We start from the raw sequence: 144,179 nt of genomic DNA on the forward strand, positions 1-144,179 counted from the left end.
ATAGTGATTCCTAAAAAAGAGAAAATAGTAGAAGTAATAGGGTTACCAACAATAGGAGAACATTATCCTAATATGCATGATGCAAGATTAGCCAGAGTTCAATTTTTCTTACCAATTGATCCTCAATTGGATATTACCAAGCAAGGTTGGAAAAGAATGTCTCTTCTACCACCATACAACAAACTAGTCTTGCACTTTATTAGGCACCTCACATGTGAAAATAGATTTTCATATTTACATGCACATCATTTTAAATTGCTCAGTTGTATAAGGCATAATCATCCAGTAAATGTCCCCAATTTCTTGTACAATATGCTATGTGTTAGTGCTAAAGAAACCTAAAAAGGAAAGGACAATTCTATCACCCATCATGGCCTAATTAAATTACTCATAGAAAGATCACTTAGGGATGTTTCTCTCATGTCATGGGTAGAATTTTTCCAAGCTAAAACCCTACAACCCTAGGCTTCCCTTAATGAATAGCCCAATGAGGAGAATGTAGATCCCACTAATGAACCTACTGAGCAAAGCACTCAAGATGCTAAAGCCAAAAATGTGCAAGACAATTTCCAAGAAAATGTACAAGAGAATGTGCAAGAAATTGTGCATTTACCTATTCAAGAAACCTAGAAACCTACCTCTAGCTAAGCAAAGAGAAAATAGAAATTGTAAGAAGAGACCTTTGTTCCAATAAAAGAAAAGCCAAACCCTATAGTCATGAGGAAAAATATAACTAAGATAGGTCCTGCAATACTTACTCTTGTAGTAGAGGCACCAAAAGGAAGAAGTAGGTAGAAGGCTGTGATACCAGAAGAAACTCCTATAAGAAGAAGTCCTAGAATGAGAGGAAAAATTTCTAAAGAATCCACTTCATCCAAGCCATCTACTAAAGAATCCCTAGTACAAATTGTTCCTAATAACTCTCCTCCTCATCTTGAAACTACAAACATTCCTGAAAACCCTAATGAGGAATGTAGTGTTGAAGTTAATGAAAATCAAAATGATACCTTAACAGGCCAACTAGGTACTTTAAGCTATAGAGATGAGACAATTCTTGAGAAATTTTATCCAAACACTACCCTAGTTCCCTATAAATCAACATGGCTTATTGATTTTGTAGAACATTTATGGAGGGAACAAAGAAAGAGGAAAAGAAACCATGAAGAAGATAGTGGTTCCATTACCCTACAGAAACTCCTTTTCCAGTTGTTCAGACAACATATGTTTTTTGCAACCCTATGGGAAGAAGAGAGGAAAATAATGAAGAGAGATATAGCATCTCTAAGTGAAGAAATTATAGATTTGAAAGAGCAATTAGAAAATCAAAAACAAAGTATGGATCATGACTTCAAATTGGCTGATCAAGCACTTGCCTATAGACCACCACCACAGATTTATGCTCTCTATTTAAAGGAACAATTTATTTTATTCCAACTTATGGTAACCCTTAAGAATGTAAATTCATAATTCAAATCAGCCCAAGAATTCTATGGTTTATACCAGACTCTATCATTCTAGTAGCACAATTTGCTTTGTGAATTATATGAGCACAATTTTACTATCCCATTAGAAACCCAATGAAATCCTTTACTCTATATAGGGGATATACATCTAAGGGCTTTGATGTCCTAGATGTATAATGAAGAAAACTATGATAGGCAACTAAATAATTATAGAGATGAGGAAAGAACATAACCCCTACTATTAAGAGCAGAGAGTAGTAAACCAGAAGTTCATAGGGATTGGTTTAGATTAACTTATGGGGATAAGAACAAGGTAGTAAGGGATAGAATTTTCATTTATAGAAGCAAGGCCTATGTAGATTATGAGAACCTACCCTACTTTGACTTCCAAAGAGCCATGGTTGGTGTCAGAAGTAGATGGGCTAGATTACCTGAGACACTTAAAAGGTCAGGGCCACATAGTCCAGTCAATTTAGAGGTTGTCCTTCACTGAGCTCCAAAGTATCTAGAGTTAGGGAAATAGGCTAGACTAGAACTATGGTGCCCACTCACTATGCAACCTCCAATGCTCATGCGTCTCCTATATGATATTAATGCTGATAGACTAGAAAAGCTACAAGAGGATAATAGAAGGGAGGTTTGGGAAAGAACATGAGGATTATATTATACCTTCAAGAGTAGTAGGAAAGAAAGGACTAAAGTTGGGGAATTCAAGCCACTGACTAGGAAATGCCATACTTTAGGAAAAGCATCATTTTACTAGAGGGAAGATGATGAGGCTAATTATTGCCTCTATTTTATGATAGTTTTAAACACTTTCAGTTGGCTAAATCTCCCCTATTGCAGGGGGTTGCTCATGGGTTCTAGTCTCCCCCGTCCCTGTAGTACTGGTGGGCATGTTGCACTAGCACTATCGGTCATGTTAAAAAGTTTGCCCAATGCACTGTAGTTTATAGGGGGGGCCATGCTGCACCCGATTCCTCCAGTCTAATAAAAAAAACAAAAAAAATAATTTTAAACACTTTGTTGAACACTCTATTTTATTTTCATCAAGACATTTGTGAACTTATGTTTACCTAAACCAATGATTAACCTATGGGTAGATAGTATGTCATCTTTTGCCAATATTATATATATGATGTAGTATTTCATATAATAATTAGAATGTGTGTTCTTATATTTGAATTTAATTTGATAATTCTTATTTGCAAATATCTTTGCATTATAACTAGCCTATTAGCAATGAAGCTAAAGATGATTGGAAGAATTCAAAGATGAATGTTGAAGATAGCCCATAAAATTCAAGGAGAAAAGGATGTTGAGGTTTAGCCATAGTGGAGAAAAATCATAATGGTACCAAATGACATGGTTGTGAGTATGGAGGAGCTGTGAAGACTTACTACATTCTCTGCATTTATTATTATGTCAAGTAGTTGTTTAGACTTTATTATTCCCACCTTGTTCCATTATTTTTCCTTCCCACCTTGAGTTGTTATCTTTCTTTCTTTCTCGCCTATGGATTTATAGCTAGTTTGTTTGCTCTTCTATTTTGGAATAAGTGTCGATCTTCTATATATAAGGATTAGACCAATTGTGTTAGGGGTTAGAAGAAGAAATTTTATAAAAAAAAAATGTTAACTTATGTAATGAGTTGTTTTTATAGTTCTATGTATTGTCCCCATGTAATAAATTTCTAAAACATAATGAAATACTTTTTGGCTTCTATCCTATGTTAGTAGATTAGTAGAAGCCAACCAAGGGGGCCCACTTGGGAGGTGGATTATATTAGAGTAGTGAAGATTTATTTGCAAGCATTTATAGTATTGCAATTAGAAGTTGTAAGTTCCTTCCTATAGCATCATACTTTGTGAATGTTCCTGCAACATCTACGAGAACAATTATAGTAGATGAACTGAGTTGGAATATATGTTAGTAGTTCATTGCATTTCCAGTATTCATTTTAGTAAGGAGTTAAGCATGTTAGTTTCTTGCATCAATAGTTTAGGTTCTTTTCCTTGCATATTACTTTCCTACAACATAAGCATAATGACTCATTAAGAGACCTAGTGCACATACTATGCTGACCATTTCAAGTATATGTCCCTAGGTTGACAAGATTAAATTCATCTCATAGTAGGAAAAATAATCCATAGATTGAATACACTATTCCTAAGCATGGCCTTGAGCATGATTATTATACACCTACTATGAGGTGGACCACACATATTGACTTTTCAGCACTAGAGTGACTCAACACTAGCTATTTAATCAATACTTACTAAGTGTCTCACTCGGCATGCAATATTTGACATGTTATGATCAGCATGCATTACTTGTTTGGAATGAACTAATTTCTAACTTGTAAATGACTTAAGTGTATAGACACTCATATGTTAAAACCAATCTAAGATAAATAATATCCCCCTTTGACATAAGTTACAAAAATAGTTGGTCATGCATGAATGATCTTAACTAATGAGCATAACTTAGATACTCACCATCTCTGTTTGGCATATGTAAAAAAATTCTAAATTTTGAAATTTTGCAAATCTTGACTTAAGAGTCATACCTCAAAATTTTATAACTTTCCTTGAGTTGATTGTGTTGTTATGAATCTGAACCAATACTCTTTCTAAGTAAATATGCATATGCTAAATTGTGATGTACTCTATTTGTGTCTTTAACTCCCCCTTTATTTGGTCTCCCCCAAAATTCTATTCATTCTTTCCTTGGAGTCATTGTCCCTCTCAAAAATTATATATGTAATATCTCTCTCCCATTTCATTATTTCTTCTTCTTATTTCTCCCCAAAACATATCTCTCCCCCTTTTTGACACTTATGTCAAAGGGTTATACATGTATAGCGTATTTGTCCAAGAAATTTTTATGTACCTCAAGTATTATCTTTAGAGTTGCATCCCAATTATCACATGCTACCTCCAACGATTTGATTTGGATAGTTAACTCAGTAACAAGGTGAACTAAGCCTTCATGTGTAGAAAGATGGGGGTCTTTCTTCATCACTATTTTTTCAAAGGCTATGTCCTTGTGTAGTATCTCCATGTGTGGGGTCAACATGGACTAGATGCTAATCAATGTAGCCTGAATGTTTGCATCTTGAGCATACAAGGCTACCAATTGACCTTGCGAGTTCATCAAATTCTTGAAGTACTTTTCACTCTAAACTAGAGAATTGAGTAAGCAATGTGTGTATTGCTAATTTCTCCTTAGGCTTGGTAGTTGATACTGACTCTTTAGTCCTATATTGTTCTTGCTTTTCAATCTCAATTGCACCTTAAGTTTGTATTGTAGGTATAGGAGTATCTTCCTAATCTTTTTGAACTTGTGTCCCATCTTTCTCATTTTTCTCATCTTTATCATCCTTTTCATCTACTAGGACCATTGGTACTAGATAATTTTGCACTATTGTGCTAATGTTAGATGTTGTTGTCTCCTTCCTTTTATATACTACAATAGACATTTTAAGTTGTACCACTATAAATTGAGGAGTTTCTATAGATATTTCTTGTGTTTGTGTTTTCTCCCATATAAATGCCATGTGTGCCTTCTCAATCTCATCCACACTCACTAATATAGGATGACTGCATAGTTGTGCCTTGGTGGTGGAATAAACTAATATCTTCATATCTTCTTCATAGGGGATTTATGTTCTGAATGATAGTATCAGAAAAATCCTTGATCTTTATTGTATTTGTTCTGCATCTAATCCATGTTGTGGAATGGCACTCAACACTAGTATATCAGTTATACTCTATTTTGTTTTCTACTCAACTTCAATTATTACCTATGTATCTGTATTCTTTTTAGCACCTTCCACATGTGCATCTTTTTTAGTGTCATCTTTAGTAATGTCAATTACTTTTTGCTCACCTTTGTCTACACCTACCTCAATAGGTGTCTGCTTAATTACCTTAGGTGTTACCAATCCATTTATTACTTTCCATACTTGGATCAATTTTTGAACAACATTCTCAATGTAATTTTGCAAAATACTAAATGCCATGTATTTAAGAGAAAATATCCCTCTATACTTCTTGATGTCCTTCTTCATTGTGGCCTTATCCAATTCTAGCATCACACTTGCTAGTGTAGTCTCTCTGATTTGTCTTTCTATATTGAGACTAAACTACCATTTTTTCTCAACACTGTCATATAGACTCTTGGGTATAGAGTTGGCAAGATCAATTGGGGTCTCCTTGAATGTTACCATCATGGCATATATAGACTCTTCTACTTGGTTCATGTCAACCTTTCCAATTTTATCAAACTTAACATGTGTGAATCCAAATAAGTCAACATTATTATTTATATTCTCACACAATTTTTCCAAATCAAAAGAAAGACTATGACTTACACTTTGAATTGGTTTTTATCATTAGATTATGTCCTTTCCTCATCTGATTTAGCGAGAGCAATGTAATTTCTCCTTTGTTTCTTCTCAGACTCACCTCCTTTGCTAGATGTCCTAGTTCTCTTTCCCTTTGGCTTTTCTACTTCTTGAGCCTTCTTAGTAGTAGCTCTTGTGCTAGCCCTGGTAGTAGAAACTACAGGCTAAGATTGTGTAGGTTTTACAACCTTCTTTGGTTTGCTTACCATTGGAGCTTTAGTTTTCCTCTTCTTCTTCTTTATGGCTATAGGTGCTTCATTGCCTTCTTCTCCCTTTGCACCTTCTTCAATTTCTACTTCCTCTCTACCTTAGTCTTCTTCTTGACCTTGAGTTATGGCCTATGATGCTTGGGTAGGTACATCTTTAGCTTCTTCTTCATCATCATCTTCATTGTCTTCCTCTTCTTCATCTTCTTCTACCCCTTGAACAAAATTTTCTTTGAGCTTTTTAACAACTTTGTTCTTCTTCCTTATTGCAGAGCTTGTCTTCAAGTCCGTCGTTATCTTAGAGAATTGGCTACATCATAATTATCAAAGGTTGTAGACTTCTTATGTAATTTTTCTACTACTAAATCAGTAATTGTTGCACATGCCTCATCCACATTTATCTCATAACCTAGAGGTCTTAGCCATCTCACCCTTGGAACAAAAACCTAAACATATGTGAAGTTAGTATCAACTAGAAAGAAAATATCATTTAACTGCTTCTCAATTAGTGACATTGGTATCCTCATTCTTTGTTTCATTGACATCTTAAAGACTTCAAAGTAAATAGTCATTATCGACTCAAAATTTTCTCTCTATTTCTTAATGTGTTCAACTGCTACACTGCAATAGATCTATTTGTCTTCCATGCAACTTTACCAAAGGAAGGAAATGTGTTCATTTATTTTCCATTCATGTGAGTGCCCAAGTTGGAGAGAAGGGATGGGATGGGGGATAGGTGATGTCATCTTTCATGATGACAGTTTGACATTGTTAAAAACCTTTTTAATAAAACCTTTTTTAAAAGAATTCCAAGACTGACGCTCACTATGGAGGAGTTAAGGCCAAAATTTTACTAGGTAAGTCTTGGATATTTTTGATGGTATGTTATATAGTCATTAACTTATGCAATTTTCTCTATTATTATAAACATATATCCATGTTTCTCTTATTATTTTGTTTTGTTTCTAATTTTAAATATAATTTTTTCAACAAAGCAAAAGGATATTTAGGGAATCTTTTAGATTCTTTGTCACCAAAGGGAAAATGAATTTATCTCCCATACAAAAACCAAAGAGTTTCTACTCTCTTGAGGCATTTTTTTTTTTGGCTTTATTTTCTAAGTATCAATTTTCCAGTTGATTTAATAACCAAGGGGGGAATTTTTTTTTAAAAAAAATTATAAAGTAAATCTAATAGGACTATTTGCAAACTAAATAAGCCAAGAGATTTAGTCATCCATTTAAGTCACAATGCAAGAATTGGTTTAATTCCAATAACCACGAAACTGAATTTTCATTCATAATATGATTTTTTTGTTTTCAACATATAAAGAAACTTGAAATTTTTGCCTAATTGAATCAACATCATTTCCATCCTATTTTTGATGTGCATCCATATAACTGAAAAATTCAATTAAATCTCATGAGAAACAATAATACTCAATCACCATTTTATTGGCAAACCTGATTCAAAGGCTCAGTTAGGAAAGAACTAGGAAGAAAACCCAACATCATTGCCATTACAACAAGGTTTGAAATATAGCTTACATACGATTCTAATCCTGAATTTTAAACAATCAAATAAATTTCCTTCAAGTCCCTTATCAAGGGATCAACATCATTTTCTACAACACATTGCTAAGATCGTGGAGGGAACAAAATCTGATCAAGTGTCAACAAGCATGACCAAAAGACAAATCAAACATACATATTCATACTAGGTTTTCACAAGTCACAATGAATCAAAACTAGGGAAAGGTGGATTTTTCCAATAGGAGATGTCAGACACAACACCAAACTAGGTGCCCAATCAGGGCTATAAATCAAGAACTTTCGTTCTTCCATTCTTACATGCCAAAACTCATACGTGGTTTATGTTGATAGGTAGGGGCCCATAACACCCTACTCTCTCTCCCTCTTCTCATCCTGAGAAGAGACTCTACACTTGTTGGAGTCCAACTAAAAAAAGACCTTTCCCAAAATTGGTCACTTCTTCCCTATCCAAGGGTGAGTAATACCAAAACACCCATGCAAGAAAACCTCAAAATTCAAACATAAACATGAAAGAAAAACATTCAAAAAACATGGTTTTCAAATCTTCCCAACATACCCAACATACATACAAGCATTCAAATAACAACAAAGTAGCATAAGCATGAAACAAGCATGAAAATCTGAACAAGGGAGATGAAAACTCCTACCTTCACAAAGAGTTAATGACAAATGAACAAATTTGAGTAAAGCTTTTCCCTTCCTTCCTTCAATCTTCCAAGACTCCTCTCTAAAAGTAGAGTTTGGGAAATAACCTAAACTACTCTAAGAAGGGCCTCTAAATAAGCCTCAAACTCAATCACCAAAAAGAGCAATAACTACTCCCAGCCACCTACAAATCTAGAAGTTCCTAACTCAACCCATACTATGGTTAACCACTTAGTGGAGGTGAGGTGATGCAACTCATGGTAGCCATAGTCAATTTTCACACAAAGGCAAAAATAGACTTTTTGAGTGACCTCAAAAGTCAATAAAAGGGGCTTAGGGGTTGGAAAATTCCCCCAACCCATACCCATACCCTATGGGTATAAATATTTCATGTTTTAAAGCCTTATGAATAGATTTGGAACCAAACAAAAGCTAGGAAATAATTAGGACCATCTAACAACTCTAAAAACATAGATTAAGCACTAATCTAGATTAAGGGTGACTAAACTCGATTAAGAACCAAATTAGTAGAAAGACACTACTTAAACGACTTAGGTCCAAAGGTTACACAACTAACCCTAACTAGCACGCTGAAGAAAATATGCAAATTCACGAGTGTCAAGCGACACTAAAAGAACATAGTTACGAACATTAACATTTATTGATCATAGAAAGACACATTCATTCAACTCACAATAAAATACTTGAATTACGAATAACAAGGTTTCCACAATTAGCACATAGGGATCAGTTTTGTTCCTCCGTCGAGTTTCTCAGCTAAAATATCCTGCACACTCATTGTACACATCAGTACTCCCATAAAATCACATGCACATATGTATATACGTATTAGGAAATCACATAAATTGAAACATACATCTTAAAATCAATTAGGGTTTCTTTCATCCTACTTATATCCTTAATCATAAAAATTCCAATCAATGTGTTAATCCTGCATTTACTTATTTCGTCAACATACATGTTCATAAAGCATTAAATGATGAACTCAAATATCTGAAATTAAACATCACACAACATGAAATAATATAATATGTTCAAAGCATCAAGAAATGTCCTGACATCTCGAGTCATGAGTATCAAAATAATAATAAGGTATCACTATGCTACGATAGGTTGGGGCGAGGCCTCACACTTGTCATGGTCTTAATTCTATCTAGGATTTGATACCCTATTACCCTCTATAAAATCCTCTTGGTAATATTGATAGGTCCATCCTCTAACCACACATAGTTGTCATGAATCATTTGTATCCACTTTATTTTGAAAATGTTGGGGAAATCTAGGGAACAAGTTAACCCTTTTCTTTCTACAATCTTAAATTCCTCCTTCAATATTCTATTTTCAAATAATTTTCCTTATAGGTCTTTCATCTCCATGTCACCTATACTACCCACCTTACATGTGTAACAATGTCTTACATATTTAATCATTAAAACTTATGGTGGTATCGTCGATAGCGCACTACATGGGTCTTGCTTGTATATAATGTAAGGAATTGCTCTAAAGTTTTTTTGTTTGATCTCATTACTGATTAATTGAACATTTATAACTTCCTTTACCTCTTTAACCTTACTAGTACAAGAACTAGATGCTATATCAATTACCTAGGGTTTACAAAAATTCAAATAATGTAGCTCAATACATGACAAATAGCTTTACATATCTATTGAATAGTATCAAACAATGGTTGAATCCAGTCTACAAATTCTTGGAATGATCTCTTCAACTTTCCTTAAGCTCTTTGTGCTCTCTTTAAATTTGAATGATATTAAATGAATCAAAAATTGATCATACAACCCTTAAAATTTCACAATTAATGCTCAATGCTTACACAACTGTAAGCTCGGATTCAATAGTAATTCCAACTCACTCAGCTTCCTTGTAATTTTTTTCATTCTTGATAACCACTACAAGCTTGACCAACACTATCACCTATGATACCTTGACATCAACTAGATTTCACTTGGTAGCTTAAGTGAAACTTTTCATGTTTTACAACAACATGAAAACTAACAAAACTTAAAGATTTCTTCCACATTCTAAACAACACTTCGCATCTTTCTTCATGCAATATAATATTTTTAGAATTGAATATTTGGAACTAATGTATGGTATATCATCTAAATATTAGTCCCACACATACCTCTTGATTTCTTAATTGGGGGTGGTGTGATCACCTGATCCATTGGGTGAAGTGATCTCATATGAATTTGATGTACTACAATCTTCCTTCTTATTCCATGTTTTTTTATCTACACTTTGACTTCTTCAACAACTTCCTTTCCTTTTCCTTTGTTGAACTCACTACTTCATGCCTTTGACATTGTTGGACAATGTCTTCTTATGTGACTAGTCTTTAAGAAACTAAAATGTGTAGTCTAACTTAATCATCTACTATAGTCATTTCTTAAATTTGGTCTTATGAAATTCTAAGGAACATTTCCATACTCTTGATACTAGTGACAACTATACCTACTATTATAATCCTAATTAGAAGAGTTTCCATTGTTCTTTACCTTTGTCTACTTGTTTGATGACCAATCGGTCTTGGATCTACACTCATATGTTCTATGTCCATACTTCTGATAGTTATAGCAATATCCTTCAAATCTTTTTTTTCTCATGGTCTTGGTTTTGCATTCATGTGCCTAATGTCCTTGCTTGTTGCACTTGTGATAGTGACCCATGAACTTTTTCTTTGGATTTAGATTTGCAGTCTTGCTCCTATAAATATTAGTAGTATGTCTTAATTTTCCACAATTATGATAAGTAGCTTTGGAGTTCTTATCATTTTTTTCCCTTTTCTCACCACTTTTGGATGATTCTTCTTCTTCAATACTAGTGTAACCTAATTTGGTAATATCACTATTAGATATAGGAGATCTCATCAATTGCTCAAAATACTTGATGGATTCACTAGGTTTGTTGAAACTTTTAGCAAATTATGTTTCTCTTTTTAGATCATTTCTTACTTGTTCATTCTGCAACTTTAGTGTTGTGATTTCAATATCTTTTCCATTCAATTCATGATTGGAAATCATGGCTTGATTCATATTCTCCAATTGCATGCTAGAAATCTTTTTCGCTTCTGATGTCTTTTCTTTCAATCTATTGGTTAGTATCCTTTTGTCATCTTCAATCATGACTTTGTATTCTGCAACTTTATTTTTCTATTCAGTTACCTCACAAAGCAATATGGATTGTGATTCTTACTCTATCTTTAGATTTCTGACCTCTTCAACTAGTGTTCCCTTCTTTTCCATCAGATATGCAATTGCTATATCAAATTCACTTGTGTTTCCATCTACAAACAATTCAGCAGTGTCAATCTCTTGGTATTGTGTATCATTCTCTTCAGTAGCTATATCTTTCCTTCTCTTCAATGAGCACTTCAACTCATCTCTTGCTTCATTCAACTGGTGTAGGGAAAGATGGATTTCAATCTTCTAATTCTTAATATTCTTTCCCAACTTGTAGACTTCCATCTTTAAGATCTTTCCTCAAATTTGCAAATCTTTCCTTTCCAAAGAACCAATGCTCTGATACCAATTATTGGGAATACAATAGGAAAAGTCAACTCTAAGAGCGGGGCAGGACTAGGGGGTGAATCAACACTTCAAAAATTCAACCATAAAATCATTCACCACACATCCATCTCACAATTTTCATGTAAACTAGAATACCAAATTAAGAATATACATCCATAGTGTGAAAACAAATAAACATTAAAAAATATGACACAAGATATAATTACCCAAAAACTCTCTAATGAGAAGGTAAAACTAGGGTGGGGATGACACCCAAAAATCTTCACTACTATATTTGTAAAGTGTATCCAATGAAGCTTACAATGTTTGATCATGAAACATGATCTACCCTATGAAAGGTATGCCCTGTTAAAGGCTTACAAGATTGTAATATCTTACCCTATTAAAGGATTTCAACACCCTATTAGAAGTGTGCCTAAGTAATGGAATTCAACTTACAATGAAGTAAGCACCCTATTAAAGGATTTACAACAGCTTGTTAAGACTACTCTAATAAGAGATTTAACTTATTCACCTACTAGAATATCTCAACAATGATCCCATGGTTAGCACTCTGCTCCTAGATAATAGGTCACATCTTTACTAATGTGTACTTGATCCTCTTTGATTAGATGTATCACTTTTATCCTCTAATTCCTATCCTTTTTTCTCCTCGAATTAATATTCTACAATGTATCTCAATTCACAACTCCTTAGCCACCATGAATGCTCAATTTGTACATGCAAACTTGACTCTTCTTTTATTATATTTTCATACAATGTTTAGGGGTTTTCCTTGTTAAGAAGATTTAGGTGACTAGGGTTAGGTATGAATTAATGATTTTTATTTATCCATCTAGCCACTTAATTCATCCCTTTAATTGATTGGCTACATGTACTCCATAGGGATTCTCAATTAAGATTCATTCTTATCATCTAGGATCGCAGAAAAATCCTTAAGTTAGCTCCGAAATAGTTTACATTGTGGTTTATTACAATAAAAAAAACTATGTCAAAATGTTTTTACTTGGCATCTAAAGTCCCTAATTTGTGACATCAACTACAACTTCAATGTTGTCACTCAACATTTGAATGACCTAGCACATACTAACTACTAGACACTAGAGTGACTCAACACTAACTATTTACTTGGCACCTACTGAGTATCTCATTTGGCATGCACTATCTAACAAGTTATGCTCTAAATGCATTACTTGTTTTGCATGAACTAAGTTCTAACTTGTAAATAACTTAAGTGTATAAATAGTCATATGTCAAAACCAATCTGAGATCAACATTAATTAATAAATATTAATTAGTTGAGAAGATTGGTCCATAAGAATAATTAGTAAGGTAGGGTTAAAAAACACAATTAAAGTGATATAAGAATAGGTTAATGGGTTATCTAATCCTTTAGGAAAAATTATTAAATGATTGGATAATTTGATAAAATAAATGTTGGATTACCCTTTTGATGAATTGTGATTATTATGTAGATACTCTAGGATGATGGGGGGTAGATAAAAGTCATGATGAAATTGATTGCATGATTAGGATTGATGACATGGCAAGGACATATGACATGGATTAAGGACATATGACATTTAACAAATATTATAAATGCCACAGGATCAAAATTGATTGGTAATATTGATCATAATAACATCAACGTATATCATCAATATTATTAAATTGATTGGATAAAGCTACAATCCAACACTAAGGGACTCAACAATGTTAATGATTTAATGATAAAAATGATAGTTTGACCTAGTGTTGAGGGACATGGTAGTGCTAATATCAAATTTTATAGATTTGATAGATTGACAAGGCACTCATGGTTACAAAAATGCCTAAGATTGGAAAAATGATGATTGATTAGGGATGTTTCACATTTTTCAAATTTATTAGTGTTGACTCAGAATGCTTTAGGATTAATTTAGGATGGTTTAGTGTTGATTCAGGTTACTTTTGGATTTTAGAAGAGATTATGATGAAATTGAAATGGTTTACAGTTGACTAGACAAGTTTTGGATGATGTTGAAGTGGTTTTGAGTCAATTTTGAAAAGTTTAGATAAAATAGGAATAAATTCTAAAATAATTTTTAATTGATTTGAAAAGGGGGTGTAAATGATTAAGAACATGTTGAAATATGCTTGAATGATGATCAAATTGGCCAAAAGATCAAAATTAGTTAAAAGAGGAAATGGGACGTGTTAGTGTGAAAATGCGATGAAATAGTAGACACAAACCATTTTTTAGTGTCTCAAGTTCATTAGGTGTTTCAACAACTTCCTCACAAAAAAAATTATCTCTTCTTCTACCTCCAATCTTCCTTTTAAAATTATTGTATTTGAAACTTTTATGTCCTTCTTCTCTACATTTGACCATGATTACTATTCCTAGAATAACCAATATAAATTCCTCTAGTAAAATTACCTCTTTTCTTAGTAGGTTATTTCCATTCCATCTTTCCTTTATCTTTCATTGCATTTTTAGATCTACTACCTTCTTTATAGGTTCTTCCTCTACTTCTTTAAAATATATCACCTTTTTCTCTATTTCTTTGATCATGTTTCTTTGCTAACCTTTTATTAGTCTTCAAGGTGTAGTAATTTTATTCCTTTACACCATGCATCTTAACATAGTTGATCTCATCTTGAATCGATTTCCTCTAACCATTCAAGTATCTAGCCACTTTCTCAACTTCATAATTCACATGTTCAAATATGATTTCCAATTTTTAGAATTCCTCGGTATATTCTTTCACACTCATGTCCTTTTTACTTAGATTCTACATTCTCCTCAATAGGTTAACTTGGTAATCTACAAGAAGGAATTTATTCTTCAATTTTCCAAGAATCTTGTCCACATCTTGATATTTTCATTTTCTCTCTTCTATCTCTTATTTTGAAAATGATCCCACCTAATTGAAGCATGAACCTTAAACTTGGTGATTGTTGTCTTCACCTTCTTCTTATCAAGAGTGATTTCATACTCAAAGTATTTATCCATCTAGAGATCCAATCCAATACTACCTTAGTCTCAAGTCTTCCATCATAACAAGTAACTTCAATAGTAGGTCTAGAGTTATCTTTGGACAAAACTATAAAGATTCTTTCTTCATCTTGTTCAACCTTGGGTTCAATGTTAGGAATAAGTGTTTATTTTTTTATCATCATTAACATCATCAAAATGTACACCTCTTCTCTCAACTCTCTCAATAGCTTCAAGTCTTTCTACAATATACCATAACATGCTCATTATGGAATTATCTACATTTACTCTACCATGAACCATCTTGACAATAATTCCTGCAAGATCGTAACCTTCTACAAATTATAGGTCAAATTTCATATTTACCACCCTACAACCAATCAAAAAAGGTTCTCCACAATCCCAAATTCACAAGGAAGATAGACTTTCTCTAATAGCACCAGACACAATAGATTAAGGGGAGAGCATAAGGTGGAATCAATCCAACTTAAATATACCAACACCCTTGCTAAGAGTTACACATAGAATCTTTACTCATACAAATCAATAGAGAAAGAAAAAGTCATATACAATAGATCAATACTATAATTATTTTAGTTCACATGTAAAATATATGGAACAACATGCCCAACTATGAGGCCTTCTAAGTTGCAACCATATACAAGGAAGAATTTAAAAATTAGTCCAAGCTCACATATTCTATCTTCTTTTCTCTAAGATACTTTCCTTTCTTCCTAAAATATACTTTCCTACATCTTACCAAGCTTCTTATATAGTCAGCTAGGACACAAGTTGACTAGTCGGGTATTTAATTACATTATAGGTCCACTCTTGGAAGAGAAAACCAAAACCCAAATAAATGACAAAATAAGATTATGCACTTTTAACAATAGGTCCAAACACAAGTTAGGAATCATCTCCTAACTGTGCAAGACACCACATAAGCATAAAAAACTATTCCAAAAGAAACAACACACCTCATTGGAGAAAAATTGTAGGAAACATAGACTCTAAAGAATAACAAAAAAATCCAAGAATATGAAACATTAATATCCACACACTTAGGGAAAGGATGTAGAATAGGTCCTCAACATGATGTCAATTATGCACAATATGAAACCAAAAGAAACAACATCTACTTTGCAAACAATAGGCTAGTATAGAAAATAAGAAATAGTTTTGGTTGATGCAAGAATGCTTAGAGACACAAGATGCTCCTGCATCATTTTCCTTTTCTTTCTTCATCCATGTATGACTTTTTTTATTTTCTTCTTCTTTTCCTCCTCTTTTTGCATTATTCTTTCATGGGTTGTTTTTTTTTTTTTGTGGGGTAGAGCTTTCTTGGCTTTACCCTCATCATGTACAAAATAAGGTTTACATTTTTCTTTTTTTATGGCTTTTGGTATCATAGATTTTGGTTGCTTATGGTGGGTTATATTCATGGTACAAGTTGTATTCCATTGGAGGAGGGTATTTTTTCTCCACTAGTTTTCTTTAAGTTTATTTTTGGGTGGTGAAAGTTTGTCTCTTTCAATTTCTCTAGGGTGTCAACCTTGTAAAAAAGGTGGATTGTGTCCTAGTTTTTGGGGGTATTTTGTTTTCTTGACCATTCATTGGTTTACATTTTGGTCCTTGGTTCTAATGGGGTTGAATCCCACATATCAAATTGGTTTGTTTAGCCTTGCAAAAAGGTTGGAAGCATGCTTTCATAGGTGTCTAGTTGGTAGCATCAATTCTAAAAGTTAAATTATGAGATGTGCTTTCATCATTAGATTTTGACATGTGACCTCAATTTTGGTTGGCTAGTGGTGTCTTGTTGGAATTTCACTAATATACCTTTCATGATCTTGAGTGAATATAAGAGGTAGTCCATGCCTCTAACTACTCACTGAGAAGCATTATCCTCCCTTAGGTTGAGTGTTGTGCATCATTCACAATAGTTTGGCTAGTATTTCAAATTTAAATATCTATCAGATCCAACATACAAAGGTATTTGTTGGTCCCATGTGTCATAAAGGGAAAATTGAATAATAGTCTTCTCAATAGCATAAGGACAACTCGACATTGTAAGCCACATTGCTAGAGTTTTTGTCTAGGAAACATGATTTGGAATTTTGGAAAAGAATAAACAATGGGATATTATATAAATCTAAAACTTCCTATATATTCCCAAATATGTTTAATAGATAGGTTATCAAATTTTTGAGATCCTGTCTTTCATGTTTAATGAGAGGTATTTTGATGTAGAGCCACACCTTGGAAAGCTCAGGAGGAATACTCACTCAACTGAGTTCCTTCAAGGGGCATGATATCAATCAGTCGGGATCGAACTCGAACCAAACTCAAGATTGGATTAAACAGAATATATAAATCTCCATAGTTTATCTTGACCCGCACACCAATATCTTTAACCCAGAATGTCCTCAAAGAAAATATATTTGCACTTTGTCAAGAGAGACCAAGATCGAATTGCTGCCAAACTCCATAGTCAATTATCTATATCCTTTCTAAGGAAAAAACTGAAACTTTCTCTATTACCCAAATTCAAATGCCTCTCTTACATAGCCAACTGGCTTATTTAAAAGTAACTCTCCTTTTCTAATAAAAGGGTGAGAAACATTTTTTTCGTCTTCTATCCAAGAAAAGGATAAGAATCTAAAACATTTTTTCTACCAATATTAGACAGTCATTTTCTAAATCATAAATATTCCAAAAACTGCCTCCTACCTATTATTGGATTCTAAAAATCATTAAACACTCCACCTACGAACTAAAAAAAAACTATTCTAATTTAAGATCCACACACCTGGTCCTAGGTGGCTATATTTGGAGAGCTTGTTGAACTGCTACTCTAGGTATGCCACCACATGTAGGACATTATTACAAACTTCAAAAACTAAAAGCATTTAAAACATAATATTAAATTTCCTATTACATTTTTAACAATGTTGCCTCCTGTAGCGTTTCTCTTCTCTGCCACTACAGCATACTCCCCTGTAGAATGAATCTCAAGTCCTCTTGAGATGATGTGTTGTAGAAATGAATCTCATTCTTCTTTCAAACTTTACAATTTCTTTGAACTAGGATGAGCATATCTACAAGAAAAACAAAGATAATATCCAACTTCTCCACATTGTAGCTTTGATTCTTTAATGTTGTAAATGTCACAGAAAATTCTCCAGCATGATTCACTATACATGAAATCTGCATCCCTGCATAAACATTATTAGAAGAAAACATATCATCAGCATTAAGATTATTTGAGTTCTCTTTTTGAATATGAGCTTCCTTATACATCATGTAATGTGCATCATATCTATCTTCATCAATAGTACCCATAAACTTATCTGCTTCTTGACTATCAACCAGTTTCACATCTTGAATCTTAAGAATCGTATTTATCTCTTCTTCCTTTATTAAACATTTATCATCATCTTGATCTTCTGTAGTAATCTCACTTTCAAATATCTCTTTCTTATTACAACTTTGCTCAAGAACAATAACAGTATTGCACTCTTTCCTTTCTTCTTCAAGCCGAGTTTTCGTACTACCGCCATGCCTTTTCCATTCTCCCACAATGGCTGCAAATTTTTCCCATAAATCAGATTCTTCTTTAGAACTTGTTGTTACACATTTCTTAGCTTCATCTTCATGCCATTCCTCTTGACATTTTTCTTCATTATGCATATTTAAGGCTTCATCAGTTGCCTCCAAAATCTTTTCCGTAGGAGTACCTTCCAACATTGTACTCTTCTCTATTTTCAAAGGACACGTTACTGTTCCAACCATAGATTGTTTGCATTCAAATCCAATAGGGCTTGTCTTGTTACTGATCTCATCAAGAGATACTTGCTACACTTGTTGTTGCTACACTTTGTGTTCTTGCTGCACTTCTTTCACGTTAGCTTTATTCTCTTTCAACTTAGCGTCATTCTCCTCAAGTCTGCTTCTCAAATTGTTTATCTCCTCTTCTATCTTGCTTAGATCTTCTCTTTGTTTTCTCCTTTCTTCTTTCTCTCTTTTCTTCTTTTCCTTTATCTCCTTCTGTTTAGAATCCTTTCTCTACCGATACCTTATAAAAAGATACAATAAAGCTACTTCTTCTTGTCCCATCGTTCCTCAGCTAGGTTATTTTCTTCTTATCTAGTCTCCTGGACTTCTTCTCAAATTATTTCTCTCAATCTTTCACAACTACTTTTTCCCAAACCTTTTGCTGGGCTCTGATACAAAAAATGATGCAGAGCCACACCTTGGAAAGCTCAGGAGGAATACTCACTCAACTGAGTTACTTCAAGGGGCACGACATCAATCAGTCGGGATCGAACTCGAACCAAACTCAAGATTGGATTAAATAGAATATATAAATCTCCATAGTTTATCTTCACCCGCACACCAAGATCTTTAACCCGAAATGTCCTTAAAGAAAATATATTTTCACTTTGACAAGAGAGACCAAGATCAAATTGCTACCAAACTCCATAGTCGATTATCTATATCCTTTCTAAGGCAAAAATTGAAACTTTCTCTATTACCCAAATTTGAATGCCTCTCTTACATAGCCAATCGGCTTATTTAAAATTGACTCTCCTTTTCTAATAAAAGGGTGAGAAACATTTTTTTCATCTTCTATCCAAGAAAAGGATAAGAATCTGAAACATTTTTTTCTACCAATATTAGACAGTTGTTTTCTAAATCAAAAATATTCCAAAAACTACCTACTACCTATTATTGGATTCTAAAAATCATTAAACACTCCACCTATAAACTAAAAAAAAACTATTCTAATTTAAGATCCACACACCTGGTCCTAGGTGGCTATATCTGGAGAGCTTATCGAACTGCTACTCTAGGTATGCCACCACATGTAGGACATTATTAAAAACTTCAAAAACTAAAAGCATTTAAAATATAATATTAAATTTCCTATTACATTTTCAACAATGTTGCCTCCTATAGCGTTTCTCTTCTCTGCCACTGCAGCATATTTTTCATGCTCATAAAGTATGACTTTAGAATACCATCTTTAAATGTTATTCGTCAAAAAATATTCTGCTCATTTTCTACTCCTAGGTTTTTTTGTCTCTCCTCCCATACAAAATATTCATCTTACAAAAAGGAAAGGAGGGCATGAGGTCCTAAGAACCATAAATATTAAGTTCGGTGAATTTATATATTTTGAAATGTCATGCTATTAATGCATGTCTAGTCCTTGTAGATGTTAATGGATGTTGGATTTAGAGCATCAAGAAAGATGTTTGGGTATTGGAGTGGGATGAGCACTAATGTAAATACCACAAGATGGTCAGTTCCTTAAAAAGGATTGGCATCACTAAATGAAAGTGAGAACACAATTCCCTAGGTGTTCCAAGCCACCTAAGTCCTAAGATTGTAGTTGTGGAAGGACCAATTACTAATATAGGATGAGAGGCATACATAAATATCAAATTGGAAAAGTATTTAGTTAACAAACAAAGGATTTCTAATATTTCCAAAACATCCGAAGAGAGTCTAAAATGTTCATCTTCTAGGATTGGTGAGGCTTCCCCTTTTACATCAGATGTATCTTACATCATGATGAAGAATGATGCATGACTTGGACTCAACTATAAACAATATTTTTAACATTGGGGGATCCTATTTCTTTGGTTGAATATCTTCTCAAAAGGAGCTTTAACTACTTTTAGAAGCACCACAACTCTATAGGGTGAAGCTTTGGGTGTGGGTTTCCTGCTTTCCCACAACCTGATCAGGTGAGCTTACACTCTATGGTAGTTAGTACCCAAGGTTATGGGACCAAAAAATTTATCAATGTATGTTCATTTTTGATATAGTGGGATGTGTTGGGATGCCTTTCAAATCTAACAATTTGTTGATGTTGTTGGTTAATAGAATTATTAGCAATGCAAGTGAGAAAAAATAATGATCAAGAATTCTTTTTTTCCTTCACATTTGCTTATGTAACCAATGTATTTAAGATTATCAATGAGGTACAATGATCTTATCACTTAGTGGGCATCTGGAGGAAAGAATTGGAAAATATTTGACATGTAAAGCATGTGAAGATCACCATTGGGATCAAATTTCCTTTTGGAATTCCCCCTTCTTTTCCCAACTTCTTTATGTCCCTTTCATAGAGTTAATATAATTATATTTTATTCAATTTCCTACATGTAAGTAGTAGAAAATAGTTTTAGTCAAGGTGGTAGGTGAGCAAATATTTTTCTATAAGTAGGAGAGATACTAACTATTTGAGGGTTGGTAAGGTTTATGATTTTATCATCCATAATATTATAGCACCCTATTTTATGAATCAAAACAATATTATCTTTAAAAAATCCTTGTTTCACCTAGTGCTTGTTGGTATCTTTAAGCCATGTTTTGAATAAAGGAACCTTGGAGTGCTTGCTATGGGATAATTTTCCTTCAAAAATAGTGAGATCTTTTTATTTTGTTGTTATTATCTTCCTTGACTTGGATAGAACTAAATGACTTTTTTTACTTTGGTACTAGTTTTATTTGCACCACTTAAGATGTATAAGATTGATTGATTAAGCATAGGTTTACGTAGTCCTATCATCCAAGCATGTATTGTTGATAATAATAGTGGCAAAAGTAGACTACAAGTAGATCAAATTTCTAACTAAATAGGCTTTTTAATTTTATTTTATTTTCTCTCTTTATTTTCCTTGGTTCTCTCCTAAGATATTTTCCCAACAATGTTTAGTGACCCCATGCTTAACCAAACACGAAGGTAAATGGTGTATTGATTTCCCACCTTATTATAAATCACTCACCTTATCAACCAAATTTTCACATTTTTGCATGACGTAGACCTGGTCAATAGGGAGATTGGGAGTGGAAATTTTTTTTTCCCATTATTTTAGATGATATTGGCCAAACACTCTAGTCTGATGATAATTATTACTCTATTGGTTGGATGTGAAACAAAGTCCCATCAATGGGCTCTAAAACCCTCTTCTATCACACCTCCAACTCTTTTTTCCATAATTCTTTCATGGAGACATGTTTTCTCTTATCACTCAAACTCATAACCATAATTTGACACAAAATGCCTCATAGTAGACAATCTATCTACACACTCAATAAAATTAGTTTTTATACCACTTGATGAGGGGTATTCCCCTTAATAAAACAAGCACATAACATAAATAGCTAAATAATAGATAGTTGCAAGAATAAAAAAATTATTCTTATTATCTCCAAAAGTATGGAATCACAAATTTTAGAAATAAAATACACAAAGCTACATGGAAATTTTCCTTACATCATTTTGTAAGCCAGGACCACCATCAACATCCCAGACCTGTCACAGGAAACCCTACAAGCCTTCTTTATATATAGGTAATTTTTCACCACCCATGAATATTGAAGAAACTTAACCCTAGATCTAGAGGTCAATGAACCTTAAATTAATATTTTTCATATTCCATTACATTAGAGTAGGCCCCAATAACTTTTAGAACTCAAAAGAAAATTTGAAGATATTTCATTTTTGACAATTTCAAGTAGCATGACTTCCAACAACCATGACTCATTGCCAATTTCTTTTATTGACTATTATGACCCCATTTTATAATTTCCATGACCTAATGTACATTGTATTATTACACAAGCTACAATTAGCTAAGGTTTGACCCCCTTTTTTGGAGTCTCTAAAGCCTTCAAATTTGTGTTCAAAGTTTTCACACCCATTTTCTAATAGCAAAAACCATCAATAAATTCACAAATAGACTTGACATACAATCTAACTTTATTAGTAGTCTTATATATATAAAATGAACCTTCGGGGATGAAATCAAAATACCTTGAGCTCAAAGAAATAGCTTAATAAAAATAGTAAACCTCTATAAATAATAACTCCATACTAAGATAATCCTTATTGAAAGCCAAACCAAAAATGTTTTTGGGTGATGTAATATTTCTCTTACACCTAGGGTGCTCCTTGAAAATATGTACTAATTTTAGAGCTATAAATAGGATGATAGTAAAATATAGATTTCTATTAGCTTGGATGGATGATATCATGGATGTGTATAATCTTACAATGGAAGAACCCATCTTTTAAGACCTTTTATCACATGCCACATAGTGACTTACTAGACCATGGATGACTTTGTGCCCAATATGCTCTCATATTTTCTTCTACCTTTCTTGAATCTATTTGCACATGCTTTAAGGCTTCTAGAGGTCCTTTCTCTTCCCTTATCTAATAATAAGTCAACATTTTCTAGAAAAGGTTCATGTATTTTGGAATATATCAACCATTTCAACCTCTTCCATGGTGGTTGCAAAGCACAAACCTTGAAATGCCTTGGGGTTCCAAATTTTAAATTCTTTGTTCCCAATCAACTTGTATATTTTTTCCACCTATATACTAGTATATAAGAAGACTTGGAGGCTTCATTTTGAAATCTTGAATCCATATACACAAAATAAAGATACACCTACACTTGGTAATCTAGCAATTTAAGAGCTCAAGGAATTCAAGTATTAAAGAAAATGTATTTTCATCAAGCATTATAAGATTCTTTATGATAATTTCCTCTTCAACATCTAGCATATTTTTAGTCCTCAAGAGAGGAGATCTACATTGAGTTATTCATCATCTTATTAATTTATTAACATCGATATGCATGGCTCCATGATGTGTTTATGGTAGATTCATTGCAACTTGTAGAGATATCCTACATTCTACATATTGAATCTAGCATCTACAATATATAATAAGGAAAAATCCTTCTTCACAAGGGTTTTTTACAAGAAAGGTAAATAATTATATGTAACTTGTTTCATTTACATACATTTAGATTTTCAATTCAATTTTGATTCCTTAATCTAGGGATTGACCAAATAAATCTCTCATCCAACCAAAAATTAAAAACCTAAATTTAATGTGTGAAGGAGTAGAATAGAAAAATTATGACCAAAATCTTTATGAAAAATCTAGGTCAACCTTGTTATAGTGCCCCAAGAAGATGGTGACTCCATGGAAAACCTTCTAGAGTATTTCCACCAAGTCAACCTATTCTTTGAGCCTCGACTAAAAATTTTTTTTTGGGTTTTTCATTCCATTTAGAGATCTATTGTTAGATTTTAAGTCACCAGTCTAAATATGTAGTTTTGAAATAAAAAACACACTTTCTTCTACATATTTCAAGGTAATTTTTCTATCTTTAATTTCAAATAATAATCTTAGGATAATTGTGTATCTTAATTGAGTTGATTGTGTACATTTCACATCTAAATTTTACTACTTAGTCAATTAGTTCAATTTTAAATACACATTATTATACACAGGATAGAGAGTATTTCCTTGTATTATATTCCTTTCAACAATTCAAGCTCATTATTTTCTTACATTCCTTCGTTTGGTTTCTCTAATCTAATTTGGATTCAAGAACAAATCATACTTGTAAATCTTTCTTCTCCCCACACACATTTGAATATTTTAGTTAAGGAGAAGTTGAGGTCTACATCTTATTAGGGAAGTTCCAATTTTCCACTAAACATTTTCATGAACCCAACTTTTCCCCCTTTCTTTTTCAAGATAGATTTTTTTTTTTGGGTGTTTTCCTTCTTTTGGTAAAACCATGTATTGCCTCTTTTACTAATTTTTGAGTTAGATTTAGCTATATTTTATGTGTTTTAGGTCTCTTTTTATGCTCTTTATTACATTTGTATTGTTAGATCTCATTAGAATTTTATTTTCTCATTTTTTCTCTAATTATCTTAATAAAACCAAGTCCAACCTATAGAATTCTCATTAGAAAAATTCATAGACTCATTGGCTCCTTTGATCATGATTCCTCTTTTCACCCTAGGACTCATGATGACACTAATATTTTTCCTCAAGATATCAATCCTATAATAGAGTATAACTCTTCTCACTCATCGCATGGTGAAGATGAAGCCTTAAGAGTTTGTTGTTTGCAAGTTGATAATCTCCCTCATGAGTTTGACAAATTGGAAAACTAGCTTGTGCAAGAACATCAAAATATTGATAGTGTTATTTTTATTGATACTACTAAGAAGCTTATTAATAATGTTGAAAATGATATATCTATTTTTCATGGTATATCTTACCTTATTAGTACTCATTCTAATCTTTTGATGGAATTATCTCAATAGTTAGCATACACTCCTCCTTCCACAACCATTAAACCTTCTATTATGATTCACTCAACTCTTCATAAGATTCCTATGTATGCACCACCTTTTATGATGACTTCTACACAAGTCTCCCTGAGTGTTTGTCTTCCTAACCTTTCACTTTCCATGAGTGTTCCCCCTACTTCCACACCTTCTTCTTTACATTCATATAATACCAATCCTTTTACATTTTCCATTCCTTTTCCTTTTAATCCTACACCAAAATCTCTGCATATTGCTTATGATTCCTACAATTTTCCTAACATATCTAATATATCTATGTCTACTATTGCATCTTTTGATTGCACTATTAGTAGCTTGGTTCAAATTGTAATTGTGTTTCAACAAGTGGCTCAATTCGCTCAATCTAAGTACAACATCCCTACATGTGACATTGCTAGTCCCCTTTCCTTAGACATCATTCTTGTTTTTATACCACAACATGTTGAGGTACCTCATCTTAAGACTTATAATGATAATGTTGATCTCACACTGGTAAATTTGGACTCAATTTTTGACATGGGTTGGTTGGATTTTCTACTCAAATTGGTAAATTTTTTGACCAAATCCATTTTCATTAAATTTTCATCAAATTTTTTACCAACATCTATGTCATTTATTTATAGGCAAAGGATGTCATCAAAAAAAGCCCAAAATTAGGTAGAAGGAGGCATCAAAAATAATTTGATTTGACAAGCATCTAACTCAAAATTGTAAAAATATCTACCTAATTACACCAAAACTTTGACAAGTCCCAATGGTTTTTTGATAAAGATGTCATGTCATCAATGATAGTCCCTATCAAAACAACTACCTAATCATGTCAAAAATTCAACAAAATCCTATTAGTTTTTCAATGAGGATGCCATGTCACCGATGATAGTCCTTATCAAAAAATATACCTAATTATGTCTAAACTTCAAAAAAATCATAGTAATTTTTGACAAGGATGTCATGTCATCAATGGTAGTGACTGTAAAAACATCTAGCTAATTACATATAAACTTTGATGAAATCCCAATATTTTTCTGACAAGATTTCCATATCATTGATAACAAAACTCATCAAAAGATCTACTAGAGGATGTCAAAACTTCTACGAGTTCCTTGTATTGGAAAAAAAGGTAATTTTAATAATGGATCACAATATTATTAGTATGGTCAGGCTCATGGCTATTAGAGGTTTGAAATTTGATTGATCACATTTAGAATTGGCTTTAAGCTGCATGACCTCTATCTATATGCAAAGAGGTCTTTATGTTATAAGAAGAGAGGATGTTCAAATTTTAGAAGTATTGATGAGGAGTGAAGATGTTCTTAAGGACTACAACATGCAAGTCAAGAATTCTATTGAAAAATTGTTAAATATGTTGAGCATGTAGGAGTTGAGACAATCAAGGGTAACTTGTTTTAAAAATGTGTTAGTGTCTATGCATTGTGTACTCGATCAAAAGTAAAAGGAACATCCACAAAAAACCTTGATTTGCCTATAAATGTATTGTATGGACTACAAGTTTTAAGTAATAAAAAAAATGATTTTGGCTGCAAATTTGATCTAAATATGAGTGTTATTATTGCTAAGTGTTATTGTATTGTGCAAGCACATGCAATCTAGTATATAATTATTTTGTACCTAAAATTTAATTGAACTTTCCAATGACAAAACATTATCATGTAGAGAGAAACCTGTAAACAAACTAAAAGAAAATAAGTGTGCTACCAATAGCATATGCATCACAATATCAAGCACCCAAACAAGATATAGTGGTGAAGTCAAAGTTGTAAACAATTCCATCTACTATAAAAAGTAAATAGCATTTCTACAAGGTAATAAGCCAGGACAGGAAAAGCTTCTAGGAAAGGTGTTGGTAGCTCTACAAATTTGGCTGACCTAAACATGAAATCATTTAACAAAAAATATATATAGCCAATATAGTATAGAATTATTGCAATTGATGTAAATGTGAAATTATTTAATAGAAAATATAAATGACTACAAGAATTAGAAAGGGTACCATCAAATACCATCAATGGCTAATTAAGGACTAATAATTTATAAAGGGATACATTTTTAAGTACATCTGAGTTTCAATCTATTAGATTTGAAGGCATATGTTATATTTTTCTTAAAAATTTTGCATTATTATATCTGGTTATTGGCACTTGATGAAAATCCTTGCTGCTATGGATGGTATTTAGAACTAAGTTCCAACTAGACCTTGCAAATAATTACTAATATGATGTTGAATGTAATTTTTCCATACATGTGGATGTAAAGCTCAATTCTTGTTAAAGAAATAACTTCAAAACATTTATTGTATATTCTAGCATGATACACATGTTTGGATATTCACTAAGTTTCTAGCATGATACATATTCTGGATAGTCTTAATTTTAAAAAGAATAAAGATTAGATGACTTAATAGTCCATAATAATAAAAATTTATATTTATGCTCTTTTATTGCAAAATAAAGTTTAAAAATTTGGATATTCTTGATTTTAAAAAGCATATGATACTCAACTTCAAGGTTTCAAGACAAATTTTGGAAAGTAGTATCAATTTACCTTTCTTTTTGCCTCATCAAAATCATCCTAGACTAAGCATTTGCATAGAAGTTGATGGATTAATTTTTCCTCCATCCTAAAATGAAACAATAATAGGTTACACATTGTAAATTCACAACAAAATAATTTCAATTGTGTTATTGTTATTGTGAAGATCTAGAATTCCATGATTACAAGTATATATGAGCTTGATTGATGATCCAAAGCTTATGTCAAAGTTCTAGATTAAGTTATCTATAAAAAATTTATATGGAAATCATAAATACATCAATATAAGGAACTTCTTAATTCAACATCTTGTCCAACGCCCACAATATTGCCATATTGTAAAGAAAATATACTCCTACAAAACTAAACTATAGTAAGATCTATAACATACTTTATAGATTTTTAGACCAAACCATATGCAATACATCTATGGTATATATTTTTTTATTCAAAATAATGATTTTAGGATAATCATTGACAAAAAGTTGAGTTAAAATATATTGCTACTACAGTGACCTTTTTTTCCACGAAGGTCCAAAATTTTAATGTGAAAGTCACATGGCAACACATTCTTGCTAGATAAACACAAAAAGGAATTCCTATCATTCATACATACACATCTCGATCACTCTCACCATCATAAAAATGTCAACAACAAGTTGACAACTATAAAAGGTTAAAACCAAGATAAGTTATTTTTAATCTTTTAGCAGTTTGATAAAATTTTAAAAGACCCATGCAAGAAAAATGAGAAAGACATGAGGTTGGTGAGGAAAACACAAACTTATACCAAACCATTCTATTTGGAGATCAATCACATGTCAAAAAGGAGGATTTCACAAGATAAATATTATCAATGCATAATCATTAGAGTTGTATCAAGATAGATAATGAGGACATAAAAATATTAATCTATGATTACAAATGATACTCAAAGACAATGTTTAAGGGAATATGAATGAGTGAAATGATCAAAGTGAAAATAAGATTAAAAAAAATGTTAATACTAAACATTGATATTAATTAGGAAGTGGTGATTACATTAAAACAAGTATTTCATTTTTTATTACTATTACAGGTATTTAATTAATACTTCCATCACTATGATGCAAATCATGGCCTACATCATGTGCAATTTTTGTGAAAATATTTGAAGGTTGCATTTAAATATCATGCACATTATTATACCTATAATTTAGGCCTTTTCATTATTTCTATACAATAAAGGTGCATTGAGATTCTATGGTAGGGGTTGAAGTGGATGCATATGTAGATGGGCTGCTAAGAATTGAATGAGGGAGGTGATGACCCATTTTGAAAAATAGAGAACAAAGTATGATGAGGGTATCACCATAGATTAGCTTAGGGTCTGCTCAAGTGCAAACCCTCAACTCTAAAAATGTTGATTTATTGAAGCTCATCCAAGACAGTTGTGTTGGGATTCAGGTAATTGACACAATCAGAGTTTCTAGTTTCCCTTGAATGGAGCCTGAGTCAGTCTATGATGATACCCATGTTGTACTATATCATCCAATTTTTAGAGTTTTCCATCAACTAATTTCCTCATTCAATTCCTAGATTCTCTAGTACATCCCACCATACCCCAACTATATCCTATATATGAACACCCTTGACCTATTGATTGAATGATTTTTCACACCTTATTACTGAACAAAAAAAAAATCACTATTAAAACACCAAGCTATTAAATTTATAATCCATAATAATGTTGCCTAATTAAAATATATTAACAAAATATAGAGTTATAGAAAAAAATCATAAACTCATAATAATCACATAAAGAAAATTATTTATGTCAGATGTGAGAAAATGAATCTAATGCCTTGACAAGAACACATAAGACTTACTTTCTTTTCAAATCTAGCCACCTCAAGAACACATCACCCTATTTGATCAAGCCATATTGAACATATTGTGCTATATTATCCTTACTAATCCATCTTACTTTTATCTTCCCAAAAAGAAAAGTTTATTACTTTAAATATTCCTTTTGAAGGAAATTTATGTGATCCACATTAAACTATGCTACTCTTTAGATTCTACACTATGCTCAACATGTGAGGGTGAATTCTCAACTTCTATACTTAGGTGATTGTGAGACTAGTAGGATTTTAAAAATTGTAGGGAAGATGCTTATTAATATTTCTCTACAAAATATTTTTATTCATGTGGATACATGTGACAAAATATAACAAAAAAAGGTTCCAAACCTACAAAATGACATTATTTTTCCATCTTCTAGTGCATGTCCTTTATTTCTTTAGCTTCGCTCCCCACGATCAAAACTAAGATTCTACCACTCTAAATCAAGAATGCACATGTAGTTGTCTTCCATATGCATGGACAATAGGTGGAGCTGAAAAAATGAACCATGTTTATATTTTTTTAATAGGTCTATAAGTTTTTTATTTAATAGACCATCATGAATGTTAGAACTCTAGCTTCTATGGCTGACAGAATGTCCTCAGCAAACTAGAAAATAAAAAGTTATGACTTTCTTGCATGCTAAGGATATTAACCTTGCCTACAATAGTCAAAATTACAATTTTTGTGATGGACTATAAGTTAAAATACCTAATTAAATACTTCTAACCAAAATGCAAATATGTTTAGCTTTATAGCTCCACCTAATGTCTTATGCATATCAATTGAGATTACATATTGAACTAGGGCCTCCTTCTGCATTGCCTAAAACTAAGAGAATGAAATAGTTAACATATAAAATTAGTACCACATTTACTACTACATTCCTATTGAAATACAAGTTTTAAAAAAAAACTTGAATTTACCCTACTCCAAATATTGACCTTTAAAAAAATAATGTTGTCAATTTATTTACTACTACATTCCTATCAAAATCACATAGGAAAGAAATGTGATCTCATGACAAGCCATGAGTGTGAGATATGCACAAAAATGATTTTTTTAAAATATGCACATGCTTGCAAATATATATACATTGGAGATACACATGCATTTCAAATATAGGTGGAGTTAGAAAGTTGTGATGCCCAAAATTATGGTGTCAAGGTGTGAACAAACAAGTATTTTGTTGTAGGGTTAGGTGTTTTAGACAAGAGGAAACTCCTAGATGTATGGCCTAAAATAGTTAGATTCCTAGGTGGATATACAAAGTTGTCATGCAATGATAGGTTAATATTCAACTTCACTTGGTTTTGAGAATAGTTTAATATTCTCTACTAATTAGGGCCAACTATGTGAAGTTGGAACCTATTTAATATTGAGCTCCACTTGGTTTTAAGCATATAGCTAGTTATGAGCTCCAAAGCATCAGTTGAATTGGGTTCAGTGGCCTAATATTCCTAGGTGGAGTGAACAATAATATAAGTTAAATATGTTGAATTGAGGACAAAAATATGACTAATATTTCTAGTTCAAACTAACATGAGAGATGAGGAAATTTGAAAGAAGAGACTAAATGATTTCCTTTTTCTAGTAACATAGATATAGGTAGAGGAATGAAAAATAAAGACCCAACCAGAGAGTTGTGGTTAATAATTATAACAACAATATCTCTTTGGGCCAGTGTTGATTGGTTTATTTTGAGCTTCACTTAGTTTTGAGAATTCTTTAATATTATCTACTTAACAAGGCCAACCATGTGAAGGTGGAAGATCATTTGGCCTCCCCCCTCCTATAATTACTTTAAATTCCCCATTAACACCTAATTAAATATTTCATTCATTCATTCATCCATTTAAAAACTATAACATTGAATCATTATAATCACATAACTTTCATTAATAGGACATACAATTCATTAATAGATCACAAAGTTACATCCATGTACTATCTAAAAGAATTTATTTACACTATAGAAAAGAGGGCACTAATAGCATTTTGAATACCCAATAAAATGATGTAATTTTGGGTTTTGGAATTTACAATATGTTCTATAAGAATTTTTATCAAATATAACCTGCAATAATTGCAATTTATGTGTTAACTCCTATTTGGGGCACTTTACTAATTGGTTCACATACATTGTGTAAGACTCATCCTTCCTTGCGTTTACTTGCAAACTACAATAGTGGAAATTAATTACACTCCCATTTTTATGTGCATACACTTTTGGTATTTTTCAATGATGAAAATGATTGAAATTATTAGTTAAAAATATGAAGTATAAAAATGCATACACACACTCAAGATATAATGCTAAAATTGGACAAATTAGAAAGAAAATAAATCAATGAGAAAAAAATTCAAGTCTCCTTTGTTGATAATTTATCTTTTGATTTGGTAGTTTGATATGTGTCATCATTATTTCACCTTAAAGAGTGCTCTATGTAGCTCCACGAGTATGCAAAATGATTATATGATGGTCTAGATGATGAGATGCAAGAATGATGATTCTAACATGGGTGATATAATAGCTAGAATGATGATGATGTGCAAGATAATGGATGCAAAGACTAAATTTTGGATTTGATGATGGTATGAGTGTGGAATAAATTTGCTATAAGTTTACTATGGATGAAAGTGAATGATAGTTTTTAAGATAAAATGACATTATGACTTTTCTTAAAATAGAATTGCAATATTCTTAAATGAAAATGAGGTATTAAATAGGAAATGTGAGGGGTTTCCAAAATGCAACATTTGTTTTCCTTGACAATAATTATCAATGCAAAGGGTGATATGTGAAGGGGACACCATGTTCCAATTGCCTTGATGTTAGGAATCCATTTATGCATCCTGAAATCTCCTTATATCACCATCTTGATGTTATAGATATAATCTTAAGTCAATTTTTGTTCAAACAACATAAAGAAAATGACTAATATTAGCAATCCCTAAGAATAGATAGTTTTAAGTAACAATACATTATCATTGTGAACCTTAGGCATGAAATATAATGATAATATTAAATACTTGTATGTCAATATTGATAATTGGTTACAAAGAAATATTCATGAAATTAATAATATTATACTAAAAGGTACAATTATAAATTATTATATCAAAATAGTGAAACATGTTCTTTTGATGTGAATGTCTTTAAATTTGAGATAGGAAGACATTTCAAAACCTTACCTAGCTAGGCATCTTTTGATTACTATCTACATAAGTTTGTTGCATGTTAGTTGAACCTGCATAAAATGATTTGAAAAATTAATACTACTCATACACACTTTATGGTCTTAATTTATAACAAGAATCCTACAATGAATATTATTAATGCATAAATTGAAAGTAGTGGAAGGCTGATAAGTGTTGAAGAACTTACAATGTAACCACACAACCTCAAAAAGTGTAAAGAATATTTGTGGCTCTATTAAAGTAAAGAACCAATTTGGTTGGTACAAACTGCTTTATATCTTCAACCTATTTAATTGTAACACAATTAGATATTCAAATTTTCAAATAAGGCATAGTCAAAGGGCTTTGCTAGAAAATCATTAATGTAATAAGGTAATGTGGCTATCTAATTTTGGACATAATTAACTCATAAATTTTACAAATCTAAACCTTTTGTTTTGAAATGTATATTTGTGAGAGAAACTATTGCTTCTTTTTTATGTTATGTAGGGTCCTTTTCTTGTAGATACAACTACTCTTTTGCATAAAGATCTTATGTGATTCAAATTTCTTGCTAGCGCACTTTGAAGAGTGACTTCTATTAGAACAAGTAGAGGTCAATAGAAGACTTTGAAACAACTAGAGGCACTTTGATATGGGTCCATTAGCCTCTAGTTGTTTAAAAATAAGGTGCTTTTAATTTTATTTATGATCTTCTTATTCAACAACATGCAATTCTTGGGTTGCAAGTTTTACCTCTGATGATTGGGGCCTTTCGATCTACACATTTAATTATGTTAGCTCAAAATAACAAAGATGAAAGTAATTTTAGGAATGCAGAAATATAGAAAGCATACTTCACCATGAAATAATTATATAAGTTCAGTTTTTTCTTCTTCCTAGCTAGTTGTGTCTTCCATTAAAAAGAAAATTCAGTATAAAAATATAAAGAAATATTTAGAAAATTCAATAATCATGTCTAAAAAATTATATAGTGCTACCTTGAGCTAAACATTGTTCTTCTAGAAGCTTCTATAGTTAAAACTATGTTTTCTCCACCTCTCTTGAACTAGTTGTCTATGCTCAAAGTGAACATATTAGAGACATTGACATACTTTGTGTTACTAAGAAAGTTTGAGAGGGCAATGTCTAAAAGTCATACAGTGAGAATAGAACTTGTAATTCAATGCTTAACAAATACTCATAAAAAATCTTGGAAATACCCACAAAATGACAATTCTTGTCAATATCCAATATTAATTTACCATGGAGTGAAGAGGAATGCATGAAAGGCCCTATCATGGTATTAAGACAATTAGTTTCTTGTGATATCATACTATAAATTCATGGTTGGTTGATGCATTGAATTCTTGAACAACTGCAACATTTTGGTCACCTACATTCACAAGTGGAACACAAAACATTTGATATCATTCAAAATGGACAATAAAAATATTATATAGAAATTAAGAAATGAGGATAGTCAACTATATCAAGGATGACTACATTTTCTTTTTACTTGCCTTTATTTCTTCATGGCTACGATCTCCAACCTCATCTTCAACATCATCAACTATAAGACAATATGAGCATGCCTTTTTCTTCAATCTCAGCTATCTCTATATCAAAGGTATTCTTGATAATATTAGGCATGTATTTGATATAGACAATAATTTCCCCTCATTGAACTATCACAACTCAAATAATCAAAGACTTCTAATCAAATTAGCTGAGACAAATTAAAATTTTTTATTTTTCCAAGTTGTTTTGATTACAAGTCTTCAAGGCTTTGTGCATAATATCCAAAGTTATGATTAAAATGAACAGCTCTAATTTTCAAAACTAATAAGAACATCATGAATATATTCAACATTATCCTCCTCTTGTGGTTTTGATCTTATGATATGATGCATCCTCATCTTTTTTGAAGCATGAGGTTGTTGTGCCAAGGGGGTTCATTGAAATAAAAAAATTAATGGGTTAAATTCACAACAATTTTTATTAATATTTCAAGAAATTCATTAATCAAAATAATGTAAAATGGATTGTAACATGGACATTCTATTTTACTTTATTTTACTCTCTATAGCTATGATAGATCACAAAGTTTAAGATACACCTTAATGGTAAAAGATTTATACAATCAAATTTTTAAAAATGTGTTAAAATATTATTATTGAACTTTAAAATTTGTGTTTTGTATTGTTATTTGTTACTTTAATTTGGTGTTTTCCAATTATACATGGGCATCCTATTTAGCTCTATTTCACTTGCATCAAAAGAAATAGAAAAAGTTTCCAATTTAGATGGATCAACTATTTTAGCCCTAGTGTTAGAAAAGGAAACATAACAATTGAAGAACAACTCCTAATCTTGGCCTTATGTAATCAAAAACCTATGGAAGATTGATTACATGGCCATTAATGCCTATTGGTGACTAAATTGTTGTTCTCTTATCAATTTAAATAGCTCAAGTTCCACCTATTCATGTATTGGGATGTTTCAATGAGATTTTTAGTCATTGGAGATCAAGCTCCATCTATTCTTTCATTGGATATCAAGTTAGAAACCAATTTGAGCATGGATTTTCCATCTTAGTTGAAAGAGATAATTTAGGATAAATCATTACTTTTAGACTTCATGTTCCAACAAATGAGAAGGGTGGGAATTGAAGTGATCGATTGATTCCTTTAACCATGATTAGTCAATAAAAATGATTTCCATCTCAAATATAAGGGAAAGTGGACTGGTGTAATTTATAGGGGTTTTGTTGGTCCATGATAGTGTTGATGTAATTTTGTCATTGATGTCAATGATAGGAGGTGTTTGAAGATAATCATATGTAAATAAGCAATCTTGTAAAGACAAATGATTACATAGCTAAAATGCAAAGGACCAAAGGGAAGATGATGTTTCTCATAGTGTTCATAATGACATATTTAAAGAAGAAAACTTGAGTTTACTTTGCCTCATATACACACAAAAAATTTAAACAATAGTAATTAATAATGAAGAATACTAGTTCATGTAGTATTCAAAAAAACCAAATTATATACAACAAGTTTCATCGCAATGGTTTATCAAAATTCATGTAACAACAATAAGGAGGTCCATGAATCTATATTAGAAATGAATACATTAAAGCATGAACAAGTCCTAGCTAACATTAATGTTGAGATAATGGGTGTTGCACACATTGCATAATATTGTTATTTTATTATTTTATTTTATTATGTAATGTTGTACCTAGATGGACGTGCAACATGTAAAGATTCCCATGGAATATTATTGATGAGTTGTATTGTAACATTGTAATAATATTTCATGTAATTATTTAATATTGGGGAAAAGAATTAAATGCCCAATATTAAATGTGGGGTCAGTGAGTTAGGTAGCACATGGTTTTAGCACATGGCTTATGTAATACCACTTGGTAGTTTTGTGGGACTTGCTACTATATAAGCAACCATAAGGGTAGTTGTTGTAGAGAGTAAGAGTGAGAAAGGCAAGAGTCAAGTGGGAGAAGGCTTGACAGGTTAGCCAAGGGAGCATTTGTGAAGGTTGGAAGCATGGCATGGGATGTGTGGATTCATGCTTGTTCACATAGTTTTCTCGGTTATGGCTATGGCCATGAAGGCTTTCATGGTTGTATGGCAATGGTATTTTTGCTAAATAATACATGGTGATGGATGTTTTTAGAGGTTGGGTTTTTTCCCTCAATGAGGGTTTCCCAGGGTATATCTTGTGTCACAATTTTGTGGGTATGTTGTCTATTCTCTTGCATGTGGATTTTAATTCCGTATTTATTTCAGATCTATTATGGGTTATGTGGAAATGGTTATATTCTTTATTGCCAAGTTTCCTTACAATTGGTATCAGAGCCTAGTTTTGGCCTGGTCATGGGTTCAAATCTCCCCGATGCCTTCCCGACCCGCGTAAGCACCTAGTATGCACATCGAGGGGGAGATTTTTGGGTGATGCAACATGCTCCCCTACCCATAGGTGGTTAATTATGTGGTGTTCCATGTTCACTAATAGTCATGGCTTTTGGTGCAATGACAAATGGGCCCTACAATTAAAACTAAGAAGTGATGCCACATAGACATATTGAAGATGACCTGCATTAAACCTATATATGGAAATAATTAATGACTATAGTATCATACATTCAAGGTTCATACAAATCTATATTAGATAGCTATGTACACATGCCTAATGATTTGTAGGACATTCACAAGGTATTTTAAAGATTGCATTTAACATGAAACTATTAAACATCATGAAATTTTGATATCATAATTTAGTCACAAATTGTTTAAACTAAGATATCAACATCAAAGAAGATAGAGGTCATAATGAGAACTGATTAATAATTGATGAAGCCAAATGAGAAGAGAAAACAAAAATCAAGATATGTATAACATTCAAATCAAAAGAAATGGTTTCAATCTTCCACATCACCGGATGTGAAAAAGATATATCCAATGCCACGATGAAGTCATATCTATATCCTGAGATAACTTGGATGGTCACCATGAATGAGTGTTTGAAGGATCAATAAGTTTGGTACATGGGTATTGTAGTAGGAGTTCTAGCCAAATGATGGATATGTTTTATGATTCAATGTGTTTCCATATGTCAAGGAGAAGATTAATCTATCTTTTTCTGGTTGAAATATTGCTTGGAAGGGTGATATTAAGAAATCCCTAGATATTATTCAATTTTTCTTAAATACTAAGTGATGAATTCATTGACTTGTGATTGGCAAATTAAATTCTAACCTTTTGATCTCCTTAAGGTAGATAACAACAGAAAGAGACAAAATGTATATTTATTGCAAGAGATAAAATTTACACTCTAACCTTCTAAATAGTCAACTTGGTGAGCTGATTTAGTGAGCTAGTTATGAATAAGCATATAGCTAGTTATGAACTCCAAAGAAATAGTTGATTGGGTTTAGTGGCCTAATATTCCTAGGTGAAGTGAGCAATAAAATAAGTTGAAGTTAAATTGGGGAGAAAAATAGGACTTCTATTTCTAGTTCAGACCAACATAAGAGATGAATAAATTCAAAATAAGAGACTGAATGATTTCCTTTTTCTAGTAATAGAGATGCAGGTAGAGGAACAAAAAATAAAGACCTACCCAGAGAGCTATGGTTAATAAGTATAGAAATAAAATATATCTCTTTGGGAAACTGTTGATTGATTTAGTTTGAACTTCACTTGGTTTTAAGAATCCTTTAATATTCTCTACTTAACAAGGCTAACCATGTGAAGGTGGAATCTCATTTAGCCTCCCCCCCATAATCACTCTAAATTTCCCATTAAAATATAATTAAATATTTCATTCATGCACTCATCTATTTAAGAACTATAAAATTGAATCATTATAATCACATAACATTCGTTAACATGACATACAATTCATTAATATATACCATTCATCAATAATTTTTGGACACACCAATCATATAATCACATAACAGTATTCAATAACATGACATAAAATTTATTAATAAGCAATATTCATCAATAATTCATCAACAAATATTCATTAAGATATTGTTTTAACACCATCAAATGAGGTTTTTAATGATCATTTCTTCTTTTGTTTTATCTTTGATATTTATCAAAGGTAAAGGATAGTAGGAACATCATGATTATCTTCGGCATTCTCCTCTGGCTCTTGTGGTTTTGATCTTATGACATGATGCTTCCTCTTCTTTTTTTTAGCAGAAGGTTGATGCACCCTTTCAATATCAAATAAATGGGTTTGATTCTTTTTTTTTTTAATGTTATAAGTATTTTATTAATAAAAAGAACATAAAAAGGATTTTATTTACTTGATAGTACCACGTCATCTACAATCACATTTTGCATAGCCCCAACCTCAACATGCTCAAGACTAACATCACACTCAACTCTATCACAATGAAGTTTTCCATACTCTAAAATATGCACAAAATGGTTACACCAATTACAATTTAAGATCTTAAATTTTATTAATTATTACATAATTAAATTTCAATAGAAATTGAATATATACCTCTATAATGGTGATGTACATCAAGGCCTTCATCATGTATAGGATATGTGTCAAGATTAGAAGGTTGTAGTGAAATGTCATATGCATTGCTATCATTGTTCAAAATTAACATCAAATATATTATTTCTCAAGTTCTCAATTTGAGTTATTATTCATTAGGCCTATTTACCTGTGTTAACTGATCCAACAAAATCTTTTGCCACTAGAATTTATATAGTAGTAGGCAACCACTTATTTATAACCTTGATTGAAGCTAATTTGTTTTTCCACTTCCATGGGTGCTAGATTAAATTCAAAGCCCTGCATTTTTTCATAATATCATTAAATTTAATACATTTATTATTTTTAATTTTATCTTAAAAAAATTTATATAAAGTTTCATTTACTGCTACTTACAATTCATACATGAAGTTTCATATATCCACCAGAGCCAAGATGGTGTTGGCCAAGATAGTGAGTGGAAGGAATATCCTTGCCTCTGTCATGCAATGGATCTATGTCACCCAATAACAAATAATAAATATAAAAACATTAGCATAATGAAAGATATAATTAACTTAGAAAAAAAACTTATTAGTAAAATGGTATGTTGTATATTGGAGTTATTAATTAGAGGTAATTAATTTAAATGTTACATATATAGTACTTACAAGTCCCATGATAGTAACTTTCTTTGTATCTATGAAATTCAAATTATAATCTATTATTAGCTCTTCCCTTGCACTTATAGATTTTATTGCACATATAAAATTATGATTTCCCTCATGTGCCTAAAAAATGAAAATAGATCACTTATTAGTTGACCCAAGATGAGTACTATTTATAAAACTTGTAATGTTCCCTTTTTATTTTGGCCTTCCATCAATGTATACAACAAGTCTTTTCCTTTGATCATTTTCTTTCCATTGTATAAAATTTGCTAACAATGCATACCTACATATACTTTTTTTTTCTAATATTAAACTATCTGCATCAAATTATTGTAATGTAACAAGGTCATACATACTCCATCAAATCAAAAAAAAAAATATAGCTAAATTTTATGTCATCTACAGAAAATAAGCCCAAAGCATGTAATGATAATGGAGCTATGCAATATATCCTCTCAGTAACACAAAAATCAATGTTAATTGGAGGTAATTCCTTGGGTACCCATTCTTTCTGAAGATGGATTTACCTCAAGAGAAACTTGATGTCAGCTTTTGTCTCATCATCATAAGAACATAACCCCCCTTGATGAATAAAAAATTCCATGCATTTATTGAATTTTCTTCTAATATTTTGACATCTAGTTCATCTGTCTTTTGTAGACCTACTACATGTCTCACTACCCTCTTCTATTCTTGCATTTCCCTCACTTAAAGAAGAAAAATCTAACAAATACCTATTTGGTGGTACTTGCAACCCATTAGATACAGTTGAAGGAAAAACATATTTTTCTATAAAATGAGAATAATTTAACAAAGTTTTCCTAAAGTTGATGTCGAAGGTAAAGAGAAATCAAGCATGTAGTAAACTTATACCTCTAAATCCATGTCATAGTATAGGATCCTCATCAAAGAGGTATCATTTCCTACATATATAAATCATTTATCTTAACTTAGTTACAAATTACATGGTACTTATGCTACAAATTACATAAAACATAACATGGGCAATATGCATACATCATAACCATTGTATATTTTTAAAATTTGTTACCTCTACTTTATGTGTGCTAGCTATGCAAGATCCTCAATAAAAGGGATTATGATGTATGTAGTCCTTAGCTTGTTTCCATAAAGGGTGACAATCATGCACAAAAAATATATTATAAGTAATCAACACCAAGATTTGGGCATCGCAACACATATTTGCAAAATGTGCATCATAAAAAAGAAATGTTTTTATCATTAGAATTGAACAAAAGGAAATAATTATACAATGAAATTAGGCTTGAACACAAAATATATTAATCATGAAAACATATAATAAATTAAATAGTTTTTCAATAAATATATCAATACCTCATATATTTTCATTGATCATGGAAATGATAATCATCATGAACATCATCATCATCATCAACATCATCATCATCACTATGACCATCATCATTGACATCGTCGTCAGCATTATCATCATCATCATAATCATCATCACCATCATCATTATGATCATTTTCATTTTCATCATCATCATCATCATCATCATCACCACCAACACCACCACCACTAGCAGCATCACCAACACCATCATCAAAAATTCCATCACCATCACGATCACCTTCTTCTTCTTCTTCATAATCCACTAATTTTCATTTGTGGTCATCATCTAGTTCATCTTCCACTTCTTTGGTATCTTCTTCTTCAACCACATTATACTTTATTAGTCTTCCTGTTCGATCATGTCTAATGGAAAATGACTAGCCCAGTTTATGTGCAACAAAAAAGTAAAGCACTTTTTCACATTTTCTTGGAATAACATAGGGATCATTTCAACTAGCTCAAATAACCTTGTATTAATCATTGTAAATCAATTATCATGTTCAATAATAGGTCTATCAGGATCATTTTGATTCAGTTGTAGCTATATCGTTTCACAAAAAATAAAACTAGCTTGTAGGAATTAAAGGTGCACTCAATTATATCATCCAAAATTCCATAGTATCTATTTTTAGATTATTGAGGATGCATTCCATTTCTAGACAAAATAATGGTGACCTCAAAGATTGTAGTTATCCCACTATCACAAGTTCTCTTAATGTTGTCCAACTTTTTTATGCAAACTTTACAACCATTATAGTACATATCTTTGTGGTGTTTGACCTGTTATTTTCCAAACATGTCAAAATTATGCATCCATCCATGAGTTGATATCAAACATATGGGTCATGATTAATTAACTTGTACATGCCTTTCTACCTCTAAAACCATTTTCTAGATTAATTACCATTAGCATAACATTGGAATCTCCATTATGATAAGATTCTTAACCAATGAAGAAACACCTTCCCATGTTAATGAGAGACCATTTTGTTGAGATTGTTCATTTCTATCCTACATGCTTGTTAAGTTTCTTAGTTGCTGCCAAGTTGCAATGTCTTGTATTGTCAAGTTCTTTATGTTTGTTGAGTTCATAGTTGCTTTTGAGTTATCCTTTGGTTGTCAATTTCCTTTGGGTGCCAAGTTAAGAGTGGTTGCTAAGTTCCTTTGGTTTTTGAGTTTGTCAAGTTGTAACATTTTTCTTGGTCCTTCATGTCTTGAGTTGTCTATGTGTAGTTTCTAGTTCCAGCTGACCTTTTTCATTTAATTCTGTGATGGGTGTTTGTTGAGAGCTGACTTGTGGCTTGTTTTGGTATATAATGTAAGGGTTTAATTAGTTTTTATTTACACCAGGTTGACTTGTGGTCATGCATGTATTTAGCAAGGTTTTTGGGTAGAGTTTTGGGGTACAACGAGAGGAGTGTAACACCTAGCTATACCCAAAAAGTAAAAGAAAACAATAAACAATAAATCCATACATAGATACAAGTATAAAATCAAAACCATTTTTTTTTATAACATATTTCCATTACACAATAACTTTTACAATCAAGTACTATGATGTACTCTTAACCACATTAAACATTTTTTATCAATACATCTGAGTATATAAAAACACTCTAATTTCATAACAATATAATATGCAAACATGCAAATTGACAACTGATCCTAATCAGATCCAAAATTACTTAGTAATAGACAACAGCCGTATTACATCTCATGCAATAGTTTTGTTTACTAAATGCTATCTAAATCTAATACCAAAACAAAGTTTATAACATTGTAAAATGTTTAACGACAATTGTTTGACTAAATGACCATCTTTTGTTCTTAATGGATCTATTTAATAACAATCACAAAGTAACTGAAACCGCATAGGATGCAACTATCTTGAAAGATCGAAACCCACATAATCATTTTGTGTGAAACATAAAACCCCTTTCTTAATTTGTCCTACTCAGCATTTTAGTTTCACTAACATCACCTACATATTAATTATAATCCCAGTTGCAAACACAAAGTATAGAGTATTCACATTCTCACACCTGATTATGGGTTTATACAGAGTTTAGCGATGAACACACCAAATTCTGCATACACACAAAGTTGGGTGTCGAATATTCCACATAGCAACTTTCGATATTCAATATTCACCATATCTAAAAGAAACATAACAATAGAAATAGGATAGAGTTAAAGAACAGCCCCCTTCTTGTGTAAGTGTAGGATGATACTCAAGGAAAAGCTGCCTCGAGAGCCCTCTACCTCAAACTCATAGCCCAAGTTTCTAAACTTTCTATACCATTTTACAGAGATACCACAAAACTTTCTCAATAGAAAAAATTGAGAAATACAACCATGGAACAATAGAAGAATGAGGAATACAAAATCATGAGGATTTATAGAGCTGGAGTGAGTCAGAAATCTCCTTCATGGTTAACAGTTTCCTAATATTAGCACCAAGAAACTCATTCAATAGAGGTTTCATATTTTTCCAACTGGAGTTCATCAATGGCAGACTGATATCAAGTAACAACTAATACCTAGCAAAATGAAAGACTAGACATGCGAAGTAATGCTCATAACTATGAGCTTATCCCTTTAATCCCCACTTTCTTAGCCTTCTTTGATATTTGGCAACAGTAGTACCAGGTCGATGTTTGAAGAACTTGCCAGCCTTAAATTCCCATAAACTTGTTGCCATTTGTTATGCCAAAAACAATGCTAAGTTTCACTTGATACGCATGAGAAAAACTTAGGTTAGCGGTCACGTATGGTAGTGCTTAGGTAAGTCTAAGTTTAGTTTTAGTCTTAGTCGCATGCATTAGGTTAGCTTAGGAACTAACACAGTAATAGATATCCATATTAATATTGATATTCATATTAATCCCAATTTATATTTAAAAATATTTGAAATTCAATTATTCTTTTTATAACTTATCAATATGTATATACATATAATTATAACTTGTATAAATATAAATACAAGCACACATATATATGAATAATTACATATATATATATGGCAAATAAAAGATTCTAGGTACTGTTAATATCTTAAAACCACCTTAATCATAAATTTGAAAAAATGAAAAAGACAAATGTTATGAAACCGAAACCTTTCCAAATTGAATTTTTAAAACTGGATTGTCTTATCTGAAAACCATTTCCTTACAGCAGGATTCTTGAATTTGAATTGATTTAGATAATGAGATCCTGATAATAACCCAATACTAAAAGTATTAAAACATTTATTCTGAGAATCAGATCTTAGAAACATCTGAATTCTCATAGTGTTTAAAAAAAAAACAACATAATGATGCTAGAAACTATATAGTTTTCTAGAAATTCAATGTTTCAAAACAAGTACCAAACCATCCAGTAAATTAAACTAATCTCAGAGTTTGAGGTAATAGATGTAGAACTATTAGGGGCATGACACCCTTCCCCACTAGCTTAGGCTTACTCCTGGAAACCTTAAAACAAATGAGGATGAGAAGCTTTCATTGCCCCTGCATCTTCCCAAGTTGCAGAGGTATCATCATTATGATCCCATAATACCTTTACCTACTCCACCTTGTGACCTCTAAGTTTTAGCTCTCTTCGCTAGATGATTTGCACTAGTTCCAGCATCAAATGGCCACCCACTACCTGTAATGCATTCCAATTAAGAGCATGAGTGATATCAGGTAGATACATGAAAGACATCATGGATTCAAGATAGACTGGGAGGCAAAGCAAGTCTGTAGGCAACAGGACCAACTCGTTCCAAGATTTCAAATGGTCCCACAAAATATGGAGACAATTTGAAACCTTTACCATACCTAATAGGACTTTTCTAGGGTCTGACCCTCAGAAATACTTTGTCCCCAACCACAAACTGATGCTCAATCCTATGCAAATTTGCATACTTTTTATGTCTATCCTGTGCTATAGTAAGGTGTTCTCTAATCTGTCTCACTTGTTGTTCTAGATCTTGGAGCATGTTGGGTCCTAGGAGAATTTTGTCTTCTAGATTATCCCAACTCAAGGGTGTCCTACAAGGTCTTCCATATAAAGCTTGAAAAGGAGACATACCTATAGAGCTGTGATAATTGTTATTATAAGAAAACTCAACTAAGTGCAAGAATTCTTCCCATTTTTTTTGTCTATCCATGACGTGCATCCTGAGCATGTCTTCAAGAATCTAATTTACACACTTAGTTTGTCCATCAGTCTTAGGATGATATGCAGAACTGAAATTCAGCTGAGTACCAAGTTCACATTGCATAGACCTCCAAAGTAAAGATGTGAAAACTGGGTCCCTATTTGATATGATCTTCTTTGGAATCCCATGTAGTCTTACAACCTGCTCCATAAAAATTCATGCTACATAAGCAACATTATAAGAAGATCTTACATGCATAAAATGTGCAACTTTGGTTAACTTGTCAACTACAACCATGATTGAATCATGTCACCTAGCTGATAATGGTAATCCCACAATGAAATGAATGGAGATGGTATCCCATTTCCATCCAAGTACACTATGCAACTGAAGTGTACCAGCAGGATGATGATGTTTAGCTTTCACCCTTTGACATTCTAGACATCTAGCCACAAAATTTACAATATCTCTCTTCATACCTAGCCAATAATAATGTTGTTTAAGATTAGCATTCATTTTCTTAACACCAGGATGTGCTGAATAGGGTGCTTTATGAGCTTCAAACATAACCAAATTTTGTAACTCTCCAACTTCAGGAATGTAGGTTCTATCTCTAAAGATTAGTAATCCATCAAAGCTGATAGAGTGTTCTTCATACCTACCTTCCAAAGTGCTACCACTTTCTACTACAGATTTGACATCTAAAAACTAAGGATTAGCAATCAAATTTTGCAATATTTTCTCCTTCAAATCAACTGTGAGAGTTAATGAAGAGAGTTCATGACATCTTCTGCTAAGTGCATCAGCCACCTTATTCTCTTTACCCTGCACATATTTTACTTCAAAACTATATTCACACAAGAATTCCATCCATCTGTGTTCTCATGAATTCACAGTGGGTTGTGTAAATATATATTGAAGACTTCTATGATTAGTATGTAAATCAAAATGCTGTCCAAGGAGAAAATGTCACCATTTAGCCAATGCATGCATTACTACTACTAGCTCTAAATCATGAGTAGGATAATTTATTTCATGATCCTTGAGTTTCCTGGACTCATATGCAATAACCCTGCTTTCCTGCATTAAAACTACTCCCAGTCCATCTAAAGAAGCATCTATGCAAACCACAAATTCCTTATCAAAATCAGGTACAGCTAACACAGGTGCACTAGTCAAACATTCTTTAAGATGCTAAGAAGCTTCTTCACATTTATCCAACCAGATAAACCTCTTACCTTTTTTTTGTAGAGAAGTGATAGGATGAGCTATTTATGAGAAATTAGCTACAAATCTTCTATAGTAACTAGATAAACCCATAAAACTTCATACTTCAGACACATTTGTAGGTGCAGGCCACTCTACAATTGCTCTAATTTTAGCTAGATCAACAACTATTCCATCACCTGTTATAATGTGTCCAAGATAACTTGTATCTGTTTTGAAAAATTCACAATTTTTAGTATTAGCATACAGCTTATTCTTTTGGAGACATTCAAAAACTTGTCTCAGATGTTGTTCATGCTCCTCCAAGGAGTTATAAAAAAACCAAAATATCATCCAGAAAGACAACTACAAATCTATCTAGGAAAGTTCTAAAAACTCCTTGCATCAGACTCATAAAAATTGATGGCACATTTGTTAAACCAAAAGGTACAACAATGAATTTGTAATGCTCATACCTAGTATGAAATGTTGTTTTATGGATATCATCTTCTTGAATTCTTAGCTAATGGTACCCAGATTTAAGATCAATTTTAGAAAATACTTTAGCACCCTTCAATACACAGTCTAAGTGATCCATCTTTCTTCTTAATGAAGATAACAGGTGCACCCCAAGGAGAGACACTAGGTCTAATTAGTCCCTTCTCAAGAAGTTCTTCAAGTTGAACCTTAAGTTCCACCAATTCTTGTGTTTTCATGAGGTAAGGAGTTTTAGAAATTGGTTCAGTTCCTGGAATAAGATCAATCCTAAAGTCTATTTCTCTCTTAAGTGGAATACTTGGAATCTTTGTTACAAAAACATCAAAAAATTCCTTCAGCAAAGGATGGTCTACATAGGTTTGATTTGCCATGGGTTCAAAAAAATCATTAACAGAAATAACAAATAGTTTGCAACCTTTTTGCAAACACCTATGGTGTTGTTTGGCAAATATAGATCTAATAGAGATAGGCCTATTAACCCTTGTTATGAATTTGTTTGCTCCATTATCATCAATGCATCTAATAACCTTTTTATAGCAGTCAATAATTGCCTGATGCTGATCCAACCAGTCCATTCCTAAAACAATGTCATAGGTTCCTAAGGGAATAACTCTGAGGTTTACTATAGTGGTAAATGCCTTAAGTTGTAACTCACAATCTATAGTAATCAGCCTAGCTTCTACCTTGGCCACGACCATGGCCTCTACTTGCATCGGCATCAGTATTAGGGATACCTCATCCCCATGCTCCTCGTGTAATAGGAGGCATACTAGAATTCCTATAAAAGAGATTTAATTAAAATCTTCATAGGAAGCATAATGAAACCCTATTTTTAAAACATCGAGTCCCGAGTGTTTAAACTAGGCTCTGATACCAAATCTAACACCCAGCTATAACCAAAAAGTAAAAACAAACAATAAATGATAAATCCATACATAGATACAAGTATAAAATCCAAACCATTTTTTTTATATAACATATTTCCATTACACAATAACTTTTACAATTAGGTACTATGATGTACTCTTAATCACATTAAACATTTCTGATCAATACATCTAAGTATATAAAAATACTCTAGTTTCAAAACAATATAATATGCAAGTACATGCAGATTGACAACTAATCCTAATTAGATCCAAAATTACTTAGTAACCAAGAATCGAACTAAAATTAGTCCTCAATGCATACACAACAGTGTATTCTTCCAAGTCCATAACCTAACTTATATCAACCTAAAATCAAAACAAACACAATCGAAGAACAAACAAATAGGGCTTAGTCACACTAAATAAGCTTACTAGTTCTCCAAAAAACTTGCATGTTAAAATCAATAACAACACACTATACATGTTTCCAAATAACCGATTACTGAAAGTACAATTTTTCTTTTCACATTCAGATTTAAGCAAGTACATAATTTCTTACAACAGATATGCAGAAATAAACTCGCATAGAATATGCCAAGGTAATGATCCAGTAGTTCATGGGTGTCAACATAAGAATTTATGTTCATCCATTTGTAGGATTCTATATGTTAGGTGAAACCATAATGTTCTTATCTTGTTATATGAAACCCAACCCATGAATTTTAGATATTACCACTTGATTAAATAACTGTCATAAACTTTCCCATAAGGATCTAGACTAGTGTCAGAGGGCATCCAAAAAAATAATTCTATCACCACAAGTTACTCGCTTTATGACAACCACCCAATCTAAAGGATCACACTTGCATAATCTAATACACACATAATTCTAGTTTTACTAATCAGAAGAAAATTAATGTTTAATTATTCATTTTCAACTAATAAACTATTTCTTTTGCTTCAATATAACAACTGAATCAGCAACCAAAAATTATCATGTAAAACCAAACTTCTAATCTTTCCAATGTAATCTCTTATTAGATTACCAAACAAAACCATAATTGCAATTTTCCAAAAGCAATCCATATTTCAAAATATTAAATGCAGCCTTGCGCCTTTTATTTTCCATAAGTAACCAAACTTTTCAATTACACATTAACTATATCTTAACATTTAAACTGTTAACAAAGAAAGGATTTTTCCATTTTAGTCAATTTTCTCTCTATTAAAAGAACAACTTCTATATTGAGAGAATGATGCATTGTAAGACAAGTTAGTTAAATGGCAAACAATTTTAAGAAATTTATATACATTTCAAATAAAAATGCCAATACTACCACTATCCATACATTCCATAATTTACTAAAATCTGAATACCAAAATCAAACAATTCCCATTTCAGAAAACAAGTAACCACAGTAACCTCATGATTATATATATATATATATATATATATATATATATATATATATATATACTTTCAATTCTAACAATCTATTCATAAGGAAATACATATATGTTGATACATATATTTTTATACATATATATAAATATATATATATATACACACACGGAAATTATATATATATATATACATACTCATTCTTACATATACCAATATATATATATAAAGCCTTATTAGTTTAAAGTCAGAATTAAAATAGATAAATAATTTTTTCACTGTATAAATCTAATAACTTGTTGTTACCAGATAACTAAAATACTAGAAACCCAAGCTCATACTCTAAAACCCTATTCAAAATATTAACCCCAAATTGTATATATATCACACAGAATTTTGAAACCCACAATAGCAGCCAATGTAATAATTTTGAGCCTATATCCTCAGACCCTAAATACATAATAACATTGATGATAGATAGTAGTCGTATTACATCTCATGCAATAGTTTTGTTTACTAAATGCTATCTAAATCCAATACCAAAACAAAGTTTATAACATTGTAAAATATTTAACGACACTTATTTGACTAAATGACCATCTTCTATTCTTAATGGCTCTATTTAATATCAATCACAAAGCAACCAAAACCACATAAGATGCGATTGTCTTGAAAGACCGAAACCCACATAATCATTTTGTGTGAAACATAAAACCCCTTTCTTAATTTTTCCTACTCAGCATTTTAGTTTCACTAATATCACCTACATATTCATTATAATCCTAGTTGCAAATACAAAGTATTGAGTATTCAAATTCTCACACCCGATTTTGGGTTTATATAGAGTTTATCGACGAACATACCAAATTCTGCATATACACAAAGTTGGGTGTCGAATATTTCACATAGCAACTTTTGGTATTCAATATTCACCATATCTAAAAGAAACATAACAATAGAAATAGGATAGAGTTAAAGAAAAGCCCCCTGCCTATGTAAGTGTTGGATGATACTCAAGGAAAAGCTACCTGGAGAGCCCTCTACCTCAAACTCATAGCCCAAGTTTCCAAACTTTCTATGCCATTTTACAGAGATACCACGAAACTTTCTCAATAGCAAAAATTGAGAAATACAACCATGGAATGATAGAAGAATGAGGAATACAAAATCGTGAGGATTTATAGATCTCGAGTGAGTCAAAAATCTCCTTCATGGTTAACATTTTCCTAATATTAGCATCAAGAAACCCGTTCAACAGAGGTTTCATATTTTTCCAACTGGAGTTCATCAATGGCAGACTGATATCAAGTAACAACTAAAACCTAGCAAAATGACAGACTAGACATGCAAAGTAATGCTCATAACTGCAAGCTTATCCCTTAATCCCCACTTTCTTAGCCTTCTTTGACACTTGGCAATAGTAGTACGAGCTTGATGTTCGAATAACCTACCAGCCTTAAATTCCATAAACTTGTCGCCATTTGTTATGCCAAAAACAATGCTAAGTTTTAGTTGATATGCATGAGAAAAACTTAGGTTAGTGGTCACGTATGGTAGTGCTTAGGTAAGTCTATGTTTAGTTTTAGTCTTAGTCGCATGCATTAGGTTAGCTTAGGAACTAACATAGTAGTAGATATCCATATTAATATTAATATTTATATTCATATTCACATTAATCCCAATTTATATTTAAGAATATTTGAAATTCAATTATCCTTTTTATAACTTATCAATATGTATATACATATAATTATAACTTGTATAAATATAAATACAAGCACACATATCTACAAACAATTACATATATATATATATATATATATAAACTTTTAGATTTATATATATATATATGTATGTATGTATGTATGTATGTATATAATTAGTTTATACTAATGCACTTATATTTATATTTATATATATTTATACAACATTATATATATATATATATATATATATATATATATATATATATATATATATATATATATATATATATATATATATATATATATATATATATATATATATATATATATATATATATATATATATATATATATAGTATTGTTAATATTTTAAAGCCACCTTAATCATAAATCTGAAAAAATGAAAAAGACAAATGTTATGAAACCGAAACCTTTCCAAATTGAATTTTTAAAACTGGATTATCTTATTTGAAAATCATTTCCTTACTACAGGATTCCTGAATCTAAATTGATTTAGATAATGAGATCTTGATAATAACACAATACTAAAAGTATTAAAACATTTATTCTGAGAATCAAATCTTAGAAACATCTGAATTCTCATAGTGTTTAAAAAAGAAAAACAACATAATGATGCCAGAAACTAAATAGTTTTCTACAAATTCAATGTTTCAAAACAAGTACCAAACCATCTAGTAAATTAAACTAATCTCAGAGTCCAAGGTAATAGATGTAAAACTGTCAGGGGCATGACAAGGAGGAAGTAGAGGAGGAAGAGTAGAAGCAAAGTGAGAATGTAAAGTTTATCATTATGGATTGAATTCTGAATTGTAATGTTCATCATACCTAGAATGCCTTATAAATGGGCATGTATTTGACATTTTAATGAATCTATAAAGCATTTTTTCCTCTATCTCATGTGGTTGTTATTATTTTGTGTTGTTTTTCTATTGTGCTTACTCTTTCAGGTGGCTTGACTAGTTGGGTGTATCTTTGGCCCTAGTTATTTCATCTTTGTGTAGATTAGATCATGCAGAACCCTAAGTAAATTTGGTTGTAGGATTACAGATCTATGGATTTAACCTATAACTTGCAAAGGATTATGATCTTGTAGGAACCTAATTGTAAAGATGGTTCAAGGTAAAGGAAATGTTGATAATGCCATATTGGATACACTGAGAAGAGGAGCACATCTTGATGATGTGAATAATGATAAAGGAAAGAGTAAGTGGAAAGGTGGCGAGTCTTACAAAAGAGGTACTAGTTTGTACCAAGGAAGAGGTAATTCTTATTCTAGAGGTGGTTTTTGTGGTAATTGTTTCACACATGGTAAAGAAGGCCATAGATATTTTGACTGTAGATCCTCTAAAAGTGGGCAAGGTAACATAAATTTTGTAGTTAAAGGAGACATTGAGGGTTCACTAGGCAGGCCTGAGGCTAGAGAAAATATGATGGTGAAAAGAACCTTATGTAATAGGGGAAGTGATGAGGAACCTACCCTAAGGAGAAGTCTTTTTGAGATCAAATGTAAGATGGATGGAAAATGTTGCAAGGTGATAATTAACAATTGAAGTTCTATAAATTTGGCATCAGAGAAATTGGTTACAAAATTGTAGTTGTAGAGGTTGGAGCATCCTAAACCTTATCATGTTTCATAGATCAAAGATGAGCATAAGATATTGGTAGGTGAATAATGTATTATGAAGTTCAATATTGGATATTACTTTGATGAAGTTTTGTGTGATATTATGCCTATGGATTGTTGTCATATTATATTGGATAGACCTTGGCAATATGATAGATATGCTATACATGATGGAAAATTGAACCAATATACTCTTTGAGTGAATGGGAAAAAAAAAATATTGTTGTCTTTGATTGAAATTCTAGATGAGGTTAATTGTACTACTGTGAAAATTTGCATTGTTAATGGAAAGAAATTTGAAAAGGAAATGAAGAAGAAATAAATCCATTTTTCCATAATTCCTAAGAAACGAAGTTGTACCAATAACAATTGTGTATAAAAAAATATTGTTAATTGAGTATCAATCAGTAGTGACCGAGTCACAATAGAAACTGGTAGTATTGACTGAGTGCCATTGAAAATTACAAATTTTTTGAATGAGGATAAAGATATTATTATAAAAGAAATACTTGATGGTTTACCTCGAATGAGAAGTATAAGTCATTGCATGGATCTAATTCTTGGAGCTAGTTTTTTGAATAAAGCACCATATAGGTTGACACTTATTGAGAATGAAGAGCTTAACAGACAAGTGCATGAGTTGTTGTAGAAAGGTTTGATCAAAAAATGTTTGAGTCTATGTTTTACCTATTGTATTAACACCTAAGAAGAATGGATAATGGAGAATGTGTACTAATTCCAAAGCCATTAACAAGATCATAGTGAAATATAGGTTTCCTATGTTGAAGATGGATGACATAATGGATTCTTTGAGTGGAGCAAAGTATTTTACCAAGATTGTTGGAATACTTTAGAATAACTTGGGGGGTGAATCAGTTATCCAAGGTCAAGATGTATAAACAAAACTTTTCACATATTAGTGAACCCATAAAACATTTATCTTCATCATGCATGCATCCATAAGATTATGCATCACTTAAAAATTGTAGGTTACTGCCAAATCTACTTGCAAAAATATAAACATGAAACATAATAGATTCATCAACACACTTGACACAATGATTTATGTGGAAACCCAATTTGGGAAAAATCACTAGCAACATACTACTCCTTTTCACTCTTATGAAGTGGTGACCTATGAAAGGCCAACCCTATTAAATGTTACAATACACACTATTAAATGTGACCTTGTTAAATGATTTCAATCACCCTATTAGGAGTGAGCCTTGTTAGAGGACTTTAGACCATTCACTTGGAATGTCAACCAGTTAAAGGATTTACAAATGACTATAAAGTCAACCTTAATCCAAAGGATTTACCCTAGATTGATACAATTGTTAGAGAGTAACATTAAGACTTGATTTGATAACAACTTATAACTTTATTTACAAATTATAGATCAATATTTTAGTCCTCAATTTTGCTCAGCCTTCTTACTTTTCAACTCTGACAACTTGTTCACCCTTCAAGCATTCATATCCTTAATAATTCTTACTTAACATGCCAATGCAGTCTCTTCTCTCTAGTCACTTGATGAAGCAAAAACCCTTGACTCCTTGTCTTCCTTAAGTTCTTGTACTTAACCATCTTTGCTTCTGATTGACCATTTCCATAAATAGGAAATTAAGATCTTTTCCTATTCATTCTTTATTATCCAAATTAGGATTAGGATGAATTAGGTAGGATACAATGAATCTATCCCACATTCCATATTTATTTTAGAATTTTTTTCTTGAATCCTTTTTGAATTTTCCTAAAACTGGTTTACCTTGAATTCTATGCCACTAGCTCATCAACCTTATCTATTCCAAGAAAAAAACTTGTCAGCTTAGATCCATCAAATTCACAATCTTTTAAATAATGCAACCACTCAATATTATCTGGCTTTTGATGCTTGACACACATTTTTTTTTCTCGACATCCTCTATGGATTTACTTAGCACGAACTAAAGTTTATTGGTGCTCAACATTAACTAAACTTTACTCGAGATCCACTATTCTTCTCAGCATACACTTAAAATAAACTTTTACTTAGCTTCAACTAATTTTTTGCTTGGCTTGCACTGACTTTTCTCAGTAGCTACTCTCTACTCGGTCAAACTTGGTAGACAACCTTTGTGTAACTTGTTTTTCTAAACTTTCTTAGTATAACCAGCCCTTGTAATCTCATAACTCAAGCTTTCCTCTAGGTGTTATTGTTACATCTTTTGATCAAATTCTCTTTATCAATCAACTAAGTGATAGTACTTTTAAATCATATAAGAAATTGTCTTACCAAAAAATAGTAGGTTTGACATTAGTGAAAAATCAATGATTGAAACATGTAATCTTCTTCAACAATCTCCTTGTTGTAATCTAATTACAACAATCTCCCTCAACAATGATCTTTTTCAATCTAATCTCAGAAAAGATTTATTTCAAGAGTGGCTATTATCATATTAAAATCAGAGAAGGTGATGAATGGAAGACTACTTTCAAGACAAAAGATGGTTTGTATGAATGGTTGGTAATGCCTTTTGGTTTGACTAATGCACTAGTACTTTCTTAAACTTGATTAATGAGGTACTCAAAATATTTTTGGTTAAGTTTGTGATTGTTTATTTGAATGAGATTTTAATATTAAGTGAGACTAAGGAAGAACATCTTGAGCATGTTAGACAAGTATTGCAAAGATTGAAAGAGGAAAAGTCAATGATTAATATAAAGAAGTGTTTGTTTATGCAAGAAGAGATTGTATATTTGGAATTTTTGATTTCAACTAATGGTTTGAAGATGGACCTTGAGAAGGTTAAAGAAATTTTGGAGTAGCCTACACCTAAGAATGTGGGTGAGGTAAGATCATTTCATGGTTTTCCTAGTTCTTGTAGGAATTTTATAAGGAATTTTAGTTTTGTTTGTAATGCTATGAATGAGACAATGAGAGGAGATAAAAAGGAATTCAAGTGGACACATGGAGTTGATAAAAATTTTGAGACATTGAAACAAAAGGTTGTTGAGTTACCTATATTGGCTTTTTCCAAATTTTAATAAGATATTTCAAGTTGAATGTGATGCAAGTGGTAGTGCAATAGGAGTTGTGTCAAATCAAGAAGGTAAACCTATTTATTTCTATAGTGAGAAGTTGAATGATGCTAAAAGGAAGTATTCTATATATTATCAAGAGTTTAATGTTCTTGTTCAAGCCTCGAATAAGTGGAAACATTATTTGATTCCTAAGGAGTTTGTGTTGTATATTGATCATAAAGCTTTACAATACTTGGTAAGTCAACATAGGTTGAATCAGAGACATATGAGGTGGGTTGAGTACTTGTAGAGTTTTACATTTGTGATTAAGCTTAATAGTTGAATCACTAATTGAGTTGTTGATGAATTAAGCACAAGACATTCTTTTTTGACCAAGATGAAGGTTGAGATTCTTGGTTTTGATTAGATGAAGGAGTTGTATGATACTAATCCCAATTTTTCTGAGATATGGAGAGAGTGCAGAGCACCTAGTTTGACAGAAAAACCAAGTAAGTTTGATGAATATTCTATTCAATAAGGTATGGTGTTTAATGGAATTTAGTTATGTATTCCTAATAGTTATATGATATTGAATTTTATTAAGGAAAATAATAGTGGTGGATTGGCTAGATATTTTGGCATTGATAAGACATTGAGTTTGTTAAAGGATAAGTATTCTTGGCCTTAGATATATAAGGATGTTCAAAAGTTTGTAAAGTGTTGTCAAGTTTGTCAAGTTGAAAAAGGAGTAAGTTAAAATAATAGATTGTATACACCTTTTTATGTTCATGAGAAATCTTGGAGTGACATTAGTCTGGATTTTTTTCTTGGATTTCCTAAGACAGTGAAAGGATATGATTCTATATTTGTTTTTGTTGATAGATTTTCTAAGATGGCTCATTTTATACCTTGTAAAAAGACATCAAATGACAAGCATGTTGCTGATATATTATTCAAAGAGATTGTTAGTTATCATGGATTACCAAGAAGTATTATTTCTAATAGAGATAGTAAGTTTGTTGGTTACTTTTCGAAGACTTTATAGAAGAAGATGGGTATTGAGTTGAAGTTTAGTTTTACTTTCCATCCATAGACAAATAGATAGATAGAAATTGTGAATAGAAGCTTAAGTAATTTTTTGAGATACTTATTTGGAGATAAGACAAGTAATTTGGAGTTGTTATTGCCACAAGATGAGTTTGCATATAAATTTTTTGTGAATAGTAGTATAGGAAAAAAAAACCTTTTGTGATTGTTACTGGAACAAAGCCTAAATGGATATTAGATTTAAGAGATATTTTTGGTGAAGAGAAGAAAAGTGTCACAAGAGAAGTGTTTTCTAATTTTATGAAGTCTTTGCATGAGGAAGTAAAGTTAAGATTAGAACAAAATAATCTAAAGTACAAGGAGAATGTTGATAAGTCTAGAAGACATCATATTTTTGAAGTTGGTCATGAGGTGATGGTTCATTTGAAGAAATAAAGATTTCCAATTGGAACATACAGTAAGTTGATAATAAATAAGTTTGGACTTTGTAATATCTTGAGAAAGTTAGATAGTAGTGATTCTTATGAAACTGAGTTACCTAATAACATGGATATATCTCTTATATTTAATATTGCAAATTTATATAAATATCATGAGTTAGATGATGAAGTTTTTCTATTAGATAATTATCCTAAGAAGTAGATTGAAGAGGTTGAATAGATACTAGATCAAAAAGTTGGTAAGCACACAAGGGGGATTATTATGAGCATTTGGTAAAGTGGAAGAACAAACCAGTTGAGGATGCTACATGGATTTTCTAATCTGAGTTAGATTTAGCTCAAGTTGTGACATCTCAATGATTCAGGAGAATCATTTCTTTCAACCCCAGTTGTTTGATGTAGGAGCATCCTAGGTTGCATTGCTATCTGTAATTTTTTTCAAGTTTCTTAGTTGTTTTTGAGTTACAATGGCTTGCATTGTCTAGTTCTTTATGTTGGTTGAGTTTACAATTGCTACTGAATTATCCCTTGGTTGCCAAGTTTAGAGTGCTTACCAAATTCCTTTAGTTTTCAAGTTTAGAGTGGTTGTTGAGTTCCTTTAGTTGTCGAGTTCCTTTAATTGTCAATTTCCTTTGGTTTTTGAGTTCCTTTGGTGGCTGAGTTCATCAAGTTGAAGCATTTTTTTTGGTCCTTCATGTGTTGAGTTGTTTATGTGTAGTTTCTAGTTGGAGCTAACTTTTTGCATTTCATTTTATGGTACGCATTTGTTGAGCGTCAACTTGTAAATTTTTTTGGAATTCAATGTAAGGGTTTAATTAGTTCTTATTGACAACATGTCATCTTGTTATTCAATAAGGTTTTTGGGTAGACTTATGGGGTAGAACGAGAGGAGGAAGAGCAGAAGCAAAGTAGGAATGCGAAGTTTATCATTGTGGATCAAATTTTGAATTGTAATGTTGGTTGTAACCTATAAGGCCTTACAATTGGGCATGTATTTCATATTTTGATGAATCTATAAAGTATTTTTTCTTCTATTTCTTGTGGTTGTTGTTATTTTGTGTTGTTTTTCCACCGTGTTTACTCTTGCAGGTGAATTGAATAGCTAGATGTGCCTTTGGCCCTATTTATTTCATCCCTCCTTGTGTCAAGTCAATTCATACCATCATCCAATCAAAAAAAATTTCTATATACAAATGAAGTGCATCCCACTAACAAGAAATTGTATAAAATAAATGGACTAGCTATAAATAACTTATATTGATGATAAATAAGGAATAATTAACTACAATAACATCTTATAATTACCTCTCACTTTCCTCAATCTCACTTTCCCCATTAAGTACTCCCCTTCAAATCCGTTAATGGATTTGAGATCCCAAATGTGATCTACATGGATCCTTGTTGCCAACCTAGGAATATATTCACTAAAGAACACCATGGTTTAGTATGCCATATATCCCTCCATTATGGAACTCTCAAAATATGATATTTGTCAAACCAAGCCCTTTCAAGTGTCTCTCAACCATCCACATTTACCTAGTTGGTATAGGTCCACACAACTCAATCTCCTTAACTAAATGTATGAGGTAGTGTTCTTATGCATTGAAAAAAGTTGAAGGTAGACATTTTTGCATTTCACACAAATATTAGGAATTTTTCTCTTCCAATGTTTCATATCTTTTTTAATCAATTTCTTTAGATAACAACCACCTAGAAGATATTCATAATGCAAAAAAATATTAATGAGGGTCTAGAATAAATTACAAAAAAAGAAAAGAAAGACACAAAAATAATATCTATATATAAAAAATTTAAGAAATAACACTTCTAACCTCATGTATTTCCCAAGATCATAAATAACTTGTTTAACACTCATGTTGTCAAAGTTGTGTGGAAGAGATAGAGGTAGAGCAGACTTCAGTAGTAATAAAATGATCTTTTCAATATATTGTAAAATAATTTAATGAAAAGTACATAAAGTTAAACAAATATATTGTAAATAGAGAAGAACATAACTTACATTGACGAAGGTATGTCAATCATCCATTTCAACCCTGGCCAAAAATCACCTTTCTTTGATATAAGACTATTTATGTTTTTAGCAAATCCTAAGGGGAATTTAGTTTTTGGTATGTCTTAAAAAATGTCATCAGTCTACTACTACATTAATAACCAAGGAAGAAAACTCATATTAATCTTATTTTCATTGTTATTTCATTAAATGAAAAACTTTAATTCATGATTGGATTCATGGATTTCATTACAAATTTAGACCATTTTTTCTTTGTCATGCCTTCCATTCAATATTTTCCATAGTGTCTCTATTACATTCTTTCCAATATGCATAGCATGAAACAAATGCACAGTTGGGAGGTACTCATAGTATGATAACCTATTAAATTGTTTAGGACAGCTTTTAAGTCCTTTTAAAGTTTCTCATCAATGCCTTGGAAACCTTAACAAATATAAATGACATCATTACTAAACAAAAAGATAGTATCCAAATATAAATTTCATACAAAATCCTGCATCAAATGGAATGACATTACCTTGACAATTCATTCTATTGTATTCCAACTTTCATAATTGAGGTGTCATTCTTTGTGACTTTGATGTTGTCTCTTTTTTTTCATTGAAAATATATTTTTTGATAATTTGATACTTACAATTTTTGTGAAAAAAGTTCCTATGCTCATCGAACACCTCCTTTCCTAAACTTTTTAAATGATGAGATTTCATTTTTGTACCACAAATTGGACATGCAAATTTTCCATTTGTCTAAAGACCTACAAGATCATGTACAATTGGATGTCATGGGTTAATTTTGATATTTACAATTATCATGTGCAACTTAAACATACAATGAAAATGTGTTATCATTATTACATATTAAAAATATGTGTTAATAGTTTTACATATCACAAAAATATGTTAGCCCAGGGGCATCATGTATTGTCCATACAAGCATTACATGGAATTGAAATTGTCTTTAACCTATTGGTATATAGATATCATACATAGTGACCCCATTTTGCAACTCCAATAACTCGTAAATAAGGGGTTCAATATATACATTCATATCTTTCACTTTATACTTTCCTTGTTGAATGAACATAAAAATAAAAAAAAATTATGGCCATTTTGTGTTAGCTTAAAGAATAAATTTGACAACTAAGTGTCAATACACTTAACCAAGATCAAGAGTAAGTTTCGAGTAAGATAAGGTGCCGAGTGATAACAAGTGCCGAGTGACAACAAGTGCCGAGTGAGAACAGGTACCAAGTAAAAACAAGTGCCGAGTGCAACAGGTGTCGAGTGATAACAAGTGCTGAGTACAATAGGTGCCGAGTACAACATGTGCCAAGTGATACAATTTTGTTCAAGTGCCGAGCTATCTAGGAAACAACATGTGTCGAGTATCAAAAATACTTTAGGAGTCGAGTAACTCAGTAGATCAGCATAAAAGTTTGAAAGTGCACAAACTATGATGCAAACAGTTTTTGCAGCTGACAGAAGGTAAATCTCAAAGGATTTAATGATAAGATCGAATCTTTTATTTTTCCTATGTAATTTGCATGCAGCCAATAAGTAAAATGCTAAAGGCATGCAACCAATCAGCAAAAGATAAGTATTGAGTGAGAAATTGAAATTCAATATGGATCGTAGATCCAAATCAAACCCTAAGTCTTTGAAGTCTTTATAAGGAAGAAGAAATTTCACTATAAAAATAGAAGAGATAAGACATATGAAAGGACATACAAGAGTGCATAAGAAAATCTACTTTTAGAAGCAAGGGTTATCAGATCACAAAGGATCAAGATTAGGAGAAGGCGAAAAAGGAGCCTACATTCAACAATCAAGGATTGTAATCTATATGGTTTATTGTATCTAATACTCTCTAGCAATTGTATTCGAATGAAAATCCTATGGTGATAGGTTAGCTTTATAGCTATTTTGTAAAGATCCTTTTGATTAGGTGATTAAAATCCTTTAACCGGGTGATACTTCATGTTAAGTGTTTGTAAATCGTCTAACTAGGTCACTATTAATATAGTGTAAAGCCTTTAACGGGGCAGGCCTTTAACAGGGCAAACCATCAGAAGTGGTTGAATAATATTGTTGCAGTAATTTTTGTGGGTATCATCCCCACCCTAGTTTTACTTTCTTATTCCTGGAGGGTTTTTGGGTTACCAAAATTCTAGTGTTATTAGTTATTGATGCATGAGTTTTGTTACATGTTTATTTGATGTATTTACATGCATACAACTTACTTTCAGTTAAAAGTTTTATTGTCTCAAGTTTGATACTTATGATTCACCCCCCCCCTCTCATAACTACTCTTTCCATATTTGAATATTCCAATAATTGGTATCAGAGTAGGTCAGGTTCTCACAAGGAAAAGCCTAACAGCTTGGAGGGAAAGATCTAAAGATGGAAGCTTTCAAACTTGGAAAGATCATTGAAAATCAGGTGATAGATGTGCAACTTGCTCTACATAGCTTGGAGGAATTCATAAACAAATTGAGAAACTCATTAAAAAAGAGGAAGGATCTAGCCATAGCTGAAAATGATATACACTACAAGGAGATTGATAACACCAACATATTTTCCAGTGGAGACACTAAAGAGTTTGATGCAACAATAGCATAACTGATGGAGAAAAATAAAATTCAAGCAGATGAGATAAGAAATCTCAAGATGGAACATGAATCACAGGCGATAATGATATGTGAAATTATTGAACAAAAGAAAAGAGTAGTTGATGATAAGTTCATGATGGAAAATGACAAAAGGAATCTTGCAAACAGACTTGAAGAAAAATGTATTGAACTGACAAGGATCTCAAACATGCAGATGGATACACTTGCCCAAATGATGAACCTTCATCATGAACTCAATATAAAGGATATTGAGATCTCTACCTTGAAGATGCAAAATGAACAAATGCAGAATGAATTGAACAAAGAAAAAGAGGTAGCAGAGAATCTCAACAAATCAAGTGAAGAAATCAAGTATTTTGAACAATTGTTGAAATCGCCAAAATCTACCCATGATACATCAGGACTTGGATATAACAGCACTGAAGTTGGAGAATCATCAAAAAGTTTTGAACAAAGAAGTGATAAAGGTAATAATTCAAAACCTTCTTGTCATTTCTATAATAAGAAGGGACATACAACTAATGTGTGCAGGAGTAGAAGATTCAATCAATCAAACATACCCAAAAGTTTCTGTCACAAGTGCAACATGAAAGAACATAAGACACAAAATTGCGAATCCAATGTCACAAGGACTCAAAGATTTGATGGAAATTGTTATAATTGTAAAAAGTATGGACATAGGGCATTTGAATGCAGATAAAAACCTATGTGGACAATAAATCAACCAACAAAGACATCAAACCATGAATTTTGGGATTACAACACCAGGAATAGTTGTCACTATTCTCAAGAATATGGACATATCCCACAGAACTACATAAGAACACATTTTAGAGGGAACTGCAAAAGATGGTTGAGTCAAACCACATGTTTCAGTTGCTTAAAAACTAGTCATATTAGCAGAAATTGCCCAACAAGGTCAAAGGCATCAAGTTCTGAGTTCAGCAATGGAAAGGCAAAGATAGATATTGGACACATCAGAAGTGAAATGAATAAGACATGGAGGAAGAAAAATGAGTCTAGCACATCAAGTACAAAGATCACTTCACCTAATAGGTAAAGTGATCACACTTCATCAAATTAAGCAAAGACCAAGTGTGAGGGATTGATAAACCAAGTTACATCATAAATCAATTCCAAGACATATAAGAACTGCAAAAATGAAATCAGCATTAAACAAAGATGCTAAGTCAAAATTGAGAACTTTTTGAAGATATGTCAAAGTTGCCTTCAGGAGCCAAGTTGCTAACAACAACCGAGTTGATAATTGATACCGAGCTATGAAATATCAATAGGAGCTGAGTAAAGTAAAACACAATGGGAGCTGAGTCATGACGAAACCTTTCAAGTGCTGAGTAGATAGTTGGCAGTGTACTAAGCATTTATTACTCTATTTTGAAGGGTACATAAATCCAATTTTCGTTTATTTTCCCACCATTTGAACAAGAAGCAAAGCGAAAAAAGAATGGAGAAGATCAAGAACAACTCAAAAGCCATTCATGAAGATTTCAATAGTGATTCAAGACAAATTTCATCAATTTTAGGTATTTTACTTAAGTGCCGAGCTACGTAGGACTTATAAACTTGTTTAAATTATAAACCCTAGTTTGGCAAACAATGGCATCTGGGTCAAGAACCACTAAGGGTATAGAGATTCATGAAGTTCAGTTGGTCAGAAATGAAGTTAAACAACCCAAATTTAAGCCCATTTCAGAAGTAGCATACAAGAATGATCTTGCAGGTGCATTATCAGTTATTCTGGATAAAGTTGTTATGGTCCAAGATGTTTGCAGATGTTATAATTACAAAATTGGTGCCATAGGAGACTTAGAAATTCATAATGCATATGATAAACTGTGTGAAAACAAAGTACTGAAATATGAGTTTTCAATAATAGAAAGAAAAGGATTGACCAAAACCCTAGCATTTCTGACTATTTTCAAAACAGAATGGGTACAGATAGTTTTGAGCCGAATACATGATGGAGCTTTTTGGTTAGAGTCAGGGCCAGTAAAATTCACCAAGAAAACTGTTCATAGGGTTACTGGTATTCCAACCCTAGATCGGCCAAAGACCCTATGAAGTGACAAAAGGGAAGTAATAGAGAAAAATACAGGTGCCAAATGGAACAATAGAGGAATGACTATCGACACAGTCACAGTTCCCCTACTAGATTTTGCTGTGAGAATCATTTCACACAAATTCTATCAATCAAGCAGGTTGAACAGTGTACCTTGTATAGTAGTTGATGTTGCATACAAGATAATCAAAAGGGATCATACTTAAGATTTGACAGAGCTCATGTTTCAATAGATTAATGAAAATCTAGGAGCTATAAGGAAGAGCAAGGGAGCTCAATGCAAATTTGGATCAATTTTGATGTGTATGTTTTTCTATCTGATGAAAGAATTTTCTTCTATGGGTAAAGTAAAATGGAATCCAGATAAAACAATTGTTGAACAAATTAATGGATACATTGAACAGATGGGTGAAAATTTTGATGCCCAAATGACTGGGTATTTTGAGGACTTCAAAAATTCCATGAAACAAAGAATGAGAATTCCAGTCTCATTGACTAAGAAATATGAAAAAGACATTTGTTTTCTTGTAGATATAGATTATACTTACATACAAGTAGTTATACCTAGAATAAGATGGCTTAGGCCACTAGGTTATGAACTTGATGTTGATCAAGCCTCTGCAGCAATAACAGCTCTACTTGCAAAAGAAGCTGATTAAAATGCAAAAAAATTTGGAACCTATGATGTTGTCAAATCAAAGGTGATAACAGATTTGAAGACTACTTCAGCAATAAAGAAGAAAGAGAAAATGATCAGAAGGAACATCAGGAGAAGAGGGAGAAGACATTGAAGAAGAAGGAGATAAACTTCAAGGTCAGACTCAAGGGTCAGGAGAAGACAAAGAGGAAAGTGCCGAGGTAGAAGAAGCCAAGGAAGCACCAGTTAAGAGAAAGACCACAACTCCTTATGCTCCTAAATCCAAGGGGAGGAAAGTAGCTACCCCTGCACCAAAGAGACTAACCACAAGGGCTGTAGCACAAAGAGCTCAAGAAGAGGCAAAAGGAAAGAATAAAGACTCAAAGAAGACTGTTGCTAAGTCAAAGAAAAGGAAATTTATTCCCTAGCCTAAAAGAGATGAGGAGAAAATAGAGTCAGAGGACAATAGTCAATTTCAAGTGGTAAGACACAAACCCCAGACTGCTGTTGATAAATTATGTTCAAAAATTAGAAATAATGATTTAAAAGGTCTAAAGAACCTGAATTTTTCTAAGCTCACCAAAGAAGAGAAAAATAAATTAGAGGAATCTGTGTATGCTATGATGGCTGAGTATAAGCAGACACCTCTAGAATTAGATGAATCTATGCCAAGAGAATTGTATAAAATTGTAGAGGATAAATGGCATTTTTGTTTACAAATGGAAAAAGAAATAAGGGAGTCAACATTGGCAATATTTTTGCCTAATTTGACTAAAGATCAAATAATAAATGTCGTAAAAAGGCATAATAATAGATTCACTCCCAAGTATAGAGCATTCAGTATATTGCAGAATAAAATTGAAGAGGTAGTTACCAAATCCACAAGATTGTGGAAAATAGTTTACAAGAAAATTGAAGATGTATATAATGAAGAATATAAGGTAGAGGCAATTTCCAAGACAAAGAAAATGAAAGTATCAGAAACCAAAGAAAAAGAGAAGGAACTAGTGGAGAAGAGTAAAGAAGAAAAGGAAGAAGAAGCACACAAAGAGGAGAAAGAGGAAGAAAAAGATACAGCTAAGCCACAAGATCAAAGTATGCAAGACATACAGGTATCTCCTCCTAGTCATCCTCATGCCACCATCACACCTACAAATATTATAAAAATAAAGGATGTTACAGATACTTCAAATCTAAACATCAATCCATTAACTGCGAAGGATTTGGAAATCCTTGACCAATCATCACTAGTAGCAAAATAAATTTCAAATCCTGTATTGGTCAGTGTTGATGAATTACAGAATCCAAAAGTCAAGGTAAAAGCACAAGTGCCACCTTTGACCATACAAACTACTGGTATTCTATTCCTTCCACCACCACCTCCACCAAGTATAATCACCGATACACTCCAAGTGCTGAGTACAACAGCAGGGGAAAGAAAAGAAACATCTGAACAACCAACAAGTTCAACCCCACCTAGCATTCATAAAAGGGATATTCAAGCTAAAGAAAAAGATGAGACAAAGAAAAAGGAGGAGACTGCAATACAAGCACTGGTTGCATTACCAAAATCTGGTACTCCAACACAAACTCTTCAGCAACCGAGCACAAATGGATTACAATTGCAAATCAGGACACAGGCTCAAGCTCATCAAAGATAGTCAGGAGACTTCACTATGGAGTTCCTAAGCTTGATGAAGAAATAAAGATTCCATATTATGAATCTAGCACTCTTACTAAAGAAAAGATTAATGAAATTCAAAGTGCATTGGACAAAAGAAGGAGACAAGAAGCACTAAGAAAGGAATACAAGCATAAGCTTACATTGAATGAAATTAAAGACATATTCACAGAAGCTTTTTGCTTACAATCTCCAAATGAGTCAAGACTAATTATGGAACAACTATCTAATATAGTTGACCAGGTGACTAATGAAGACCAAGAAACAAATGCCAAATTGCTTGAATGGTCAGAAAAGAAGTTCCAAGGTAAAGTAAATAGTAAAATATCTGGTGATATAGCACTGTCACAAGAAGAATTGGCAAAGAAAGTTATAAAAATTAAAAATGTACTAGGAAACATCTTTTCCCTGTACAACAAGTTGTGTGATTTTTCCATATTCACACAAGACACTAGCCCAAAAATACTAAGCTTGGAAAACAATCTGAAAATTTCTAGCATGCAACTCCCTACAGATCTAGCTCAGAGTGAGAAGCATTTTGTCCAATTGCTTCACATACAAAGAGAGTTAGTTGTCTTAGCAGCAGAGGAGGCAACCAAAAAAGTCAAATTGATACAAATTCAATCGTCAATTACTCCTCATTTGGAATTACTTCACAAGGAGCAGATAAATGCAGAGACAGTCCTCAGGAAAGACCCCAATCTTTCTTCATCTAATGGACTTGTACACCTAGCAGTAGAGATTGCCATCCAGCATAAGACATTAGATGTCGCATTAGAAAATTGGGATGCAGTTCTGAAGGTATTCCTTGAAGTAAACAACACATTTTTGGCCAAGTATGGCATTTCATTGTAAAGACCCTTGACATAAGTGTCAAAAAGGGGGAGAATAAGTAATAAGAATAAGAGTTAAGTATAGGAATGAAATGATAAGTATGATAAAAGGGGGGGGGGAGTTAAGTACAGGAATGAAATGATAAGTATGATAAAAGGGGGAGATACCAAATTTTGGGAGAAAATTTTGAATGTAGGATAAATTACTGAGTCACATGGATCTTAATTAAGTGTTTGTGCCACTCATGTCAAAGGGGGAGATTGTTAGCTTAAAGAATAAATTTGACAACTGAGTGTCAATACACTTAACCAAGATCAAGAGTAAGTGTCGAGTAAGATAAGGTGTCAAGTGATAACAAGTGCCGAGTGACAACAAGTGCCAAGTAACAACAAGTGCCAAGTGCAACAGGTGTCGAGTGATAACAAGTGCCGAGTACAACAGGTGTCGAGTGTTAACAAGTGCCGAGTACAACATGTGTCGAGTGATACAGTTTTGTTCAAGTGCCGAGCTATCCAGGAAATAGCATGTGCTAGGTATCAAAAATACTTCAAGATCCAAGTAACTCAGTAGATCAGCATAAAAGTTTGAAAGTGCACAAACTATGATGCAAACAGTTTTTGCAGCCAACAGAAGGTAAATCTCGAAGGATTTAATGATAAGATCGAATCTTTTATTTTTCCTATGTAATTTGCATGCAGCCAATAAGAAAAATGCTAAAGGCATGCAACCAATCACCAAAAGATAAGTATTGAGCAGGAAATTGAAATTCAATATGGATCGTAGATCCAAATCAAACCCTAAGTCTTTGAAGTCTTTATAAGGAAGATGAAATTTCATTGTAAAAATAGAAGAGATAAGACATATGAAAGGACATACAAGGGCCAATAAGAAAATCTATTTTCAGAAGCAAGGGTTATCAGATCACAAAGGATCAAGATTAGGAGAAGGCGAAAAAGGAGCCTGTATTCAGCAATCAAGGATTGTAATCTATCAGGTTTATTGTATCTAATAATCTCTAGCAATTGTATTAGAATGAAAATCCTATGGTGATAGGTTAGCTTTACAGCTATTTTGTAAAGATCCTTTTGATTAGGTGATTAAAATCCTTTAATCGGGTGACACTTCATGTTAAGTGTTTGTAAATCCTCTAACTAGGTCACTATTAATACAATGTAAAGCCTTTAATAGGGCAGGCCTTTAATAGGAAAAACCATCAGAAGTGGTTGAACAATATTGCTGCAGTAATTTTTGTGGGTATCATCCCCACCCCAGTTTTACCTTCTTATTTCTGGAGGGTTTCTGGGTTACCAAAATTCAGGTGTTATGAGTTATTGATGCATGAGTTTTGTTGCATGTTTATTTGATGTATTTACATGCATACAACTTACTTTCAGTTAAAAGTTTTATTGGCTAAAGTTTGATACTTATGATTCACCCCCCCTCATAAGTACTCTTTCCATATTTGAATATTCCAACAATTTTGATGTTCATAGTACAATCATTTCAAACATTATGTCCTCCCTCTTTATGGACATCCAAGGAGGAATGTTATTGTTAATAACAAAAATAGGCCAAACCAAGTAAATAGATCTAATATCTCCAAATTGATTAACACAGTCTGTTGCTAATGAAAGCTTCAAATTATGAGGTTCTTCTTTAAAAATTTGCCACCTATCTTGTATGAAATTCAATGTAGAACCACCCAAAGGCATTCACATAATATGATCTTGACTTCTATTGTATGCATGGTAATCCATAAATTATGTCAAGCTGGTGCACCTGAATAATCATTACAGACGTGGAATAATGGGAATGTACCGAAGAACTTTGCAAGGCACCTTTTTTATTATTTGATTTTATAAATATCTACTAATGTGACAATTAGGGAATTCTATTGTAAATTCATGTTGTTTATAATATATAATATGATCATTAGGACATTCATATATTGTTTGATACTCCATTCCAATATCTTTCATAATGAGTGATAATTCTCAGTAAGAGTGAGATGGAGTATTTGGTGGTGGTAACAAACACTCACCTATCAACCTATAGAAAAAAAATGTTAATATAAAGAATGTTAATGGTACACTCACATAGAAGATGACTAAAATTACAATATATCTTAGCATACTTGAGATTTCTACATTGGATATACCATTCATAACCTTGAAGTTCACCAACAAGCATACAACAAAGAGAATATTTATATGGGAGCCTTGGTATAGGGGCTCATATGCCTTTTCAATTATTGGTATATCAATGTTTTCTTCATCATCATATGTGTTAGTATCATTTTCTTCATCATTTGTGCCAATAAAATCTACGTCAATCATATTCTTTGGAACATGATCAGATGCACCAATACCAACATCTTAAATTGTGTTATCTACCTTAGGATCATCTTCTTCCATAGGAGCATTATCTTCTTCTTTAATATTCACACCTCCATGCTTCCATAGTGGGAAATTCACATTCACTAATGGATGAAAATTGTTTCCCCCTTCAATGTGACCATGTTGCCTACAATTTCTCTCAATAGTTATGATTAAATGTCTTTAATTCTTTAAGCCCTTACAATTTTAACAAGGACTATAACATTTTCCATCACCTTTTATTTTAAACTGAGAACACAATCTAGTAATTATCTCCTTATTTTACTCTGGGTTCATATTGCCAGGTATGGTCTTTCTTCATAAAAAATATTATGGCTATAAAATTATATCAAATATAAATGTATAAGCATTAGCAGTATCTTGTAAATAATTGAAAAATAGTAAAATAGTAAAATATTGTTATCTAATCAGTAAGGATGGCATCTAAATTGTTTTGATAAATTTTGCAAAAAAAAGTACATATAAGATGATTTTTATTTTCATTTTGAATTTCTTTTTAAAATTAATCTATTCTCATCATATGATTCTAAAACATAGATTGGTTGTATTTTGTATAAATACTAGTATGGAATTAAGTTAAAAAAAATTATTGTACTAGTTTCATAGTAAAAAAATTCTTACATTTTATCCAAATGCGCTAAATCACAATTCACTGCAAATTTGTAACTAGTCATGCCTTCAATGCATGTCCTCATGAGCTCTCATTTGTAGTTGTTCCCTAAAAATATCATTCAACTATGTTATTCTTAAATATTTCACTATTTATGGGTTTTGAGGGTTTCTCAAGTTAATAGGAATCAGCTGAGTTATCAAATGAAATAAACAAATGTGATATTAAGGTGTTCATTTTAATTTTAACAACCTAATAGTCTGATTATGGTTCTTTAAGTAACTCTCTCTAGGGAACCCTTAAGAAAGTTAGATATATTTAAGTAATTTATTTAATATTTAATCATGAGTTAATAAAGTTATAATTTATCTTTCTTTTTCATTTATATTATATGGTAAAGGTCTAATGTAAACAAAAAAATAAAATTTATTATATTGACTTTATGCCTAACTAGATTATTTTCTCATGGGTTCTCAAGTGGGGCATTATAAGCAGCAAGCAATTAGATAGTTCTAGTAATTCTTATTTTCAGAATTGAACAATAGAAATTAATATTGAAAAATCAAATAAATCTATTGAATATTATTATTTTTTAGATAATAACAAGAGATCTAGCAGCAATATTTAAGTTTGACAATCAATATTTTGTATATATTTGAATGTAAAGCTTATGAAACAAATATAAACTAAGAAAGATAAGGTTACTAACAAGTTATTATAGATTGGAAAAAGAGAAGGATGAGAGTACAATAATAAGAAAGGAGGTGAATGTAAAATTTGTGATAAAAATCCATAAAATCTATAAGACATTAAATCACTATGTGCTGCAAAAAATATTAATTAAGTTCTTATCAATTTTAGACCAATTTTAGAATAATTACATTTTAGTCCATTCAGAATTAGTTAACTTGAAGATTTAACCTATTGGACATCCAACATATGAGTATAATTATAATAGAAAACCATAAGAGGAACTCATCTTGCATATTTCTTTGTCATACTTGATAGTAAAAGAAAATTTACTATAAAAGACAAATCATTAAGGTTGCATCTAATTGACTATATCTGAGATAGTAAGGAACATAAATATTAGTCAATGAAATATCATGGACATTATATAATCAATTCAAGAGTCAATAGTAAAACTAATTTTGTAATTCAAAGGATTATAATCATTTGAAATCAACTTTAATCTAGTCCATGATATTACAAAAGATAGTGATAGACCACTTCGCCTATTGTTATCAATAGAGGATAGCCAAATAGATAGTCATAGATGACAAAGTCCTACAAATTTGATGGTGGTCTCCCATGTTTCTTGGTTTATAGAAAATAATTAAATATTAGATCCACATTTTACTCCACTTTTGAATCCTCCCTTTATATCCAAGAAAGTTGAAATAAAACTAATGGAAGAACATTATGTACTTTGTCAAGATTGGTGCCCATATATGCTTGTTTTTTAATTTTGGGGCATAGTAGATAAATAAACCCAATTAAATTTGACTTGGGAAGTTTCTCACAATTATTTGCAATCTCTTCCATAGCCTTAGAAATCTTGTTGATACAATTATTTATGGTTTAAAATTGGATGCCATGTTTCTATTGATTCATTTTGTTGGTGTAAATAAGTATTTACTTATTACATTTACTTAAGTTTACTTAGGTTAATGCATTAATTAATTATTTTTCATTATTTAATTATTATTTTAGGTGAGACATTTAGGAGTTTGTGTACTCTCATTGAGTCAGGAAACTCTAATTATGCACATGGTGTATACAACAACAGGAGTATGCATCATTCACTAAGTTGTCATATTGACAACACAATTATCTGCACTCCTCATTAAGCACATGTTGTCTACACCACTAATTTGCATGCTACACCATTGTAGGATTATCCTCACATCATCACACTTAATCTCGTGCTCAATGGAGGATAACCCATATCTAGTGGACACGTACCTAGTTGTATGACATATCATGATGCTAACTTCTATGCATTCTATAAGCTTTCCTAAGGCCTTTATATATAGACACTCTTAGTTTACTCTCAAGCTAGCATATTGAATGAATATCATCATTTTGATCATACTCTATCTCAAAATTCAGCTAGACAATCTTCAAATAAAGGAAAGGGTAAGAAGAAATGGAAGAAGGACAAATCTGAGGATGCAAGAAAGACAACACCACAATCCAATCAACAAGGCAAGTCCTCAAATTCTAATAATAAAGGGGACAACAATAAAGAGAAGAAGAAGTGTGCATATTGCAAGAAATCAGGTCATGAAGAGCATGAGTGTTATCTTAAGAAGATTGATGAATTGACCAACATCATGAAGAAACATAATGTTCCATTGCCTAATGCTTACAAGGAGAAAGGGTCTTCTTCAGATTTAAAGGGCAGAGGGCAAGCACTCAGGGCTAATTCAAACTCTTCAAAGGAATGGATATTTGACTCTGGTGCTTCATATCACATGGTTTCTTCAAAGGAGGATTTTTCCTCATTGAATCACTCAAAGGTACCACACATCTTCATGGGAAATGACAGAAAAATGGAAGTTGAAGGAAAAGGAAACATGGAAATGGAAAATGGAGAGTTTCAAGAGGTTCTCTATTTTCCAAACCTAAGTTCAAATCTCCTTTCAATCTACAAAATCACTCACCTTGGAGATGGACATAGAGTTGAGTTCCTTCTAGGCTTAGTAAAGGTGTACAGTCTCAAAGATGATTCCTTGGTTTTAGTAGGGAAAGTGAATCATAACAAGAGGTTGTACTCTTTCTCTTATTTTGTGCCGAAGTCTCCTTCAAAGGTCTTGTTAACACAATCCAATTCAAACATGAAATTATGGCATGAGCAGTATGGTCATCTTGACTTTTGCTACCTTCAACAAATTTGCACATACCAAATGATGAAAGGTCTACCTCAAATCAACTTTTCTAAGGGTGAGTTTTCAATAGATTCAATGGATATGCATCCAAAAGGGAAGTTACAAAGAGGGAATTCTTCAAGAGCATCAAGTGTTCTATAGATGGTTCACATGGTATTAGCAAGTCCTTTTGTACGTAGCTAAGGTCACTACATACTTACCCTTGTTGATGACTTTTCAAGGTTCACTTGGGTTTATTTTCTTCATAACAAGAATGAAGTGTTAGACAAGTTTCTAGATTTCAAGACTCATGTAGAATAGACATCTAGAAAGGACACCAAAGTACTCCACATGGACAATGGTAACATGGATGTGAACAAAAGACTTAAGGACTTCTACAGACATGAGGGAATTGATCTTTAGACTCTGCTAGCATTCAGTCTGCATAAGACAGATGTTGCAACTTTGAAGAACTAAACTCTTAAGTTTATGGAAAGTTGCATGATTTATGCCAAGTCTCTAGATCCATCATTAGAAGTCGAAGCAATCTCAAGTGCCACTCACATTCTTATTCATTCTCCTCATCCAACCTTAGATGGAAAAACTCCTTTTGAGGCATGGTGTGGTAGAAAACCTATTATGACACAGTTCAGATTCTTCGGTTGTCTTGCATGGGAAAAGATATCTTCCAGGGGATGCAAGGCACAGTCATCTCAACCTTATACCTTAATTGGTTATGAAGAAAGTGTGAAGGCATATAGACTTCTAGATCCTAAGACACATCAAATTTTTATGGAGAAGGATGTATACTTTGAGGAAAGTTCTCCCAACTTCTCCTCTACTCCTCTCTACACATCATACAGTGTGGAAATTGATAGTGATTTCAGTGATAGTGCTTCAATAGATTTGGACATGTCAGGTTCTATTGATAGATATAGTGAGAGTTCATTACATTGGTTCAGTCTACATGTATACATCGCCACAGTGAGAGGTCCAGAATAGAAGGGTACATCTAGTCTTCTAGGTACAAGTTCATTGATAGATTTGGGGGACAGTATTCATGATATGCCTCTTCTTCTTGATGTAGAATTACCTTCTTCAGTTGTCACAAGGGATCCATTTGACTCTCTTGATCATTATCTACATGATCAATCATTATAGGTTGAAGTGATTGTGGATACTTATGATCAGCAGTTGCAGCAAGGTTCTTCATCAGTTGCAAAGATAGATAGTTCTTTGGGACATGTTCTTCAGTCAATTGAGTAGGTTTTAGAGACATCACTTATCCATGGGATTCTTTCCATGCATAGTGGAAGCATCTCATTTGTACCATTGGCATTGTTTCTTCCTAAGGGGAGGAAAACCATTCTATAGTCTTGGATCAGCTTCTTCATCAAAGCAGTCACTATTCTACATTCTTCTTTGGGGGGGTGGGGGGGAGTCTCTCCTATCTCTCTTTCTCTTCTCATCATTCTCTTATGTATATACTAGATGCATGTCATAATGGTAGGGTCTTGATTACTCCATCCATCCATGCATCCCTATTTATCTCTCTTTTTGGGGGAGAGTTTTTCCGACGTGGTTTTCCCTCTTTCTCCACTTCATGAGAGAATACATATCATTATGTACATGGGTACCTAACATGGCCTAGTAGCCGAGACCCATATTGCATTTCATCCTAGATTTCATAAGCTTAAGGGCATTCCCCTAAGTTTCACTTTAGGGGGGGTGTTGGTGTAAATAAGTATTTACTTATTACACTTAAGTTTACTAAGGTTAATGCATTATTTTATTATTTTACATTATTTTATTATTATTTTAGGTGAGACACGTAGAAGTTTGTGTACTCTTGTTGAGTTACATGGTGTCTACAACATAGGAGTATGCATCATTCACTGAGTTGTCATATTGACAACACAATTATCTACACTCCTCATTAAGCACATGTTGTCTACACCACTGATTTACATGCTACACCATTGTAGGCTTATCCTCACATCTTCACACTTAATCCCATGCTCAATGGAGGATAACCCATATCTAGTGGACATTTTCCTAGTTGTATGACATATCATGATGCTAACTTCTATGCTTTCTAGAAGCTCTCCTGAGGCTTTTACATACAGGCACTCATAGTGTACTCTCAAGCTGGCATATTGAATGATTATCATCATTCTGATCATACTCTGTCTATTTTGGTCTACTGTATGCTTGTGTTGAGTTCTTTAGTTCTTGGGTGAATTCTAGCCTAAGCCAAATTCTTAAACATTTCAAATGTGGGTGGTGAAAATTAAACCTTATCCATTTTGTTTCAAAAAATTTGTGGTCAATATTTATAAGCAATCCCTACATTTTCGTAGGAAGCATGTAGATATAATTTTCTACGTATATAATACATGAACTATTGGTATATCTCAAGACAAGAAGTTTCCTAGATAAATTTTGGTCACATGTTGTATAAATGAATCTTGTGTTACCCTTATTGTGAATGCATAATACTCAAAGGAATTCACATCAACATTGTTAAAAATAAAAGTAGAGCACAACTATTTCTTATGTTATTCCTTTCATTCCATTTTCTATGAGGGCACAATCCAAGACCAAAATGAACACAATATTAAAAGGGAAATATTATTACCAGAAGTGATATTCTATTACATTTAGTACAATGAAAATAGACCCAATGACATGCCCTATGGCTTACAATGTTATCAGATTCTAGAGAAAAACCTTTCTCATAGTGCCTTCTCCCAAACTCCACCAAAAATTGCATTTACAATGCCAAAAATGTCCTTAAGTAACCTAAATTATGTTTAAGGTTAGGAATACATTTTAGAATATGCCATTTGGCATCCACCGCCAAAACAAAAGGTTCTAGAAAATACATCTGAACTTGATGTAAAATTAGAAGAATCCAAAAATGGCAGTCCAACTTTCAAGAGGCATAACTTTTGATCCATGACTCTAATTGACAAACCATTTACATTTCCAAAAAGCTCTCCAAGTGCTCTATAGCCCTACTGACAATCTTATCTTGTCCCCCAATTTTTGGGCCTATATGAGGGCATTTAGTGCCTCAAATCTGACTTTGAAGCTGTAATAACTTTCTAACCATAAAGCTTTTTGACTTGATTCTTTTTTTGGAGTGCTTTAAATTACAAGTATAATCATCCCTCCAACTTAAACCCTCTAACTCATCATAATTATGACTCAATTACAAAATAACCTATTTTCTACATTGGCACATATCCCAAGGTGCTCAAAAACTATAACCTAAAAAACCAATAGTGGAGCTATTAGAGTTGGAATCTCTATTTGACCCAAATGGGTATCTAAAAATGAAAACACATTAAATAGAAACTAACACTAAGTATATTTTTGGGTAATACAAGATTTCCCTTACACCACTAGATGCTCCTGCATCAATTTTGGTACTCTTTCCTTTTGTACCTTGTCTTTTTTTCTGTGTCTAGTTTAGTGCCTTGTGTTATCCTAGCATGGAGCGGTGGTTTTCAAAGCTTCACATAATTAGGTGGTAGTTTTTTTTTCTTCTCCATTTAATTTCAAAGAGTTGTTCATGAATATATTGGATGGATATTACATGTTCACTATAACTTAATGATTATTATTTTACATTTGTATCATGTTATGTACCATTGGTAATACGAATTAATGTTATATGTATAATCCTTGAAGAGAAGGATTTAAATCATAACTATAAGCATGTATTGATGACTTGTTGAGATTTAATGTTAGAAATATATAGATTGATACTGATTTAAATAATCATAATGCATTCATATGTTATCTTGTTATGGATTGCAAATATTTGGATCAAAGATGAAAACACACTTAATGTACTGACATTACTCTTGTGCATTATTTGATTATGGTTAAATTGATTTAGCTAAGTGGTTATATGTTGCTTAGTATATGCAATAAAACTAGTGTTTTAGGAATATAAAGACAAGCTAAACATTAAACAAACAAGCTATTACAACATATATGATTATACAAAAGAAAGTAAGAAAATGACGCAAGGAGGCATGAAGAACTAGGGCCAAAGGCACACCCAAATATCAAACCACCTAATGAGAGTTAACACAACAAAAATACAACACAAAGAACAACAACCAAAGGAGGAACAAGAGTAAACACTTTTATTGATTCATCAAATAATCAACATACATGACCAGCTATAAGTCCTTCTAGGTTATGACTAGATACAAAATACATTCAAGATCTAGCTTCAAATTTAGATCTCCAGACACATGCTTCCCACCTCCAAATCTTATAAGTTCTCCCTAAAACTTAGTCCTAGAGCTTATTAAATACTTGTGTAGCCATAGGTCAGCCTGTCATAAAATTAAACCTTACATTAAATGCATGCATAGCCACAAGTCAACTCACATCAAATATTAACGACCAACACTGAAATTAAATACATGCAAGGTTGGCCCAAATTAGAACTAAACACAGGCAACTCGGTCAAAGAAGGACCAAGAAAACAAATGTTGACACTTGGCATTTCTTGGCACATATAGGTGGCACCAATAGAAACACTTGACACTTATAGGTTCACTCAACACATGAAGGAACACTCAGTCAACACAAGATTTCTATAGTAACTTGACATCCACTAGAGCTCGACAATAATAGAAAATATGGAAACCATGGACACTTGATTCCAACATGAAAAATGAACATAAGATGAGTAGGATAACAAGAAAACTTAGGATGCTCCTATAAAAGACAACTGGGGTTGAAAGAATTGATTCTCCTAAATCATTGAGCTGTCACAACCTGAGCTGAATCCAACTCAAATTGAGAAATCCATAAAGCACCTATTGGCATTATGATTATTTTTGTCATTACTGACAACACTTACTCAATTATGAATGCTTATCGAGCATCCAGTGGTTACCTTGTAAGCTTAGTAGTTATGTAGCTTACACTGAGCATTCTTGAAGTTACCAAGTAAATATAGGAAATGTGAAGACTAGCAATGTCTATCAAGTTTCTCAATGTCTACCATGCTTCATAGGGTCTACCGAGTAGTAAGTTTGTGTCATGGAGATTTAGTGTAACCAAGCATTGGAAGAAGCATTGTTTATCAAGTGAAGCAAGGTAAACTCAATATGCAGTATTTACTGAGTGACACTACATCTACCGAGTCACCAGTGGTTACCAAGTTTAGAACTACATCGAGTGATTAGTATGGACTAAGCCTTCACTTCTACTGAGTTCAAGATGACGTTGAGTAATGCAATGGACATCGTGTATCAGAAGGTCACCGAGTTAGTTCAGTGAACTTGAGTTATGTATTATCGGGCCAACTTTGTAATGTATTTGTTCACTTGTATTTTGGCCGACCTTGCAATTTTGTAAATTTGAAAGGTATATATGTAAGATGTATTGTAAGATATCAAATATATGAAGGAATAGCAAAGTAATGTGAAGTAATTTTGAAAAATATCTGTGAAGGATTTTCAATAGTAGTTCAAGGAATATAGCAAGGTCAATACATAGGTAGAAAAGTTATATTCATCACATAAGGTGATCAGTGCATAAAGGATATTATCAGCAATCAGTTGTAAGTAGATCAACTACTTCATCTTAATAGGTGAATCATTTTTCTAAGTCCTCTAACAAGGTAGACTTAACAGTCTTTGTATAAATCTCCTAACCAAGTACATACTTCATTGTATGTTTGTAAATCCTCTAGCAAGGTGGACCTAGCAGTCCTTTGTGCCCCTAACAAGGTAGATTACCAAAAGTGGTCAATGTAAGCCTTAACAGGCCAACTTTATGCTATAGTATTGAAGTTTTGTGGGTATCATCCCCACCCAATTTTTACTTTCTATTTGGAAGGTTTCTAGGTCACAAAAATATTGTGTTCTTTTGGGTAATGAATGTTTTATGTTTTATAACTAATTTATGCAGTAGCATAGATGGATGTGTGGTAAATTTAAAGAAAATTTTTAAGGTTACTAATTCACCCCTCCCCTCTTAGTAACCTATCATATCTTGAATATTTCCAACAATTGGTATCAGAGCTTTGTGGTTCTTAGGATAAAAGTTTGGCACTTTGAGCAAAGATCTAAAAGACAAATGGAGATATTCAGACTTGACAAGGAAATTGAAAATGAAAAGCTAGATCTAGAGATGGCCATAGCTCAACTCAAAGAAGCAAAGGAGCATCTTTCCCAATCCCTAAAAAGAAGGAAGGAACTTGCAAGACAAATGGATGACTATCAGTATGTTGAAGAAAATATTGAAGACCTTTTACCATCAAGCAGCTCAAATGTTGCTACTGAGGCAATCAAGGAACTCCTAGCAAAGAATGGTTCTCTCCAGGAAGAAGTAAGAAAACTCAAAAGAGAAAAAGAAATCCAATCAATCAGGCTATGTGAAATTTTGGAACAAAGGAATAAGGAAAATGAAGACTTGGAGGTAAGAAATAATGAAAGACAGAATCAATCCAATCAGCATGAAGACCTCATTAATCACATCACCGGAGGAAACAAAGAAATCAAGATTCTCAAAGCACAAAATGAAAGAATAAGAAATGATCTAAATTATGAAAAGGAAATTAATGAAAGAATATTGAGAGAACTGAGATGTGAAAAGAAAATTATTGAAAAATTAAAGAATGATCTAAATAATGAAAAACAAATTAATGAAAGAATGTTGAAATCACAAGAAGACATGAATCAACTGATTTAGCAAAATGAGCAGAATCTTCATAACCAAAAAGGTAAAGCAGGACTTGGATACAATAAAGAACAAGGTGAATCTTCCAAGCAAGGTGCAAAAAAGAATCTAAAACCCTCATGCAATAATTGTGGGAAAATTGGTCATACATCAAAAAAATGTTGGAGCAATGGAAAAGGAAAATTTAATGGAAAGTGCTATAACTATAATCAACATGGTCACAAGGCATCTCAATGCAGATCCAAATCATTCAATCCAGCTGAACAACTTGTAAAGGAAATATTTCGATGGGATTACAATACCTGGTGTAGATGTCATTATTGTGGAGAATATGGACACACTGGTATAAATTGTGCAAGGCATCACCTAAGGAAAAAGGACACTACTATTACATATGCATTGAACTAAGTCATATAGCTGAAAACTGCATGAATATAGGCAAAATTGAAGATGAAAAGAAAGCAAGGGCTAACAACATAAGGAAACAAATGAAGCAGTGGATCTACTTACAACTAATTTCTAATAAGATCCTTTATGCACTAATCATCTTATGTGATGAATATAACTTTTCTACCTTTGTATTGACCTTGTTGTATTCCTTGAACTACTGTTGAAAATCTTTCATAGATACTTTTCAAAATTACTTTACATTACTTCACTATTCCTTCATATATTTGATTTCTTACAATACATCTTACATATACACCTTTCAAATTTACAAAATTACAAGGTCGACCAAAATAAAAGTGAACAAATACATTACAAAGTCAGCCCAACAGTAAATAACTCAGGTTCACTAAACTGAATCAGTTACCTTTTGATACATGGCATCCACTACATTACTCGGCATCATCATGCACTCAGTAGAAGTGAAGGCTCAATCCATACTAATCACTCAATGTAGTTCTAAAATTGGTAACCACTAGTGACTCGATAGATGTAGTTTCACTTGGTAGATACTGCACATTGAGTTTACCTTGCTTCACTCGGTAAACATTACTTCTTCCAACACTTGGTTTACACTAAATCTCCATGACACACACTTACTGCTCGATAGACACTGTGAAGCATGGTAGACATTGAGAAACTTGATAGACATTGCTGGTCTTTAGTTTTCCTGTATTTACTCAGTAGCTTTGGGAATGCACAATGTAAACTGCATAACTGCTAAGCTTACAAGGTAACCACTGGATTCTTAGTAAGCATTTAGAATTGAGTAAGTGTTGTCACTAATGACAAAAATAATCATAATTCCAACAATATCCCACTTTGGCATTAGTGACAAAAAGGGGGAGTATGAGATGAACAAGAGAATAGAGCAAGGGGAGTAAAAGAGAATTGTGAAAAAATAAAAATAAATTGACATATGTACAGATAAAAGCTATGTATGCCATATATATGGGGGAGATATGTAAGATATGCAATGGATTCCTAAATCCACTAAAGATACAAGCTCAAATCATGGAAGTGAATTCACTCAAGAAGTGGGTGACTCCATCCTTCAAACTAAATTCCTAAGAATGCATTGGAGTTGTACTCAGCAAGGAAATCATAAGTAGTTCCAAGAAATATGAGGAATGCAAATGATCCAATCAGCATTCCAAATACACGAGGATCACAAAAAGGTTATCTTTCACTGATTGCATCAGACTCCATCGAGGAAAGTGGTTAAAAACCTTACTGAGCAAGGTCAGGAGTAAAAGGAATTTGGTTCATCTACTAAGTTGATACTCCTACCGAGTTAGGTCAGTGGATGATAGTTTGTCACGCACTATGACAATATGGTACCTAGCATTAATGGAAAAAATTTCATCAAAATGGGAAAAATTCAACTTCATTTTTCATCATATCCTTAGAGAAAAGAGATCTCCAAGTGCATTCAAGAATTTTCAAGCAATTTTGAGCGAATTTGTTCGAAGATTTCCATCACTTACTGAGTAGCAATGGCATCTGGAAGCACCACCGGTAGCAAGGAAAAAAGAGGATCAGAGATGTTGGTCAAGGGTGTAGAATGGAAAGCACCAAATTTCAAGTTAGTTCTTGCAGTGGTAGAGGCACTCGACCCTAATGGTGCACAATCACAAATTCCACCAAAGGTACTTTTGATTAATGATATCCACACTCATTTCAAATGTTCAATTCAAGAGATAGGAACCCTAGAAATGGATAGTACTTTAGAAGAAATGTGTGTTGATGGCTCATTGAAACTCGAGCACAAGCATTTGGAAACAAAAGGGTTGACTCACATGTCACACTTGCCAAGAAGCTTTTAGACATATTCCTAGTTGTGTTCACAATGGTTAGTTATGGTTAGAGCAGCCTGTATTGATCACCAAAAAGATGATTCACAAGATTACTAGCCTTCCCATTCTGAGGAAAGCTAAATCCACCAAAACCCTAGGTCTTGATGAAATCCAAAAGAAAACCCTAGCTGAGTGGGATAGAAGATGCTTGAAAATTAGCACTGTTACTGAAGTAGAGCTAAGGTTTGGAATTCATGTAATTGCTCAGAAGATTTACACTTCCAGTCATTTGAACAACGTGCCATGTGAGGTAGAAAAACTTGGAATATGACTTGTCAGAGCTACTACTAAGGCAACTAAACAAGAATATGGATAGCATCAGGTCATCAAAGAACAATCCCTACAAATTCAGTTCTTTGTTAACATTTTTCTTCTTTTATGTGCAAAAATTCTTTCCATCCAAAGGTTCTATTGTATGGAGAAAGGATGTTCCCATTTTGTATCAGATAAATGAGTTTATAAAAGAAATGGGTGTAAAATTTACAGTATAATGGATAATTATTTTGAAGACTTCAAAGAAAGAATGAAAAAAAGGTTTAAGATTCCTCCAAAACTTGTTGAGGACTATAAAGATGATGTATGTTTCATGGTAGACTATGATAGAGTATACATTGAGGTAGTCAAGCCCCGAGTTGCATGGGTGAAACCTCTCCCTTATGATGTCAATATTGATGAAACTAGGGACATCATAGAAGCATTGGTCAATGAGCCTGTAGATCCCAAGCAACTAGTCTTTGGTACTTATGATGAGAAAAAATCTAGGATTGAATTAGAAATTAAGCGACCTCAAGTAATCAACAAGGGTAAGAGAAAGATTGCTAAGATGAAAATTTTCACTAGTCCCTTAATGCTTACCAAAAGAAAAGGAGAGGACAAAGAAGAGGATCAAGAACATGAAAATGAAGAGCAAGAATCAAAAAAAGAGGTAGATCTAGCAAAGAAGATAGGGAGGGTTATCAATACTAAACCTCCAAAGGCCTCCATAGCTATTTTCACTAGGAGAGGCAAAGGCAAAAATAAAGGTGAAGTAGTATTCAACAAGCCCCAACTTACCTTCCAAGAAAAGTTGAAATAGATGGAAGAAGGATTTGGCATCACATACCTCAAAGCTTTAAAGTTTGAAACTAGAACTAATGCAGAGAAGATGCAGAGTGAGGAGGTAGTACTCACCAAAATGGGAAAGTGGTAGTATTCCCCATACCAGATTGCTCCTCAGATCTCAAAATAATTATTAGTAAGATTGCAATTGAGGTGGGAATCAGCCACACAAATAGAAAAATATATCTATGAACAATCCTTGAAGAATCTATTACCAAATCTCACTAAGGCAGAAGTAAAGGTAGCCATGAAGAATAATAAAGGTAAAATGATGATTAGATTTCACACATGTTTGCTTCTAATTAAGAACATTGAGCATGTTGTAAGAGATTCAAAAAATATTTGGAAGAATATTTATCATCTACATAAGCCTAGTGATGATCCAGTTGTGATCAAGGATGATGATGGTGATAGTGATGAAGAAGATGACAACACTCTATGTGCTACTATTGATATTGGAGATTATTAGGTATTAAAGGTTGATGATGAAGAGAAAGGGGAAGAAGATAAAAAGGAAGACAAGGAGGAAGTGGATGAAGAAGATGACCCAATGAACATTGCAAAAAAAGTCATTGCTTCCCTTCCTCACTCTCCACCTAAGCCAACAACATCATCAGGGTTGGAGACAACTTTAGCTGGATTGATTATATCTACATCAGAAATATCAGCTACTCCTTTCACCCCACAGCTCCAAGCATCTTCTATGGAAGTATCAGTTACTTCATCTACCGAGATGCAACCCTCTTCATCAACACCTGAGCAATCAATCACAACATCATCAATTGTGCCAACTTCTTATGCTCCATGTACAGTAAGTTTGATAGCCCATTCTACAATTTTGTCTACCACAGCTCTGACTGCATCAATCTCTGTTAGTACTTCAATTATAAATATTCTAGCCTATAGCTTACCTATTGGTACATCATTTTTGGGAAGCACATCAATTTTGGATATAGTTGGTACTTCTCTTAGTTTTCCTCCAGTTGGACCAATTCAAGTTTTTTCTGCTAGTCCATCTATATCAACTATTGTTTCTATTTCTAAATCACAAGAAGTAAGCACTGAAGTAAAACCTAAGACTCCTCTAAAAATTCTATTTATTGGTAAGGAAATTGATGAAGATTTAGACTTGGATAAAGAAATTATTATTCCCAAGATAGATTTAGACACTGCCTTAGCCAACGAAATAAGAATGGTCAGTCAGCTTCTAGAGCTAAAGGCAAGGCAGAAGCAGCTAGGAGAAGAAAGGGATAGAGAATACACAATAATTGAGAATGCCAAAAATATAATTACTGAAGCCATTGATGTTGATGTTGATCCATCTCAAAAAATTTTGTTACAATTAGAAGAGGCTGTAAATAAGTTCAATGAGGACATCTCTAGGCAAGAGAAACTCATTGAAAAGGCAGAGAAGAAATTTGACAATAAGGTGCTTGAGTGCATTACTCAATACATTGCAATAAAGCAAGTAGAATTATCCAAAATTTTGAGTAACCTTGAGAAATCTTTTACAAATGTAACATTACTTTTTGGCAAGCTCTATGATGTTACTGAGTACACCAAGGATGTTAAAGAAAAATTAAATAAGATAGATGTGGAAATGAAGGCTAGTGCTCAAAAGTTATAGCTTGACCATAGTTCAAGCTCTTCACATCACATGAAACTGAAATTTTTGTCAAAAATGTAGGCAGAGTTACTTAGAGAAGAAGCTAGGATCATATCTACAATGATTGACATCCAGAATATGATCCTTCTAGTCATGGACCAAATGTAGAAACATATTGCCTATTCAAAAACATTGATTCAAGACAAAGATTTCTCTATAGCAGATCATATGATTGAAGTTTCTGCAGAAATTCAAGTGGCTCTCTCCACCTGCAAAATTTTGCAAGATAATTGGGATAAGACATTGTCTCTTATTCTCAAGGTACACTCTGAATTTCTCTCACATTTTAGAGTCTCTATTTGAATTTATTGTATATATTCTTTGGCATTATTTTCAAAAAGGTGGAGTATGAGATGAACAAGAGAAGAGAGCAAGGGCAATAAAAGAGACTCATGAAGAAATAAAAATAAATTGACATATGTACATATAAAAGCTATGTATGCCATATGTATGGGGGAGATATGTAAGATATGTATATATAGAAAATTTACAAAGATCAATTTTGGTAAATCAAAATTAGAATGTAAATTAACATAAGTTTTGCTTCATAAGTGTTTTTGTCACTAATGCCAAAGGGGAATATTGTTGGAATTATGATTATTTTTGTCATTAGTGAAAACACTTACTCAATTTTGAATGCTTACTAAGAATCTAGTGTTTACCTTGTAAGCTTAGAAGTTATGCAGTTTACACCCAACATTCCTAAAGTTACCGAGTAAATACAGGCAATGTGAAGACCAACAGTGTCTACCAGTTTCTTAGTGTCTACCATGCTTCATAATGTCTACTGAGCAATAATTTTGTGTCATGGAGATTCAATGTAAACCAAGCATTGGAAGAAGCAATGTTTACCAAGTGAAGCAAGGTAAACTCAGTGTGCAGTATCTACCGAGTGACACTACATCTACTAAGTCACTAGTGGTTACCAAGTTTAGAACTACATTGAGTGATTAGTATGGACTAAGCCTTCACTTCTACTGAGTGCATGATGATGCTAAGTAATGTACTAGATGTCATGTATCAGAAGGTCACCGAGTCAGTTTAGTGAACCTGAGTTATTTACTATTGGGCCCACTTTGTAATGTATTTGTTCACTTGTATTTTGGCCGACCTTGCAATTTTGTAAATTTGAAAGGTATATATGTAAGATGTATTGCAATATATCAAATATATTCATCACATAAGGTGATCAGTGCATAAAGGATCTTATCAACAATCAATTGTAAGTAGATCCACTATTTCATCTTAATAGGTGAATTAGTTTTCTAAATCCTCTAACAAGGTAGACTTAGTAGTCTTTGTATAAATCTCCTAATTGAGTACATACTTCATTGTATGTTTGTAAATCCTCTAAAAAGGTGGACCTAGTAGTCCTTTGTGCTCCTAATAGGGCAGATCACTAGAAGTGGTCAATGTAAGCCTTAACAGGCCAACTTTATGCTATAGTATTGAATTTTTGTGGGTATCATCCCCACCATAGTTTTACTTTTTATTTGGAAGGTTTCTAGGTCACCAAAATATTATGTTCTTTTGTGTAATAAATGTTTTATATTTTAGAACTAATGTATGTAGTAGCATAGATGGATGTGTGGTAAATTTAAAGAAAAGTTTTAAGGTCACTGATTCACCCCTCCCCTCTCAGTAACCTATCATATCTTGAATATTTCCAACAACATCTTCAATAGATCTATTCTTCCACTTCACCAAATATTCATAGTAATCTTTTCCTCTTGTGCTCTTGCCAAGTCTTTGATCCAATATCTATTCAATTTCTTCAATTTTCTTCTTAGGATAATCTTTTGATACAACAACTTCATCATTTGACTCATGATACTTATACAAATTAGTGACATTGAATATAGGAGATATATCCATGTCATCAGGTAACTCAACTTCATAAGCATTACTAGTGTCAAAGTACTTCAAGATCCTACAAGGTCCAAAATTCTTCATCTTCATCTTATTGTATTTTCTCATAGGAAATCTTCCTTTCTTTAAATGAACCATCACATCATCACCAACTTCAAAATCATGATGTCTTATAGACTTATCAACATTCTCCTTATAGTTCTAATTACTTTGTTCCAACATCAACTTCACTTCCTTATCTAAATACTCCATAAAATCAGCAAATTCTTCCCCTACAATGCTTATCTTTTCTTCACTAGCAACATCTCTCAAATCTAATATACCTCTAGGTTGCATTCTAGTAACAATCTCAAAAGGTGCTTTCCCTATAGTCCTATTCATAGAAGTAGTATATGAAAACTTAGCTTGTGCCAACACTACTTTCCAATTTACTTGGCTTATCCCCAACTAAACATCTTAGCAAATTACCCAATATTCTATTCACAACCTTTGTCTATCAGAAATAATACTTCTTGGTAACCCATGCAATCTCATAATCTCTTTAAAGAAAAGTTCAACAACATGATCAACATTTGATGTCTTCTTACAAGGTATAAAATGAGTCATCTTAGAAAATCTATCCACAACAAGAAACATAGAATCATACCCCTTCATTTCCTTAGGCAATTCAAGAACAAAATCCATATTGATGTCACTCCAAGGTTTCTCAGGAACAACAATAGGTGTATAAAAACTAGTATCCTAACTTACTCCTTTTGCAACTTGACAAACTCCACAACTCTTCACAAATTTCTAAATATCCTTATACATTTGTGGCCAATAATAGTTATCCTTTAGCAAACTCAATGTCTTATTAATTCTAAAATGTCCAACTAATCCACCAACATGATTTTCCTTAACCAAATTACACCTTATAGAACTTCAAGGAATACATAACAGAAGACCTTTGAACAACATACCTTCTTGAATAAAATACTCATCATACTTACTTATGTGATCTATTATATTTGGTGCTCTGCACTCTCTCCATGCCTCAAAAAAATCAAGGTCAGAATCATACAACTATTTCATGTCATCAAAACAAAGAACTTCAATCTTCATCCCAATCAATAAATAATGTCTTATGCTCAATGTATCAGCTGTTGGAAATATAGATGGAGTAAATGAGAGGGGGGGTGAATCAGTTACCACAAAAAAAAATCCAAAAATCCCTTAGATGTCTTATAAACTTAGTTACTACTGTCATTTAATAGCCACATGGAAAAATGATGTAACTTAGTAGATGTATGTTAACTTATTACTGATGTTTAAGCATTCACAAAGATTTAACATGCATGCATAAAAGAAATAACATCTACACAAGAGACACTAAATTTAACATGGAAATCTAATATGAGAAAAACCATCAAGTAACTAGCTACTAATTTTCACTCTTCTGAAGTGAGCCCTATTAGGATCCAACCCTATTAAAGGTTACAAAACACACTATAAAGTGTGACCTTGTTAAAAGATTTAATTACCCTACTAGGAGTGGCCTTGCTAGAGGACTTTAGAACAATTCAATATAATTTTCCACCTTTTTAGAGGATTTACAAAAATGGCAATTAAACCAACTCTGTTAAGAGATTTAGGAAATCACTTCTACAATTGTGAGAAAGTAACAATGAAGTGACTTGAATGAGATGCAACTGAACTTTGCTAATACAAATCTTTGTTTTGCTTCACTAGATCCTCTTTGATTGAATATAACTTTGATGCTCCTCAAGGATATATGATCCTTCTTCAAAATTTACTCACACAATCAACTCACTTGCATGTTCACTCATTCATTCATCCATTCATAATTTAGAATTCACAACTTGACCTTTTATTTATACCATACAAATTGTCAAGTCAACTAATTTACAAGTTATAATTACCAATAATCATTACATCAATCAGCTAAATTCATTACATGAAACAATTAAACTTTATTTCTCAAAATAATGAGATCCTTCATTGGCCAACCCTACTCAGTAAAAATTGCTTCAGAAATGATTTTCAGTGCTAACCAATTGAATTTCAATAAAAACTATAAATTATGCAAAATCCTTTAGAGACCAATTGAACTTGGTAAATATTGTCTTACCTCCACTGACCTTATGAGCTCAGTAGAAACTAACTTTTTCCATAGAAACCTTTGATGCCTAAGTGAGCTCGGAAGAAACTATTTCCACAAAGTATATTAAGGAATGCTTGTTAGACTCTATAATTTTCTTTGCTAACCAATTGAGCTTTGTAAACTCTATCTGATAATTGATATGACATTTGTGTAACATCAAAGACAACACACAATTGAACAAATGTATCCAACAATCTCCCTCTTTGTCAATAATGGTAACACAACATGTCATAGTAGAATGAAATTTGAGAACAAATATTTTTCTGACAGAATATTTTTCCCTCTTAGATTTTATGCCACAAACTTCTCAAATAAAGTAATCTCACTCTATCAAGGAATTACATATCTTCTTTTCAAATTATAAAACTCTTCACAAACAAATTCAAATTTTAGAAACATATGATAGTACACTCTCCCTTTTTGACAACACATTCCAAAGACAACACAAGCCAAATGAGTAACAATGTACCTTAAGTATTGATTCATGTTCCTTAGATTATGCTACGTTAATTGATAAATCTTCAACTTGGTTCCTATTGATGCATCACTAAAACTTCATTTTAGTGAGCTTGAGATAGGGGAATGACCCCTAGCTTACCTCTTAGATATAAGAAAGCATCATTAGGTAATGGCTTGGTGAATATGTTAGAAATTTGTTCTTTTATATGGACATGTTCCAATCTGATCTCCTTATCTTGTACCAATTCTCTGACAAAGTGATACTTTATTGCAATGTGCTTGGCTTTTGAATGCATTACTATATTCTTGTATATATTGATTGCACTTGTATTTTCATAGAACATAACAACTAATTCTTTGATTTCCACCTTCATGCCTTCCAATAATTGTTTGAACTAAACAATATTAGAATAGTTTACTATTGTTGCAACATACTCTGCTTCTACTATAGATTGAGATGTACAATTTTTCTTTTTACTTGTCCAAGAAACCAACCTCTTTCCAAGAAAGAATGCTCCACCACTTTTACTCTTTCTGTCATCAATGTTTCTTGCCCAATCTGCATCAGAAAACACTTTCAAGTCCAAATTACCTACAAATTTGTACCACAATCCATAATCTTCAGTACCTTTCAAGTATCTCATGATCCTTTTGATTGCCATCATGTGATTTTCTCTTAGTTTTGCTGAAAATATTGCAACTATACCAACTGCAAGAGCAATATCTAGCCTTGTATGAACTACATACTGCAACTTTCTAATCATTGATCTATATAATTTTTTATCTACCTCTTTTGATTCATCATCCTTGGTAAGCTTTAGTCTAGTGCACATAAGAGTTCCAACTGGTTTACAATCTTCCATCCCAAACTTTTTGAGTATCTCCTTGATGTATTTAGATTGAGTGTTGTAGATACCATTCTTACTCTACTAAATTTGAAGAACAACAAAGAATTTGATCTTACTAAACATTAACACCTCAAATTATTTGCATAGATCATCATTTTCTATAAAAAAAAGTGTCATCCACAAATATTTCTTCCAAAATAATCTTATTATCTAGTCCTTCCTTGATATACAAGCTACTATTATCATTAGTTCTTTGAAAACCAATCTGAATAAGATAGTTATGCAATCTTTCATACCATGCTTTGGGAGCTCATTTTAGACCATACAATCCTCTGTGTAATTTGCAAACCATGTCCTTCTTGTCTGGATCAACAAAACCTTTAGGTTTCTCAACGTAGACTTCTTCATCAAGAATACCATTGAGAAATGCAGATTTGACATCCATCTAATATACCTTAAATCCTTTGTATGCAACATATACAAGTAAGGTCCTAACACTTTCCAATCTTTGAATAGGAGTAAAAGTCTCTCCATAGTCTATTTATTCTTCTTGAGAGTAGCCTTTTCATACCAGTCTAGCTTTTTTCTTTAACACCTTACCATTTTCATTCAACTTATTTCTGAATACCCACTTAGTTCCAATCACATTTTTATCTTTAGACCTAGGTAAAAGAGTCCATGTTATGTCCTTCTCTTTTTGATCTATCTCTTCATTCATAGCCTCAATCCAACTTTCATTTTCTAATACATCTTTGAAATTTCTAGGTTCAAAATTAGCAAATAAACAAGTACCTTTTAGCTTACTTCTTGTCATAGTACCTTCAAATTTGTCTCCAATGATCTGATCTAGTGCATGATGTCTCCTAACATAATTGGCTAATATAGGTTCCTTGCCATTTGAATAAGTTCCACTATATTTATTTTGAGTTTAAACTTTTGGCTCAGGTCGCTCTGTCTACTACTCAGGTCCTTCAAACTTGATAGGCATTAGCTTGATAGCATCTAAATGTGACTCAAGTTCCTGTAGCTCAATTCGAAATTCTTACAACTCAGTTATTGAAGACTCGGGAGTAGAAGTTTCCTGATTGATAGATGTATCTGGCACTATACCAGGTTCAATGAAAACAAATCTCTTGTAATCTTCTAGTTTCTTGTTGCTTTCTTCTTCAATCCTTTTTGCAAACTCATCGACTTTCACATGTGCACTTTCTATGAATTTTTCAGTAGACAAATTCAAACATTTATATCCCAAAAATATTCTTTCATCACCCTTCACATCAAATTTACCTTTTCTAGATTCTTTTAGAATATAACATTTACTTCCAAATACTTTTAGGTAACTTACATTAGGTTTGTAGCCATACCATAACCCATAGGGGGTTTTGAATGAGTCATTCTTTAGTTGTACTCAGTTCAAGGTATGAACTATAGTATTGATAGCTTCCTTCCAATATTTAATAGCAATGTTCTTTTCAATCATTAAAGTTCTTGCGTAGTCCATGATAGATCTATTCCTTCTTTCAGCTATTCCATTCTACTTGGGAGTTCTAGGGGCTGATACCTATCTTTTGATTCCCCTTTCAATGCAAAAGTTATTGAACTCATGGGAGATGAGTTCACCACCTCTATCTGATCTCAAGCATTTAAGTCTTTTCCTTGTTTCTTTCTCTACTCTAGCCAAATACCATTTGAACTTCTCAAATGCTTTTGATTTCTCTTTCAGATACATGACAATCATCATTCTGGAGTAATCATCAACAAAAATAATAAAGAACTTTTCTCTAGTATAGCTTTCAACTCCAATAGGTCCACACAAATCAGTATGCACAATTTCCAAAACTTCTTTAGACTGATAGTTCTTACTTTTAAAGCTAGTCTTTCCCATCTTACCAATCTAACAATTCTTACATAGACCAACATCAGGTTTCTTTATAGTAGGAATGTCTCTTACTTTCCTAAATTTTCTTATTTTCACCAAATTATCAAAGTTCACATGACATAACCTTCTATGCCATAACCAACTTTCTTCAACTTGACCAATAAAGCATGAAAATTCACCAAGTTCAATATAGAACAAGTTACCTTTTGTTTGTATGCATGAATTCCATTTTGAATCCATAATTGATTAGCTATGCCACACTCAAAAAATTGTGTTTTAGTCCTTCAACCCAATAGGCATTATTACATACAAGCTCTTTGGTTAGTGAGTTTCTTCCTCTTCATTTTATACAACAAGGTTCATTATTACCACATACAAGCTCTTTGGTTAGTGAGTTTCTTCCTCTTCATTTTATGCAACAAGGTTCATTATTACCAAATCTCACACTACCACCATCATAGTCTTCAAAATATTCAAACTTTGTTTTGTCACCAGTCATATGATGAGAGCAACCACTATCTATGATCCATGTATCATTTTTTCTCACATGAGAGATGAGTGCCATTTTATCTTCCTCATCATTATCAAATTCATCTTTCACAACAATGTAAATAATTTCATCTTCACCATCATCAGAATCATTAGAATCCTTAGCCATGAAACATTTTTCCTTACCTTTGTCCTTGAATGATTTGAATTCTTTCTTGCCATTGCACTTGTGACCTTTCTTCTCATCCTTGTTTTTCTTATTTAAGCACCTAGCAGAAATATGTCCAATTTTTTCACATGAAATATAGATTAGAGGAACCTTACCTTTGTATTTTCCTTTTCCTCTAGAATATTTTCTTGCTAGTAGAGCTTCAACCACCTCAAGATCATTGTCAGAACTCCATTCTAATTCTTCTTCACTTTCTGCTTGAGAATCCTTTATATTCTTACCCTTTTCTTTGAGTAAAAACTTGGCTTCAAATGCTGATTCAATGTTGTTGGAAGCTACAACATAGTTGTCATAGTTATCTAGCTCAAATGCAGTCAATCTTCCTAGTATGGCTTCTAAATTTATCTTATGATTTGCTTCACATCTTCTTTCTTGAGTTGCAAAAACTCTAATTGCATAAATGAGAAATAATGTTCTAATAACTTTACTTACAACTATTTCCTCCTCAATGTCTCCTCTAGAAGCCTTGCTTGCACTGACAACTACTTTGACTCTTTCAACATATTTGGCAATGTTTTCATCCTCATCTGATCAAATTGTCCTCTTAGACTTTCTACTTTGGCTCTACTCACATTTTTATCGCCTCCATATATATCTTTTAGCTTGTTCCACCTTTCAAAGGTAGTTTTGCAATCCTTGACATCATCAAATTTTTCATAGCATAGGGCAGATGCAATGTCTATCATCATGGTGTTATGAGTTTTCTTCTCAGCAATGTCATTGATAGATAGTGTACCACAAGGAGTTACATATGCTTCATCAAGATATTTCAATCTTGTATCTCTAATGGAAGCTTGATGGAGTCTCATGAAAACTTGCCATGCTAAAAAGTTATCCCTATTAAGCCTTGGAATTTCTCTCTTGTAAGACATCATGATCTTTAGCTTAGATCTTTGAAATCCTTCTTGCAAATACCAAAAGCTCTTATACCATTTTTTGGTAATATAGATGGAGTAACTAAGAGGAGGGGTGAATTAGTTACCACAAAAACAAATCCATAGATCCCTTAGATGTCTTATAAACTTAGTTACTATTGTTACTCGATAACCACACAAAAATATGTTGTAACTCAGTAGATGTATGTTAACTTATTACTAATCTTTAAGCATTCACAAAGATTTAACATTCCTGTATAAAAGAAATAACATCCACACAAGAGACACCAGATTTAACATGGAAACCCAATATGGAAAAAACCACCAAGTAACTAGCTACTTACTTTCACTCTTCTAAAGTGAGCCCTCTTAGGAGCCAACCCTGTTAAATGTTACAAAACACACTATTAGGTGTGACCTTGTTAAAGGATTTAATCACCCTACTAGGAGTGGCCTTGCTAGAGGAATTTAAAACAATTCAATAAAACTTTCCACCTTGTTAGAGAATTTACAAAAATGCTTGTTAAACCAACTCTGTTAAGAGATTTAGGAAATCACTGCTACAATTGTGAGAAAGTAACAATGAAGTGACCTGAATGAGATGCAACTAAACTTTGTTGATATAGATCTCTATTCTACTTCACTAGATCCTCTTTAATCGAATATTACTTTGCTACTCCTCAAAGATATCTTATCATTCTTCAAAATTTTCTCACACAATCAACTCACTTGCATGTTCACTCATTCATTCATCCATTCATACTTTATAATTCACAAATTGACCTTTTATTTATACCAAACAAATTGTCAAGTTAGCTCATTTACAAGTTACAATTACCAATAATCATTACATCAGTCGGCTACATTCATTACATGAAACAATTAAAATTTATTTCTCAAAACAATTAAATCCTTCATTGGCCAACCTTACTCAGTAAACACTGCTTCAAAAATAATTTCTAGTGTTAACCAACTGAAGCTCGGTAAACACTATGAATTCTGCAAAATCCTTTGGAGATCGAGTGAACTCAGTAAACTATCTTCCCTTCACTGACCTTGTGAGCTCGATAGAAACTGACTTCTGCCACAAAAACTTTTGACATCCGAGTGAGCTTGGTAGAAATTGTTTCCATAGAGTATATTCAAGAACACTTGGTAGATCTATAATTTTCTTTGCTGACCAACTAAGTTCGGTAGACTCTATCTGATAATTGATATGACATTTGTGTAACATCAAAGACAACACATAATTGAACAATTGTATCCAACATCAACAACTCTATTAGTAATTCCACTATTATGGTTAATGAAAAATGTGAAACTCTACAAGTACTCAACCCACTTCAGAATTCTCTAGTTTAATTTATGTTGACTTCCCAAGTATTGTAAAGCTTTATGACTAGTATATAACATAAACTCCTTAGGAATCAAATAATGTATCCACTTCTTCAATGCTTGAGCAATAGCATAAAACTCTTAATCATACACATAATAATTTATTTTAGCATCATTTAATTTTTCACTAAAGAAATCAATTGGTTTACCTTCTTGACTTAATACAACTCCTATTGCACTACTTTGCATCACATTCAACTTGAAATACCTTATTTAAATTAGGAAAAGCCAATATAGGTAACTCAACAACCTTTTGTTTTAAAGTCTCAAAACTCTTATTATCTCCATGTGTCCACTTAAATTCCTTTTTATCTCCTCTCATTATCTTAGTCATAGCATTACAAATAGAACTAAAATTCCTTATAAACTTCTTGTAAAAACTAGCCAAACCATGAGATGATCTTACCTCACCCAAATTCTTAAGTGTAGGCCATTTCAAAATTTCTTTAACCTTCTTAGGGTCTATCTTAAAACCACCAGTTGAAATCACAAATCTCAAATACACAAACTCCTCTTGCATAAAATAACACCTTTTAAAATTAATCATTAACTTCTCCTATTTTAATTTTTACATTACTTTTCTAACATGCTCAAGATTTTCTTCCTTAGTCTTACTAAATATCAAAATGTCATCCAAATAAACAATCAAAAAATTACTCAAAAATATTTTTAGAACCTCATTCATTAACCTCATAAAAGTACTAGGTGCATTAGTAAAAAAAAAAGTCATAACCAATCATTCATACAAAACATATTTTGTCTTGAAAGCAATCTTCCATTCATCACCTTCTTTGATTCAGATATGATGGTAACCACTCTTCAAATAAATCTTTGTCAAATACTTTGCTCCACTTAAACAATCTATTACATCATCCATCCTCGGCATAGGATACATATATTTCACTGTGATCTTGTTAATAGCTCTGTAATCAGTACACATTCTCCATTCTCCATTCTTTTTAGGTGCTAATACAACAAGTACAACACATGGAATCAAACTTTCTCTGATCAAACCTTTCTACAAAAATTCATGCACTTCGCTATTAAGCTATTCATTCTCTATAGGTGTCAACCTATATGGTGCTTTATTCATTGGAGGAAAACCATTAGGTAAATCTTCTACAGCAAAATCCTTGTATTTATTTAGCAAATTTTCAATTTCTACTAGTGTGTAACTTCTATTAGTTTTTACTACTTGGTCATCACTTTTTTCTATCACTCAGCTACTACTGGTATAACTCAGCTTCCTAGAAATTATAGCAAAACATACATGATTCTTCTTCATTTCCTTTTCAAATTTCTTTTCATTAAGCATGCAAATTCTTATAGCAGTACAATTAACCTCATCTGGACTTTCATTCAAAGGTAATAATATTTTCTTTCTCCCATTTATCTAAAGTGTATATTGATTCAATCTTCCATCATGTACAACATATCAATCATATTGCAAAGGTGTACCCAACATAATATGACAACAATCCATAGGCATAATATCACACAAAACTTCATCAAAGTAATGTCCAATCTTGAACTTCACAAGGCATTTTTCACTTACAATATCTTATACTCATCTTTGATCCATGAAATATGATAGGGTTTAGGATGCTTTAGCCTCTTCAACTAAAACTTTCTAATCATATTTTCTGATGCCAAATTTGTAGAACTTCAATTTTTAGTGATCACCTTGCAAAATTTTCTAGCCATCTTATATATGGTCTTGAAAAGACTTCTCCTTAAAATAGTTTCCTCATCACTTCCCTTATTACATAAGGTTCTTCTCACCATCAGATTTTCTCTAGCCTTAGGTACACCTGGTGAATTCTCATCATCCCCCTCAATCACAGTATTTATGTTACCTTTCCCACGTTCAAAGGATCTACATTCAAAAGATCTATGTCCCTCTTTAGAACATCTAAAATAATTACCATGAAATCCATCTCTAGAATAAGAATTACCTCTTCCTTAATAAGAATTAGTACCTCCTCAGTAAGAATTACCACCCTTGCATTTGGTCTTTCCTTTTTCATCATTCTTCTATTCAAATTTTCCCTTATCTTGTATAGAATTTTTTCATCTTCCACCTTCATAATAATATCTTCCTTTTCCTCTCTAGAATCTATCACCTCTACCTCTTTTTCTTTGCTCATGCTTCTTTGTCAAAATATCCTTAACTTTCAAGGTATATTGGTATACTTCTTCCACACTTTCCAATTTCACAAAACTTATCTCATCTTGAATTCTAGATCTTAATCCATTTATGTATTTTTCAATCTTCTCAACATCATCATCCACATGTCTAGAGCTAATGTCCAATCTATAACATTCCTTAGTATACTCCTTCACAATCATGTCTCTTTGCCTCAAATTTTGCATCAATGTCAACAAGCTAACTTGGTTGTTAGTAGGAAGGAATATTTTTTTCATTTTGTTTATCATATTTGGCCAAGTCTTGATCTTCTCCTTTCCTCTCCTTTGTCTATCAATTTTCAAATGCTCCCACCATAGTGAAGCATGACCCTTCAACCTAGTAACTACAATTTTCACCATCCTATTGTTAGCATTGTTTTCATACTCAAATAACTTCTCCATATTAAAGATTCAATCCAACACAACATTTATGTTAAATTTTCCATTGTAAGGAAAAACTTCTACAACATGCTTTAAATGTGACCTAGATAATACTCTCAACTCTCTTGCTTCATCTTGATCTTACTCAGATTTTGGATTGGGGTTTGGTGCTACTACTTCATCATTACTTACATCATCAAAATGTGCTCCTCTTCTCTAGGTTATCTCTAAAACATCTAATTTGGTTGTGACTGGTCTCAATCTATCTAATATTGCATTATCAACATTTCCTCTACCTCAAACCATCTTTACAAATTAGGTTCCTACAAGATCATAACTCTCTGCAAGCTATAAGTTAAATCTATAGATTTTAAACCCTATAACAAAATTCACTTAGGGTTCTACACAATCCAAACTTCATAAGGATGAACCTCTACTTTGATAACACCTAACATAGGGAGGGATGAAGAACTAGGGCCAAAGGCACACCCAACTATCAAACCACTTGACGAGAGTTAACACAATGGAAACACAACACAAAGAACAACAACCAAAGGAGGAAGAAGAGAAAACACTTTTATTGATTCATCAAATAATCCACATTAATGAACAACTGTAAGGTCTTATAGGTCATTTAGGAATACTTGGCCAACAAAAGATTGCAAGTGATATGCTCCCATTGCACCATGAGGGTTGCTTTCAATCAAAGGAGGCATTATCAAATCCTTTACATCAAAGACTATAGTAATTTGAAAATCAGATTTAAGGGTTGTCGGTTTTTCTATTTTGAGTATAAATCTTTTTAGTTTGGGTCTTACCTCTAAATGATACTATTGTTTATAACAACAAATTCCTTTTTGTGAAGGTTTATCACAACCATCCACTAATGACTTAAATTTATCACCTATAGGCTCATCTTTTAATTTTAAATTCAAACTTGAGACTTTTGTGATGTGATGTTGTTTTTTTGAAACCAACTAGATAGAAATAAACCATCCTCAATTCTAATAGCCTCTTGTTTAGCAATTTCAAAGTCACATACCTTAATTCTCTTGAGATGAAATTTGACTTCTGGATGTAATGTTGTAGTAAAGATTGAAAACAAGTTAGCTTGGCTAGGTTGGTCAAACTATGGAATCTTTGCTAAAGTTTAGTTGAATCTATCCAGTAAGTTTATTATCTCTTCATCTTCTCCTTTCTGAATCTTGAAGAGTTGGCACAATAGGTAGCCCACATCAATTGCTATTTTAAATCTTGCAAGGAATTTATTTTCAAGCACACTCCAACCAGTGATGCACCCATCCTCCAATTGCTAAAACCAAATGGCAACATCACCAACAAGGGACCTAACAAAAATAAGAAAAATATATCTTCTTCTAAAACACCAAGAATCCCATAGGCTATATTGAATGCTCGAATGTGGCTACTAGGATCTTGATCAATTCTTCCAACATACTTAGGATAGTATATTTTTGATCTAGTGGGAATGATTGTGAAATGAGGCAAACCAAAAGGACCAAAATGTGGCTACCATGATTGAGTCATATCCAAGGCCATGTTAATATTGCACTTCTTTTACCAAATAGAGAAAAGTCACCAACCTCCATCCTCAGGGAGGTACCTTTAGATATCCAAGGATAGAAAAGCACCAGAACTTTCCTTTCTTTCCCCAATAGAGTCACCAAAAATATATTAGTAAACATAGTTTTCCTTCCAAAAGTAAATACAAATAATGACTCAAAATTTTCAAATAGAAGAACAACTACCACTAAAAATTGGGAATACTATCATGATATTGATAGCTTTTTTTTGAATTTAGAGGTACAACTCCCTCTTAGTAAGATATTCAAAGAATTTAAATAGTTGGTTATGTCTTTTACTAGAAGACACAAAGGCTTTCTAGCATTTATCCAGCACTATGGGAGAAATTCAATTCTAAGATTTATAAACTAGATAATGAGAAAAGAAAAATGAACAAATAGCCACACGACCAACTGTCCATTCCTTCACATCATAGGGAAGGGCAAGGAAACATTATTTTATTCTATTGACTATGAATGATAATGCAAAACTGCACCTAACACATGAAAGAATTAGCTATATAACCATTTTCAATCCAAGAAAATCATGTTTAGACTTTAGAATCTAATATATGAAACACTCTTTTATTTTATATGCATAACAAAACAATAACAATATCATTTATCTCTGTCATTATAGTCAAGTTGCAAAAAAAAAAAAAAAAAAAACTTCTATTCCTTCTCCTTGTTACAATTACTACCCATAAAATGTATTCTCCCACTCCTTGAAGCTACAAAATTTCTAGTGAAGAGAAGAACCCCCATTGTGTAGAAATCTTCACAATAAATAACAGTTTTCACTTACATTTTCATTCTAGTAACCATTTCTTGAAAATCATTTTAATCATTCTCGTTAATATTCTTCTTATCATTTTAGAAATATTTAATATTTGAGCCATGTTAAATTTTCATACATGATAATAGATATGTTTTCCAAATTTAAAATGAATCTCATATGCATTCTTGGATAGGTGGCATATGTTAGTAACAAAATGTTGTCATGATCTTATGATTTTCATTGGTAGTTTATATATTGTTGCACTTAAACGGTCATAAATTTTGATCTATAATGAATTTTCAAAATGTCTTGGAGATAAGTTATATAATTAGGTTTCCCCAAACATATCAAAATTCATCTCAATCCAATGATAGGAGTAAAATTTGTGGCCCCCACAACATGATTATTTTTTCTAACTAAAGCGCATTTGCATTTGCTGGTATGTTTGATAGACCCAAATATAGTCCATTATAACTTTTGACCTTGGCCAAATTTTGAAGATCCCTCTAGTGAAGATTTAGAAAAAAAATATTTTGGATAAAATTTCCAACATTAAATAAGATCCAATAGTGGAGCTAAGAGTTATTCCCTCCACATTGTGACTTTTTTTTTCTATTGATAGAAATCTATGGTGACACGTTGTATTAAAATTATAACAGTATATGCACCAATACCTTCACATGAATCACATGTTTAAGCTTCCTTTTTATACATATCGTTATCCACCACCACCTTCTGGCCTTGGATCTTGGGCTCTTGAGAAACTTATAATTTTGAACTTGAACAGTACACTTTGCATTGATGATCTTTGGGATTCTGAACTTGAACTTGAACTGACCTGAAGATTCAAGTTCAAGTTCAACTTTCAAATATGTGAATAGACTCATCAATGATTGGAGGCCAAGAACCCACTTTTAACATTTCCCACTAGTGACATAACTTGAATGTCAACTAACCCAAAGGTTCAAGTTCAAGTTCAACTTAGTAACTCCCAAGACCTAAACAATTGACTTTATGGATAAAGAAAAATACAAGTATAACAAGTGACTTGGAGGTATCTACATAGTCAATGATGCCACACCATCAGTGATATAAGTCTCATAATTTATCCTTGGTTACATCTTCTTTTTGGTGCCAATTACTTCCAACATGTCCATTGCAATGTAAAAGAAAAAGGCTTTCCCACATATAGTGCTCATACATAAGAAGAAGTTTAATGTTTTAACAATGTCCTTTATCATGGTATGGTTACAAAAGAACATTATGATGCACCTAATCCTAATTATTATAGGACATTAAATATTTTCACCATAAGAAAAAAGAATGAATCATCTTAGGTAAGCCTTGATCTAAAAGTTATCAAACACCTAAAACCATTAAAAATATAAGGTTCAAATATGACCTCTAAACTGGTAGGTAGATGTTGCATTCATGGGTTTAATGCTTCGGTGTTAGGTCACAGCATGCACTATATGTGCAAAATTAAGCCAGGGTTCAGGAAATGTTGGTGATGGGAAAATTTCATCCCTCATTTAATTTATTTTATAATAAATAACTCGATGAATACAAATTATGTAAAGCTATGGAAGTGATGAGACTTTGATTTATGAAGATTTATAGTGATGAGACATGGATGTGATCACTTACTAGACAAATTTGTGACACAATCATTCCTCAATCCCTTCTCTCACCTGTGAGTGCTTTGATCACTGAAAATGAGTTTCACTTTTCACCTTTTTTATTCATAATCCATGTTCATCAAACATTTGACCAAATTAGAATCTTAACAAAAAACATAAATATCAAATGGTTTTATCAAAATTTTCAATACTAAACTTAAGGAACATCAAGAATTTTGATACTAAATTTTAAGTTTCATTAAAATTTTGACCTTTTTAGGATCATAAACAAAAGAATTGAATTTTAAAAGCCAAAATAGCCATTTGTCAAAAATTTTGATTGAAAATAGTGGTAAAATGTAATAGTGTCATGATTCATGTCAAGACTTTCAATAACTATATATACTGATTTTGTTCATGATTATAGGCTCATAGATAACTTGTTCTCATATGACTTTAGGGATAGATATTAGATATGTTATTTATTTTTACCCCCTTATTGTATTGATTATTTTTAAACACTTTCCAACACTTTCATTCAACAATTTAAAATGTTAAAATCTGATTGAAAAGATCATTGATAAGAGAAATGCTAAGAGGGAGATTGTTGAAGAAGACTATGTGTTTCAATCATTGTTTTGTCACTAATGTCAAACATGCTATTTGCTAGTAAGAAAATTGCTTATAAGATTCAAGTTGTATCAGTTAGTTGATTGATGAGGAGGATTTGATCAACAAGACATAATAAAAGCACCTAGAGAAAAGGTTGAGTTAAGACAATGATGACATGATGTATTGATGATCTACTTAAGGTTACAAAGTGGTTGGCTATAGTTAGAAATTTTAGAAGAATAAGTTAAAGAAACTTTATCTGCCAAGCTTGATTGAGTGGACAATAGGTGTTGAGCAAAGTCAATACAAGACAAGCAAAAATTTAGTTGGAGCTGAGTAAAAGAAAATTCTAGTAGATGTCAAGAAAAATAGTTGATGCCGAGTAAAGTTTAGTTGATGTCAAGCACTAGTAAACTTTAGTTGATGCCAAGTGATTTTACAATTGATTTCAAGAAATTTAGTATATGTTGAGCATCAGAAGATTGATAATGTTGAGCTACTGTATTATAATAAAGATTGAAGATTCGCTGAATCTAAGATAACAAGTTTATTTTCTTGAAATTGTGAACTAGGAGGAAGATAAGGTTGATGATCTGGTGACATAGAATTTGATGTAATTTTTTTCTACATGAATTCAAATAGATTCTAGGAGAACTTTTTAGAAAAGACAACATATGGGATAGATACATTCTATTCTACCTAATCCATCCAAAACCCTAATTTGGATGATGGATAATGAGAAGGAAAATATTATAATTTTCTATTTATAGGAATGTTAGGTCATGAAATAAGAAAGGTAGGTGTCATGTGAGAGAACCTAAGGAGGAGAAGGAATTAAGGGTTTTTTTTCATCAAGTGACTCAAGAGAAGAGTCTACAGTGGCATGTTAAGTAAGAAGGCTTAAGGAGATGAATACTTGAAGTGTGAACAAGTTATCTTAGCTGCAAAGTATGAAAGCCAAATAGAATTGAGGATTGAATAGAGATCTATAATCTGCAAGAGAATTTGCAAGTTGTATCAGATTAAATCTCCACTGTTACTCTCTAACAATTGTATCAATCTAGGGTAAATCTTTTGGATTAAGGTTAACCTAAAAGTCATTAGAAAATCCTTTAGTAGGGTGGCATTCTAAGTGAATGGCCTAAGTCCTCTAACAAGACTCACTTCTAATAGGGTGATTGAAATCCCTTAACCAAGTCACATTTAATAGTGTGTATTGTATCCTTTAACAGGGTTGGCATTTCACAAGGCATCACTTTAGAAGAGTGAAAAAGGAGTAGCATGTTACTAGTGGTTTTTACTAAATTGTGTTTCCACATTAAATCATTGTGTCAAGTGTGTTGATGAATGTGTTGTGTTTCATGCTTTACACTTCTGCAAATTGATTTGATAGTAACATACAACTTTTAGTAAATACACAATGGATGCATGCATGGGTATGAATGTTTTATGGGTTCACTAAATTGTGAAAAAAATTATTTATACATCTAGACCTTGGATAATTAATTCACTCCCATCCCTCTTAGTTATTCTAAAGTAATACCAACAATTTGTATTAGAGTTATGTTGCTTAAGAGGACTAGTTTTAAGGTACTAGAAGCACAAAGATCAAGATGTCTAAAAGAGAGGTACCTAAGCTCAATAGAGATAACCTTCCTACATGGAAAAGTTTGATGAAGCTACACCTTGGAGGACTTGGAGATCATATCCAATCTATCATTACAATGGAACATGTTGATCCAGTAGGAGCCTTAACTATTAAAGATATGAAGAAGAAGAAAGAACATAATCAGGTGATGTTGGAGATTGCCTCCACCCTAAGCTATGCTGAATTTGATGATATCAAAGGCTATGACACTAGAAATAAAATTTGGGATGTCCTACACACCATCTATGGAGGAGACAAAAATGTTCAAAGAGCTAAATCTGAGAGCCTCAAAGGTAAGTTTGATGATATGAGAATAGAAGAAGGTGAAAATATTGCTCAATATGTTGCTAAGATTCAAGAAGTTGTTAGTGCAATAAGAGGAGCTACTGGTCATATAGATGATGATAATATGTTAAGTAAAGTCTTGAGAGCATTACTACATGTTTATGCTATTAAATTTTTTGCAATCCAAGAATTGAGATGTATCCTAGGAAATAATCTAACTCTTGAAGATCTGGTAGGTAGACTCACTACTTTTGAGCTATCTAACTTTGATAATTACAAAACTAAGAGTCTTGAATCTATATTCAAAGCTAAGTTGTTATTAAAGGATTCTAATGAGGTGAAGTAGAAGAAGAAGAAAAGAAAGATAAAGTATGTATCCAGTGATGGTGATATAGATGATGAAGATGTTGAACATTTGGAAGCACTACTAGCAAGAAGATTTCACAGAGGTAAAGGCAAGTTCAAAGGTAAGTTACCCATCATTTGTTTGGATTGCATTGAAGTTGGTCATATTGTTGCAATATGTATATAGAAGAAAAACTATAGAGAAGGAAATAAATATAAGAATAGAAGAGAAGATGACAATATAGATTGCAAAGAAAAAGGCAAGAAGTCATGCTACATTGCTAAAGAAGAAAGTAGGGATAATTCTGATGAACATGATGATGAAGTGGTATATGTTGCAATGAAGGACAAATATGATGAAGATGAGGAAACTAAACTTGTGAATTTTGTAAACAAAAATGATAAATGGATCATTGATAGTGGATGCTCACATCACATGACTGGAGATAGAAGTAAGTTCATTACCTTAACTTGTTATGATGGAAATAGTGTAAGATTTGGTAACGATGCACCATGTTTGATAAAAAGAAAAGGTTCTATCAAACTCATAGACAACATTTCATGTGGAAATGCTTACTATGTTGAAGGAATAAGTTATAACTTGTTAAGTGTGCCACAATTGAATAATCTAGGGTGCAAGGTTGAATTTAGAAACAAAACTACCAATATATATGACACAAATGGGAAACTGATTGGAAAAGGTGATCACACTAAAAGTAATTTATTCTATCTAGATTTAGAGGATGCTACTTGTTTTGTTGCAAAATCTAATGATGTATGAATTTGGAACAAGAGATTATGTCATGTTAATTTTGATAGCTTGGTTAGTATCAGTAACATGAAGAAAGTTAGAGGATTGCCTAAATTGAAGAAATCTAATAATATAGTGTACAAACAATGTTAGCTAGGAAAAATGACAAAGTCAAGATTTAAGAGAAAGCTTATACCTCTAAAGAAATATTAAAGATTGTTCATACTAACCTGTGTGGACCAATTGAAGTGTAAAGCTACAGAGGAGATAAGTATATAATGTTATTTTTTGATGATTACTCTAGAATGATGATAGTCATGTTTTTGAAGTAAAAATTTGATGCTTTTCAAATGTTTAAGTGGTATTTGGCAAGAGTTGAGAAAGAGATAGGTAAGAGTCTAAAATTCTTGAGATTAGATAGAGGAGGAGAATTCACTTCAAATGAGTTTGAGATTTTTTGTAATGACAGAGGAATCAAAAGATAGACATCTACTCCTAGGACCCCTTCAAAAAATGGAATTACTCAAAGGAGAAATAGGTCTATAATGGACTATGCTAGAACACTCATGATGGAAAAGAATGTTGCTCTGAAATACTAGAGAGAAGTTGTAAGTATAGTTGTTTATAGGCTAAACCATTTGTAAATCAAGAGAGGTAATCATTCAACACCTTTTGAACTATGGTATGGATATCCAACCAATGTAAAATACTTTAAGGTATTTTGAAGTAAGTTTTAAATTCTTAAAGATGTTAGGAATGGAAACTTTGATGCAAAAAGGGAAGAAGTTATATTCCTTGGATACTCCATGAGAAGTAAAGCTTACAAGTGTTTAAATACTAATATCAACAAAAATATGGAAAGTGCACATGTAAATTTTGATGAATTTATAGAAGTACATGAGGTTGAGCCTATGAAAGAACTAGATGAATATGAATCATTTGTATACTTTTATGAAAGAATTTCTACTGAAGATGTTGCAAATCAAGTTACAAATCAACATAAGTATCAGTAACTACCGAGTCACATCCTGTGAATGCCGAGTTGTATTCAAAAATTGAGTTGCATTCAAATTAGAAGCTACAAAATGAAGAAGGTGCACATTTTAATTCTAATATTAGTACACATGAACGAGATGCTAGATACCTAATAGAGATTTACATAATGACTCTGAAGTTGAAAGATAAAATTTAGAAACAAGAGCTTAGCCAAGACTATCTAAATATGTTAAAAGACATCATCCTACTGATCAAATCATTGGAGATAAAAATGCTAGGCCAATGAAAAGAAAAAAACTAAGAAGTGAATCATGTTTGTTAAGCATGAAGGAGCCCAAATTAGTAAAAGATGCATTAGAAGATGATGACTAGTACAAGTCCATGGTAGAAGAGATTGAACAAATAAAGAAGAGAAAAACATGGAGTCTAGTTCCTAGGCCAAAAGATAAGAATGTGATTGGCACCAAGTGGGTATTTAGAAACAAACTAGATGAGAATGGTGAAGTCACAAGAAACAAAGCAAGATTAGTTTGCAAGGGATATGCACAAGAAGAAGGAATTGACCATGGGGAGACATTTGCTCCTATTGCAAAAATGGAAGGAGTAAGAACTCTATTTGTTTATGTTCATAAAATTTTTTCAAAATTTATTAGATGGATGTTAAATTTACATTTATAGAAGGCATACTAGAAGAGGAAGTCTACATAGAGCAGCCAAAAGGATTTTTTCGTGATAACAATACAAACATGGTATGTAGAATGCACAAAGCTCTATATGGATTGAAGCAAGCACCAAGAGCATGGTATGAGAGACTTCATAATTATCTTATTGAGATTGGATTTGAAAGGATTGATGATAATATCAATTTGTACATAAAGACAAAAAAGGTGAAGGTATTTTGCTATCTGAAATATTTTTTGATGATATCATATTTGGAGGACAAGATGCTTTATGTAAGGACTTTGCAAATCAGATGAAGCAAGAATTTGAAATGTTTATGTTTGGAGAAATCAAATTTTTTGTGGGATTATAAGTATATCAAATGAAGTATGGTATATACATCACTCAGTCAAAGTATGTCAAAGAGATATTGAAGACATTTGGATTAGAGGATTCAAAACTAGTAAGTACACCTATGGTGATAGGACACAAGCTATCAAAGAATGATAATTTAGTTGAAATGAATCAAATATTATGCAGGTCTATGATTAGAAAATTGCAATATGTAGTACATAGTAGATTTGATATTGCATTATCTATAGGGATAGTTAAAAAATTCTCTACAAATCCCAAGGAGAATCATTTAATGGCTGTGAAAAGAATATTGAGATACTTGAAATGAAAAAATAAGTTTGGTCTATACTAAAAGAAGAATGAAAGGTTTGACTTAAGAGCCTACACTGATGATGACTGGGCTAGAAACATTGATGATAGAAAGAGCACCAGTGTAGGAGCATTTTTCTTAGGCAAGAGACTAGTTGCATAGACAAGCAAGAAACAAAGTTGTACTTCACAATCTACTGCTGAAGCAAAATATGTTTTTTCTATTATAAACTACACAATTATTGTATGGATCAAATAGCCACTCAAAGGAATGAAGGAAAAAATCATAGAACTAGTGATACTTTATTGTGATAATACAAGTGCTGTCAATATATCAAAGAATCTAGTGATGCACACAAAGACAAATCATAGTGCAATCAAGTATCATTATGTAAAATTATTAGTTCAAGAAAAAAAAGTGAAGATGAAATATGTTAACTCAAAGGAGAAAATTGTTGATATCTTCACCAAACCATTACCTAAGGATGCTCATGAGTATCTAAGAGGTAAACTAGGGGTGATACCCCTATCAAAGGCTATTTAAGAAATAGAAGGAATGCCCTGCTTCAAACAAGTTGATGTTCATATAATACAAATTGATGTAGTGGACCTTACTTTAGGAGCTACCTAAAGTAATCATAGGACTGAACTACAAATCAATCACAAGAAAGGTGATAGAGGGAGAAATTGAGGAAACTACAAAAGCTTATATTTTTATATTTTAAGAATGAAATTTTTTTGATATAGGTCTTTGGCATTGTTGTCAAAAAGGGAGAAAGTACATTAAATTAATCATCATCAAAAGAAGAGTTTGAAGAAAAGTTTTACTAATCAAGTATAAGAGATAAGAGGGAGAAAGTCCTAAACTAATCTTCTGATTAGAGAGGAAGAAAGATATCAAAAATTAAGCTAGAACAAAGAGAGAGACATTGATTAGAACATTGATCAAAGAGCTAGAAAGATCATCATCAGAGGGAGATACTCTATTGATAAATCTAGTATAAAAGAAAGAGGGAGAAATCCTAATCGACCTAGTATGAGGGAGATGCAATAAGGAACTCAGAGGAAGTTTTTAAGAAAGAGTTTTGTAACCAAATCAAAAGATGGAAGTTGTTGATAGAGGGAGGACTACAAGTTTTCTTTTTGATATTTTCTTACTATTTTTAACCTAGTCAAACTAGTTGAACGAGATATTCATCATTTGATTGACTTGGTTGATTAGTTTGGTTTTCCATCAATGCCAAAGAGGAAGATTTTTGAAATTTGATTGAAAAGATCATTGATAAGAAAAATTTTTAAGAGGGAGATTGTTGAAGAAGACTATGTGTTTCAATCATTATTTTGTTAGTGATGTCAAACTTGTTATTTGTTGGTAAGACAACTACTTAGAAGATTCAAGTACTATCACTTAGTTGATTGATGAGGAGGATTTGATCAGCAAGATGTAACAAAAGAACCTAGAGAAAAGGTTGAGTTATGATTATGTAATGAAGTACAAGGATTAGTTAATATACTAATGACATGATGAATTGATGATCTACTTAAGGTTACAAAATGGTTGGCTACAATTAGAAAGTTTAGAAGAATAACTTAAACAAAGTTTGTCTACCAAGCTTGACTGAGTGGACAGTAGGTGCTAAGTAAAGTCAGTACAAGACAAGTAGAAAGTTAGTTGGAGCCTAGAAAAAGAAAATTCTAGTGGATGCCAAGAAAAATAGTTGATGTCAAGTAAAGTTTAGTTGATGTAGAGCACCAGTAAACTTTCGTTGATGCTAAGTGATTTTATAGTTGATGCCAAGCAATGCAGTATGTGTCAAGCATTAAAAGATTGAAAATGTCAAGCTATTGCATTATGATAAAGATCAAAGATTCACCAAATCTAAGCTAAGAAATTTGTTTTCTTGAAACTTGTAAACCAAGAGGAAGATAAGGTTGATGAGCTAGTGGCACTAAAATCTATGTAAACCATTTTTAGGAAAACTCAAATGGATTCTAGGAGAATTTTTTTGAAAAGACAAGATATGGGGTAAATACATTGTATCTTACCTAATCCATCCAAAATTCTAATTTGGATAATGGAAAATGAGTGAGAAAATATTCTAATTTCTTATTTATAGGAATGTCTGGTGATGAAGCAAAAAAGGTAGGTGTCATATGCGAGAACCAAAGGAGGAGAAGGAATTAAGGGTTTTGCTTCATCAAGTGACCCAAGAGAAGAGTTTGCAATGGCATGTTAAGCAAGAAGGCTTAAGGAGATGAATGCTTGAAGAGTAAACAAGCTATCTCAGCTGCAAAGTATGAAAACCAAGTAGAATTAAGGACTAAACAAAGATCTATAATCTATAAGAGAAGTTGTAAGTTGTACAATATCAAAGCTCTATTGTTACTCTCTAACAATTGTATTAGTCTAGGGTAAATCCTTTGGATTAAAGTTTACCTAAAAATCATTAAAAAATCATTTAATGGGGTGGTATTCCAAGTGAATAGCCTAAAGTCCTCTAACAAGGCTCACTTCTAATAGGGTGATTGAAATCCCTTAACCGGGTCACATTTAACAGTGTGTTTTGTAACCTTTAATAGGGTTAGCCTTTCATAGGGCATCAACTTAGAAGAGTGAAAAAGGAGTAGCATGTTACTACTGGTTTTAACCAAATTGGGTTTCCATGTTAAATCATTGGGTCAAGTGTGTTGATGAATGTGTTGTATTTCATGCTTTACACTTCTACAAATTAATTTCATAGTAACATACAAGTTTTAGTAAATACACAATGGATGCATGCATGGGTATGAATTTTTTATGGGTTCATTAAATTGTGAAAAGTTTTATTTATACATTTGGACCTTAGATAACTAATTTTCCTCCTGCCCTTCGTAGTTATTCTAAAGTATTTCCAACAAAAAATAATATTGCTCCTCAAATTTCTTTGACTAATTTAATGCATTGCAAACAAAATGTTAGGGAAATTTAATTATTTTATTTCAAATATGTCAACTATCTTATCCAATTTTTGTGTTGGAAATATAAGAGGAGTAACTAAAAGGGGAGGGGTGAATCAATTACCACAAAAATAAATCCCATATCCCTTAGATGTCAATAAAAATCAAAATTGAACTCTTTTGTGACTTGGTAAACACTGAAGTAACTCAACAAATGCTTAACATGAAAATCTTAAAATATTATCTGTGATTAATCTTACTTTAACTTAGTTGCAAAAATATCAAATAAATTGCATGACTATAATTGACATGAAGATTTAATGTGGAAACCCAATTTGGGAAAAAATCACCAATTGCAGCTAGTTACTAATTTTCACTCTTCTGAAGTGAGCCTTGTTAGGAGTCAACCCTATTAAAAGTTACAAAACACACTATTAGGTGTGACCCTATTAGAGGATTTAATAACCTTATTAGGAGTGGCCTTGTTAGAGGTCTTTAGAAAATTCAATAGAAATTCCACCTTGTTGGAGGATTTAAAAATAGTTGTTAAGCCAACTCTGTTAGGATATTTAGATCACTGCTACAATGGTTAGAGAGTAAAAATTAGATGACTTGATTTCTAATGCAACTAAATTGTTGATTATAGATCTCAATTTTGGCTTGTATACTTGATCCTTCCTAAACAAATGTATCTTTGCATCTTAACAATGATATTTTTCTTATCCTTCTAATTCGCTTCCTCTAAGCATCATCAAATATTCAATTATGTTCCACTCATTCAATCCTCAACTTGACCTTATATTTATATCTTACAAATTGTCAAGTCAACTTAAATATAATGTAGAATCATTAATATTCATCTCCTTAGTTGGCTAGAACCAACAAATAACTCAATTGAACTTAATATGCCAAAATAAAAAAATCCTTCATTAGCCAACCCTACTTGGTAGATACTAACTCAAAAATGATTTTCTTGTGTTAACTAAGTGAACTCAGTTAACACTGCATTTTAATGAAGTTTCTTTGGTAATCAAGAAATCTTAGTTAACATTGGTTCCATCCAATATTTCCTTTATTAACTAAGTGAGCTCAGTTAATACTCAACTTTTGCAAACTTTACTTTGTCACCTAAGTGAACTAGGTAGAGATTGTCTTCTAAACTAGGAAAACTCTAGAATGCCTGGTAGATACAAGAAACTATCTTTAATTTTAGATTCAGCTCAGCATACACTAAGTGGTAATGATATGAAATTTTGAGTAACATCAAAGACAGTACACAATTAATCTATTATTTCCAACAATCTCCCTCTTTGTCATTGATGGAAACACAATATGTCATGATATAATAAAATTTTTAGAGAAAGAATAAAGTAAGAAACATATCCTTAGTTTCATTTTGATTCTCATCTTTGAGAACTTGACTCCCTCTATTAGTGTGAACTCCCTCTGCCTTCAAATTCTTCCTCTGTCAGAAACAATCTACCTTCACCATCTGCTTCTGATAGTAAACTCTCCTCTTTGATATCAAACCAAGTTCTTCCTCATTGACATCACAAAACAAAATTTCTTTTGATATGATAGCCAAAATATCCCTCTTTGACATCTCATGCTAAAGATAATAATTAGTGAATATCAATGTACATCATGTATTGAATCATTTGTAATATGTATTTCTCAATACTTAATCAAATGACTGATCTTCAACATGTTGTGGTTGGTACATCACTAAACTTCATTTAGTGAGTTTTAGATAGGGGAATGACCCCTAACTTACCTCTTAGATACAAAAATTCAGCTTTAGGTAATGGCTTAGTGAATATATCTATAATTTGTTTTTTAGTATTCACATATTCCAATCTTACCTTTTTATATTGTACCAATTCTCTCAAAAAATGATATTTTATAGAAATGTGTTTTGTTTTGGTATGTGTCACTAAATTCTTTGATATATTAATTGCACTGGTGTTATCACAATATATAATCTTTAAATCCTTGATTTCTATCTTCATATCTGCCAATAATTGCTTGAACCAAACAATATTAGAACAATTAATTATTGCTGCCACATATTATGCCTATTCTATGTATTGAGAAATACAATTCTACTTCTTGTTTGTCCAAGACATTAGTCTTTTAGCAAGAAAGAGTGCTCCACCATTGGTGCTCTTTTTGTCATCAACAATTCTTACCTAATCAATATCTATGAATGGTTTCAAATCCTAATTGCCTCCTTTTTTGTACCATAAACCATAGTCTTCAATACCTTTTAGATATCTCATGATTCTTTTGATTGCCACCATGTGATTGAATTTGGAATTTGTTGAGAATCTTGCTACCATACCAACTGCTAATGCAATATCAAGCCTTGTATTACTACATAGTACAATTTTCTAATCATTTATCTATATGTGGTCTGATCTACCTCTTTGGAATCATCATTCTTGGAAAGCTTATGTCCAGTAGACATAGGAGTTCCAATTGGTGTTGAATCTTCTATCCCAAACTTCTTTAGTATCTCCTTGATATATTTAGATTGAGTAATGTAGATACCATCTTTCTTCTATTGGATCAGCAATCCAACAATGAATTGTATCTCTTCAAACATAGAAATCTTAAATTATATACTCATTTCTTCTAAAAATGCTTTGCACATGTCATCATTTCCTATAAATAAAGTTTTATCCACAAATATTTATTCCAACAAAATCTTCTTGTCTAGTCCTTCTTTAATATACAGACTGTTGTTATCATTTGTTCTTTGAAAATCAATCTTTATCAAGTAGTTATGAAGTCTTCTATACCAACCTTTGGGAGCTTGCTTGAGACCATACAATGTTTTTTGTACTCTACAGACCATATGTCTTTTGCTAGGATCTACAAAACCTTCAAGTTATTCTATTTAGACTTCCTCATCAAGAATTCCATTCAAGAATGTAGCTTTTACATCCATTTGATAAGCTTTAAATCCTTTGTGAGCTGCATATGCTAGTAAAGTTCTAACACCTTCTAATCTTGCAACAAGAAATTTTTTTTCACCATAATCAATAGCTTCTTCTTGATAATAACCTTTACATACTAACCTTGCTTTATTTCTTAAAACTTCTCCATCTGTATTTAGCTTATTTCTAAGTACCCATTTTGTGCCAATTACATTTTTATCCTTGGGTCTTGGAATAAGAGTCCAATTCTTATTCTTCTCTATCTATTCTATTTCCTCATTCATTGATTCAATCCAACATTCATTATCCAAAGCATTATTAAAATTTATAGGTTCAAATTTAGCAAGCAAACATGTACCTTTCAATTTGTTTCTTGTCATTGTTCCTTTTGACTTGTCTCCAATGATCTGATCAGGTGCATGATGCTTTTTGACATATTTTGCTAACATAGGTATTTTAGATTTAGAGTTCATTCCACTGACTTCTTCATGATCTTCTATATTAAGCTCAAGTCCCACTATCTATTACTCAGGTCCATCAGACTCAATTTTCTCTAGCAATATCTTGGTAGCTTCTAACTATGACTCAGGTCCTTTAGACTATGACTCAAGTTGCACTGGATGCAATTTGGTGGCTTTTGGAGATTTTGAGGACTCAGAAGGTGAGGCCTCCTAACTTCCAAATAGATTTGGCACTATATCAAGTTCAAAGTAAAAAAATCTTCTATAATCCATAGGTTCTGTGTTGCTCTCTTCTTCACTCTTTTCTACAAACTCATCAATTCTCACATGTGCACTTTCTATAATTTTATGAGTAGATAAATTCAAACATTTTTATACTTTACTTCTACAAGAGTATCCTAGGAATATGCCTTTATCACCTTTGACATCAAATTTACCCTACCTAGGTTCTTTCAAGATATAACATTTGCTACCAAATACTTTCAAGTAACTTACATTAGATTTGTAGCCATACCATAGTTCATAAGGAGTTTGATTTGAGTCTTTCTTCAATTATACTTTGGTCAAGGTATGCACTATAGTACTGATTGCTTCCTTCTAGTATTTGATTGCAACATTCTTTTCTATCATCAATGCTCTTACACAATCCATGATGGATATGTTTCTTCTTTCAACTATATCATTATGCTGAGATGTACCAAGGGCTAATACCTATCTCTTAATTCCTTTTTCAATGCAGAATTCATTAAACTTATTGGAAATTAATTCACCACCTTTGTGTGATCTCAAACATTTAAGTTTCTTTCTAGTTTCTTTCTCTACTCTTGCTAGATACAACTTATATTTTTGAAAAGCTTCATTCTTTTCTTTTAGATACATTACAATCATCATTCTAGAATAATCATCGACAAAAAGAATAAAAAATGTATCTCCACTGTAACTCTCTATTCCAAGAGTTCCACATAAGTCCGTGTGTACAAGCTCTAATACTTCTTTAGAATGCTAGTTCTTTCTTTTAAAACTATTTTTTCTCATGACAATTTTTGTATAGACCCATATCAAATTTCCTCAAGCTAGGAATACCTCTTACTCTTTTGTATTTACTTATTTTGACCAAATTATCAAAGTTTACATGAAATAATCTTTTTTGCCATAACCAGCTTTCTTCTACTTGAGCAATAAAACATGAACTCTCATTGAGATCTAGATAGAATAGATTACCTTTTGTTTGTTTTCCAAATCCAACTATATTTCCTTTTCCACCCAGCAATTTGGCCTTTCCATTCATGAATTTTACCTTGAATCCAATGTTATTCAATTGTGCCACACTTAGTAGATTATACTTTAGTCCTTCAACCCAATAAGAATTGTCACATCTAAGTTCACTGGTTAATGAGATACATCATTTTCCCTTTATGCAACAAGGTTCATTGTTTCCAAATCTCACACTACCACCATCATAATGTTCCATGTGTTCAAATTTTGTTTTATCACTAGTCATATGATGTGAGAAGCCATTATCAATAATACATGTATCATTTTTTCTAACATGAGATAAGTGTCATTTTATCTCCTTCATCATCAGATTTATCTTTTATAACAATATATACCATTTCATCTTCACTATTATTATAATCTTTAGCCAGAAAACAAGATTTCTTACCTTTGTCCTTGTAGTCCTTGTAGTTTTTCTATTCCTTCTTGCCTTTGAAATTATTTCTTGTCTTTTCATATTTGTCTTCTCTCTTTGAGCACCTTGCAGCAATGTGACCAACTTCTTCACAAGAAAAATATATTAGAGGAATCTACCTTTGTACTGTCCTTTGCCTTTGGAATATTTCCTTGCAAGTAGGGCTTCAACAACTCAAGATCACTATCTAAAATTTCTTCCCCTTCTTCACTTTCTGATTGATTGAGTTTTGATTTCTTACCCTTTTTCTTGAGTGAAATCTTAGCTTCAAATGCAGACTCAATACCTTTGGAACTAGGGATTTAGTTATCATAGTTATCTAACTCAAAAGTTTTAAATCTTCACACCTCATTTATTGAATAGTAGAAACTCTAATTGAATAGATAGGAAGAAGGGTTTTGATTACCTTACTTACAACTATTTTATAATCAATTTCTCCTCTAGATGCTTTGATTGCACTCATAGTTACTTTAATTCACTCAACATATTTTGCAATGTTTTCATCTTCCCTCATCTTAATTTGATCAAATTGTCCTCTAATACTTTTGGTTTTAGCTCTTCTTACATTATCATCTCCTCCATAGATGGATTTCATTTTGATCCACACATCATAAGATGTAGTGCAACTTTTGACTTCATCAATTTCAGTATAATTAAGAGTAGAAGAAATGTGAATCATCATGACGTTATGTTTTTTCTTTTCAGTAATTTCTTCAATTGATAATGTTCCAGAAGGATTCTTGTAATCACTATGAAGATATTTATAGCCTAAATCACTAATGGTTTCCAAATATAACCTCATAAGTCCTTTCCATATAGTAAAGTTGTCTTAGTTCAACTTGGGAATCTCTCTTCTGTAAGACATCTTGATCTTTAGCTTTGGTCTTTGAGACCTTCTCTACAAGCACAAAAATCTCTAATACAAATTGCTAGAAATATAAAAGTAGTAACTAAGAGGGGACGGGTGAATTATTTACCATAAAAATAAATCCTAGATCTCTTAGATGTCAATACAAATCAAAATTGAACTCTATTGTAACTTGTTAAACACACAAGAAAAATGTTGTAACTTAGTAAAAACTAAAATAGCTTGGCAAATGCTTAACATGAAAATTTCAAGATATTATCTATTATTAATCTTACTTTAACTTAGTTTCAAACACATAAAATAAATAGCATGAATACAATTGACACAAAGATTTAATGTGGAAACCCAGCTTGGGAAAAACTACTAGTTGCAACTAGTTACTGATTTTCACTCTTCTAAACTGAGCTTGGTTATGAGCCAACCCTATTAAAGGTTACAAAACACACTGTTAAGTGTGAACCTATTAGAGGATTTAATCACTCTATTAGGAGTGGACCTATTAGAGGTCTATAGACAATTTAATAGAAATTCCACCTTGTTAGAGGATTTACAAATAGCTATTAAGTCAACTCTATTAAGAGATTTAGATCACTTCTACAATGGTTATAGAGTAATTATGAGATGACCTGATTTCTAATGCAACTAAATTTTCTATTATAGATCTCAATTCTCACTTGTATACTTGATTCTTCCTAATCAAATGTATCTTTTCATCTCAACAAGGATATTCTACTTATCCTTCAAATTCACTTCATGTAAGCATCATCATATCTTCAATTCTATTTCACACATTCAATCCTCAACTTGACCTTATATTTATATCTTACACATTGTTAATTTATCTTGAATATAACTAAGAATAATTAATATTCATCTCCTCAATTAGATAGAACAAAAAAACAATTAAATTGAACTCAATATGCCAAAATAAGAAAATCCTTCATTAGTTGACCTTGCTCGATAAACACTAACTCAAAAATAGTTTTCCTATGTTGACCAAGTGAACTCAATTAAAACTATATTTTCACAAAGTCCCTTTGGTAACTGAGTGAGCTTGATTAACATTGGTTCCATCCAATATTTCCTTCATTAACCAAGTGAGCTCAGTTAACACTCAACTTCTACAAACTTTACTTTGTCATCCAAGTGAATTCAGTAGATACGATCTTCTAAACTAGGAAAACTCTAGAATGCTCAGTAGATATAGAAAACTATCTTCAATGCTTGAGTCAACTTCACGTACACTAACTAGTAATGATATGAAATTTTGTGTAACATCAAAGATAGTACACAATTAATCAATTATTTCCAACAGTTTGGTCATGATATTCAACATATCTTTATTTCTAATTTAAAGAAAGAGATTGGAGATAACATTCTCCTTACTAACTATACATCCTCTTCTTATCTTTGTGCAGTGTGTCACCATTACCAATTATGCATGAGTTAACTTGAGAGCTCCACTTTGATGGTTCCTATTATTAGTGATAAGAGTGATGTTACTAGTAATCCAAAAAAAATTCTAGACCTAATAACCTCATCAAAATCAAGTCAACCAACATAGTTTATGATCATATGGCTACTACATCTAAAATTACAAATAATTTTTCCTTTATGTATCATTCTAATTGGAAGTACACTCAAATATATAAACCTTTACTTAAAGTGGTGACTAACTTGATTCATGGTGCAATTCTTAAGCTTCCTCCTATATATCATGTTGACACTAGCAAATTGATACCTAAGTCATTTGACTCCAAAAAAAGTTTTCGATATCATCTTTAACCAACTCATGATACTCAAAGGTGTTATGGTTTGAAGATTTTTATTAAAGACCTTATTTATTCTAATGTTATATCTAAAAATGTTGAGGTTAATAGTATGAATAAATCTAGTGTACCTCCCAATTAGGATTTGCAAATTTATACTAATCCTTTGCCTTGATATTCAATTAATACCATTAATCAACCTTCTTCTTCTAACAATGATATTAACTATGATGCAAAATAGAAGAAGCTAATCATATGGTTAATCATGTTGAGTCTCAACCTCAACTTCTAATTTCATCTCCACCTAAGCCTTAAAAATCACCCCTTATCACCTTTAGTCAGTCTAATATGTTTAAAGAACCTAATTTACCTCTTTGCATTACTACTATGGTTTCTCATATTCTTTCCCATGGTTTCTTTATTGATCCTTCTTCCTATGTCAATGTAGTCACTGAAGATATCTCTTTAACAATCAATTTCATAAAGATACCTATGACACTTCTAGTGTATGGATTTAAAATTGTACGTATTTTCCTTATCATCCTCAAGGTTTTATCACTCTTGCTAGTAGAGTTGTCTATACTACCTTTGTTGTCATTTCTACTTCCAATCAATTTCAAGTTAATGTTTGTATTCCATGGCTCTCTTCCATGCAAGTTGTACCTTCTCCCATTCATAAGTACATTAAATTTCCTCATAGATTTTTCACCATTAATCACACCCTTTAAAAATTTTTGCATCCTCGAGATTGGGTTGAGGTTGATTTTTATTGGTCATCTCTCCCTGAAAAATCACCTACTTGCCCTGATCATCTTTATCACTCTTATCACCGATACAAGCTAGATAAGATTCTAAATCTTAGCCTTCTTAAGGATGATCCTCCTATACATATTTTACCTACTCTCCAACCACTATTTTTTATCCTTCTTTGCCTTATTCATTCATTTATTCAACTATTTTTTTAAACATGTAGTTGTTCCTATTAGAAAGTAAATTCAACCAAGATAAGTAAGAGGGGGGGAGGGGGTGAATCAATTATCATATCAATATAACTTTTATTAAACTTATTAAATTTCAAACATGTAATCAATATAAACAACCATAAGAAGATACACATACACAATAACACTAGATATGTTTACTTGAGAAACCCTTGATCAAAGGGAAAACCCCAGTGGGGATGGTACCCACAAAATGATGTACTAATATATAATTTTCTTATAAGAGGATGGACTTTGTTAGGATTCAATGAGTTACGTTTAGTACATATTAGTCTATATTTGGATACTTTCAATCCTTGTGAGGATATTCCAACCCTATTAGGAGTTGTAAAAGGAAGAAGGACCCACTATCCAAATAGCTTTACAGGAAAGTCCAATGAACACATTGCCTAGCTGGCCTTTGTATAATTCCTTTTAGAATAATATAAATACAACTAATCTCATCAACCCAAGCTCTTTCTATGTTCTCTGACCCTACTTTATTTCACCAAATGCTTTATAGATCTCAATACCATATTTGTAAACTCATATCATAATAATCCCTTTTATCACTTACTCACATTATACTTTACATCCACATATACTTGATCCACTTGATACTTGTACACTTAATCACTAGAAAAAAAACTTTTCTTTATACCAAGATCTCAAAATAATTCATTGAGTTAGCCTTTAGGTTTTCTCGATTACAATTATAATAGGACCTCATTAAGATAACATGCCACATTACATCTTTTCATAGTTACATAACATTTTTGGCTCACAGTCTTTACTAATCTTCACACATGTGACCTCAGACTTTATGCACTCGCTAAAAGAATCATCAAGATGTCTTCTACCTTTCTTTGACTATTTTCAACTAGATCATATCCCTATTAGGAGATATAATCTAAACATCATAAACTACTTCTCGTGAACTCTATCTTCTTTAGAACATGTCCCCAATTGCACTTGACCTCACTTCAAACCTAAATCCATAGATTATCTGCTACTCTTCCATTATTTTCAGTGTGTTGACATTAATGAAAAACATAGTCATGTTTTCAATCTCTCCAATTCACTAGCAATGTTAGGATACTCCTCCATAGGAATTTCATCAAAATTAACTCTAACAATATCCTCCTTTGGCATTGATGGTAACATAGATGAAAAACATCTAAGTTCAATGAATACCAAATCCAACTCTCTTGTTGTTGTTCCTCTCATCTTTTCAAATCCTTTTTGCCAATCAAATATGAATCTCTCGGGAATAGCTCTTGATGCAAGAGCATCCTGGGTGTAAGAGAAGTCTTTCATCACCCAAAAATATTTTATTTTTAGCCTTTTCTATTTTTATAAGGAATAGTGGATAGGGTAGCTACTATTTATGGGAGCTTTCTATTTTTAGTAAGTTTTTCATTCGAGCTCAAAATGTTCTCATTTTCTACATGAAGGTTCATTTAAGAATTATAAGCCTACCATAAAAATCTCATTCCTCCATCTTAAGTATCAGAGAAGTTATTGTGGATTTTTGTTGGAAAAATTTGCAGAAAAATCTTCAAGCTCACTATTAGGCCTTAGAATGCCCAGGTGAGGTCTAAAAACTTGACAGAAAGGAGTTTGTGTAATTTTTAGCCTATAAATTAGGAGCTAGCATTTTTTTAAAGTGGTTATTATAGCCAATCAAAGCAACAATTTGAGAGTTATGGAATTCCGAAGTTGGGCTACCCAAATTTTCTAAAATAATTTTTCAAAGATGTATTTATCTAACCCTATATGTATTGTTAGGGTCTATCAACCCTAGTTATTAAGTTTGAGCATCTAGAACCTTCACAGGTGGCATAAAATTGCCTATTTAAGAAAGGCCCAAACATTGTCTAAGATAGCTCTGGGTCATAGTTTGCATCTTACTCTTGCAAATAATTGCAATGAAGGTGCCCATGTGGGTTAGCATATTGCACTTGTGGATTCTATAAGTCTACATTTGCAAAAAAATAAGAAGTCCATATTTTTTCTCATATTTTTTGTCGCTTATGTTGTGTGTTTATGGTATTAAGGGGAGCACCCTTCATCAACTAGTATCAAAGCTATAATTCTTGAGTGTGTGGATAGATCACCGACTGTGAGGCAATTCACATGAAGACCACGATTCGGGTTGAGCATGTAGATAGATCACTGATTGTGAAATAGTTTACACATGTGCCTTCACAAATAGAATGTCACAAAAGAGCTATAGGTGTTACACTTGAGGGTTTTAGAGCCCTCCAAAGACAAATGCAAGATTTGGAAGAACAAATGCATAGAGGAATAAATCTTCCCATAAGAGATGAAAGTAAGGATGAGGATGAACAAGAAGAAAATGCCAAACTAGAGGTAGTTCTAAATCTAGAGGAAGAGAGGCTTTTTAGGGCCATCTCCATGATTGGAAAAAGACCTAAGTTTGAAGTTTCCACATTTTGAGAAATATTAACTCAATTGGATTAATTGGATCAATGAATAGGAGGAGTACTTTTAGTATGAAGAAATTGATGATCTTGATAGGGTCAAGTTTGCAAAGGTAAAACTAAAGGGACATGCAAAGATCTAGTGGAGAGAGGTTCAGTTGGAGTGAAATAGGAAAGGAAAGGAAAAAATCACCAAATGAGATCAAATGATAGCTGAACTAAAGTGACAATTCATTATCATGGATTATGATCTTAGTTTGTTGAAGAAAATGCAAGGGTTAAAGCAAGCAGGAAATTTTTTTCAAGAGTATACTGAAAAGTTCTATTGAGTTCTCATTAGAGTTGGCCATACAAAAGCTGATAAGGAGAAAGTGGCCCATTATCTTAATGGTTTAAGGCCAAATATTTAGGATGAGATCAGTTTGGATTGGATGAATAGTACTGAGGAGGCATACCAATTTTCCCTAAGGTTTAAGGAGAAACTGAGCAAGAATTTGACAATAAGAATAGTGGAAGAGGTGTGGAAGATCTAGGAAATGATCTTATGGTGGTTGTAATGATGATTAGAATAACAAGGATGAGGCTAGAAGTAGTAGTCAAAACTAGTGGAGAAATAATTCCAATCATTTTCATGATTAGAACAATAGAGATTAGAGATGAAGAGGCAGCGGACAAGGATCTAGGAGACAAGGCTTCCACGGGAAATGTTTTCACTGTGGAGAAGAAGGGCATATAGCATTTGAATATTCCTAGTGCCAAAGAAGGATAGAATAAAGAATAGAAGGCCAGACCAGAGTTGCATATGTTGATGAAGATACTAAATTATCACATTAGGAAGATGTTGAAATAGGAAATGTCCTAGTTAATAGAAGAATCCTACTGAGTAGTGAGAATGAACTTGATCAAAGAAGGAGCTTGTTTTGCACAAGGTGTAGATGTGAAGATAAGTGTTTTGATGTGATAATTGATGGTGGAATTCCTAACAATCTAGTGTCAAATAATGGTCACCAAGTTGAAGTTGAAGAGACATAAATACTTGCATCCATACCACATTGCTTGGGTGTGATATGACCACAAGGTCATGGTCAATGAGTAGTGCTCAGTGAAGTTTAAGACTAGAAGCTACTAGGATGTGGTACTATGTGATATCATACCTATGGACATATGTCATATGTTGTTGGGTAGGCCATGGTAGTTTGACAAGCATGTTGTACATGATGGGAAAGAAAATACCTACACTCTCACCAAGGATGGAATGAAACATAAGTTGAAGCCATTGAAGGAGAAAGAAGAAAGGAATGTAGTGCTTCTAGAATATATTTTGATGATGGAAAAGAGTTTCTCAAAGGTATAAAGCATGAGAATATATGTTTTTCTATAATTCAAAAAGATAGTAAAGAAGAAGTAGAGGAGGTACCTTTAGAAGTTACATATATGTTGGGAGATTTTTTTTGATATTGTATTAGATAATGTACCTGATCAATTTTTTCCAATGAGGAAGATCAGTCACTAGATGGATTTGGTTCCAAGAGCTAGTTTTCCAAATAAGGCAATACATAGAATGACACTAGTAGAAAGTGAAGAGTTGAATAGACAACTTCATGAGTTGTTGCAAAAGGGGTTGATTCAAGAGAGTCTAAGTCCATGTGTTGTACCAGTCATATTAGCACCAAAAAAGAATGGAGAATGAAGGATGTGCATAGATTCTCACACTATCAACAAGATCACAATCAAGTATAGATTTAAATTTACAAAGATGGATGATATTATGGACTATTTGAGTGGAGCTGAGTATTTCTAAAGATAGATCTAAAGAATGGGTACCATTAGATTTGTATCAGAGAAGGTGATGAGTGGAAGACTACTTTCAAGACAAAAGAAGGATTATATGAGTGGTTAGTTATGCCTTTTGGGCTAACCAATGCATTGAGCACTTTCATGTAGCTCATGAATGATGTACTGAAGGAGTTTCTAGGTAAGTTTGTCATTGTTTACCTAGATGATATTTTAATGATTAGTAAGACATTAGACGAGCATTTGATTCATATTCATAAGGTGCTTGATAAGTTGAGGGAAGAAAAGTTACAGATAACCTGAAGAAGTGCTATTTTGTAAAAAAGGAGTTGGTATACCTAGGATTTGTAGTCTCAATAGAAGATCTAAAAATGGATTGAAAGAAAGTGAAGGCTATCCTTGAATGTCCTACTCCAAAGAGTGCAACAGAGGTAAGATATTTTCATGGACTGGCTAGATTTTATAGAAAGTTCATAAGAGGTTTTAGCACTATTTTTGGATCGTTGATTGAAATAATTAAAGGGGATAGGAAAGAATTTAAGTTGACTATAGGTGCAAATAAGAGTTTTAATCTATTGAATTAAAAAGTTACTAAGTAGTCTATTTTAACACTTTCTAATTTTAACAATGTGTTTCAAGTAGACTATGATGTTAGTGGTACTACAATAAGAGTTGTTATCAGCCAAGAAGGTAGACCTATTTCTTATTTTAGTGAAAATTTGAATGATGCAAAAAGAAAATATTATGTTTATGATTAGGAATTTTATGCTATAGTTCAAGCATTGAAAAAGTGGAGACATAATCTTTTATTTTGTATACTAATCATCAAGCTTTATAATATTTGAATAGTCAAGGAAAATTAAACCAAAGACATTTGAAGTGGGTTGAGTTTTTGTAGAGTTATATATATTTTTTGAAACATAGGAGTGGGAAGTCTAACAACTTTTTTTGATAGAAATGCAGATAGAGGTGGTTGGGTTCAAGGAACTCAATACTTTGCATCCAGATGATTCTAATTTTGGTGAAGCATAGAAGGCTTGTACATAACCTATTACACTTAATACCTATTACACTTGATAGGAAAATGGATGGATTTCATAATCCAAGATAGTATGTTGTTCAAAGGAAGTCAGTTGTGCATTCCTAGATGTTTAATGAGAGAGAATCTCATCAAGGAGAAGCATAATGGAGGATTAGGTGGACATTTGGGAAAGATAAAATCATAGCTTTGGTTGATAAGAATTATAGTTGGCTACAGTTGTAGCAAGATGCAAAGAAGTTTGTACACAGTTGCAAATTTTGTGAGATGCTGAAAGGAGTGAAGTAGAATACAGGATTGTATTAGCCATTACCTATATCGGAGAAGCCATGGGAGGATGTTAGCATATATTTTGTTCTTTGATTATTGAGGACACTGTGAGGGCATGATTCTATTTTTGTGGTGGTTAATAGGTTTTCAAAGATGACACATTTTATTCCTTGCAAGAAGACTAGTGATATTGTTCATGTGCCAAAGTATTGTTTCAAAGAAGTGGTGAGACTACATGGTCTACCAAACAATATAGTTTTAGATCGAGATACCAAAATTTTTGGGTATTTTTTGGTGTACATTGTTGAAGATAGATTTGAAGTTTAGTTCATCACATCATCCATAGACTGATGGATAGACAGAAGTTGTGAATTGCATTTTGGGAATTTGTTTATAGATGTTTGGTTGGAGACAAGCCAAAAGGATGGGATCTGATTCTACCATAGGTAGAATTTTCATATAATAATTCTATTAATAGGAATGCTGGTAAATCACCATTTCATATTGTATATGGGAGTAGTCCCAAAAATGCTTATTAATTGCAGTAGTTGGATAAAGGAGAGATAAGTAGTGCTGAAGCAAAATAATTTGATGAACATTTGAAGAACATTCATCAGGAGGTGAGGAAGCACATTATGAAGATGAATACACAATATAAGGCTAAGATAGATGTGAAAAGGAGGTATAAAGAATTTTAGATTAGAGATGAAGTCATGGTATGTTTGAGAAAGGAGCATTTTTCAATGGGTATATATAATAAGTTGAAGATGAAGAAGTTTGGATTGTGCAAGATAGTGAAAAGGTATGATTCTAGAAATGCTTATGAAGTGGAGTTTCCTACTGAATTGACTATTTCACCAATATTTAATGTTTCATATTTGATAGAGTATTTTGAAGGAGGTGATGGAGATGAAGTTGCAAAAGCATAGTATAGTATTCCAATAGCTAGTTTAACTACAAAGGAGATTGAGGAGATATTAGATAATCGTGTTGGCAAAAGTATAAGGAACAAAACTTATGAGGAATACCTAGTTAAATGGCAAGGGAGGTTAGTAAAGGATTCAACATGGCTAGCAAGGGAGGAGGTTAACTATCTTGGTTTTCCTCTGAACATTTGAGACATGACAGAGTCAATTTTCAAATTACACAATGTGTCTGATGTAGGAGCATCCTAGGTGTAACAACAATCTTGCATCACCCAAAAATATTTTATTTTTAGTCTTTTCTATTTTAATAAGGACTAGTAGATAGGGTCCTCACTATTTATGAGAGCATGTTATTTTTAGTAATTTTTTCATATGAGCTTGAAATATTCTCATTTTCTACATGAAGATTCATTTTAGAATTATAAGCATACCATAAAAAATCTCATTTCTCTAGCTTAAGTATAGAGAAGTTATTGCAGAATTTTAGTAGAAAAATTTGCTGAAAAATCTTTTGGCTCACCTCTGGAGGGCTTAGATTGCCTGGATGAGTCCAAAAACTTGATAGAAGGGCACTTGTACAATTTTAAGCCTATAGATCAGGAGATGGCATTTATAAAAAGTGGTTGTAATAGCCAATTAGAGCAACAATTTTAGAGTTATGGCCTTTCGAAGTTCGACTACCTAAAAATTTTAAAATAATTTGTCAAAGATGTATTTAACTAACTCTATATGTATTGTTAGGGTCTTTCAGCCCTAGGTATTAATTTTGAGCATCTAGAACCTTCTTAGGTGATATAAACTTGTTTATTTAAGAAAGGCCCGAACATTGTCTAGGATGGCTCTGGGTGGTACTTCGTAGCTTAGTCTTGTAGATTACTATAATGAAGGCACCCATGTGGGTTAGCATATTGTACTTGTGAATTCTATAATTCTACATTTGTGGTGAAAATGAGAATTCCATATTTTGATCTCACATTTTCTATTGTTTCTTTGTTTCTATTGTGTGTTTATGATATTAAGGGGAGCATCCTCCATCAACTCTTCATGAGTACTGCTGCTCCCACATTGATATTGTTGGTGTAAATAATTATTCACTATTTACACTTAATTAAGTTTACTTAGGTTAATGGATTATTTTATTATTTATTTATTAGTCACCTAAGAGTATGTGCACTCTTGTGAGTTGTCATGTTGACAACACATGAGTTTGCACTTCTTTTATGCACATGGTGTCTACAACATAGGAGTGAGCACACTAATTAAGCACATGGTGTCTACAACATCTCTACTTGAGATAGACCTCATCATTCTTATCCTATCATCTAGAATGATGGATAAGATGTGTGCTTAGGTGCCATGCTTATCTTATCTCATGGTTCTTTCTACAAACATTCTAGGTGCTTCTTGAGAGACCTTTATATATAGGCTCTCCTAGTGTGTACACTCATAACATATAATACAAAAAAATGTATGAGGACATACTCTAATATATTGATCATATTCCTTTTTGGTCTACACTTGTGCTTGTGTTTGAATTCTACAATTTTGGGTGAATCTTGTCCTAAGGAAAATTCTTACATGGTATCAGAGTTATACCAAATCCTTACATGGTATTAGAGCTCTTGGAGAATTTCTCTTCACATAGTCATTCGAGAACATCTTCTTACTTCAGTACCTTGGCATAGATTTGGAGTATCATAGAAATTGGGAGCATCTAGAACTAGATCTGACCTTTCCATTGCATCTAGAATGTCAATTCGATGAAAATTGGCTATAAAGTTGCCTACCCTAGGCCAAAGTCAATTGTGAGGCAATTTTTTTACAAATTGACACCTGAAGGACCAATTTTTAGAATTGGTATGATCATTTCTAATCTGTACATTTAAGTTTCAAATTTTCATTTTTTTTCATTTGCGTCTATACAATTTTTTTGGGATCTGCATTATTTTCCCAAAAAAATTTGGCCATTGGGCCATAGGAGAGATCTTTTGCAGGTGAAGATTGGTGCTAGTTGATGCAAATCAGATATTTGCATCACATTTAGAAGGTCAAAAAGCCCCAAAAATTAGATTTTGTTTCATCCAAATCAGACATCTAAGGAAAAATCTAGAGCCATTTGATTTTTGGAGGTGCAGCAGTGGCGATTCAGAAAAAAATAACAGTAGCAATGATTTTCAAACAATGATATCTCCCTCATACAGACTCCTTTTTGCAAGCAATTTTTTTTGTTTTAGGGTAGAATTTTGTGATTTAAACATTGGTGTAGGAAATTTGACTTCTCTATTCTTGAATTTTTCTACAACTCACAAATCTCAATTTGTGACTTAAAATGGTTAGGATGGGCTCATCTGGACTCCAAATCAGGTTTTGTTTTTTCTTAAAGTACATTTTTAATCTACTTTCTAGATCTGCAATTAGATTATAGGTTTAGTGGATAAAAATACTTCATTTATAATTAGTCCCTAAATTAGCTATTATACATGCACTACTTATAAATTTCCCGAATCATCCATTAGGGGGGGTTTCTTTTATTTCTTTTACATTCTGGGAGGTTCATTGATTGATCTCATGGAGTCTTGTTAGATATGTCAGTCTGGTATTAGACCACAGTTGACAACAAGGAACTATCACAAATGGAGTGCTTTGATACTTGATCATCTAAGAGACCATCACGAATTTCCTCCTTATCTCTATTCATTACCACCACATTTTAATTGGACACATCTTGTGCAACTTCATTACTTTTTGTATAATAGTATGAGTAAGGAATATTTTGCTATTCTTAGAATGGCAAGTTTTCCTTATGATATTTGGATGTCTATTTGGGAAGCATATGGATATCTATGTGTTCCTACATCTCTAGAGGACATTCTACATTCAGTCACTCTAGCTATGGTTTCTTCAATTCTAGATAAGATCACACCTCCAGATGCTCCTGTCGCTCCTAATGATCCTATTCCAACTACAGATGCTTTAGATTCAGTGTAGTAGGACCCTTTATGTCTTCCTACTTTACCTTCATGTGATGACTTCCTTCCCACCATTGCAGACATGTTCGTGGAGTCTCACATTGAAGATGTGGGAGACTCTATTGATTATATTCATCTTCTATCTAAGACAAACTCTTCATCCATTGCCATAATGATTGATTCATGTACTTCAACATAGTAGGGTACTCTTTGTCTTCCAGTTCCTACCTTAGGTGATGACTTCTTAAGTAACATTTTAGGTTTGTTTGTGGAGTCACACATAGCTAATTTGGGAGACTTCTTTGATGATATCCAACTTCTCCTTGATGCAAAAAAATCCTTCTATAGTTGTTGCGAGGGCCACTCTGATCCTCATGTCCATTCTCTACATGATCAATCTTTACAGGTTGGTGTGATTGTGGATCCTTATGTACAATAGTTCCAAGAGGTCTCTCTATCATTTGAGGAGACTATTTATTCCTTGAAATAGGTTCTACATCACTTCTTGTGCCATCTACACTTCTTCTCAGCCATTTTGGAAGGATCCACCATCAGTATCAACATAGGGACACTTGAGTGGGTTTTAGGTCCACCATACATCTTCAAGATTGTACCTTTGCCATTGTTTCTTCCAAAGGGGAGGAACATCATTCAATAATCATGGATCAACTTCTACATTGGAGCATTTCTCACTTGTCATTTTTTTTTTTTGAGGGGGGGGGGGACTACCTTGTCTCCTTCTTCTTTTCTTTTATTGGGGGGACTTTTTCCTCTTAAGGGGTTTTGTCCTTCTCATTCTCTCTTATATATACTTGATGTACGTCATAATGGGGGGGGGGTCTTGATTACTCCATCCATCCATACATCTTTCATCTCTCTTTTTGGGGGAGGGTTTTTCCCATGAGATTTTTCCTCTTTTTGTGCTTTATGAGAGATTGCATTTGATTATGTACATGGGTACCTAACATGGCCTAGTAGTCGAGACCCATTATGAATTTCATCCTAGTTTTCATAATCTTAAGGGCATTCCTCTAAATTTCACTTAAGGGGAGGTGTTGGTGTAAATAATTATTCACTATTTACACTTTCTTAAGTTTACTTAGGTTAATGCATTATTTTATTATTTATTTATTAGTCACCTAGGAGTATGTGCACTCTTGTGAGTTGTCATGTTGACAACATAGGAGTTTGGACCTCTTTTATGCATATGGTGTCTACAACATAGGAGTTAGAACACTAATTAAGCACATGGTGTCTATAACATCTCCACTTGAGATACACCTCATCATTCTTATCCTATCATCTAGAATGATGGATAAGATGTATGATTAGTTATCATGCTTACCTTATCTCCCAGTCCTTTCTATAGACATTCTAGGTGCTTCCTAAGAGGCCTTTATATATAGGTTCTCCTAGTGTGCATACTCATCACATACAATACAAAGAAATTTATGAGAACATACTCTGATATATTGATCATAGTCCTTTTTGGTCTATAGTTGTACTTGTGTTTGAGTTCTACGATCTTTGGTGAATCTTTTCCTTTAAAAAATTCTTACATGGTACCAGAGCTATATGAAATTCTTACATGGTATTAGAGCTATACCAAATTCTTATAGATATACTTCCCTTATTGACATCAATGAACAACACTCCCCATTCACAGGAGTTCATTCACTCCCCCATTGGTAGGAAATATTTTTCATGCATTCTCTCCCTTATTCTTGGGAGGTTTTTTTCATGTACTCTCCCTCCCCCATTGACATCAATGATAAAGGCATCATTATGTCAATCTTCTTCTCAATGTCTTCAACTAGCTCAAGCTTCCAAAGACACTATTCAATACCAGCTACCAAGAGTCCTTCATGAATTTGTTTAATCATAGATACTCCCCCATAGAGGAAGCATCAACATGTAGTCTAGATAAACAATAGTGCTTTGTACCACTAGAGTGATGCAATCTCTACATCATCTACTCTGAAGTAGGAAGGGAAATAACCCCAAGCATACCATGCAAATACTAAAATGTATCCTTAGGAAAAGGCTTTGTAAATATATTTCTAATATGCTCCTTTGTACTAACATATTCTAGTCTGATCTCTTTCTTTCTAAATTTCTCTCTCAAAACATGATACTTAATAGATATGTGCTTCATCTTAGAATGTAACACAGGATTCTTAGACATACTCACTATACTTGTGTTATCACAATGTATGACAATAGGTTATGAAAAACTCTATATATCCTTCAAAATTTGTTTCATCCACATGATTTGATAGCAATTTTTTGTTGCTGCTACATATTCTTCTTTTGTTATGCTCTTTGAAATATAGTCTTGTTTCTTGCTTAGCTAAGAAATTAATGTTACTCATAAGAAAAATTCTCCACCACTTGTACTTTTTATGGACCATCCACACTTCTTGTCTAATCCACATTAGTATATGCACATAGAGTAAAGTCATTTGATATTTTGTAACATAACCCAAAATCAAATATGCCCTTCAAATATCTAAAAATCCTCTTTACTACAATATAATGTGCTTCCTTGAGATCAGCTTGAAATCTTGCAACAATTCCAATTGCCTTAGCTATGTCTAGTCTTTTATGAGTCAAATATTACAAACCTCCAATCATAGATCTATACTTCATCTACTCAATTATAGATGTATCATTTTTGCTAGATAACTTCTGACTAGTTACCATGGGTTTACCAATAGACTTACAACCTTCCAAGCCAAATCTCTTCAATAAGTCTTTCAAATACTTATTCTAAGAAATAAAAATACCTTCATTAAACTAAAAAAATTTTAAACCCAAGAAATACTTCATCTCACCAATCATGCTCATTTCAAGTTACTTCTTCATTTCATCCAAAAAAAATCATTTGCATCATCATCACCTCCAAGGATTATGTCATCCATAGATACTTCAATAATCAGCAAACCATTTCCTATTACTTTCAAATACAAGCTACTATCTGTAGTACCTTTAGAAAATTTCAATTTTTCCAAATACTTATTATACCTCACATACTAGGTTCTAGGTGTTTACTTTAATCCATATAATGCTTTCTTTAACTTATATATTGTTAGAAATAATATTCTACCAAGATAACCAAGAGGGTGAGGTGGGGGGTGAATCAGTTATCCAATAATTATCAACCTAAAATAATCTTAACCATTCTATAAAATTAAACAACAACTAACTAAAATGCATGTACACAATTACACTACATTTGTTAACTAGGGAAACCCTTTATCAAAGGGAAAAGCCTAGTGGGAATGATGCCCATAAGATGATGTACAAATATAAATATTCCTTGTTAGAGGATGGACCTTGTTAGGAGTCTATTACAATATTTAGTATACATGAGTCCCTATTAGGAGACTTTAAATCCTTGTTAGGAGATTCCAACCTTGTAAGGAGTTGTGCAAACCCTATTAGGAGTTGTTGAAGATAGAAGGATCCACTATCCAAACAGCTTCTAGAGAAAGACCACTAAACTCACTATCTAACTAATCTTTCAACTATTCCTTGAAGAATAATTGTCTTTACTATACTTTAACTTCTTTCCTCTATCCTATCAACCAGACCAATCACTATCAGACCTTGTAGACTAGGTCACGAACCTCAGATCCAAGTATCAAAATTCAAATCTCATAATAAAACTTTGGCAATGAATTTTTCTTCATGTTTTTTTTTCTTTGCTTATCTTTGCATTCTACTTTTTGTGCTTCTTGAAATCATTCATACATGCCATACATGATAAAGTAAAATGTCCTTCCTTTATACTAAATCCATAAAACAATTCCTTGAGTCAGCTATTACACCTTCTTAATTAATTATTATAGGACCTCATTAAGAACATGTTACACTTAGTGATAACTATAATATTTTTCCTTGTAACTTGAATAAATTTTTATACATAAAACATTATGATGAGTGAGGTTAGCTACATCAACTCCAAAATGTCTTTTTCACATCTTTAACTTTGGCTTCTCAAAATAACAACTCTGCTAAGAGATATAACAATTTTACCAGTTAATGCTTCTGTAAACTCTATCTCAGAATGGTCTTGACCAAAACTTGCATAACTTCTTCTAGACTTAATATCTTATGCTTATGAGGTTATTTGCATATACTATGAGCTTATTATTAGCTCCCTTTAACCTCACTTAGTGAAAATGCTCAACTATCTATCCATACCAACTTGATCTTTATTGTTGTTCTTCTGTCAAATACCACAGAAAACTATTATGTTGACATCAATAAAAAACACAATCATAAATGTAACATATCATCATGATAATGATCTAATCATGAGTCTACAATACTCCCTCATATAAGTATCACCAGCATTCATGTTTCTAACAATCTCCTCCTTTGGCATTGATGGCAACATAGGTGAAAAACATCTAGTTCCAAAAATACCAACTATAAAAGATTGTTAACCTTTCTTTTCAAATCCTCTTCATCAATCATTCTCCCTCATTGATATACCATAATGTGATCTATATCAAAATATTATTCATGCTTAAATTATTTTTCATGCTATAATTTCTCCCCCATTGATATCAATGTCAAATATTTTAGCAACCATCAATCTCTACAATAATTATCTCTAACTTGCTCAAGTGTCCAAAGACACTGTTCAAAATAACATCTAACAAGAGTCCTAGACAACTCTATCCATCACAAATACTTCCCCATAGAAGAAGTATCAAAATTTAGTCTAGACAAATAATAGTGCTCTATTACACTAAACTGATGCACTCGTGTATCATCTACTTTGATATAGGAAGGGGCATAACTCCTAGCATACCTTGCAAATACTCAAAAGTCTCTTTGGGAAGAGGCTTGATGAAAATATCTACAATCTACTCTTTGGTGCTTACATAGTCCAATCTAATTTCTTTTTATGCAACTTTCTCTCTCAACATGTGATATTTGATAAAAATGTGCTTATTCTTAGAATGTAACACTAGATTCGTAGACATATTCAATATGCTTGTGTGATTACATTCGATGACAACAAGTTCACTGAATGTTATCCTTATATCCTTCAGCATCTACTTCATCCAAACAACTTGATTACAATTTTTTTCTTTGCAACATATTCTACTTCTTCTATAATTTTTGAGGTATAGTCCTACTTCTTTCTTAACCAAGAAACCAATCTTCTTCCAAGAAAGAATGCTCCATCACTGGTGCTCTTCCTATCATTCATACTGCTTGCCCAATTAGCATCAATATAAGCATATAAAGTGAAATCATTAGATCTTTCATACCACAATCCAAGCTCTAGTGTTCCTTTAAGGTATCTAAATATCTTTTTGATTGCTACATAATGTGCTTCTCTAGAATCAGCTTGAAACCTTTCAATAATTCCAACTACATTTACTATATCCAACCTTATGTGAGTTAGATATTACAACCCTTCAATCATAGATTTGTACTTCTTCTACTCAATAGTAGGTGTATCATTATTTGTAGATAACTTGTGTCTAGTTACCATAGGTGTTCCAACTAGTTTACTTTTTTCCAAACCAAATCTTTTCAGTGGATCTTTCAAGTACTTAGTCTGAGAAATAAAGATTCCTTCTTTGTCCTGCACAATCTATAATCCTAGGAAATATTTCATTTCTCCTATCATGTTCATTTCAAATTCTTTCTTCATTTTTTTTCTACAAACTTGTCACTTTCATCATCATTTCCTCCAAATATGATATCATCAACAAATATTACCAAAATCATCAATCCATCATCTATTTGTTTCCAATATAGATTAGTGTCTATCATACCTTTGCTAAATCCAAGATTTGTTAAATTCTTTTCCAACCTTGCATACCAAGTTCTAGGTGCTTTCTTCAAGCTATACAATGCTTTCTTCAATCCGCATACTATGTCCTTGTCATCTATTAAAGGAAAACCTTCAAGTTGTTCTATGTATACCTCTTCTTCAAGTTCTCTATTTAGAAATGTTGATTTGACATCCATCTGATACACTTTGAATTTCTTATGTGCTACATAGGCTAAGAATAACCTTACTACTTCTATTCTTGTCACAGGGACATAGGTTTCATCATAGTCTATTCCTTCTTGCTATGAGTAACCTTTACATATCAATCTTCTTTCGATCCTTAAAAATTCACCTTGTTCATTCATCTTTTTCCTAGATACCTATTTTGTTCCTATCATATTCTTATCTACTGATCTAGGAACCAATTACCATGTCTCATTCTTCACTATCTGATCTAATTATTCTTTCATAGCTTGCTTCCAATAGTCACCTTTACATGCTTCATCTGCATTTTTTGGTTCAACTTGAGATATCTAACATAGTTCTTCATTGATTCTACTTCTTTTCATCACACCTTTATCTCTACCACCAATGATCACTCTGGTGGATAATTCTTTGTCATATTCTTACCAAAAGTAGGAATTTCTATTTCAACTCTTAGCTTTGTTGAAGGTTCCAAGCTTTGTTCATGCCTTTTCTCTCCTTCATTCTGCAAATCATTGTTAGTCTCAAAGAATAATACATCATTCCTTGGCTTAGTAACAACATTCTCATGATCAAAATTGTAATCAACTACTCTTTCTTATATCTTGAATTTCTCATCAACTCTTACATTTTTACTTTCCAAAATAGTCTTAGTTCTCAGATTATAACATGTATAGGCTCTACTTTTCAATGAATAACCAAGAAGCATACCTTCATCACTTCTAACATCAAACTTACCAATATCATCATCTCTTTTGATATAACATTTATTGCCAAAATTTTTGAAATACTTAACTATAGGTGAGTGACCAAGCCATAGTTCATAAGGGGTCTTGTTTGTGTCTTTCCTAACTTGCACTTTTTTCTTACCGTAGACTATTTTTGAATTAAAAGTATCCAAAACTAGGGGGTTGGCCCTTATATGGTCAAACTGGTTGACTACCAACATATTACCAACAACCAAAATAACCCCCTACCACTCAGAAAACAAAAACATATAGTTTGGAAACATAACTAAAAAAATATCAACAGGCCTGAATACAAATCACCTATTTTAAAACTAGAAAAGCTATGTAGATATTTAAACAAATGCATAATAGCCTTAAACGCAACCAAGTTCAATAGCCAATAGATAAACAACATAAAAAACCAAAAGGAGATAACCATTAAAGCTTCTTAGCCTATTTCCTCCCTAGGAGGATGTTTGCCCAATCTTCTACAACAAAGTCAAACAATAATTTGGAGTCCTCCTTTGGAAAATATCCCTTCATATCTTTAATAAAGTGAAGTGTGGTGGTAGGTGCATGTGTTACTTTGATAGTGAACTTTGTCAAAAGATGTATCCTTTCTTCTAGTGCATGAATTATTTGCAACACCTTGTTGTGAATCATCTTCTTGTTCTCCACATTGACCTCCAACATGTCACTAGGAATGTCATTTTCCTGCACCAAAGTGGCATCCTATACATTTGGGGGGTTAGTGTTATCCATGGGAGAAACCTTAGCAAGGGAGGAAATTGATATGGGGGAGGGCACTCTATCCACCATATTAGGGAATTGGTCTTGGGTTAAATCCACACACACCAACCCAATGGTGACTAAAACATGTGACACCTCTTTCTTCTCCTTCATCCCCCCTCCCAAGCTAGACCATAAGAAATTCAAAACCTCCTCTTCCTCATCCTCCATTCTCCCCTTCCCAAAATTTGATGCCTTCTCTTTCATCCTTCATTTGGGATGGCTTGTGTCCTCTGAATTTGAATCCTCCTCTTGTGAGGCCCCATCTTTTAGCTTCCTCCTCACATCAACCCTTGGTGTAAAATGGTAAAATTAACACCCACATTAGCTACTATATCCACTAAATCATGCAATAGAAAAAATGGAATGGAAATAACATCACAATAGTGAAAATGGTTTAATAAAGGAAAGTAGTAGTAATAATAGACACCATACATCCCTTCTAGAGATAAGTATTTCATCAACATCAAATAGACCTCATCCCATGGCTCAGGGAGCTTCTCCCACATAAAACCTCCTCTGTGCTGAATAAGTTCCTCCCCATCTAAAAAGAAGTGTTGTAGACTCGCTTTGTCAACCACCCTAGTCACCTTTTTCCATTTCCTTCCCTTCATTTCCAAACTTGTCACTAGGGATATGACTTCCTTAGAGATGTGGAATGAGATACCATTTATCGTAATTCTTCAATCCTCCCAAAAATTGACAAACTAAAAAGAATAGTTTTCATCATGCCCAATTAGCACCTCCATAAATGGAATGAAGCCACCTTCCTTTAGTATATACCACACCAATGACTTCCTAGCATTCTCCTCTATCATGGATGGCTCAATTTGCATAAGGTCACCACCCATCTCTACAATTTTCCCTAAACCTCTCTTCTCCTTCCAAACCTAGAAACACTTGCTATGAATGACTTCACACTTAGGCTTAAGTGAACATCATGACCAATATTGTTAGTAAGTATAGTAGCATCCCTTGTAAAAATTAATGTCACATGTCAACCACATCTATCTTTCTCCCAATCTTTTCCATCATTCCCAAAACATACTAACCATTTGAAATTTGAATCTTTTCTCATCCCAACATATAAGAACACGCATAAGAAAATCATTAAAAAACCTTTCATCTCAGACTTCAAATTTTTTTCTTTTTTGGGCCATGCAAATTTATTAGTATAGACTATTGTATTTATAGCTTCTCTCCAAAATTACTAACTTGTTTCTTCTCTCTGCAATGCCATTTTGTTCAGGGGTTCTGAAAGCTGATAACTATCTTTTGATTCCATTAGCTTCAAAAAATATGTTAAACTCATTTGAAGTAAACTCTCCTCCTCTATTTGATCTTAAAAATATAATTTTCATACCTGATTCATTCTTAACTCTATTCTTGAATATCTTGAACTTGTCAAATGCCTTAGATTTTTCTTTAAAAAATGCAACCCACATCATTCTAGAAAATTCATCAACTAAAATCATGAAATACCTTTCACCATAGAATCCTTTAGTCTTCATAGGACCACTAATATCTATATGTACGATATCCAAATTTGTTGTAGTAGCAAACTTCTTGCTAGGAAGAGAAATTTTGGTATGCTTTGCCAATACATACTTTGCCAATACACACTCCTTGAAAATTATATTAATAGGCTTAAAAATCGTAGGAAAATCTCTAACTACAAAAATGCTACTAGTTTTCACAATGGTGTCAAACTCTATATGACTAAATCTCTTATGCCATAACCAACCATCATCTACCTTAGCAACCAAACATGTCATTTCAGTTGGATTCAGCTAAAATACATTACCTCTAGATCCGGTTCCTATTCTAATTAAGTTTCCATATTTATCTCTAATTATACATGTCTTCTTTGTGAACTATAACTGATAACCTTTATCCACTAGTTTTCCAAAACTCAAAAGATTGTGTTTCAAACCATCAACAAAATATACATCCTTAGTGTTAGTCTAACCATCAAGAGTTATAGGTCTAATACCTTTAACATGGCATGATGCATTGTTTCCAACTTTGACAATACCTCCATCACGACTTTTGAAGTCAACAAACTTTTTTATATCACTAGTCATATGATGTGAACAGCAAGTATCAATTATCTAGTTAGATTTCTTTTCAACTTATGATACCAAATCCATCTTCAATGAACTTTCTTCTTTAATAGATACAAATACTATTCCATAATCACTAGCACTTATTGCTTGTTCATCATAATCATCTTCTTCATTTACATAAAAACACTCTATCTCTTCTAGGTTTGAACTTTCCTTTCTACTTTTTGTCTCTTTTAGGACACTTAGATGTATAATGACAAAACTCATTACAAATGCAACATCTAAAGTTTTTCTTGCCATCCTTATCTCTTCTTACTAGAAGGGCTACTCCTTGCTCTATCTTTCTATGCTCATTAGATCTACTACTGCTAGCAAAGTCTCTTATAGCACTTGTGCTCCTCAATAAGTTAGGTTGAATATTTAGGGCACTCAAAGTTGTTTCTATTCTAGTCAATTATCTAGACTATCTAAGGTCATTCTCAACTACTTCAAGTCTACCAAGTAATGTTTCCTTTATGAAATATTTGGTACAAGAGATCAACAACTATATCATTTTAACTACTTTCTTAAATGATCACATTAAGCTCTTCAATATCTTCTAGATCACCTCATCATCTTTTTTGGTTCCTCCTTAAGATCTGATACCTATAGTAATTTTTGATATCTTGCCTACATATGTTCTTATAGATTTATCTTCCATCATTTTAGCATCTTGAAATGCATATATCCATCTTTGTAGCCTCAATTTCTTAGAATTTTCATCACCTTCAAAACTATTTTCCAAAGCTTTCCTAATCTCATGAGAAGTATTAAGTGATTTTACCTAGTTTTAGTCAATTTTAGGAGTGCAAACAATAGTGATTCTCTAGCTCTCATGTTGTACATGAAAAGTTCCCTTTTTTCCTCGATACAAGATTCAAAATTAGTTTTAGTAATGACTATCTTTTCTAATTTTGTTAAGATCCAATATCCTAGACACATACATAGCATATGTGTCTTCCTATTTTCCTTCCAACTATCATAATTTGTTCCATCAAACTTTGGACTATCTTTTTTGAATATGTTTACCATGGATCTCCCAAAGTTGTTAAACTTTATCTTCAAGGACCTAAAGCTCTGATACCAATTGTTAGAAACAATAGTCTACCAAGATAACTCAGGGGGCTAAATTAATTTTCCAATAATTATCAACCTTAAATAATCTTAACCATTCAGTCAAAGTAAATAGCAACTATACTAAAATGTACATGCACAATTACACCAAATTTGTTAACTAGGGAAACTCTTGATCAAAGGGAAAACCCCTATGGGAATGATGCCTACAAGATGGTGTACTAATATAAATATTCTTTATTAGAGGATGGACCCTTTTAGAAGTCTATTACAAAATTTAGTAAATATGAGTCCCTATTAGGAGACTTTGAATCCTTGTTAGAAGATTCCAACCCTATTAGGAGATGTGGAAGACAGAAGGACCCATTGTCCAAATAGCTTTTGGGGCAAGACCACTGAACTCACTGTCCAACTAATCATTCAATTATTCCTTGCAGAATAATTTTTTGTACTATACTATAATTTATTTCCTATATCTTTTCTACCATACCAATCATTATTAGACCTTGTAGACCAAGTCATGAACCTTAGACCCAAGTATCAAACTTTAGATCTCATAATAAAACCTTAGCAATGAAGTTGTCTTTACCTTTTCTCTACTCTACTTGTCTTCACATTCCACTCTTCGTAATTCTTGCAATCATTCATACATGCCATACATGATAAAGAAAAATATCCTTCCTTTATACTAAATCCATAAAACAATTCCCTGAGTCAGCTATTTCACCTTCTCAATTAATTATTATAGGACCTCATTAAGAACACATTACACTTAGTGATAACAGTAATTTTTTTCCTTGTAACTTGAATAGCTTTTAGTATGTGTAACATTATGATGAGTGAGCTTAGCCATGTCACCTCTAGAATAGCTTCTTCACATTTTTAACTTTAGCTTCTTAGAAATAAGAACTCTACTAAGAGATATAACAAGTTTACCATAACATTCTTTTGTAAACTCCTTCCAAACTTAATAGCTCATGCTTTTGAGGTTATCTTTATATACTAGACACTAAGTATTATCTCCCTTTAACCTATCTTAGTGAGAAAACTCAACTATCTATCTCTACCAACTTGATCTTTACCATTGTTCTTCTATCAAATACCATAGAAAATTGTTATGTTGACATCAATGTCAAAACCAACCATGAACATAACATATCATCATGATAAAGATCTAATCATGTTTCTACAATACTCCCCCATAGAAGTATCATCAGCATTCATGTTTCCAACATATACCATATCTCGTCCTATCAAATGAAAACCTATAGGCTTCACAATGTATACTTCTTCAAGTTCACCATTCAAAAATGTTGACTTCACATCCACTTGATACACTTTGAACTTCTTGTTAGTTGTATAAGCCAAGAATATTCTTACTGTGTCAATCCTAGCAACTAGTGAAATTGTCTTCTCGTAATCTATACCTTCTTGTTATGAATATCTTTTGTATACCAATCTTGCTTTGTTTCTAACAACTTCACCTTGTCCATTCATCTTATTTATGAAAACCCACTTAGTTCCTATAACATTTTTGTCCTTATGTCTAGGAACTAATTCTCATATATCATTCTTCACAATTTGATCTAGTTCTTCTTTGACACGGTGCAAGGTAGGAGAATTCCCAAAGAAGATGTCCTAGCCACTAGCAAATAACCACATAGTGAAAATACAACAATAATGCAATATCTGATACCAAATTACAATAATTTATTCATAAAAGTAACTATTACATGCAATGTGATAAGTTATAAGGCCTTCTCAATTATAGCCAAATATAAAGAAATTATAATAACAATCCTACAAGATCCCTCAAAATCCAATCCAAATCTATTCCAACTAGCCTAGATCTATAACATAACAACAATCTAGAAAAAACCACCAAGGAAATCTAAACTTGTGCTTGCAAGCCCACCAAGCAATCTCCTTATTTTCTAGCCACTGCCAACTTGATCTTTACCATTGTTCTTCTATCAGATACCATAGAAAATTGTTGGGTTGACATCAATGCCAAAAACAACCATGAACATAACATATCATCATGATAATGATCTAATCATGTTTCTACAATACTCCCCCATAGAAGTATCATTAGCATTCATGTTTCCAACATATACCATATCTCCTCCTATCAAATGAAATCTTTTAGGCTTCACAACATATACTTCTTCAAGTTCACCATTCAAAAATGTTAACTTCACATCCACTTGATACACTTTGAACTTCTTGTTAGTTGTATAAGCCAAGAATATTCTTACTGTGTCAATCCTAGCAACTAGTGAAATTGTCGCCTCATAATTTATACCTTCTTGTTGTGAATATCCTTTGTATACCAATCTTGCTTTGTTTCTGACAACTTCACCTTGTCCATTCATCTTATTTATGAAAATCCACTTAGTTCCTATAACATTTTTGTCCTTATGTCTAGGAACTAATTCCCATGCATCATTCTTCACAATTTGATCTAGTTCTTCCTTGACATGGTGCAAGGTAGGAGAATCCCCAAAGAAGATGTCCTAGCCACTAGAAAATAACCACATAGTGGAAATACAACAATAATGCAAGATCTGATACCAAATTACAATAATTTATTCATAAAAGTAATACTTACATGCAAGGTGATAGGTTGTAAGGCCTTCCCAATTATACCCAAATATAAAGAAATTATAATAACAATCCTACAAGATCCCTCAAGATCCAATCCAAATCTATACCAACTAGCCCAAATCTATAACATAACAACAATCTAGAAGAAACCACCAAGGAAATCTAAACTTGTGCTCGCAAGCCAACCAAGAAATCTCCTCATTTTCCAGCCACTTCCAACTTGATCTTTACAATTGTTCTTCTATCAGATACCACAGAAAATTGTTGTGTTGACATCAATGCCAAAAACAACCATGAACGTAACATATCATCATTATAATGATCTAATCATGTTTCTACAATACTCCCCCATAGAAGTATCATCAACATTCATGTTTCCAACATATACCATATCTCCTCCTATCAAATGAAATCCTTTAGGCTTCACAATGTATACTTCTTCAAGTTCACCATTCAAAAATGTTGACTTCACATCCACTTGATACACTTTGAACTTCTTTTTAGTTGTATAAGCCAAGAATATTCTTACTATGTCAATCCTAGCAACTAGTGAAATTGTCTCCTAGTAATCTATACCTTCTTGTTGTGAATATCCTTTGTATACCAATCTTGCTTTGTTTCTAACAACTTCACCTTGCCCATTCATCTTATTTATGAAAACCCACTTAGTTCCTATAACATTTTTGTCCTTATGTCTATGAACTAATTCCCATGTATCATTCTTCACAATTTGATCTAGTTCTTCCTTGACATAGTGCAAGGTAAGAGTATCCCCAAAGAAGATGTCCTAGCCACTAGCAAATAACCACATAGTGGAAATGCAACAATAATGCAAGATCTGATACCAAATTACAATAATTTATTCATAAAAGTAACTGTTACATGCAATGTGATAGGTTGTAAGGCCTTCCAAATTATAGCCAACTATAAAGAAATTATAATAACAATCCTACAAGATCCCTCAAGATCCAATCCAAATCTATTCCAACTAGCCCAGATCTGTAACATAACAACAATCTAGAAGAAACCACCAAGGAAATCTAAACTTGTGCTCGCAAGCCCACCAAGCAATCTTCTTATTTTCCATCCACAGCCATAGCTTTACTCTAACTTTATCCAAGATCCAAGTGTAAACTACCTTACATTCAGCACTCTATGCACACACTCACAACTCCATCACAATCCTACTATAAATTTCCTCACATTCGGTGTTTTGTCCATAGACTCGGGAAAACTCCTTCTTTAGCTACTCTCCACACTCACTCCTCCAAATGAATGAATTAAAGACTCCACAATACCCCCTACTTATACCCAACTAAGCCACAAGTCAACCTAGTAATTACAAATTAAATAAAACTAATATTAAATACTTGAAGAGCCCCAAGTCAGCCTCCAACAACAATTAAATGTCCAAAAATTGATACCCAAGAAAAATTGCAATATCTCCTAGTCCAAATTTAATTAGAACTCATACTTTAAACTAAAGGTAGAAATTTAGGTCCTCTAAAACCCTTGAAATGAGAAAAGGTTGATTCATTAAGGATATCTATGCATCCATCCTGAAAGTCATGCATAGAAATCTAATGCACAAACTGCTAGAAATTGATACTCCGGGAGAATTTCCATATCTCTGAACTTATAAAGAATTATCATTTTTTCCTTTCACTAAATATATTAATCTAGGCCCTATTAAATCTCTAAAATGTGTATCCTCTCATTCATTTCAAAAAATTAGTTATACATCCTACAATAGGAACCGAGAAACTAGAAAACACTATTCTAGCAGCAAGGTAAAAATGGCTCAAACTTTAGCTCAATCCATCCAATCTCTATTCAATCATGAGGAAAGGTTCCCAAATGTGTCTCTGACACATCACTAACCATAAAAATTATAGCTCCACCAAAATCCAACCTTAATGCTCCTACATCAGACTCCCTAGGTAAATAGAAAAGTATGTCCCATACTTTGATGCCCAAAGAAAGATTTGCAACCAACTTCATCTTTACCAAAGGCTTCCACTTCATCAAAGTCAATAGAAAAAATCTAAAAATCCACCATCTATGCTTCATCCACTAAAACATCAAAATAAAATACATATCAGTAACCCAATGAGCATGCTCACACCTAAGAACAAACTAAACATAATGCTTCATCAACAAATCCTTATCCACATCAGCAACTAGTGAATCCACACTAGTAGCAAAAAATTTGCATCAGCAACAATATGTATCTCCTCAACAACATATGCAAAACTCTCAACACCAACCATCTCATTTCTCACAACAAGATGCTCTAGAATACATAACTCACCACCAACAGCAACCAGATCATCCACGACCAAGTGCTCTGCAATCTCCATGTTAGAATCAACCAACTCATCATGAAAACTAATCTCCATCCCAACATCAACAAGGTTAAGCATATCTTCAAAAAAAACCTCTAGTTTCTTTGTAGGTTTTGTATCAAGCTCCACAAACTAATCAAAAAAACCAAACTCTTCCACCTTGACCTTGCGATGCCATCTTCTCTCTTGAACAAGTCTTCTAACTGGCTAGACAACTCTCTTTTGGATTGGTAGACTCTAGCTCCAATAACATATAACGTCTTTCTTCTGTTTCTCAACTCTTTTAGAAAAAGAAACATCCACAATAATATCCACCCAATCTATTGTCTCATTAATCCTCCTCTCCATGATATCATGGAGACTCACAATCATCCCTAGGTCTAATCCTCTTGGAGCCATCTTCCAAATCCTCACAAACCATCTGCAACAAATCCTTCCCATGCTCCTTGTGAAAAACTAAATTATTTGCAAGTTAGATTGTAACCTACCACCTCGCATGAAAAATTAGGAACCAAGTCACAAGTCCAAGACCATGGATC

Source organism: Cupressus sempervirens, chromosome 7, assembly GCF_028749045.1.
Source record: "Cupressus sempervirens isolate cs-2001-9-10 chromosome 7, ASM2874904v1, whole genome shotgun sequence".
Classification (NCBI taxonomy): domain Eukaryota; kingdom Viridiplantae; phylum Streptophyta; class Pinopsida; order Cupressales; family Cupressaceae; genus Cupressus; species Cupressus sempervirens.